General features: G+C 36.5%; 1 protein-coding gene across 3 annotated transcripts; it reads right to left on the bottom strand.

Moving 5' to 3' along the window:
* Window positions 1-25,348: 25,348 nt before the first annotated feature.
* On the bottom strand, window positions 25,349-87,788 carry LOC109686868 (cytochrome P450 2C26-like). Of its 3 annotated transcripts, XM_074078723.1 has the most exons (9): window positions 87,586-87,786; window positions 86,261-86,423; window positions 85,852-86,001; window positions 81,907-82,067; window positions 67,511-67,687; window positions 52,695-52,836; window positions 49,976-50,163; window positions 35,129-35,270; window positions 33,215-33,975 (listed from the first exon to the last, which is right to left on the bottom strand). In XM_074078723.1, the coding sequence occupies exons 1-9, from the start codon at window positions 87,751-87,753 to the stop codon at window positions 33,794-33,796; spliced, it is 1,473 nt and encodes a 490-aa protein (XP_073934824.1). In that variant the 5' UTR covers window positions 87,754-87,786; the 3' UTR covers window positions 33,215-33,793. The 3 variants fall into 3 exon arrangements, with proteins under 3 accessions (XP_073934823.1, XP_073934824.1, XP_073934822.1); XM_074078722.1 differs by lacking the exons at window positions 33,215-33,975; window positions 35,129-35,270 and adding an exon at window positions 25,349-25,438 and having other exon boundaries at window positions 87,586-87,788; XM_074078721.1 differs by lacking the exon at window positions 67,511-67,687 and having other exon boundaries at window positions 87,586-87,788.
* Between the last annotated feature and the right edge of the window lie 32,823 nt (window positions 87,789-120,611).

The following is a 120,611-nucleotide window of genomic DNA, read 5'->3' on the forward strand; positions in this document are numbered from 1 at the left end:
CAGCTGGGGAAATCCCAGCGTGGCACAGCCATTAGGGCACGCCTGCCCTGAGAAAAAGCCCCCTGGACATTTCTCCCTTTTCTTTCCTTCTTTCTTTCTTTTTTTTTCAAAAAAGCAGAAGATAGAGCATCGAACAGAACCTAACCCTGTGACGTACTGAACCCCTCACCCATTGAAAGCCTATCCAAATCCCACTGGGCTGAACCCAGTCTCAGTAAATTCCTTGAGAAAAGTGGCACACCATTTCTCCCCACTAGCCAGATTCAAAGCTGCCTGCAAAAAATCTGCAGACCCAACAGATAAGCACTATGCACCACATGCTATTCCCTGACCCACCAGCTCCCACACCTCTTCCCCTACCCACCCCACTCCCACTTTATGCCTCCCTTTTAGTGCCACCTTCACAATTTATCCAAGTTTCTATCTCTAGCCAAAAAACCATCACCCTTAAACCCCCACTGTTTATAGATATTATCACAAAGGAGTTTTCTATATAATATATAAACAACTGGCTGGCATTGAACCTATGAATTTGTTATTGCTAATTTACACTTCCAGGCCAGAGACTGAAAAACACATCAACCTAGTTAACACCTAAGCCAGTCACAACACAAAAATTAAATCAATGGAAAGAAAACGTGCAATTAAAACTGCAAAATAGCCAATTGAGAATATAGTTGCACAGCACCAATTAGAAGTATGGGGAGAAGAAGAAGGAAAGGAAATTGAACTCCTCAAAAGAGCAGTTCAATATAGGATTTATTGGGAAATGAAGAAAATGAACACTCAGTCCCTGACTTCAACAAAACAATTATAAATATCACTAATGAGCTCAGTGACACCCACAAAAATTCTCTCAAAGAGGAAATCACAGACAAGATCACTGATAAAGTCATGGAGAAGCTACAAAACACAGTTAGCCAGTACACAAGATGTACTCAAGAAATATCAAGACAACACAAAAGAAAAACTTAAGAAAGCACAGAAACAACTAAATGAACTCATAGAGGACTTCAACAAACACCAAAGTGAAAAAAGGGAGACTATAAAAAAGAGATATATGAAATAAAGAAGACAACACAATATGAAAGAATAGTTAAACAAAGTTATGGAAAACCTCAGAAAAAAGAATCAAACAGAAATCCTGAAAAGTCCCTTTAGTCAAATAAAAAACACAGTGGAAGACCAATCCAGCAGACCAGAACAAGTAGAAGGCAGAATCTCATGTCTCAAAGATAAACTAGCTATTAAAGAAAAACAGAAGAACTCTTAGTTAAACAATTCAAGAGCTGTGAAAGGAATATGCAAGAACTCGACAACTCCATCAAAAGACCAAAGGTGAGAATCATGGCCATTGAAGAAGTTAAAAGAGGTGCAAGCCAAAGGGGTTCACAATATATTCAACAAAATTACAGCAGAAACATTCCCAAATCTTAAGAAAGAGTTGCCCATTCAGTTACAGGAATCCTCCAGACACCAAACATACTTGACAAAGATAGAACCTCTCCACAGTACATTATCATTAAAACAACTAGCACGGAAAATAGAGAAATAATATTGAAGGCTATAACAGAAAAAATAAATAATATATAAAGGTAAGTCCATCAAAATAACACCATGTTTCTCAACAGAAACTTTAAAAGTAAGGTCATGGAATGGGGTATTTTGAGCACTGAAAGAAAACAATTTCAGCCCTAAGATACTCTACCCAGAAAAACTATCATTCAAAATTGATGGAGTAATAACAGTCTTCCACAATAAGCAGAAACTAAAACAATATATGGCCACCAAGCCACCACTACAGAAGATTCTGAAAGGAATTCTATACACAAAAGATGAAAGCAAACAAAACCACAAGAGAATGGGAAGTATTAAAACACATAAGAAAAGATAAGTAATCAGAGAGTAGCATTGTTTCAGCTGCACACACTCAAATCCTTAAACAACAACAAAAATAAAATGGACTCAACTCCCCCATCAAAACACCGTTTGGCAAACCAGACTAAAAAGGAAGTCAATCTGTTGTTTACAAGAAACCCACCTTATTGACAAAAATAAACACTGGCTTAGTGTGAAAGGCTGGAAGAAGATTTACCAAACTAATGGCTCCTGAAAACAAGCAGGAGTAGCAATACTTATATCAAACAAAGTAGACTTCAATCTTACATTGGTCAAATGAGATAAAGACAGACACTTCATACTACTACAAACTAAACCCAAAACAAGCTGAAGGATAGAAATAATAAAAATAAAGTCTGAAATCAATGAAATAGAGACCCAAAAAAACATACAAAGAATCAATGAAAAAAAGTTGGTTCTTTGAAAAAATAAACAACATTAATAAGCCCCTGACAAATCTGACTAAAATGAGGAGGGAAAAGACCCAAATTAGTAAAATCAGAAACAAAGAAAGGGAAATAACAACAAACACCAAGGAAATCCAGGGAATCATCAGGAACTACTTTGAGAACCTATATTCAAAAAAATTGGAAAACCTAGAACAAATGGACAAATGTTTAGATACTTATAAACATCCAAAACTGAACCAAGAAGATATTAATCACTTAAAAAGATTTATAACACATAATGAAATTGAATCACCAGTAAAGGTCTCTCAAAAAAAGAAAATTCCACCACCTGACAGATTCTCCACTGAACTCTACCAGACCTTTAAAGAAGAACTAATACCAACACTCCTTTAAAATTTTCCATGAAATTGAAAAGGAAGAAACACTGTCTAACTCATTCTATGAAGCCAGTATTACATTCATCCCAAAACCAGACAAGGACACATCTAAAAAGAGGAACCACAGGCCAATCTTCTTAATGAACATTGATGCAAAATCCTCAATAAAAGAATGGCAAACCAAATGCAACAACATACCAGAAAGATCATTCACCATGACCAAGTTGGTTTCATCTCAGGGATGCAGGGATGGTTCAACATACACAAATCAATAAATGTAAGACAGTACATTAATAGAAGCAAAGACAAAAACCACTTGATCATCTCAATAGACTTAGAAAAAGCCTTCAATATGATTCAACACCTTCCTTTAAGATATTCTCTTCATACATCAGGTTATTTCTGCAAAGTAACATGATGAAAAGAAAGTGTTACTAATAGTAAAAGCTTTGTGGATATTGGAAGCCTTCATAAGGGTCTTTAATGGCCATGAGCAATTGGGCTCCTTTAAAGAAATAAATACTGTATTTTACAGAAAGCCCTCTAGGAAGGAAGAAGTCAAATTGTCTCTATTTGCAGATGATATGATCCTATTCATGAAAGATCCTAAGAACTCAACCAAAAAACTCTTAGCTTTCATAAACACATTCAGTAAAGTATCAGGATATAAAATTAATGCACAAAAATCAGTAGCATTTCTATACACAAACAATGAATAAGTCTGAGAAAGAAAGCACAAACTCAATACCATTCACAATAGCTTCAAAAGAATTAAAGTACCTAAGAATAAATTTAACGGAGGAGATAACTGACTATACAATGAAAATTACAAGTCACTAAAAAAAAAAAGAAATCAATGAATACATCAGAAGATGAAAGTAAATCCCATGCACGTGGATCAGAAGAATTAATATTGTGAAAATGACTATATGTCCCATTCAATGTCTATCAAAATTCTTCACAAAGATAGAAAGTCGATCTTAAAGTTCATATGGAAGCAGAAAAGACCTCAAAGAACAAAAGCAATCCTAAGCCTAAAGAAGAACCTTGGAGGTATCACAATATCTGACTTCAAACTATACTACAGAGCCATAGTAATAAAAACAGTATGGTACTGGGACAAAAACAGATGTGAAGACCAGTGGTATAGAATACAGACCATGACACAAACCCATGCAACTACAGCCATCTTATTTTTGACAAAAGTCCCAAAAATATACACTGGAGAAAAGAAAGCCTCATCAACAAATAGTGCTTGGAAAACTGGATTTCTACCTGCAGAAGACTGAAACTAGAACCCAGTCTCTTACCTTGTACTAGCACAACTCAAAGTGGATTAAAGAGCTTAATGTACTCTTAAGGAAGGATCCAAGATGATGACTAGGGTGCAGAAGCAGACGGGTGAGCTCAGTGACTCCAAAACCTTTCTGAGATGCTGAAGCCACACTTGGCAGAAATAAAGCAGCAAGGAGAATAAAAACTTTGACACCCTGAACCCTTAGCCCGTGGAAAGCTTCTCCATGTCATGTTATACTGAGAAAACAGGAGGGTTCCCACCGCTGCCAGACACCAGCTCCAAACCTGCTTGGGAGATATTCAGCACACCAAACAGGTGAGCACTAAGTATCATGAGGTACTCCCCCATCCATCATTGGAATAAACCAGAATAGCCCACTGAGCATATTTACCCCCCCCCATTGCAAAAAAAAAAAAGCTGAAGAATAAACAAGGAACTGAAAACTAACACACAGCAGAGGGACAGAGTGGTTAAAAGTGCACCAGAGAAGGGAGGAGGGGCAAGGAGCTGATCTCCACACAAATGATCAGTAAATAAAGGCTTGAAAGGCAGAAGGGCAGACAGTGGGCTGGTGATAAGCCACTGCCTGAATTAGGGCAGGTAGCGGTCCACAAACCTTATCTCCTGAGCAACATCCAAAGTCAAACAACACTGAAAAATTGAAAACTAATCAGCAAACAATCACAACATGCTGACAGTAGGGGGCTGGCTGACAGATCACCAACTTTGCCTTAGAGAAAGGGGTGATGCAAAGAAACAAGCCCCCCAGTAATCAAGAACAGTGAAAACCCAACTCCAAAGCAGGACAGATGGTGGGCTACAGAGATCATTCCAGAACCTGAGGACAACATACAAACTTAAACTGCCACAACCCACTGAGAGAGGAGCTGACCAAGCAGTTGCCTCTTTAAGACAGAAGAAAAAAACAAACAAGCAAACATTATCCTACCACATGATGAGACTATGACAGAGCTTCTGCTTAAATACCAACACCAGGATTGGATGCTGGAGGAGTAACACAGAACTTAAAGACTGAAATTCTATTGTTCTTGAACCTGGAATTGTTTGTTTGTTTGTATTTTGTTTGTTCTGTTTCCTTTTTGATTGTGTTTGCTTATTCATCTCTCCATGTTGATTTCTTTGGATTTTTTTTTTGGTTAGTTTTACTATTATGAATTAGCAAATACTAAATTACATCCAGACCAGGGACAGAAATAGCACACATACACTTAGCTACAAACCAAATACATCCACAAAACAAAATTAAGCTAAGGGAAAGAAAACAGGTGACAGAAACCACCAACTAGCATACTAAAACCATAGTTGCACAGTACCAAGTGGAGCAATGGGAAGACAAAAAAGGGATGGAAACCATTTTCCCCCCAAAAAAATAATTTAATACAAGATTCAGAGGGAAATGAAGAAAATGGATACCTAGTTCCAGACTCCAACAAAACAAAGATAAATGACACCAAAGAACCCAGTGATGCCCACAAGAACAACCTCAAAGAAGAAATCCTGCAAGTAATCTCTGAGAATTTCATGGAGATGTTACTAGACATGGTTAGCCAAAACATACAAGAGGGACTCAAGAAATTTCAAGACACCAAAAATAAAGAATACAAAAAGACACAGAAACAAATAAATGAACTCATAGGGGTCCTAAATAAACACCAAAGTGAAACAGAGAACACTATAAATACAGAGATAAGTGAATTAAAGACAAAAATAGACAATATTAAAGAGGAAGTGATCCATGATATGGAAAGCCACCAAAAAAAGAATGAAACAGAAATACAAAGCACAGTGGAAGGCCACTCCAGCAGACTAGAACAAGAGGAAGACAGAATATCAGAACTTGAAGATAAAATGGCAATTTAAGGAAAAAATGAAGAACTACTAGTCAAACAACTCAAGACCTGTGAAAGGAAAATACCAAATATGAGAATCATGGGCATTGATGGAGGAGAAAAGGTGCAACCAAAAGTGATTCATAATATATTCAACAAAATAATAACAGAAAATTTCCCAAACTTAGAGAAAGCTATGCCCATTCAGGTACAGGAAGCCTCCAGGACACCAACCAGACTTGACCAAAATAGAACTACCCCACGACATATTATCATTAAAACAACAAGCACAGAGACTAGAGAAAGAATATTGAAGGCTGTAAGAGAAAAAACAAATAAAATACAAAGGTAAACCCATCAAAATCACAGCAGATTTCTCAACGGAAACATTAAAAGCAGAAGGGCATGGAGTGAAGTATTCCAGGCATGGAACAAAAACAACTTGAACCCTAGGATACACTACCCAGCAAAACTATCATTCAAATGGAGCAATAAAAGTCTTCCACAATAAACAGAAACTGAAACAATATATGACCACCAAGCCACCACTACCAAAGATTCTTCAAGGAATTCTGCACACAGAAAATGAAAGCAAACAAAACCATAAGAGAACAGGCAGCACCAAACCACAGAAGAAAAGACAAGGAATCAGAGAGTAACATTATTTCAGCTGCACACAATCAAACCCTTATACAACAAAAACAACTGAATGACAGGAATCACCACATACCTATCAATACTAACACTGAATGTTAACGGACTTAAGTCCCCCATCAAAAGGCACCGTCTCGCAAACTGGATTAAAAAGGAAGATCCAACAATCTGTTGTTTATAGGAGACACTCTTATTCACAGAAACAAGCACTGGCTTAGGGTGAACAGCTGGAAGAAGATCTACCAGGCCAATGTCCCCCCAACACAGGCAGGGGTAGCAATACTTATCTCAGACAAAGTAGACTTCACACTGACATTGATCAAATGAGATAAAGAAGGACACTCCATAGTAATAAAAGAGGAAATACACCAAAAGGAAATAACAATTATCAACCTACATACACCCAATCTCAGTGCACCCAATTTCATCAAACATACTGTGAAGGACCTAAAAGCATATATAGACCCCAACACAGTGGTAGTGGGAGACTTTAATACCCCTCTAGCACCAATACATAGGTCAGCCAAACAAAAAAACAATAAAGAAATTCTAGAACTAAACCACAGTATAGATCAAATGGACCTAGCTGATGTCTACAGAATATTTCACCCAACTTCTGCAAAATATACATTCTTCTTAGCAGCCCATGGAACTTTCTCCAAAATTGATCATATCTTAGGGCACAAAGCAAACCTCATCATATATAAGAAAATAAAAATAATCCCATGCACTCTATCTGATCACAATACATTAAAACTAGAACTCAACAACAAAAACAACAGTAGAAAACATGCAAACAATTGCTCAATGATCAAACTCCAAAGCCTATTGACAAATGGGACTGCATGAAACTAAAAAGCCTCTGCACAGCAAAGGAAACAATCACCAGACTGTAGAAACAGCTTACAAAATGGGAGAAAATCTTTGCCAGATATTCTTCTGACAAGGGATTAATGACCAGAATATGCAAGACACTCAAAAAACTAACCTGTCAAAAAATCAATAACCCATTGAATAAATAGGGAAATGAACTGACAGAAAATTCTCTAAAGAAGTACAAATGACCAACAAACATATCAAGAAATGCTCAACATCTTTGGCTATAAAAGAAATGCTAATCAACACTACATTGAGATTCTACCACATCCCAGTCAAAATGACTGTCATCAATAACACAAGGAACAACAAATGCTGGCAAGGATGTGGGGGGAAAGGAACACTTATACATGGCTGGTGGGAATGAAACTTAGTGAAACAGCTATGGAAAGCAATATGGAGGTCACTCACAAAACTAAAAATAGAACTACCATGCAATCCAGTGATACCATTCCTAGGCATATATCCAAAATAATGTACTCCAGGATACATGATACAGCCACTTGTATACCATGTTTATTGCAGCATTATTTATAATAGCCAAGCCTTGGTAAAAGCCCAGATACCCCACAACTGATGAATGAATCAAGAAAATATGGCATGTACACACAATAAAGTTTTATTCAGCCTTAAAGAAGAAGAAAATAATGTTTTGAGGTATACTGATGGATCTGGAGAACTTATGTTAAGTGAAGTAAGTCAGGATCAAACAAGTCAAAAATTGCGTGTTTTCCCTCATGTGTGGAAGCTAGATCTATAAATTAAGTGTATATATAATCATATATGTATATATACAAATACACACTCACACTCACCAATTTATATTAGTGAGTCTGAGAGGATTACTGGAGGTGGGAGAGGGACAAAATGTTGGAGAGTGAAAAATATTGAAACAACCCATCTGTAGATGAATATAATACAATGTACTCTACTGTAAACTATTGAATATTAGAGGAGCATGGTGATAGAGAATGAGTAAGTAACTAGGTTGGAGAGGTTAATCTGATCAAAGCACAATATATACAGCCCAGAAGTACCAAGGTGAAACCCTTTTGGACTATAATACACACTTTTTAAAAAATGAAGGAAGGAGGGTAAAATAGGTCTCTTTTCCAGAGATAGGTACCAGTGAGAAGAGGTAAGCATAAGGAAAGGGTAAATGAAGGTGAATATCGTGGAAGTATTTTATATTCATATATGAAAATAAGAGAATGAAACCTGTTGAAATTGTTCAAAGAAGGGGTTGAGGGAAAGAGAGAGAACAATGGAGGGGGTAAATCTAAGATTGTAATCACATATGTAAATATCACAATGTATCCCCTGTACATCTATTATATGCTAATAATTTTTTTAAATAAAAAAGACTGAACCCTCTAGGAATTAATGGGAAAACCAATGAGCAGGATGCAAACAGGCTTGAAAGCCAGCCGGTATTTAAGGCACTCATTTATCTGGGTGTCAAATAAAAGGCTCAGACGTCATTCCCAAATGATTACTCCATAATTCTCTCAGCAAGACTGTAGGATCCAAACATTTACTCACCATTTGTTCTATATAGAATTTGGACATGTGGGGGGAAAGGCCAAAACTGTTTTCTCAATAGGAAAGGACCCTGGCTTCACCTGAACTCTAGAGGTGTTCAGAATACTGACATTTTAATTTAAGTATTCTATCAAGTTAAGAAAATTTTTATTTGCCCATAAAATATTTCCAAGGACCACTTTGGAAAAGAGATAAGTCTGTTAAAATTGTTGATATAAAGGGCCACCAACCATTGGTCTTTCTTAACTCCTGCACAAGGCAGTGGGCTGCTTCTTGAACACAGTCCTCAATGCTCCCTAACCCCATCCTGGAAATATATATACTATCATTTCTTTATCATCTGTTGATGGGCACCTAAGCTGAATCCATAGCTTAATTATTGTGAATAGTGCTGAAATAAACATGGGTGTGCAGGTATCTTCATTATATGTTGGTTTTGATGCCTTTGGGTATATGCCCAGGAGATTAGAGGATCATATAGTGATTCTATTTTTGTTTTGTGGGGAACTATCATACTGATTTCAATAGTGAATGCACTAGCTTACATTCAAACAGTGTATAAGTATTTCAATATGCAACCATGATTGAGAAAAACTAAAGTAAATGATTTGGTTCTAGCACATTATTCAAAAATTCTGGAATCTCTGATTAATGCGCTACTTAGAACACATGATTTCAAGGAAATTTAGTATTCTCCATGATTTTGTATTTTAAAATGTTGTAATGCTATATCAAACATTAGGAGGATATGTTTTCAGTAATGTAGTAATGGAAGCCTTTCAAATATTTAATGTGACCAGGCGCTGGTGGCTCACACTTGTAATCCTAGCTACTCAGGAAGCAGAGATCAGGAAGATGGCGGTTTGAAGCCCACTTAAATAGTTTGCAAGACCCTATCTCAAAAAAGCCCCTTCACAAAAAAGGGCTTGTGGAGTGGATCAAGGTGTAGGCACTGAGTTTAAATCCCAGTACCACACAAAAAAAATACTTAATGTGTGCTGCAAACATACAGCTGCCTAAACAAAATAACTAACTCATGCATCTTGAGTGACAAACATATATCAAGTTATGAGCTAAATTATAAAGTACCTTTTATACCATTGAATAATTTATAAAATGGGAAACAGATTATCATTTTTGTATTTCAGACGGTGTAAGGAAATCCAATAGTACAGGACTTCAGTGTGACACAATGCACAAGTGGCAAAACTGGAATTTAAAACGCAATCATCTTATGATCATTGTGATGCAAGAAGACTTCCTTCCAGCTTCCTGGAGAATAATTTCAGCAAATCAAACCCTCCAGTGGTAATGACTCTAAATTTACATTCCACTGACCATGTTCTGAAAGCCACAAGCTTCTCATTAGTTAGAAAGAAGCCCCTTATTTGATTCCAAGTAAAAGATATGATTCTCTTTTCTCCATTACTGTAGAGGTGTTACTGCTCTGCATTACATAAGGAAGAGACAACCTCAGAAAATGAAGTGGGAAGGGTATAGAAAAATATGACTTTTCTTCTTCTCAGTCACCTCCATATAATTGCTTCTGTGGTCAGTTGTTTCAGTAATGAAAAATAAAATAATGCACAGTGAAGAAATGAAATTATAAGCAGAAAAGCAGCTGTGCGTGTAATAGAAGATGGGGGAGTAGGGACATCATAAAATAGACCCACAGCAGGAAATCGCAATACTCTGAAAGGAGACATTAAGAGATCATGAGGATCTCATTTAATTAACTGTAATAACATATACATATGTATATATTAAACTGCATCACCAATGATAATGCTTATAAGAAAGTGAATTTTATAAAATATCATTATTTAAGTTGATTTACCATTCTAAATTGACTATTGAATTTATTTCTAAGCTCTTTTAAGAAAAAACAAATCTTGTCAATAACCAGTTGCACAATATTTTATACTGTGTACAGGAATTCTGGCAACATTCAGGGAATTTTCACATGCATAATATACTTTGGAGTCTCAGTTACCTTTGCTTAATGTAAACCTATTCCCGTATTTGGTCCTTGGCTAAGGACACCTAAATGCAGGTGGCAGAGCTGAGGCTGGAACTCAATTTCCCTCTTACCTTGTACCCTGCCTATAAACAAAACATTTATTGTTGCTGGATTTAGCAATATTTACAGATTGTGCACCTTGATTCAGTATTTCATGGTTCATCTTACTTAGTTACTATCAAGGTAAACATGAATTTAGTTAAAAATTACAGCACCAGTTGATTACATTGAGGGTCATAAAACCTTGGTTCTAACCTTTAGTACTTGATTGAACCCATATCTTGGTAAAAGTATTATCTAAGGGGAAGAAAAACAATAATGTGCTGCCTGATTCACATAACTGTAATCTCTTAAAGAATCTTACTTTGTGTAAAATATGCTGGTTTTTTTATAACAATCATTTTGGTCCTCAAGAGATTTTTTTTTAAGACCACACCTTACATCTGCTGACCTGAGGCTCCTTCTTAGACCTTTCCAACAATAAGATGAAAGAATTAGAGATAATTTAAAAATATAAAGGATCTCTGAGATTAACTAATCTAAACTTTGTTTTGTTTTTAAGCATGGACAATTGAAAATTTAGTGAAATAAAGTGTCTCTAAAGCATCAAGTACATGACCTTTACCTGGTTTTCCAATTGTAGATTGGTAAACTCACTTCCCATTGCACAGAATTCTCATCTCAGTTCAAATGATCTACAAAGTATCATCATTAAGCCCTCGAGCTTCACAGAATAATGCAGCTTCAGCTTGCCTGCAGTTGTGGAATAAAGTGGGTTTTTTTTAAAAAAACTAATTAATAGAATTACTTTTAGAGACGTTTTAGTTTCACAGCAAAACTAAGTGGAATTGCACAGTTATCACCTTCTCCACATGCAGCATTTTTCCACAAGTATCAACCTTCCTCTCAGTGATTCACTAGAACAGTAAGCTATTCCGCATAGACACATTCAAATTCATAGATCACATGAAGTTTACTCTTTCTATTGTTCACTCTATGGGTTTTAATAATGGAAAATTATATGAATCCACCATTGTATTGTCATGCAAAATAGTTACTTTACCCTAAATCCTCTGTGCTCTTCCTACTTCTCATCCTCCGAAGTCTTTGGCAATAAATGATCTTTTTAGTGTCACCATAACTTTGCACTTTCTAAAATGTTAAATAGTTAGAATCATAAAGTATGTAGCCTTTTCAGTTTGGATATTTCACTTAGTGATATGTATTAAGTCCTCCCACGTATTTTCATGCCTTGATAGCTCATTTTGCTTTAACTAAGAATAAGTTTGCATTGCGTGGATGTACCTCAGATTGTTTAATATATTAAACTACTGAAGGACTTCTTGCTTAATTCCAGTTTTGGCTATTGATTATTAAAATTACTGTCATTGTTCAAGAGCAAGTTTTTATATAGGCAAAAGTTTTCAAGTCATTTGGAAAAAATATCAAAGAGCATTCTACCATAGTATTTTGATATTTTGGACTAATAGTCCAGGTTGTATTCACGTTCTTGCCAATATTCGGTTTTATCAGCATTTTGGATTTTAAGCATTTTATAGTTGTATAATAGAAGGTACCTCATTATTGATTTAGTTTGAGAGTCCCTAATGGTGTATGATGATAAGCATTTTTCATATGCTTATTTGTCATCTTTATGTTTTGTCTGGATAGGTCTCTTTGCCATTGTTTTAATAAAGTTGGCCAATTTCTTTTTTGTTAAGTATTAAGAAATATTTTTGTAAAGTGTTAAGAAAATAGTCGTTAGATATGTCATTTGGAAATGTGTCATTCAACCTATGATTTACCTTCTTATTTCCTTGGGGAGTAAAATTTTTAAATTTAATAAAGGCAAATTAATCAGTTCATCCTTTCATAGCTTTATTACTGTATTTAAAAGGCCATTGCATGTAAAAGGGGGACTGTATAGGAGACTGAACCAGCAGGTGAGGGGAAAAAAGGATGTGATGGGGGAGTGAATAAGACCAAAGTTTAAACCAATTAAACTTTTAAAGGTGGGAGAAGAAAGGTGAGGGAGATAAAAGAGTAATAGAGGATGTGAATTAGGGTCAAAGTATATTATATGCATGTATGGAAATTTTACAATAAAACTTCTGAATAATTTATATAAATAAGAAAAAAGAAAATTTAAAAGTCCATTGTGGAACAAGTTCATCTATATTTTTTCCTATGGTGTCTTCTCTGAATATATAGTTTTGCATTTTACATGTATACCCTCTGCATAATAGAGGCTATTTATAACAAGCAAACAGCTAACATCATAATGCTTGGGGGAAAATGAATGTTTTCTTTCCAAATTCAATAGAAAACAAGGATGCCTTCTTTCATCTCTTTTGTTCAGTATGGTTCTGGAAGTATTAACCAGAGTAATCAGAAAAGAGAAAGAAATAAATGGCATCCATATTAAAAAAGAGAAAGTCAAATTGTCACTGTTTGCAGGTGATATGATTTTTTGTATAGAGAACTCCAAAAGCTCCATTAAGACTATTAGAAATAATAAATGAATTCAGCAAAATTGCAGCACACAAAATTGTCATACAAAATCAGTATTGTTCCTATATAGCATAACAAATTATCTGAAATAAAAATCAACAAAGTAATATCATTTATAATAGCTACAAAAAAATAAATACCTAAGAATAAATTCAACCAAAATGGTGAAATATTTCTATAATCAAGTAGAAATGGAAAAGGACACAAAAAAATGGAAAGACATCCTCTGTTCGGTGATGGTAGAATCGATGTTGTTAAAGTATACAGTCTACCCAAAGTGAACTACTAATTCAATGCGGTTTCTATAAAGTGACATTATTCACAGAACAAGAAACAAACAAATTTAAAACTTCTGAAATTTACATGGAACCACAAAAAAGGAAAAAATACCTCATGGGCAAAAGTCTATCTGTGCAAAATAAAAGAAAAAAGCAAGAGGCTATTCACAACCTGACTTCAAAACATACTACAATAAATACTAAATAAATAACAAATAAACAAATAATCCAAATAGCACCGCATTGACATAAAAATAGAAATACAGACCAATGGAACAATAGAGAGTCTAGTAATAAACCCATACATCTATAGACCTAATACTAAATTAACGTTTGTGAAAGTGGTAACACCTACATCTAGATTCATCTTTTTGCACGTGAATGTTCAGCTGTTTCAGCAACATTTCTTCCAAAGACTATCTGTTCTCCATCTAATCAGCTTCACTCCTTTTTCTTTTTTTTTTTTATTATTCATATGTGCATACAAGGCTTGGTTCATTTCCCCCCCCTGCCTCCACCCCCTCCCTTACCACCCACTCCATCCCCTCCAGCTCCCCCCCCCTCAATATCCAGCAGAAACTATTTTGCCCTTATCTCTAATTTTGTTGTAGAGAGAGTATAAGCAATAATAGGAAGGACCAAGGGTTTTTGCTGGTTGAGATAAGGATAGCTATACAGGGCATTGACTCACATTGATTTCCTGTGCGTGGGTGTTACCTTCTAGGTTAATTCTTTTTGATCTAACCTTTTCTCTAGTTCCTGGTCCCCTTTTCCTATTGGCCTCAGTTGCTTTAAGGTATCTGCTTTAGTTTCTCTGCATTAAGGGCAACAAATGCTAGCTAGTTTTTTAGGTGTCTTACCTATCCTCACCCCTCCCTTGTGTGCTCTCGCTTTTATCATGTGCTCATAGTCCTAATACTAAATAACGTTTGTGAAAGTGGTAACACCTACATCTAGATTCATCTTTTTGCACGTGAATGTTCAGCTGTTTCAGCAACATTTCTTCCAAAGACTATCTGTTCTCCATCTAATCAGCTTCACTCCTTTTTCAAATGTTAGTTTATATTTCTGTGAATCTGTTTTTGCCTCTCTATTCTGTTCCTCTCGTCTTCCTAGTTTGCTATTAATATAATAATATGTTCAGTATGGTAGCCTTTTTCTTATTAATGTATATTAATTATACAAAGGAGTTTTGCTTTAGTACTTCACACATGCATATATTATACTTTGATCAGATTAACACCTCCTGTTTCTATTTCCCCCATTCCCCTTTCCCCTCTGTTTTCAACAGTGTTCAATGGGTTTCCTTATGCCATCTTCATACACACACATGCATACACACACACTTCACACTCAGTCTCACACACACATGCATGGATGTCCTCACACTCACATACACCATCACACTCTCCTCACATATTCACATATGCTCCCACCACCCCCACATACAAATATCCTCTAATACATTATGCAGAACTGTAGTCTTCATGAAACCACATGTATCTCTTGCCATGTCCACATACCCTGGTGTCCAGCCTTTGGTGGTAATGGAGGAATCCTCCAGAGGAATCAGCTGCCAGGCTGGAGGAAGGCATCATGCCCTGAAGCAGTAGACTGTAGTGTGGGATGAAATGTGTCCAGAGGATAGGAACTCCACTTCTGAAAGTCTATATGTTCATCTCTTTTGTAGTACAAAACTTATAACAATGAATTGTACTTTGCTGGAGCTAATGATCAAGTACTACTACTAGGTTCCTTGTGTCACTGTAGAGAAAAACTTTCTTTGCCTGGAAAAATTTTTCCTAAATGCAAGATAATTGTGAACATCTGATTCATCACAGCAACCTCCACTGATAACAGACACAAAAACATCTACTTTCTCGTTGACAGTGGACTCTGTTCATGAGCATCTGCAGCAATTGCTTTATGTACAGGATGAAATTCCTCCATAGTAATGCACCCTGATTTAGAGGGCACTGTGCACACCTTGGCTATTCGAACCACACCACAGGAGGCTACTGAGTTGAGACCACTAGGAACCAACCTGGAATAGAAAAAAAGTCTGACCATGTAACACATATCATAGTGGAAGAAATGAACATAAAAAGTAACCCAACCAAGTATGGCATACATATTTATAATACCCTATGTGGGAGGCAAAGAAAGGAGGGGGGTCCACACAGTGAGGCTAGCCCTGGACAAAAAGCATAAAACCCTATCAGAAAAAAATAATTAAAGAGAAGGCAGAGAGTAGCTCAAGTGGTAGGGCACAAGACCCTGATTTCAAATCCCAGTACTGTCAAAAAAAAAAAATAAGAGTTCATAGCAAAGTGGTTAGCCGCTTCTACTTTACATCCAGATTGCCCTGGCTCAAATCTTGCTTCTGCCACCTAAAATTTATAACCTTGAACAAGATACTAATAAAATATCACTTTAGTTTTTGATGGTAAAATAGGTATCAGAGTGGGGAAAGAATAAATCAAGACACCCACCGAGAATGTCCATACATTAATTTGTGAAGTCTTTACCATTTAAATATGTTACTTTTCCAAGGTAAAAGCAGTAATGAAATTGTGATTTTGCTAAGGATTATAGCATGGACAGATTTTACGGGATTATGCACGTGGTCTCAATGGAGCCACCACTGTCCTTATAAGAGGGAAATAAAAGAATAGGGTCAATAGTAAATTATTTCTGTCACAACAAATAGATTAGAGTGACACAAAGGAATCATGAGTAGAGGATTGTTGGCAGCCTCTAGCAAACAATCAAGAAAACAGGGAATGCTCCGAGACGCTAGATAGCTGTAGGACCCTGAGACTCTGAGCTCCACGTTTTCAAAAAATATTTCAGATTCATGGTAGCAAACATTAGGTAACCCTGCCTATTTTGCCAACTAAGAAACTGCCAATACACAGGGAGCACATAGTGTTCAACAACTGACCCTTAAATTAGTTTTATACCCAGGGAACTCCAGGTACTGGGAGGCCTGCCAGGGTGCTCTGCCTTCTGGGAAGCAGTTTCACTCCTCCCTGCCCTTTCTTTCCTTTGGGACTTCTTTTCTCCTGTCTTGGAACTTAGAAAAGCAAAATCACAGCACAGAGAACTGCAGGTCAAGTCCTGCAAGCATCTGGGTTTTCCTGGACCTGGCAAAATTCGTGAACACAGAACCTGCTTGTGCCACCTTACTCTTCCATCCCAGAGCTGAGTTAAACTACAACCCTTCCTGGTGAAGGTAACATATCAACTATTCTGCAAAGCCACACAGTCCAGCTCATCTGGTGGGCAGATTGCACCACCTCTAAACAAAACTTGTGGCCAAATAAATGGAGGGACTATTTTACCTCCACTTGACCTAACTCAGTAGGGGCAAGACATCACAGCTGCTGTCTGATGAAACAAAACATTCCACCGCCTTGGAGAAACTGTTAGTGGGCAGAAACTGACAAATTTCCAAAAAGCTCAAATTCTAGCTCCCTGCAGGTAGTAGAAGCTAGAGACAGCTCACATACCAGCCCTCATAGAAAACCTCAGATAACCTGCCTGCACCAGACAGCCCATCCCACCAAGAGAAGCCTGTGCTCAAACACCTTCAGCTGATCCCCTCCAAAGCTGCCTGATAGACAGGGGCAACATCCACTGCAACACAACCAAGCACACAACCTGACAAAGGGATAGAGACACAGAGAGAAGCCCTGACAAAAGTGCCAGCACCTGGATTTGAAATCAGAGGAAAGAGTCCAGAACACTCAGTGAACTGATTTTTTTGTTTAGTATTTTTATCTTTTATTTTTATTCTTTTGATTATTTTTGTTAGTTTTTCTTTTTCAACTTATGGTTACCTATCTCCCTCTTCTCATGTGTTCACAATATCAATTTGCTTAGACCTCTCTTGGTCCACTTTTCTTTCTCTTCCCCATTTTGTATTTTTATTTCTCTAGTCTTTTTTCTTTCTTTTCCTCTCTCCTCTCTTCCTCTTTTCTCCTTTCCTTTCTCCCCTACCCCTCCCTTTCCCCTCACTTCTACCTCCTACACAATCATGACATGCTGAATTTTCTATATTATTATACCAACTGCATATATATATAGTACCAACTGTACACATTGCCTCCATCCTTCCTACCCTTCTGCATATCCCTCTGCAATCCCTGACAATAGCACCTCCCCCTAATGACTGAATTACACCTTTACACACATTAGGGCCTTATTACCTAGCCCTCACACCTCACACCATTCTCTCCCTCACCCCATCTCCCTCCCTGACCCATCATCTAGCACCATCTTTTCACTTACCCAAGTATCTATCCCTATTCAAACAACTGTTGTCTCTCCAATGCCTGCTGTTGATAGATAATATCACCAAGGGGTTCCTTATATATTATGTAACTAACTGGTTTGACATTGAAGTTGTGAATTTGTTAATGCTAAGTTATACCTCCAGGTCAGGGAACAGAAATGCTACAACAACCAAGCTAAGAACTAAGCTAGTTAGTTCATAGAAATTAAGTCAGGGGTAATATAACAAGTAATTAAAACTCCCAACTAACTAATCAAAAACACATGAGCAAAGCACAAAATAAAAGTATGAAGAGAAAAAGAAGACAAGGAATTATAACTCCTCAAAAGACAAATAATAACATAATAGAGGACTTGGTAAAAAGTGAAGGGGATGAGTCCACAGTTGCTGACCTAGGAAGAACAATGATAGAAATGTTCAATGGGCTTAAAAAGAAAATGCAAAAACAACTCAATAAATATCAAGAGAACATGGATAAAAAACTTGACAGGACACAGAAACACCAAAATGAACTCAGGGGGATTTCAACAAGCTCCAAATAAAACTAAGGAAATTATTTTTGAAAAAGAAATGTATTAAATATGAAATAAAGAAGACAACACAAGATATGAAAAAGGACTGTAACAAAGATAAGGAAAGTCTCAGAAAAAAAAAATCAATCAGTAATCCAGGAAATAAAAAGCACCGTAAATCAAATAAAAAATAGTTGAAAGCCACTCCAGTAGACTGGAACAAGTGGAGGACAGAATTTCAGGGCTCAAAGACAAGATAGAAATTAAATTTAAAAATAGAGGAATTCATAGTCAAAAGACTCAAGAGCTATGAAAGGAATATGCAAGAACTCTGCAACTCCATCCAAAGACCAAATCTGCAAATCATGGACAGATATATAACATGCAATGAAATTGAAGCAGCAATAAAGAGTCTCCCAAAAATTAAAAGTCCAGGACCTGATGAATTCACTTCTGAGTTCTACCAGAACTTTAAAGAACTAATACCAGTACTCCTCAAAAATTTCCATGAAATAGAAAGGGAAGTAATGCTGCCGAACTCATTCTATGAAGCCAGTATTACACTCATCCCAAAATCAAGCAAGGACACAACAAAAAAGGAGACTTACCAGCCAATCTCTTTAATGAACATAGATGCAAAACTCCTGAATAAAACATTGGCAAACTGAATCTAGCAATATATCAAGTAGATCATACACCATTATCAAGTCAGTTTCATCCCAGGGATGCAGGGGTAGTTCAACATACACAAATCATTAAATGTATTACAGAATATTAACTGAAGCAAAGACAAAAACCATATGATCATTTCAATAGATGAAGAAAAAAATCCCAATAAAATTCAACATGCTTTCATGATAAAAGCTCTGATGAAGCTAAGAATTGATGGAATGTACCTCAACATAATAAAAGCTATATATGACAAGCCTATAGCCAATATCATAATAAATAGAGAAAAACTGAAACCATTTCCTCTAAAGTAAGGAATGAGACAAGGGTATCCAGTCTCTCCACTCCTATTCAATGTAGTCTTAGAATTCCTAGCCAATGCAATAAGACAGGAAGAAGAAATAAAAGGAATGCAAATTTGAAAGGAAGTAGTCAAACTTATCCTTATTGGAAAATGGCAATATTTTATGACTAAAAGACCTGAAAAATACACCAAAGGAAAACCTCCTGGACAAAATAACCAGCTTCAGCAAAGTAGTAGTGAAGCGGGTGCTGTTTCTTGTGCTCCCTCCCTTGCTGGAGCAAGGCTTTCTCTCTCATTCCTTGGTTATTACTGGACCTAACTGGGCTTAACTGGGGGCTACTGGAGATTTTAGAAAAGACACAGGATAGACAGACAAATAGACAGAAAGTTGGGGTCAGGAGTGTTGTATTCTCGGCTGGAGACACACTACCCACATTGCTTCTTTTCTCTATCTTGATTCTTTAAGGCCTTACTCCTTGCAGTTCTTTAAAACTGTGCTTCTAAAGTCTTCTTTAAAACCTTGTTTATAACTTCTTTCCTTAGGCTCTCACTGTCCCATGTTTGCTCTTAGCTTATCTTTAGTTTAATTGCTCTTAAAGTCTTTTGCCCCTAGGCTTGCACTGCCCCTTCTCTCTTTAGCTCTCTTAAAACCTCCGTGCTCAAACTTGCAAACCAGCAGCCACACCTAAAAACTGCATATACATAACTCTTAAGGTCTCAGTCCTTAGACTTGCACTGAGCACTGTCCCATGTTCTCTTTGGCTTTTCTTTAGCTTTAGCTTTCCTAAGGCTATATATGAAGTTCTTTCTCAGCTTTGCTTTCTGAAGCCTATGTTAACGTTCTCGGTGCAGACTTTCTATCAACCCCTCTTTAGCATTTTCCCTTCAACAATTCTTTTCCCTTCAGCAACTTCTCCCTCCAATAATTCTTTTCCCTTCCAAAAGTTTCCCACACCAAAAAATCCCAAAATAAAATCTTCTTCCCAATATTCAAAGGCAAAATGTCCCCAAAACAAAAAGCCCAAAAGCCCAAAGTAAAACCCCAAAAGGCAAAAGCAAAAGCCCCTAGCCCTCCCTTCAGTGGGTCTTTTATAAATAGCAGAAAACAGGGTGAAGCAGAGGCTCTCAGAGAGGGGTGTGACATTGTAACAAGAGAAACCTGTGTTCCTGCTTCGCTAAACGTAAACTTAGAAAACACAGCTGTTTGGTTTCGTACCAGGGATGTGCCTATCTCAGCCTACAGGAAAAAAGCAATTAATCGCATATCACCTTGCATGTATCTGGTTCTCATAGGCTTTAATCCGCCCCCACATAACAGGATACAAAATCAATTAACAAAAATCAGTATAGTTTCTAAACACCAACAATGAACAGTTTGATAAAGAATGTAGTGATGCACAGATGGCATGTGCAGGAATTTCAGGTGCTCAGGGTTCTTGAGCCCACTCTGAGAATAAAAGCACAGGCAGGCTCCAGCAGCAGAGGTTGGAATGAGTTTATCTGTAGAGAAGAGAAGAGAAAGACTGCATGGGGGAGTGCAGGGGGACCAGGAAACCGGTGGTCCTTTGGGTCAGGCTAGGGATTGGGTTTTAGAGCATTTTTTTAGTATTGCCTGAGGGCAGGGAGGTCTCTCAGGTACAGACAGAAGTTTCCTGGAAAGAAGAGGTGTCTCCTTGACCACTTATCACCTTTTGGGACCTCCTGCAGTCCGTCCTTCTATCCCCCCTCTCAATGGTCACCATAACTGCTGTTAGGGATAGAGACAAAAAAGTCTGTTCAGTAACTGCTTCATACTGACAGGGGGCAATAAAGGAGCCCACAGCATCAGGGCTGATTACAGAGGGGTTGTCAAGGGGACTGCAATAGTATGTGGTCTTTATCTCCCTCAGAAGTATTTGTAGTTTGATGGATTCTAGGCAAGAAGAAACAAACTTGACAAGTAAGTTTAAAATTTAAGGCTCAAACACAAGCATGAGAAAATAGCAACTATAGGCCCCAGAAAGAGTAGGAGGGGAGCCAGGATTTTATTTGGTCCCATACCTGTGTAGAAACCTGAGTTTCAAGGGATTGCTCCCAGAGCCATTTAGCCTGTAGGAAAATGTAATCTGCTTGTTCCTCTACAATGCCTGAAGTGTTTATATAAGTGCAACAGGAAGTATTGGCCATGGCACATACCCCTCCTTGTTTAGCCAAAAGAAAATCTAGGGCCAGGTAGTGGTCCATGACCATACAGGCAAGGGACAACAAAGACCTTTGTATGTCTTTAATGGCAAGGCCTACTTGGTCTGAGGTGTCTTCTACTTTGGTTAGGTGTTTTTACATTTACATGATTGGTAATCACCCCATATCTGATTCCAGCTAGAGCTGTAACTAATGCTGTTATCCCTAAAATTATTAAAGTAACCTCTCTTTTATCTTTATGGGAAACTGTGTCTGTTGTAGTTAGCATTCTCTTTTTCTTCCAAATGGCTGCATGAGCATGCAGGATCAGGAAGGCAGACTTAGAATCTGTATAGATGTTGACTCTCTGTTGTTTTGACAGTTTTAGGGCTTCTGTTAGGGCCACTAATTCTACCAACTGAGCACTTTTATTAGGAGGAAGAGGACCTGATTTGAGGGTGCCAAATTTTGCTACAACTGCGAACCCTGCATGTCTGACACCATTTTTGACAAAGGAACTGCCATCAATGTGTAATTCCAGATCTGCAGTTTTTTAAGGGCTGATCAGTTAAGTCAGGTCGGGCAGCATAATTTTCCATAAGTACCTCCTTACATGAGTGTTCAGGGTTTCCCTCTGCCTCTGGAAGAAGGGATGCAGGATTTAGGCTCTGACAGGTCCTTAAAGTTATTTTCATCCCTCCCAGAAGCTGGGCCTGGTATTTAAGAAGACAGCTGTCAGATAGCCAAAGTTTTCCTTTCAAGGTTAAAATTCCCCCTAGGTTGTGTGGGGTCTTAGCCATTAGGGCAGTGGTTTAGGGTAAGTTTTTGAGCTTCAGGCACTAGAAGGCTTACTGCAGCAACTGCTCAAAGACGTCCTGGCCATCCCTTGACTACTTGATCTAATTCTTTACTTAAGTATCCTACTGGCTGGGGAGTGATGCCCCAGAACTGAGTCACCACTCCCAAGGTCAGTCCTCCCTTTTCTAGACATATAATTGAAACTTGTCTTGTTCTGGGATACCCAGGGCTAGAGCTGTCATAAGGGCCATTTTTAACTGGTGGAATGCATTTTCTGACTTGTCATCCCATTCAATAAAGAGCTTGGTATCCTTCTGTGCTTCCTTAAGGATTTGATATAAGGGCCTGTCTAGGTCTGCATATCCCAGGATCCAAATTCTATAGTATCCTGTGACCCCAAAAAAGGCCTTCAATTGCTTTAGAGTTTTAGGTAGGGGAAACATCAGGATTGGATGGATTCTATATCTCCTAAAGCCCTCATTTCTTTCTCCCAGACAAGACCTAAATATGTAACCCTTGATTCACAAAATTGGCCTTTTTCTTTAGAGATTTTTTATCTTCTATCTGCTAAGAAGTTTAGTAAGGATTCAGTGGCTCATGAAATGATAGGCTCAGTCGATCCACAGAGCAGGAGGTCATATACATATTGTAGGAGAGTAGCTTGTGGATATTGCCACTCTGTCAAGTCTTGGGTTAGAGCCAACCCAAAGAGGTGGGGGCTGTCTCTGAATCCCTGGGGAAGGACAGTCTAGGTGACTTGTCTAGACTTCCTTGTGGGGTCCTCAAAGGCAAAGATAGGTTGACTTTTAGGGTGTAAGGGAATGCAAAAGCAGGCATCCTTTAAGTCCAGACAGAGTAGTAAGCACTACCTGGAAGTATTTGGGTTAAAAGTGTATAGGGACTTGGAACTACAGGGTAGAGAGGCACTACTGCTTCATTAGTTAGGTCTCTTTCTGACCCAAGTATTATATGAGCTGGAGCATTCTATTAATAGTCCTTGTCTCTTTAAGTCTTTGATTATGGCAATTAGCCCCTCCTTAACTTCTGGCTTTAAAGGATATTGTTTTTGATGTGGAAACCAGGAGGGGTCTTTGAGATGAATTAGGACTGGGATCACTGTTCATGCCTGTCCTACAGTATGTCCACCCATCCACACCATGGGGTCTACTTCTTTCTCTGTTAGGGGCAAGCAAAAGTACTCTCCTTGGGGTAAAAGGAGCTGTACGTCCAATTTAGATAGAAGGTCTCACCCTATCAGAGGAGTAGGTGTTTCTGGGACAACTAAAAAGGAGTGACAGAAATGGAAATCTCCCCAGGAATGGGCTAAAGGATGAGTGAAAGAATGCTCTAGAGGCTGGCCTGATATGCCTGGAACAGTAATTTTCTTGGAGGACCTAGGTCCGGAAGAGAAAAAAATATCTGACATGCTGGCTCCAATATCAATAAGGAGGCTGACCCTGTGCTTTTTGATAGTAAGTATAACCCTAGTCTCCTCTATTTTTATGGTGGTTACAGAGCCTGGATGGGAGGCTTCAAGACCCATAATTGGGTGTGAGGCTCTGGTCTTGGTTCCCTGGGAACTGGGGACAGTGTGCTTTCCAATGTTTTCCCTTAAAAATAGGGCAGGGTCCTGGAGGTGGCTTTCTCCAGGGGCACTCCCTCCTAAAATGGCCTGCCTGTCCACATTGAAACCATGTCCTCAGGTTTGAACTTTGCCCTGGGGAAGCCTCTCTAAGCACTGCAATCAGAGCCTCCTGCTGTTTATCTTTTCTCATTCCTTCTCCAGGTCCTTCTTTTCTTTTTCTAAGTCCCTATTGTAGTGTACAGATGTGGCTACATGGATCACAATTTGTCCAGATCTCTGCTCCCTTCAGCCACCAGTTTCTGAAGCTTTTTATGGATATCTCATGCTGATTGTGTTAGAATTTTATCTTTTAAGACGATTTCCTCTTCTTGTGACTCCAGTATAATGTTAGTATGCTTTTGTAAAGCATCCTTACATCTCTGTAGGAAAGCTACTGGGGTTTCTAAGGGTCTTTGTTGTACAGCTGTGACTTGGGAGTAATTAAGAGGTTTTACCTTGGCTGCTCTTAGACCCTCAAAAATGCAGTGGATGAAATGGTTACAACTCCATTCAGCCTTGTCATTTTCAGGATCCTACATAGGTACTGCCTGATCTCCTGTTGGAATTGGGAATCTAGGGTCATTTTTAGGTATCCAGTGTCTTTGTCCCCTCCTCCTCCTGTGAGTCCCCAATCTGAGACAGGCCTGTAGGACAACATTTGTCCAAGTGATAATTTTCTCCAGCTTTGAGTACCTGATCTAGTACCCACTATTTCTCCAGAGCAGTAAGGGTGTGAGATAGCAATAGCATTACATCTTTCCAGCTCAGTTTAAAGTTTTGGCTGACTTCTCTAAATACCTGGATGTACTGATCTGGGTTTTCTGTGTAATTTCCTAAATCCTTTTTTATTTCTTTAAGTTTGCTCACTCTAAAAGGATTGTGAGCCCTATCCCCTCCAGGAATTAACTGGAGGGGGTAGAGTCCTGTTGGACAATGTGTGGTGTGTGAGGTAGCTGGGTAAGGGGAGAAAGGAGGAGCTGATGGAGCATCAGATGGGTTCTTTGGTTCAAAAGCATTTGGGGTTTTTTTGCAAAGGGTCACCATGGTTTGGGTATCTAGCTTGCATTTGCTCAGCCATTCTGGGTGGTATCTTAGGAAAAAGAACAGTTGAACATATGGAACTTCAGTCCACTTTCCCTCCTTTTTACAGAACATATCTAATTGAAGAATAGTATTATAATTAATGCTCCCTCCTTCTGGCCACCTTTCCTCATCTCCTAGAGGATACTGTGGCCAAACCTGGGTGCAGTAAAACTTGAGTCACTTTTGTTGAAGACTTTCTGGATCAAGATCTTTCCAATGTTTTAATAAGCAGGCAAGTGGGGAAGACTTCCTGAATCCTTAGAGCTTGATTCCCCACCTAAAAAGGGAAACAAGGGAAAAATTGGTCACCTTAACAGAAGTTTCTCTTTTTACCTTGGTGTTCCCAGATGAGGAGAAACTCTATGTGGGAGAAGGCGTCCCTCTTTCCCTCACTCCTTCTATTGCCACCTGAGGCTAAGGTCATGGGGGATCTTCACCCCACCAGAATGACCTTTGACCAATCTCTTATCTACTTTGACTTGCCTGTTTGCCCTTGACCCAGGTACCTGCTTCTCCTCTACCAGCTGAAGGCTTGTAATTTAAAAATAACTCTATCAAATTAACCAAGAGGGCTTGCATGGTCGAGGGAGGTCCCCTGCAGAGGCATGGATGGGGACTCCTGATTAAGTAGACTTCTGTCCCACTATATATCCTGTGAGGCATGTATGCTTTTTATGAAAAAAGAGAGAGTATCTGAAGGCTTTTGCTGTGGTAAGGGGCAAAAATAGAGAAGACCATGAGGTTTCTGCCTTTTAACTTTATTTTTCTTTCCCTGAGGGCAGGCTGTAGAACCTGTTTGACCAGTTTAACCAAACACTTGACAAAGAAAGTTAAGCATAAATTGGAGATTAGCACTTTCTGGTGTCTGCAGGAATTTTTTCCCAAACTCCCTGAAGAAGGAAGCCCACTGCTGTTTAGAGCAAAGTGGGGGAGGGGACACTCATCCTGATCTACTTGAGAAAGGGGAAGGAGAGGCTGAGTATTGAAGGAAAAGAGAGTTTCCAGGCTCAATGCATGAAGGATTATTGGTCACTACTGCTCTCCAGGTTGATCCTGCCCAAGGGCAGTACTGAAGCATTAGAAGCAAGGGGTGACCTCCACTCTCGGGCCATGGAAACCATGAAGGAAGTGTAAGAGATATGGTTGTCTGTTTGCTACAGACATGGCTGATGGGGTTTGCAGCCTCAGGGTGGGTCAGGAAGTTGCATCTCCAGCCTTTGGGTGACACCAGGGAGTGCCCTGGCCAGAACAACTTGAAGAGAAACTTTCCCTTCCACCAGCTGTTTTCAGACCTCCTCTTAAGTGGGTCAGATCTTGAAAGAGAGAGAGTTTAAGTAGAGGAGAAAAAAAAAGCCTGGTGCACTGAAGTCAGGCTGTGCCCATGTAATATTGGCAGTCCAGTATAAGCCCCCGGCTGGCACCCAAGTTCTCTCGGGTTACCTGCCTTACAGCTGTAATGGGCTCAGAGACTTTCCTCAGTTTCCCAAGGGAGAAACCCTCTTTAATGAGAGAGATGGAGAGAGAGAGAGAGAGAGAGAGAGAGAGAGAGAGAGAGAGAGAGAGAAAGGTCAGCCTGAGAGATCCACAATAGCTAGGCCGTGGTGAATGGGCTCTCCTGAAAAACAGACTCCACTGGAGTGCCAGTCAGGGCCACATTCCTAGGCAGCCTTTCCCAGTTTGGCACAACCTATACCGACCTCAGGTGAAGGCTTGTCCCTTCATGCATCACCAAATATGATGCACAGATGACACGCTCAGGAATTTCAGGTGCTCAGGGTTCTTGAGCCCACTCTGAGAATAAAAGCACCAGTAGATTCCAACAACAGATGTAGGAAAGATTTTATTTGCAGGGAAGAGAAGAGAAAGACAGCATAGTGAGGAATGCAGGGGGACCTGGAAACCAGTGGTCCTGTGGGTCAGGTTGGAGATTGTGTTTTTATGGACTTTTTGCATTGTCTGAGGGCAGAGATGTCTCTCAGGTGTAGACAGAAGTTTCCTAGGAAGGAGAGGTGTCTCCTTAACCACTTCCCACCTTTTGGGACCTCTTGCTGTCTGTCCTTCAATCCCTCTCAAAATAATTTTAAGGACCTGTCAATACCTAAATCCTGCATCCCTTCTTCCAGAGGCAGAGGGAAATCCTGAACACTCATGTAAGGAGGTACTTATGGAAAACTATGCTGCCCGACCTGACTTAACTGATCGGCCCTTAAAAAAATGCAGATCTGGAATTACACATTGATGGCAGTTCCTTTGTCAAAAATGGTGTCAGACATGCAGGGTTTGCAGTTGTAGCAAAATTTGGCACCCTCAAATCAGGTCCTCTTCCTCCTAATAAAAGTGCTCAGTTGGCAGAATTAGTGGCCCTAACAGAAGCCCTAAAACTGTCAAAACAACAGAGTCAACATCTATACAGATTCTAAGTCTGCCTTCCTGATCCTGCATGCTCATGCAGCCATTTGGAAGAAAAAGAGAATGGTAACTACAACAGACACAGCTTCCCTAGATTTTCTTTTGGCTAAACAAGGAGGGGTATGTGCCATGGCCAATACTTCCTGTTGCACTTATATAAACACTTCAGGCATTGTAGAGGAACATGCAGATTACATTTTCCTACAGGCTAAATGGCTCTGGGAGCAATCCCTTGAAACTCAGGTTTCTACACAGGTATGGGACCAAATAAAATCCTGGCTCCCCTCTTACTCTTTCTGGGTCCTATAGTTGCCATTATTCTCATGCTTATATTTGGGCCTTAAATTTTAAACTTACTTGTCAAGTTTGTTTCTTCTTGCCTAGAATCCATCAAACTACAAATGACCCTAATGGAGATGAATGCAACCTGCTATCACAGTCCCCTCTAATTCCTCTCTCATGGTCAGCCCTGATGCTGTGGGCCCCTTCATTGCCCCCTGTCAGCATGAAGCAGTTACTGAACAGACTTTGTTGTTTCTATCCCTAACAGTGGTTAGGGCAACCACTGAGAAGGAGGATAGAAGGACGGATTGCAGGAGGTCCCAAAAGATGATAAGTGGTCAAGGAGACACCTCTCTTTCCCAGGAAACATCTTTCTATATCTGAGAGACAATCTGCCTTCAGGCAATGCAAAAAGGCTATAAAAACTCAATCTCCAACCTGACCCATGGAACCACTGGTTTCTGGGTCCCCCAGCATTCCCTACTATTCAGTCTTTCTCTTCTCTTACCTACAAATAAAACCTTTCCAACCTCTGTTGCTGGAGCCTACCTGTGCTTTCATTCTCAGAGTGGGCTCAAGAACCCTGAGGACCTGATATTCCTGTTTGTGTCACCTGTGCATAAGTAGGAAAACAATTACCTTTACAATTGCCTCAAAAATATAAAATACTGAGGAATAAATTTAATAAATGATGTGAAAGACCTCTGCAAGGAAACAACAAACCACTGCAGAAAGAAATCAAACAAGTCTATAGAATATGGTAATATTTCCCATGCTCATGGATTAGTGGTAACAGTTTATTGAAAAAGGCTCTGTTACCAAAAGTAATCTACATATTCAGTGAAATTCCCATCAAAGTCCAATGACATTCATCAAAGAGATTGAAAAATCAACCATAAATTCATTTGGAAGGGCTGGTGCAGTGACTCAGAATGTAGAAAGCCTGACTAGCAAGTATGAAACCCTGAGTCCAAGCCCCAGTACAAGAAAAAAATAAATATAAAGTTTTTGGAAGCACAAAAGACCACAAATTCCCAAGATGAAGCTGAGCAGAAAGAGCAACGCTAGAGGTATCACAATACCTTACACCAAACTATACTTTAGAGACATTGCAATAAAAACAGCATGGCATCTGCATGAAAACAGACATGAAGACCAGTGGAACAGAATAGAAGGCCCTGATATGAATCCACAAAGCTGTGCCCACCTGATTTTTGACAAAGTTGTCAAAAACATATGATGGAGAAAAGACAGTTTCTTCAACAAATGTTGGTAAGAAAACTGGATATCTGGATACAGAAAACTGAAACTAGATCCATGTCTTTCACACTATAAAAGTATTAACTCAAAGTGTGTTAAGCACCTTAATATAAGACCTGAAATTTTGAAGCTAGTGCAGAAAATAGCAGCAAATACAGTAGAATTAATAGGCATAGCCAATGTCTTCCTCAAAAGAAATAAAATGGCTCAGCACCTAGGAGAAAAGATTGACAAATGGGACTACATGAAATTAAAAGCATCCACACAAAAAAAGAAATGGTCTCTAAATTGAAGAGGCTCCCCACAGAATGGGAAAAAAATTTTGCCAACAATATATCTGACAAGGGATTGATAACCAGAATATACAGAGAGCTCAAAAAACTAAACTCAAAAAAAAAAATCGATGGCCAAATAAAGAAATGAGCAAATGAACTGACCAGAGCTTTTTCAAAGGAAGAAGTTCAAATGACTAAAAAACACATGAAGAAATGCTCACAATGCCTGACCATATTGAAAATGCAAATCAAAACCATGTTAATATCCATGGCAGAGACTTTAATAATCCTCCATCACCTATTGATAGATCATCCAGAAAAAAATCAACAAAGAAATTCTATACCTAAATGAAATCATGGATCAAATGGACTTAATTGATATCTACAAACTATTTCATCCAGCAATAGCACAATATACATTCTTCTCAGCAGCCCATAGAACTTTCTCCAAAATAGATCATATCTTAGGGCACAAAGCAAGCCTCAAAAAATATAAGAAAATAGGAATAACTCCCTGTGTTATATCTATACACAATGCAATAAAACTAGAATGCAACAACAAAAGCAACAGCAGAAAATGTGCAAACAATTGGAGGCTGAATAACACATTGCTCAATGTTCAGTGAGTCATAGAGGAAATGAAAAGATCCCTGGAATTTAATGAAAAAGAAAACACAACCAATCAGAACCTATAGGATACAGCAAAGTTGATAGCCATGAATGCACATATTAAGAGACAGAAAGATCTCAAATGACCTAATGCTGTATCTCAAATTCCTAGAAAAATAAGAACAAGCTAAACCAAAAACAAGCTGAAGGTGAGAAATAACAAAAATAAGGTCTGAAATCAATGAAATAGAGACAATAAAAAAATGCAAATAATCAACAACAACAAAAGAAGGTAGCTCCTTGAAAAAAACTAAACAAGATTGACAAAGTCCTGGCAAATCTGGCTAAAATGAGGAGGGAAAAGACCCAAATTAGTAAAATCAGAAATGAAAAAGGGGAGATAACAACAAACACAAAAGAAATCAGGGAATCATCAGAGACTACTTTGAGAACCTATATTCTAACAAATTGGAAAATCTTTTTTTCCCTTTTTTTTAATTTTTATTTTATTCATATGTGCATACAATGTTTGGGTCATTTCTCCCCTCTTCCCCTCACCCCCTCCCTTACCCACCCCACTCCCTCCCTTACCCCCCCTTACCCCTCACTACCCGGCAAAAACTATTTTGCCCTTTTCTCTAATTTTGTTGAAGGCAGAGTATAAGCAATAATAGGAAGGACCAAGGGTTTTTGCTAGTTGAGATAAGGATAGCTATACAGGGAGTTGACTCGCATTAAATTGGAAAATCTTGAAAAAATGGAAAAATTTGAGATACTTAAGACAATCCAAAGCTGACCCAGAAGATATTAACCACCTACACATATCTATAAAACATAATGAAATTGAAGCAGCAATAAAGAGTCTCCCAAAAAAGAAAATCCAGGGCCCGATGGATTCCCTGCTGAATTCTACTAAACCTTTAAGGAAAAACTAATACCAACACACATTAAACTATTTTGTGAAATAGAAAGGGAAGAAATTCAGCCTAACTCGTTCTATTAGGCCAGTATTACACACATCCCAAAACTGGACAAGGACACATTCAAAAAGGAGAAGTACAGGCCAATCTCCTTAATAAACATTGATGAAAAACAACTAAATAAAATAATAACCAATTGAATCCAACAGTATATCAGCAAGATTATTCACCATGACCAAGCTGGCTTCATCCCAGCGATTCAGGGATGGTTCAACATATGTAAATCAATAAATGTCATACAGCACATTAATAGAAGCAAAGGCAAAAATCACTGGGTTGTCTCAATAGATGCAGAAAAAGCCTTCAATAAGATTCAACACAATTTCATCATAAAAGCTCCAAGAAAACTAGGAGGAGAAGGAATATACCTCAACATTATAAAGGTTATATATGACAAACCTACAGCCAACATCATACTTAATAGGGAAAAACTGAAACCATTTTCCCTAAAATCAGAAATAAGACAAGGGTGCCCAATCTCCCTTCTCTGATTCAACAAAGTCCTGGAATTCCTGGCCAGAGCAATAAGGCAAGAAGAAAAGATAAAAGGAATACAAATAGGTAAAGAAATAGTCAAATTATTCCTATTCACAGATGCCTTGATCATATACCTTAAAGAACCAAAAAAGTCCAACCAAAAACTCATAGACACCACAAACAGCTTCAGCAATGTATCAAGATATAAAATTAATACACAAAAATCAGTAGCCTTTCCATACACCAACAATGAACAAATAGAGAATATAGGAAAATAATTCCATTTACCATAGCCTCAAAAAAATCAAATACCTAGGAATAAACTTAACAGGATGTTAATGATCTCTACAAGGAAAACTACACATGACTAAAGAAAGAGATCAAGGAAGATTACAGAAGGTGGAAAGACCACGAATGCTCATGGATTGGCAGAACCAACATAGTAAAAATGGCTATATTACCAAAGACAATCTACATGTTCAATGTAATTCCCATAAAAATCCCAAATACGTTCATCAGGGAGTTTGAAAAATCTGCCCTAAAGTTCATTTGGAAACACAAGAGACCACAAATAGCCAAAGCAATACTGAGCAAAAAGAGCAATGCTGGAGGAATCACAATACCTGACTTCAAACTATATTACAGAGCCATAGCAATGAAAACAGCATGGTACTTGCACAAAAACAAACATGAAAACAAGTGGAACAGAATAGGGGACCCAGATATGAATCCACACAGCTATGTCTGCCTTATTTTTTTTACAAAGGCACCAAAAACATGCGATGAAGAAAAGACAGCTTCTTCAACAAATGTTGCTGGGCAAAGCAGTTATCTGCCTGCAAAAACTGAAACTAGATCCATCCCTGTCACCCTGGACTAGTATCAAATCAAAGTGTATTAAGGACCTAAATATCAGACCCAAACCCTTGCAGTTAGTACAGGAAAAACCAAAGAATACTCTGGAAGCAATAAGTATAGGCAAGGACTTCCTCAGTGGAACTCCAGCAGCCCAACAACTAATAGAAAGGATGGACAAATTGGACTACATGAAATTAAAAATCTTCTGCACAAAAAAAGGAATGGTATCTAAATTGAAGACACCACCCACTGAGTGACACAAAATATTTGCTAGATATACATCAGCTATTCTCTTATTGAATAACAATTTGCATTTCCTGTTTTCTGTCCACTAAAATCATTTCACATTTTTCTGTTGTCTACAGGGTTTTCCTAATACACTGTCTAGTGTAAAAAGAGTAAGTTGTAGAAAATACAAGTAGTATGAGTCCAATTATATGAAGAACAGTATCTAATTACATATCTGTGCTTGTGTATATGACATATTATGTATGAATGTATAATTCTGCCCTCGTGTGTAGTTACATATCTGAAGCCACCAATACAATAACTTAAAATGTCTGACAGAATATATTCAAAAGGCAATGAGTGACGGCCTTTCTCATTTCGTACACTTCAAAGCAGTAGGAAGGGAAAATGATGACTAGGATTTGACCTGCTTTAGATTTTCAATGGTGTATGTTCTGGAGATAAAATGAGATTGCTGTCTTGGGGACATAGCATTATATTACTTTATATTTATGTTATAAAAATTATTGTGGAAAGTAGAAAAGTATTAAAACTTAGTGAGACTCTCCAAGGATTTTTTTTTTGGCTTGGAGAAGGCAGAAATAACACCCAGAACACATGATTAGTAATATGAAAACATAAATTCAGTCTTCGCTCCAAGATAGAAACACAAAGTTAAAGGACTATTTAAAATCTTTATTTTGTGTTCATAGTAGAAGCAAAGCAGGTACATTTGTACAGTTAATATCATTCTCCCTAAAACTGACTTTTGGAATTCTTTCATTTAGGTTGGAAATTGGTCTTTGAAATCTAAATTTCTAGTACTTCTAGGTGACACTCAGACAAAGAACTTTTCTATACAGTTTCTTTCATTTATCATCTGCATTATGCAAAGAGGAAGGGTAGTTTGAGAACTGAAGCAGAAATTAAAAATGATTTTTACTCAGAATATAAAAGGGGAGAGATTTTTGTTCTAAACATTTTGCTGCTTTACATTGATAATTCAGCATTAAATACTTATTGGCATTTGGGATGGTCGGTACAAGTATTACATAGCTTTGGGAATATCAGACATATTTGTTAAATGGCCCAGGAAACTCTCCAGAATGAAAGTTGGGTGTTCCCTAGAGCTGGAGATAATGGAGAGCTATAAGGAGTAAGTTAAAGAAAGCATCATTCATGAAGTAGCAGGTGATGATACACCTGAAGAGGGAAATTCAGATTGCAGCTCAGCAGCAGACAGTCTTCTCTTCTTCAGACAGGAATGAAATGGAGCTGATACTTGGGTGGCACAGACACCAACCCATTGACAACTGGTGTGGTGTCAAGGTCTTTTGGGTCAACCACTGATTTCAGGTTAAAGTTTTGTAATATGGTTGTCAGGATTAAAAATAGCATCATGCGGGCCAGGTTCTCCCCCAGACAAATTCGCTTTCCTGAAAATAAAAATAAACACTTTAAGTGTTCCTACAATATAACTGCTCTTTTGACATGTGAAGTTTCTACATATGTATTTATACAAACATGTCCATACTGTTTGTTTCATTTCCTGTTCTGATATAACATGATTTTTGTCTCACAGTCCTCAAAGTCTCTATTCTCCCTTCTAGCTTTGCACACTTTTCATGAAACTCCAAATCACCACTATTATTCATTCTTTATATCACGCTAATCTTGACTATGGTGCACTATTTGTAAACTACATTCAATATTGATCAAACTTCCTTTCTTCTTTACACTCTTTGTAATGCCACAAGCAATAAAATCTCTTGCCTTCTCTGGGTTTCCTCAACATAATATTCCTGATATTATTGAAACATGGATCACCTGGTATCATAAATTTCTATTTATCTATTTATTTATATATTTTACTGTCATGTTGCAATGTGAATTCTTAAAGAGAGATCTCTCTCTTTCTCATCATGGTAACTACAGATGGTAGAATTGAGGCACTCAGCATTCTTCTAGTCTTCCACAGTATAGAACCAAACCAACAAGTATGTAAGTGCATGTTGAAGTAAATGGTCACATGAAAGCTCTTGAATTGAATAGCAGTGAAAGGGAGACCCAGCAAAATCAAATTTTTCAATTAAATGACACTGGATGGCACAGCAGATTAAAAAACAAGGTACAAAGATTTTCCTACAAGAAATTCACCTGACCTGCAAAGATACACAGAGTTATAAATGGAATCAGAAAGCAAGTAAGAGTAGTTATACAAATATCCAACAAAAACAAGTTCAAGACAATAAAAACAAGAAGAGATAAAGAAGGTTAGTATACATTGATTAAAGGATTGATTTTACAAGAAAATATAATTATTACAAATCTAGGTGTGTAATGGTGAGGCCCTCAATTTCATAAACCAGACAAAATGGAAAAATGAGAAGATGGTGTATTAAACAAAATTTCCTGTGTCTCCACACATCTTTTCATGAGTAAAGAAAGTGAATGGACATTAGGAGTGAGGCTCCTAATGATGTGCAAACAGCTATTCTACCAGCAAAATGGGGGCATTGCAAGAATTGTAAATGATCTCAAAAAGGTGTCCTGTCACTTGAAGAACATATAGAAATGAATTTCTGTTACCTGTTGAGAAAGGCATAAAGTAGTTACTTTTCTTAAAGTTGCCACTTTCATCTAAAAAGTGGCCAGGGTCAAACACCTCTGGGTTGGGAAATTCTTTGTCATCATATAACACAGATGTCAGTGATACTAATACAGTTGTGCCCTGGGAAAAAGAGACAAAAAAACAAGTTATAAAGTATTCATGAGTATGAAAGATATAATTGAAATCTTTAATTTCAATCTTTGATTTACTACTTAGGAAGCCACATCCAAAGAGGAGCAGTGACATTTCTGGGCAGACAAATCATATAACAAACATGAAGAGTTTGAGACCAGTGGCAATGATTTTATAAAAATGCTTTCCACTAGCATTTCAAGTATGAGTACTTTGGTATTTGGTGCCAAAGTTTTTTGATCTCATATTTCCATCATCAACCTTGCAAACTGGCATCTGTCAATATCTGCTGCTCTATATTATCAGTTTTTACACAATCCTTATTGTGGAATAAGGTTTCAAATAGAAGATTCTATTTCCCACAAAATTTCCACAGCATCTGTTTATGGCAAATTACAAATAAATATTTGATTTTTTTTCAACAATGGCATTTTCTGGAGTGAAAAATCAACATTAAGTATTGAGTTTGCATCATTAACATGTAGTTTATTTGCCTTAATTTTAAAATGCATACAGGTATTATTGATTGTTGCAGTTTATTGGTTGGACCTGTGTGACTGGAGCCATAAAAGATGAGAGGACCACTGAATCTTCCTCAATTGCCACTTTAATGAAGGTCACTTCTGCTTTTTATAAACTCCTCTTTCACAGAGAGCATTTGGTCAGAAAAAGCATGTCAAGTATTACGTGTCAAGGTTACATTAGCACAGGGAAGCACAGTTAAAATTAACTCTTTGTTATGTCTCCTTTAAAATGGGAACAGAGAAACAGGAGAAGCACACTGTCAGCATAACCTTCTTATTTACATATGAAGGACATGAAGCCATCTGGGGAACCTTGAGCACTGTTGTTGTTCTGGACGTCTGGTTCTGAGACTTTTGTCTCAGTTCCTTCAAGCTTTCTCACAAGGCCAGATACTAACTCACACATGCACAGTCTGGTCCTGAAGCCTTTGCCTCAGTTCCTTGGAGCTTTCTCACAAGGGCAGATACCAACTCACACACGCACAACTGATTACAGTTAAACTGACTTAAAAAAACAAATGATGATAAAATTAGACATATCATCATTTTGTAATAATTCAAGTTAGGGTACCAGTTTAGGCCAGTACTGTTGATTAAAGCTGAAACATTTGGGGTGATAATTCAGGAAACAGGATAATCATACAGACTTAGAATCCCCTGTCATAGATTCTTATTAATATGACATAAAGGCAGAACTTCTGAAACAAGGAGATCTGATAGATAGCACTTAATTACAAGAGGAAATCAACATAAAATAATAGGATTGCTGACATTATGTGTCCCTAATTCACCAGCAATATTCAGGGCCATGAACAAAACACTTGTGTGTTTTCCTTCTCAAACTCATAACTGGAATAAAACTCCTGAAAAATTGTTTAAAAAATAGCTTGAGGGATATTTTAAATGATTACTATCTTGGAATCTTCAGTAAGGTCAACATACTGGAAGGAAATAAATAAATAAAAGGGAACTGTATGTATTTAGAGGAAACTAAAGGGAAAAGATGGCTAAGTGTATGCTGTTCCTTCTCTGGACACTGAAAATAAAAATAAATTATGGAGAATATTCTAAAAGTTTGGGGAAATTTAATAATTGGTAGAGTATTAGACATTAGTGTACCAAAATTAACTGAGTGCACTAAAGTAGATATATATACTCTTACATTTTGTTTAGATATAACTTTTTTAAATACATGGGTGGGAAATTTTCAATCCACAAGATTTTAAATTTAAAAAAAAGTAAAAGAAGAAAATCTTTGAAATGCAAAATTCATATAAAATGTAAATTTCAGTTTCCACAAACATTGAGCATGGCAGTGCTCATTGGCTATACATTGTCTGTGTCTGCTTCCATACTACAATGGCAGAGCTCAAAGGTGGCACTACAATCCCAGTGGCCTGCAAAGCTTCACATATTGACAATCAGGGACATTACAGAAAAAGACAGCAACTGCTGTCTTAGATCACTATCTCCATGGGATCAGTGCTCTCCGCCTATTGAAGAATAAATCATTTATCTGACTTGTGAAAGGATTGAATTACCCATGCAGCATTGCAAAATTCTATGCAGACCACTCCCTAAAAAAATGAATGGTAATTCACTTGAAGTTTTGATTCTCCAGACTTAATAAACACTTAAAAAAAACACCAATGCTGATGTAATCAGGTAACTTGGTGATCCTTATCTGATTCATCATTGTATTTCTTGTGTAAGTTTTTACACAGAAACAAAAACTTTCAGTTACCCTGAGGCCCCAATTTTAAGAAATAATTATGATCTTCTGTCTGTGTCCTTTGATGATAAAAGAGTAGATTGAAGTCCTAACACTAATACCAAATATGTTATCACTATAAACAAGCCCAATCACCCCTTATTAAATCCATCAATTCAGATTTTTATGGATAAAATTAGCCATTGAAATCTAACCAATCCTGTTGTGTTTTCCCATGGAAATACAATTTTAGTTATATTATTTTTAATTTAACAGTTATATATCCTGGTCTCAAGTAAAATAGAATAGCTTGTAACTTATCAATTAGAGCATTGTAGATAAAGTTGCTAAGTCAAAAATTGGTCACAAGATTCCAAATATTAGGGTTGGGAATGTGGCTGAGTGATAAGGTAATAATTACAGTTAAACTTGACTATCTTCATATTAGGTTCACAAAGAATTAGATAAGGAAATGTAACATTCTTCTGACTGCTTATGGGAGAAGTATAAACCCTTCCTAGAAGAAGATAAACATCATCTGAAAATGTGCATATTTCCAAGTATAATATCAGGTACTTAACCAAAACTTACTCTACATCTTAAAGACACCACTATTGGTTAAAAGAATGAAGGAAATAAAAACAGACCCATATCAGGAACTTTTCTAACAAAATTATGCAGCAACATTATCTTGATATTAGAAATCTGAGAAGAAAATTATATGGATGAAAATATATTCTTCTAGTGACTATAATTTCTAATAACTAGAAAAGTCATAAATAGCATGAACCAGATCAAATCCAACTGTGCATATTCTTGTAACTTTTATATTCATTCAGTACAGTGTAACTAATTTACATAAAAAATCAATTTGATAAAGCTGTGGACACTTTCATGATGAAAATTCATACAAAATAAGAGGGGAACTTCATTAATGTGATTTAGAAAAACTACTTTTCACAATCTGCTTAAAACATCATTCATAATAGTGAGATATTAAACCCCCTCCCAGACCAGGAATGAAACAAGAATGCCTACTTGACCAATTCTGTTCAATGTCATCCTGAAAGTCCTGGTATGTACAATAAGAGGATAAAGAGAAATTGAGGATAGGAGACTATAAAGTGAGAAATAAAAATATTAACCCAGATAACAGGCAAATACAAATTGAAGTTCAAGGTGAACCTACCATTTGCAATCATTGAATTCTTATTTTCTTAATTTTTATTTAATTGTATTTGTTAATATACATTGATTTTCAAAAACAAATTGTTTTTGACATTTTCATACATACATATATTGTACTTCTATGATATTAACATTCTATTACCATTTCTTTTTTTTTTTCATTTATTCATATGTGCATACATTGTTAGGGGCATTTCTTCCCCCTGCTTCCCACCCTCCTCACTTCCAGGCAGAACATGTTCTGCCCTTATCTCTAATTTTGTTGATGAGAAGACATAAACATAATAAGAAAGACAAAACGTTTTTGCTAATTGAGTTAAGGATAGCTATACAGAGAGATTCCTAGCATTGCTTCCATGTACAAATGTGTTACAACCCAAGTTGATTCACCTCTAACTGATCTTTATACTGGTGCCTGGTCCCCTTCTCGTGTTGACCTCTGTCACTTTAAGGTTTCTGTATTAATTCCTCTGGAGTGGGGACATCAAACACTTTCATGTTTTGGGTTTTCTACCTATCCCCATACCTCCCGTATGTGCTTTCCCCTTGTCATGTGACCCAAATCCAACAAAACTGCTGTATTTGCCCTAGACCTAAAGTCCACATATGAGGAAGAACATATGATTTTTGGTCTTCTGAACCTGGCTAACCTCTCTCAGAATGATGTTCTCCAGTTCCATCCATTTACTTGCAAATGAAAGATTTCATTCTTCTTCATGGCTGAGTAAAATTCCATTGTGTATAAATATCACATTTTCTTCAGCCATTCATCAGTAGTGGGGCATCTTGATTGTTTCCATAACTTGGCTATTGTGAATAGTGCTGCAATAAACGTGGGTGTCTTATATGCACTCTTTCTTATACCCCCTCCAATATCCTCACTTTATACCTTCTATACCATTAATAGTCCCCCTTTAAATTTCATGTCCATATATTCCCTATATGCCACACATGAGAGACTACATTCAGACTATGCCTTTGTGGCACTGGCTTATTATCACTTAACTATAGGTCAGTGTTCTCCATAAAGATAAATATAAATAAAATAAAATACAAACCAGACTCAACAGCATATTAAATGATCAAGTTGAATACATTCAAAGAAAGCAAAGATGATTCAACATAAATGAATATATGATATATACATATATAGATATCATATATATTGATATATATATATGATCTTTTTGATATATCATATATATTGGTATATATATCAATAAATGTAACTCAGCATTTAAACTCAATCAAGAACAAGAATCACATAATCATCTAAACAGATGCACAAAAATCCCTTTACAAAACCCAATATCCCTTCATAATAAAAAGCCCTGAAGAAACCAGGAATTTAAAGATATTTTAACATAATAAAGCTGTATTCAACAGTCCTACAGCACACATTATACTACATAGAGAAAACCTGAAATAGATTCTTGCTGAAATCAGAAGACAATAGTGTCAACTATCACATTTCCATGCAATGCACTACTTAAATTCTTACTCAGAGAAAAAGACAAGAGAGAGAGAAAACAGGAAGGAAGAAGTCACATTATTCCTGTTTGAATATGATATGATACTATACTTAACAGACCCAAAAAATGCCACCACAAGACTCTTGGATCTGATATTAAAATAAAAAAGTTTCAGCAAAGTACCAGGATACAAAATCAACTTTAAAAATCAGTGTCTTTTGTGTACAGCAAAAAAAATATGCTTTTAAAAAGAAATATAAGAGTTTAAAAGGAAAACAGGGGAGGATCCAACATGGTGACTAGGGTGCAGCAGCAGACAGCATGAACTTCATGAATCAAAAACCTTGCTGAGACTCTGGAGCCACACTTGGTAGAAAAAAAGAACCAAGAGAAATCAGGGTTTGGACACCCTAAACCCCCAGCCCATACAAAGCTTTTCCATGCCACATTACACTGAGAAAACAGGAGGGCTGCTTCACCACCAGAAGTGGGTTCCAAACCTGCTTGGGAGACATCCAGCAGACCAACAGGTGAGCATATAAGTGGCATGTGGTATCTACACAGCCACCACTGGAATAAACCAGCATAACCCCTCAGACAGACTGATCCTCCAGCCCACAAAAAAAACCTGAATAATAAACAAGGAACATGCAGCAGAGGGGGTGGGGTGCTCTAAGCACACCAGTGGAGAGGGGGAGGAGCAAGAAGCTGATCACCATGCAAACTTTTAGTAAACAAAGACTGGAATGGCAGATGGGCCAACAGAGGACAAGTGATAAGCTGCTGCCAGAAATAGGGCAGATAGAGGACCACAAAGCTCATCTCTTGAGCCAGTGAGGAAAATCCAAAGTAAAACGAAGTTGCAAAATTGAAAAACAGTAAGGGTGAGATTCCAAGATGATTACTAGAGGGAGGAAGCAGAAAGTGTGCTTCCTAAAGTAAAATATTGGAGAAGCACTGGAGATATACCTTACAGGAAAAACCACTGAGAAGAGGCAAAACTTTGACTCCTCCACACCCGAGCCCATGCATAGCATTCCCACTCCACATTAAACAGAAAAACCAGGAGGACTCCTGCACCACCAGATGCCAGCTCCCAGACCATTTGGGAAGACGCAGATGACAAGGTGAGGTAAGTGGCATGCAGTACTCCCACAGACAATCCTGGGCCAGATCAGCATAGCCCTCTGGACAGAGCAACCCCCACCCAGGGAAAAAAGAGAAACTGAATAATAACAACAAAAAACAAAACAAATGTAGCAAAGACAGCAGGGCACGCTGAGTGCCGAAGGGGGGGGAGGGGCATTCCCCCACATAACTGTAAAAAAGCAAGCTGGCCAGAGAAGGCAGGAGTGGCGGCGGCACCCACCAAGCAACCAGGAGTGGGAAAGCTTGTAAAAGCGGTGGTGGGAGGAAAACTCCACAGGAGAGGGGGGAAGGCCCACTTCCCATGTGAACTGTAAATAAAAACACCGGCCAGAGAAAGCAGGTGTAGCGCCAGCTCCCCCAGTGTGCTTGGAAAGGGAAAGCTTGTAACAGTGGAAGTTGCACTCAGGAGAACTCTAGGTAAACAAAGCCTGAGGGCTAGGTGAGTGTTAAGCTCACTGCTGAGATCTGCATAAATAAAGCCTCCAGCAACAGCAGGCTGACAGCAGTGGGCAGGTGAGCCACAGCCTCAAATAGACATTCACAAACCTGTCTCCAGACTTTTTTTTTCTCTCTCTCTTCCTTTGATGAGACAACAACTGAACTACACCTGCATGCTGAAAAACTTACTGAAACTTTATTGCATTTGAATTTGGGACACTTTGTGGTGTTTTGGGGGTTTGGGGTTTTTTTTTTTTGTTTTTTTCCCCTTTGATGAGACAACAACAGAACTGCTTCTGAGACACCATCTCTACGATTGGAGGCTGAGTGACTAACACCAAAATTATTAAGACTGAAACTTTATTGTATTTGAACTTGGAGATTTTTTTCAAACCTCTCTCTGTCTCTCTAATGCCTGTTTAGCTTACTGTTGATCAGTACACTATTTCTCCCTGTTTATATCTTTGAAACTTTTTTGTTTGTTTGTTTTATTTTTTAACTTGTTTGTTTATTTGCTTTTCCCTTGTTCTTTACCTTCTTTGCTTTCCCTCTCCTCTCACCATTCCATTCTAAATACCACCATAGTTATTATTACAGGCTAGAAAACACTTAAATGCACACAGTACAGGGACAATAACAATACCAAAGGCAATCGTGGGAAGACATAAAAATCAGGGAAATGAGTTTTCCACAGCAAAACATTAGTACAGGAACCAGAGAGAAATGAAGAAAACAGATACTCAGATCCAGACTCCAATAAAACGAAGATAAACTATGTCAAAGAACCCAATGAAGCTCACAAGAATAATCTAAAAGAAGAAATCCTACAAGTAATCAATGAGAATTTTATAGAGATGATACTGGATATGGTCAACCAAAATGTACAGGAGACACTCAACAAATTCCAAGAAAACAAAAATAGAGAACTTGAGAGAGCACAAGAAGAAATAAAAGAAACTATAGAAGCACTGTATAAACACCAAAGTGAAACAAAGAACATGATTAATAAAGAGATAAATGAACTCAGGACGAAAATAGACAACATTAAAGAGGAAGCGACTCAGGATATGGAAAACCTCAGAAAAAAGAATGAAACAGAAATGCAAACCAAAATGGAAGGCCAATCAAGCAGAATAGAACAAACAGAAGACAGATCTCAGAACTCAAAGATGAAATGGTAATTAAAGGACAAACCAAAGAACTATTAGTTAAACAACTCAACCTGTGAAAAGAAAATGCAAGAACTCACTGACTCCATCAAAAGACCAAACCTGAGCATCATGGGCACTGAAGAAGGAGAAAGGGGCAAGCAAAGGGAATGCATAATATATTCAACAAAATAATAACAGAAAATTTCCCAAATCTAGAGAAATCTATTCCCATACACATGCAAAAAGCCTCCAGAACATCAAACAGACCAGAACAAAATAGAACTACCACACAGCACATTATCATTAAAGCAACAAGTACAGAGACCCAGGAAAGAATATTGAAGGCTGTAAGAGAGAAAAAAAACAAATAACATACAAAGCTAACCCCATCAAAATCACAGCAGACTTCTCAACAGAAACATTAAAACTAAGAAGAGCTTGGGGTGAGATCTTCTGGGCACTGAATGAAAATAACTTCAACCCTAGGATACTCTACCCAGCAAAACTATCATTCAAAATAGATGGAGCAATAAAAGTCTTCCATGATAACAAGAAACTCAAACAATATGTGACCACAAAGCCACCACTACAAAAGATTCTTCAAGGGATTCTGCACACAGAGAGTAAAACCCAACATAACCATGAAAGGGAAGGCAGCATCAAATGACAGGGAAAAAAAAGCAAGAAAGTAGAGAGTAACCTCAATTTAGGTACACACAATCAAACCTTCAAACAAATAAGACAACTAAATGACACGAATCACCACATACCTATCAATTCTAACACTTAATGTTAATGGACTTAATTCCCCCATCAACAGGCACCATTTGATGAACTGGATTAAAAAGGAAGATCCAGCAATTTGTTGCTTACAGGAGACCCATCTCACTGACAGTAATAAGCATAGCCTTAGGATGAAAGGCTGGAAGAAGATTTGCCAAGCCAATGGCCCCTGAAAACAGGCAGGAGTAGCAACACTTATCTCTGACAAAGTAGACATCAAACCTACATTGATCAAATGAGATAAAGAAGGACCTTCCATACTAATAAAAGGGGAAATAGAACAAAAGGAAATAACAATTATCAACCTATATGCACCCAATGTCAACTCACCCAATTTCATCAAACAAACCGTGAAGGATCTAAAGGCATATATTAACTCCAACACAGTGGTCATGGGATACTTTAACAGCCCATTATCATCAATAGATACATCATCCAAACAAAAAGTCAATAAATAAATAGTAGATATAAAATATACCATAGATCAAATAGACCTAAGTGATGTCTACAGAACATTTCATCCTACTTCTACACAATATACATTCTTCTCAGCAGCCCACAGAAACTTCTCCAAAATAGATTATATCCTAGGTTACAAAGCAAGCCTTAGCAAATAAAAGAAAACAGAAATTATACCATGTATTCTATGTGATCACAGTGCAATAAAACTAGAACTGAACAACAAAAGTAAGACAAAAAACATGCAAACAGCTAGAAACTGAATAACTCATTGCTTAATGAACACTGGGTCATTGATGAAATAAAAGAGGAAATTAAAAAGTTCTTGGAAGTCAATGAAAATGAAAACACAACCTACAGGAACCTATGGGACACAGTAAAGGCAGTCCTGAGAGAAAAGTTTATAGCCATGAGTGCACATACTAAAAAGACTGAAAGGTCCCCAAATCAATGACCTAATGATACATCTCAAACTCCTAGGAAAACAAGAACAAGCAAAGCCAAAAACAAATAGGAGAGAAAAAATAAAAATAAGAGCTGAAATAGATGAACTAGATACCAAAAAAATATATATACAAAATTAATGAAACAAAAGGTTGGTTCTTTGAAAAAATAAACAAGATTGACAGATCCTGCCAAACATGAATAAAATGAGGAGAGAAAAAGCCCAAATTAGTAGAATCAGGAATGCAAAAGGGGAGATAACAACAAAAACCATGGAAGTCCAGGAAATCAACTGAGACTACCTCAAGAACCTATACTCAAATAAATTTGAAAATCTTAAAGAAATGGACAGATTACTAGATATATATGATCATCCAAAACTGAACCAAGAGGATATTAATCACCTTAATAGATCAATAACACAAAATGAAATTGAAGCAGCAATCAAGAGTCTCCTCAAAAAGAAAAGTCCAGGACCTGTTGGATTCTCTGCTGAATTCTACCAGACCTTTAAAGAAGAAATGACATCAATCCCCTTTAAACTGTTCCACGAAATAGAAAGGGAAGGAAAACTGCCTAACACATTTTATGAAGCCAGTATTACACTTATCCCAAAACCAGGCAAAGACACCTCCAAAAAGGAGAACTATAGGCCAATCTCCTTAATGAACATTGATGCAAAAATCCTCAATAAAATAATGGCAAACTGAATTCAACAACATATCAAAAAGATCATTCACATGACCAAGTAGGCTTCATCCCAGGAATGCAGGGGGGTTCAACATATGAAAATCAATAAATATAATAAACAACATTAACAGAACCGAAGACAAAAACCACTTGATCATCTCAATAGATGCAGAAAAAGCCTTTGATAAGATCCAAAACCACTTCATGATAAAAGCTCTAAGAAAACTAGGACTAGAAGGAAAGTACCTCAACATGATAAAAGCTGTATATGACAAACCTACAGCCAGCATATACTTAACATAGAAAGACTGAAACCACTCCCTCTAAAATCAGGACCTAGACAAGATGCCCACTATCTCCACTCCTATTCAACATAGTACTGGAATTCCTAGCCTAAGTAATTAGGCAAGAAGAAGGAATAAAAGGAAACAAATAGGTAAAGAAACTGTCAAAATGTCCCTATTTGCAGATGATATGATCCTATACAATAAAGATCCAAAAACCTCTACTCAAAAGCTCCTAAACACCATCAATAGCTATAGCAAGGTAGCAAGGTATAAAATCAACATAAAAAAAACATTAACATTTCTATACATTAATAATGAACAAACTTAGAAAGGATATATGAGAACAATTCCATTTACAATAGCCTCAAAAAAAATCAATTACCTAGGTGTAAACTTAACAAAGGATGTGAACAACCTCTACAAAGAAAACTATAAACTTCTGAAGAAAGAGATTGAGAAAGACTAGAGAAAGTGGAGAGATCTCTCATGCTCATGGATTGGTAGAATCAACATAGTAAAAATGTCTACACGCCCAAAGTAATCTACATGTTTAATGCAATTCCCATCAAAATTCCAATGACATTCATTAAAGAGATCGAAAAATCTACCGTTAAATTTATATGGAAACACAAAAGGCCACAAATAACCAAGACAATACTCAGTCAAAAGAACAACGCAGGAGGTATCATGATACCCGACTTCAAACTATATTACAAAGCAATAACAATAAAAACAGCATGGTTCTGGCACAAAAACAGACATGAAGACCAGTGGAACAGAATAGAGGACCCAGATATGAAGCCACACAACTGTAACCAACTTATCTTTGACAAAGGTGCTAAAAATATAAGATGGAGAAAAGACAGCCTCTTCAACAAAAACTGCTGTGAAAACGGGTTAGCAGTCTGCAAAAAACTGAAACTAGATCCATGTATATCACCCTATACCAATATTAACTCAAAATGGATCAATGATCTTAATATCAGACTCTAAACTCTAAAGTTGGTACAGGAAAGAGTAGGAAATACTGTGGAATTAATAGGTATAGGCAAGAACTTTCTCAGTGGAACCCCAGCAGCACAGCAACTAAAAGAGAGCATAGATAAACGGGACTTCATAAAACTAAAAAGCTTCTGCTCAACAAAAGGAATGGTCTCTAAACTGAAGAGACCATGCACAGAGTGGGAGAAAATATTTGCCAGCTACACATCAGAGAAAGAACTGATAACCAGAATATATAGGGAACTTAAAAAACTAAATCCTCCCAAAATTAATGAACCAATAAAGAAATGGGCAAGTGAACTAAACAGAACTTTCTCAAAAGAAGAAATTCAAATGGCCAAAAAACACATGAAAAAATGCTCACCATCTCTAGCAATAAAGGAAATGCAAATCAAAACCACACTAAGATTCTACCTCAACCCTGTAAGAATAGCCATCATTAGCAACACCACTAACAGCAGGTGTTGGTGAGGATGTGGGGAAAAGGAACCCTCTTACACTGCTGGTAGGAATGTAAACTAGTACAACCACTCTGAAAAAAAATTTGGAAGCTACTTAAAAATCTAAACATTGATCTACCATATGATCCAGCAATACCACTCTTGGGGATATACCCAAAAGAATGTGACACAGGTTACTCTAGAGGCACCTGCACACCCATGTTTATTGCAGCACTATTCACAACAGCCAAGTTATGGAAACAGGCAAGGTGCCCCACCACTGATGAATGGATTAAGAAAATGTGGTATTTATACACAATGGACTTTTATGCAGCCATGAAGATGAACGAAATGTTATCATTCACAGGTAAATGGATGGAATTGGAGAACATCATTCTGAGTGAGGTTAGCCTGGCCTAAAAGACCAAAAATCATATGTTTTCCCTCATATGCAGACATTAGATCAAGGGCAAACACAACAAGGGGATTGGACTTTGATCACATGATAAAGTGAGAGCACACAAGGGAGATATGAGGATAGGTAAGACACCCAAAAAACTAGATAGCATTTGTTGCCCTCAATGCAGAGAAACTAAAGCAGATACTTTAAAGCAACTGAGGCCAACAGGAGAAGGGGACCAGGAACTAGAGAAAAGGTTAGTTCAAGAAGAATTAACTGAGAAGATAACACACATGCACAGGAAATCAATGCGAGTCAACTCCCTGTATAGCTATCCTTATCTAAACTAGTAAAAACCCTTGGTCCTTTCTATTATTGCTTATACTCTCTCTTCAACACAATTAGCAAGAAGGGCAAAATAGTTTCTGCCAGGTAGTGAGGGGTAAGGAGGAGGTAAGGGAGGGAGCAGGGGGGTAAGGGAGGGGGCAGGGGTAAGGTGGGACAAATGACCCAAACATTCTATGCACATATGAATAAAATTAAAATTTTTTTTAAAAAAGAAAGAAAGAGGAGGGGGATGAGGGAGAACAATGGAGGGTGTGAATCTAAGATATATTGTAAGCATATATGTAAATATCACAATGTATCTCCTGTACAACTATTATATTCTAATAAAAACACAGTTTAACCTCAATAAAAAAAAACCAATCAGCAAACCAGCATAACACACTGACAGCAGGGAACTAACTGATGGATCTCTGACCTTGCCCCAAAGAAGGGGTCATGGCAAAGAAACAAGCCCCCAGTAAACCAACACAGAGAAAACCCAACTCCAAAGCAGGATGACTGGTTAACCACAGAGAAGATCTCCAGAACCTGAGGACAAGCCACACCTCACTGAGGGAGGAGCTGACTAAGCAACTTCTGCTGAAAGACAGGAAAAAAAACTGGCGAGTCTCCCCAACCACCTGGCAAGACTAAGACAGAGCTTCTGCTTAAATACCAACACCAGGGCTGGATGCTGAAGGAGTAACAACAGAACTACTAAGACTGAAATTCAATTGGTCCTGAACCTGGAATTTTTTATGTGTTTGTTTGGTTGGTTGCTTCCCTGTTTGTTTGTCCACAACCCCTCCCTGTTGATTTCTTTGGTTTTCTTTTTTTTTTCATGCTTTTTTTGTTTTCTTAGTTCTAATACTAAATTACACACAGACAAGGGACAGAAACAGTACCAAGTGGAACGATGGGAAGATGAAAAAGGGATGGAAACCATTCTCCCCCCAAAACTAATTTAATACGAGATTCAGAGGGAAATGAAGAAAACAGATACCCAGTTTCAGAATCCAACAAAACCAGGATAATTTATCCTAAGGAACCCAACGAAGTCCACAAAAACAATCTGAAAGAAGAAATCCTGCAAGTAATCACTGAGAATTTCATGGAGATGTTACTAGACCTAGTCAACCAAAATGTACAAGAGGCACTCAAGAAATTCCAAGACAACAAAAATAAAGAATATGAGAAGACACAAAAACAAATAAATGAACTTATAGGAACCCTAAATAAACACCAAAGTGAAACAGAGAACACCATAAATAGAGAGATTAATGAATGAAGGATGAAAATTGACAATATTAAAGAGTAAGTGACCCATGATATGGAAAACCTCAGAAAAAAGAATGAAACAGAAATACAAAACACAATGGAAGGCCACTCCAGCAGAAGACAAAATCTCAGAACTTAAAGATGAAATGGAAATTAAAGGAAAAACTGAAGAACTATTACTCAAACAACTCAAGACCTGTGAAAGGAATATGCAAGAACTCACCGACTCCTTCAAAAGACCAAACCTGAGAATCATGAGCATTGAAGAAGGAGAAGAGGTGCAAGCAAAAGGAATTTGTAATACATTCAACAAAATAATAACAGAAAATTTCCCAAATCTAGAGAATACTATGCCCATTCAGGTACAGGAAGCCTCCAGGACACCAAAAGGACTTGACCAAAATTGAACTACCCCATGACATATTATCATTAAAATAACAAGCACAGAGAATAGAGAAATAATATTGAAGGCTGTAAGAGATAAAAACAAATAACATACAAAAGTAAACCCATCAAAATCACAGCAGATTTCTCAACATAAACCTTAAAAGCAAGAAGAGCATGGAGTGAGGTATTCCAGGCACTGAATGAAAATAACTTCAACCTTAGGATACTCTACCCAGCAAAACTATCATTCAAAATAGATGGAGCAATAAAAGTCTTCCATGATAAGCAGAACAACAACAAATGTTTGTGAGGATGCAGGGAAAAATGTACCCTCATACACTACTAGTGGGATTGTAAGCTGGTACAACCACTATGGAAAACAATATGGAGGCTTCTTGAAAACCTAAACATAGATCTTCCATATGATCCAGCAATACCACTCCTTGGGATATGCCCAAAGGAAAGAGACCCAAGTAATGTATACACATGTAAGTAAATGTAAAAATGATAGAATAAAATTTTTTAAAAAGCCCAGAGGTGTAACTTAGTAGTAATTATCTTACCTTGGGAATGAGATAGTTTCTGAATTTAATGTCAGAGGTTACTGCACGGGGCAAGCCAGTGGGACACAGATCAATGTGTCTCTGGATCTCATGCAACACAGCATCTGTGTAGGGCATGTTTCTTCTGTCTTGCATGCAAGGGATCCGATGTCTGCCAACCACACAATCAATCTCCTCTTTGACTTTAACTGGTAAAACACAAGCACAAAATGATAGAATAGGAGAAAAGTGGCAAGTTTGTCACAGCAATCCAGTGCTACATGGAGCATGATGAAGGTGTCTCTAAGGAATTATAAATATAAATTTTATGCCCAAAGGAACACTTAGACATGTACAGTCATTTGGCATGACATAGGTGCACACCACTTGCCTAAAATATAGGCATGCTGTTATGTGGGCACATACTTATAAATTAGCATACATGTTAACTAATATCAGTAGATTGAATTGAATGATTCAGTTTCTGGGTTCTGTCAATATTTATTGTTTACATAATTCTTACTACATAAATATTGTTCCCTGTTATGAAAACTATGGTTATGTTTCACTCTAGGTCCTATCTTGGATTTAAGCTTGTTTCTCTGTATCAGTTCATAATTTTCCATTTCTTGAGGTGCCATTACTTCCAGCTATTGAAAAAAATGTTTCAAATTCCACAGAGTAATTTAACCCTGAGACTCTATATCAATTCATAATTTTTCATGTCTTAAGTCAAAATCACTTTCAAAATCTCACACATTTGTTTCAAACTCAGAGGAATGAATGCCCAGCTATTGGAAAACCTCAGACTACTGATCATTTCTCTTTTGTTCCTTGCTCTCCCTCAAACATGCATCATCTACCTGTTTCATTTTGAAGTGAGTGTTTTCTGGCCTGGTGCCCAGAAGTCTCCCTGACACTAATCTTTCCTTATAACTCATTCCAAGTTCTGGAGTCTCTGACTTGGTTTCAGACATTTGTACAAGCAAATTTTACAGTATTTTCTGAGAAAGAGGGGGGTTGCCTAAAATTTTAGGCAGGTGTGTGGCACTACAAAGCCCTTTTGCATAAAAAACTAGACTCTGGAGCTGTTATTACTCATAACTCTTATATGACAATATATTTCTCTGAAAATTTTATTGTTTTCTCTTCAATCCTGGTGGCATAAAATTCCATTGTCTTGGGTCTTTATTTCATTCACCCTATAGGACATTTGGATAGAAATTTCTGTTAAAGTGACAAAGTATAAAGTTTCTACTCCATAGTCCTTCACTCTCTGAAGGATGGATCTGGCTGTTAATTCCAGAAATCTAGATGAAGAAAATATTTCATAATTCCTGAATGTAGGGGCAAGAATATTACCAAACATTTCACTCTTTCTCTGGCACTGCCCAAGGCTCTTGAATACAAGACTTCTCAGGCTCAGTTTCTCTCCAGAGTGAGCTTCTTTTCCTCAGAGGGAAAATTAAGCATCTAGTGAATATAGATGAAGCAGGAACACTGAAAAAGATAACCTCTTTTGTCAACCTCATTTTCTACATTCTTTGATACCTGTTATTTCCAAACAGGTATGCTTATGGGGATTATAGGGATACAGTTACTTTCCTTCCCTCATAAATCTATATTCTCTGTCAATTGTGCTGCATATCATACTCCCTACTTATTTAATTATTATCCTTCAATCTGCTGAAGTATAATCAGAAATTTGTTGAAGACTTGGATGCTTACTTTTCTCTCCTCCTAACTTAAAAGAATTAATTCTTGTTCATAATTATGTTATTTTTTCAGTGGATACTGGACACAGAAAAGAAAATATCTTTCATGTAAGCTGCATAATAGGAACTCTTTGAAAGTAAATTTCTAAAGTAACTTTGTTCATAAAAATTAAAATCTTTTGTTTTTTATATCCATATAAGAAAATACAAGATTGAAATTGTTCTAAGAGTGGGAGGGAAGTGAGAGAATGATGAAAGGGTTAAATCTAACTAAGATATATTGTAAGCACATATGTAAACATCACAGTGTATCCCTTGTACAACTATTATATGCTAATAAAATCATTAAAAAGAAATGTAAAAAAAATTAGAATTTATGGGCTGATGGAGTGGCTCAAGTGGTAAAAGCACCTGCCTAGCAAGTGTGGTTCCTTGAGTTCAAACCCCAGTGCCACCAAAAAGAAAAATCATTGACTTGTACCCTGTAAAAACACTTTTATATTGTCAAACAGAAGTTTTATGAAAATAGACTTATAGCATAATCAAATTCCTTTAGGTGCACCTTCTGCTTAAGTGGAAATACCTTTATGATGAGCTCAAGTTTTTAGAACACTTCTCAGAATGGATATTCTATCATATAGCCTTGCCAAATTCTAAGACTTTCAGTTATGCCTCATTAAAGATAGTTTTCTTTTACCTATCCCAGATTTAGAATTATTAGACTGAGGAAAGGTAGACCAGATTTATATTCTGTGAAAAGTATCAACTAAAATGCAATCCCACGTTAATTTATGCTGACTGTGCCTGCCACAAATTACCTCCCATGAAACCCAGATACCAATCCTGAGTTTTATTGCTTTTCCTACTGCCATGTTCTCTTTGTTTCTCTCATTTATCATTGTGTTTCAGACAGTGGCTCAGATGGTTAAATAATGAAGCTCCTCCAAGGTAAACAATATGAAAGATATTAATGATGTCTCCCAACATCTTCCTAAAATTTATATTATCATCTTGTGCACTCTTACCTGTGACATGTGGATACTTCATCAGGAGCAGTAGAGCATATCTCAGTGTTGTGCTTGTTGTGTGAGTCCCAGCAGTAAACAAATCATATATAGTGGCAACCAAACTTTCATAGTTATACTTGGACTGTGGGTTGTGCTTTTCCTAGGAATCATTTTATTTGATTTTATTATGTGTAAATGATTTGCAACATTTATATTATAGTAAATTCAAAATTACAATGTTATAAAGTTCGCCAACAGAAAACCAGCAGACCACAGTATTAGTACTTTATAGTATAGAAAACATTGTAAATCTGTTGACCCAAACTTCATTTCCAAGACCCTAACTTCTTGCCTACCTAAACTTTCCATTCGTGAGGCTCTTTGCTAGTAGGCATATCATGCAGCATGTTTCTTTCCTTAAAATATAAAATCAAAAGCTTACTGTTGTCCCTTGCTGTATTTTCTCCTTCTTACCTAATGTAGAGCTATGAGGGAGCAGTTAGGGTAGGTAACATCTTGGGACATTAGGGAATAATCATAAAAAATGAAAGTCTCAATTTCAAATATGAAGAGCAATCTGCACTGGATACTCATGGTGTCAAGGTTACTTCATCATCCCTATACTGGATAACCATGACACTCTGTTTTTTCAGGAAAATAAACCTAATATTTGTTTAAGCAAATAGTAACTATATTTTCTCTCATTTGTAAATAAACACAATATTTATGAAAAACAGAAAAATGGGGGCCATACCATGGTAGATGTTGTAAGTCTGAGACATGATTGCAACTCTCTTCTTCTATCAAAAATTTATTATAATCAACATTCCCTACAGACTAATTATTAAAGCTAATATCTCCAAAATACTAGAAGGAATTATAGGTAAATAGATGGATTCTCCAAGTCATGGTAGTACTGCTACTCTAATCCAAATGGGAAGCCACAGGAATAATGGTAATAGGCAATATGGTATCACAGAGGATATAAATGTGCAAACTGAAGAGAAACTAATTTAAAACATAGAGCTGATGCATCGGTTTCCCATATGGGATAATGAAGACAGCAAGAGCAATACATATGTCAAGGCTAAGGTTTAAGACTGAGAAGATGATGTAAAACAGAACTGACAAGATTGCAGCTATCTATTGAGCACAGGGACTCCATAACACAGAAAAATATTGTTTTCTTACTAGTCCCTGAACCATTTATTTAACAGATTTTTCTGCTTTTTTTTTTTCTTTTTCTTCTTCTTTTTTGTGCAGCAATGAGGAATGAACTCAAAGTCTCATGCTTGCTAGGTAAGGAATGTATCACTTGAGCCACATCCATAGTCCTGTTGTTTTTAGTTTGTTTTTATGATAATATCCGGTACTAACTTTGTCCAGACTGGCATCAGAGTGTGATCCTCTTACCTCTGGCTCCCAAGTAGTTTTGATTACAGGCATGGGCCAACCGACAAGCCCCACTTATTTTTGAGATTCATTCTTGCTAACTTTTTGACTAGGCTGGCCTCAAACCATGATCCTCCTCTCTCCACCTCTCTAGTAGCTGGAAATAAACACATGCACCACCACACCAGGGTCCAGTTAAAGTGATTTTATGATATCCAGGTGACCTGTGGTATGTCTACTATTATATGATCTATTCCATTAAAATAAAACCCTGCAACATGTATACTTACTAGACAAAGATAGTCCTCTCCTTTGGAAATATCAACTACATGTACTTTTCTAAATTCATCAAGTTAAAGTTACTCTTAAGTTTTTAGTCACATTTATTACTCCCAAGGAGTGTACTCATAAACCATTATTAATTTTTCCATATACTCAAATGAAGTTGCATATTTAGTGATTACAGACAGGCTATCATAATTAAGCTTATTTATGTAAAACAAAGTTAAAAAATAAAAAATATCCTAGATAAATGGGCACACATTCCATGTCATAAAAAATGAAATACCAATATTGTCATAATAGCATTATAAAAACAATGTCACAAAGATACTAGATAAGGGCATTCAGAAATTATTCTTTCTACAAAAAAATAGTCATTAATCTTGCATAATCAGTCTGCACAAACTATTTTGGAACTCTTAGGTGTACACTTGCAGCATCCTATGAAGTGTTGGATGAAGAAAGTTTCAGTAAATTTATTTCTTCATACTCTAATTCTGGGAAATGCAGTTTTGTGAATAGTGTACTGTGTTGGTGGATAGCTCATAGGTATCAGACTGGGCAATAAGGACCTTTTCCTTCAAAAACTGGAGTTGTGTCTTTTGATTACTGATGGGTTAGTACAGATGATGGCCATTGTTTTAACCCCCATGGGCTCAACGAACTTCCATCTTGACATCAAATGAGGGATTTAAAGAAGAAAAATTTCAATTAATATGCTGGGCGTTGTGGTGCATGCCTATAATCCCAGCTACGCTGGAGGCAATAGGTAGGAAGATCATCATATGAGTCCAGACCTGGGCAAAAAGTGTGAAATCCTATCTGAAAATAATTAAAGAAAAAAAAGTGTTGCTAGATAGAGTTTCTACTTACCAAGTCCAAGGCTCCTAGTTCAAACCCCAGTACAAAAAATAATAATGAAAGTCAACATGTAATGTAAAGGTCAGATAATCAATGAAGAGAAAGAAGTTAGGAAAAGTAAACAAATAGAACTTCTGGAGCTAAAAATTCAAAAGGAAAAAATAAAATAAAATAAAAAATACAGCAGATGAAATAATTCATCAGAGAGGTCTAATAACAGTCCTGAGCAAACATGAACACAGGATAGCAGAAAGTATGCAGTCTGGGTAGCAGAAAGAAAATGGAAAAAATAAAATAAAATAAAAATAAATAAATAATTTTTTTTAAAAAGAAAATGGAAAAGAGAAATGAATTGCTACCTAAGAGACCTATAGAATTCCACCAACTGCAGAAAGTTAAACATTGTAAGAGTCACAGAAAGAGAAGAGGGAGAGAAGAGGGAGAAACTGTAAATGTTTGAGGAAATAATACCAGAAAACTTTCAAATTTGGAGAAAGTCATGAATCTACCTATGCAGGAAGCTCAAAATAGATAAAAACAAAAATACTCATACCAATAAATATTTTAATCAACCTTAAATAGCAAAGACATGAAGGATTATTGGAAATAACAACATTGAGGAGAGTCATCACACAAAAGCTCCTCAATAACAGCAATAGCTGGTTGCTCTTCTGAAACTGTGGAGTGCAGAATCAGTGTTGTGATATATTTAAAATTCTGACAAGTAAAACTTTCCACTAAGAATTCTATACCTACCAAAATAATTTTTCCTAAAGGAGGATGAATTTAGTAATTCCAAGATTTATGAAAAAATAACCCAAGGGCATTCTGCACTAATAAATGCTAAAATCACATAGTTATAAGCTTGAAATAAAGAAGACTAAACTATAAATCAAAGCTATATTAAGAAATAAAGATCATTATTGACAATAAGATATGCACAATGTAGAAGCTAATGATTCTATGTTACCTGTTTTTGTCAATATGTGATATTAAAGAGAATTCATCAAGCAAAAGCAACAGCAAGTATATGTTACTAAGCACACAATGTATAAAAAAGTAAATTGTGACAGCAATAGCACAAAGACCTGTAGAGTTGGAGAGGAGCAAAGTCATGCATTCAATCTGAAATTGAAATAATGTCAATACAAAGTAGATTGTTATAAATTTACAATGCTGTCAGAAACTACCACTATAAGTATAAGATAATAATTTTTAAACACACAGAAAAAAAAATTCAGAAGGAACTAAAAATCTTTACTAGAAAAGATAATGATATAAGTATTGTATAACAAAAAAAGAATAAGGCATATAGAAAGAAATAGCAATAAAATTGAACTAAGTCATCCAATACCCTAATCAATTGAACTACAAATAATTAAGATAGTAGTTTAAAATACATTTGTGGGAAGATTTTTTGTTAAAACCTTTTGCACTGTCTATAAAAGAATCACTTTACATCTGAAAACACAATTGTGTTGAATGTGAACGATTATTTTCCACAGAAATAGTAGCCTAATGGAGTAACAATATTTTCCAGGATCAATTTTAAGCAAAAAATACCAATTGAGCATATGACTGTTCAAAATAAAGTCAGTGGTGGTCCATTTTCAAGGCATTTAACCCTAGCTGCTTACTTGCCTATCAGCTTGAAAATGTTGGGGGAAGGACAACTGATTCAAAAACTTAAATTGGGTGGGGCAAATCATGACAGAGTGGGGGAACAGGTTACCTGACAGCATGTATCACAGAGAAGCCTGTCTGCCATGAATAGACAAAGGGAGGTAGTAACTTAAGCCTACTTCTAAAATTTGAACAATCCCAAAAGGCATAACCCACTAGGAATTAGGCAACATCCAAAAGAATGCACACCCCACAGTACTCAGTCAATGAGGAACTTGTGCACTAAGTAATATAATGCTTATTGGAACATCTTCCAAAGTCTCTGTTTGTCAGCATCCAACCTTGCAAGATCGCCATTAAAGTCTCATTTCCACTGTACTCCATGTGTTTGATCCTACTCTTTGAGTTTGGACAGGTGAGCACATTTCTCACTTCTTGGCAGATCATCCAGATCTCTGTGCCCATGTGGAGCAGGCCCTAGGTGAGGGGGGAGACAAGTCCCACCTGATTTTAGTGGCCTGCTTGTCCTGGGTGTCCCATCTCTCTGCAGAAGCCATAGATAAACCTAAGACTGTTTACCGGAAGGCAGTGAGAGTGACACAGGAAAAAAGTCACCACATACCCAGGAACTCTCATGCATGAGCCAAGGTAGGAATATTGGACTATAAGTACTACCTTGGTGGTTGGGTATTTTCAGAAATCAAGTGTGTGTGACTGAGTTGTGTTTTAGATACGAAGCAAGCATGAAGTCCCAATTGTGTGGTTTCCTTCTTTCATGTGGAAAATGGCCAGAGACAGAGAAAGCAAATCTCAGGTTGTGCAAGAAACCTCTAGTATGGGGGGTGTTGAGCACACAGGATAGTCATGGGGACCTGCAGAAAATAGGAAACAGGAATCTAGGCCTAGGGAAATGAAGAAAAGTAAAGCCAAGGAGGGTCCTTTGGACATTACCCCAGATAGTCCACTGGGGAGAATGTTGAGGTTCTGGGGAGACAGCACCAAACAAAGGGGGAAAAAGATGATCAAATACTGTTGCTTTATATGGCCTAAAGATCCAACTCAAAAACTTTTTATCTTTTGGACCAAGTTTGGTTCAGACAAAGGCTGGGTATGCCAAGCTCTAGTTATTTATGTAAATGAAAAGACCTTGTCAACATAGGAGCAAAAAGATTATGCCCTTTGCTAGTCAAAGGCGCAGACCCATATGTTTCCTCTTAAAGAAAAAGAGGAGGGCATCCAGAAAAAAAACCTGGGAACTCTCAACAAGATTGCCCCCTCCCTGTGTTTTGCAGACTAAGGATTAGAAGGAGCCAGAATAAAAAACTAAAAAAACAGGGACTAATGATTGTAGAGAAACTGAGTCAACAGCCTCTTACCAACTTTAAGAAGGGAATTAGAACAGTACAAAAAAGATTACTGAAACTTCCCCCATTTCTTCTAAACAATGCTTCCTCTCTGGAAAGTTCCCATAGGGCCAAGAGAAATTGGACTTATAAATGTCCCTCTCATAAGTAGAGAGATTGGGAATTAAAAAGAGAGAGAAAAAAAAAACCATTTTCAGACATACTAAAACTGGAGATTTAAGGAGTTCTGTTGTGATTTGCATAAAAATAAAAGGTTCTGAGTTTATCTTGTGGATGCCCTGAGGAAAATTCTAACATACATCTGTAGTTTAAAGGTTTTTCTGAGAATGCAGTCTAATTGTTTATTTTTATGTGCCATTTTGTTTATGTCTCTAAAACAGCATTGAGCAAACTTTAATTTGCTCCTGGAATTCCAGCTCATCTTATGTATGCTTAAATTGACATTTTTTTGGCATGCCTAACTTAAAACTTTTGTGCATGTATGTGTATATGTGTAAGTGTATGTAAACATCTTCAAAATGGTTCTTAAACTGCTGTTATAAGATTAATGTGAAATTCAAGGTTATCAAAAACAGGCATTCAAGAGGGTGTTGCTGAAACCACAGGTTTGGATCCAAGGCCCAAACTCCTGAGATTCCATATGCCAGATCCAGTCACCTGCCATAAAATGTCAAATGAAGAGGCATGGTGAAGACAGGGAAGATTTATTACAAGGCTCAGGATATGCTGTGGAAAGAGGGAGAGTAAGCACTCAACTCATTTTCAGCCATCTTCCTGGGTACAGACATGATCTATAGGTTTAGGGACGTGGAAGAAATGGAGGCAGGAATGCCATGCTTTTCTCCTGCTGTTGGTTAGTTCATGGGCCCGAAGGAGTCAATGCTTTTCTGCAAAAGCAATTTGAGCACCTTTTACAGTAACTCTTAAGTCTTTAAGATTAAAGTAAAAATTATCTTTAAATAAAGGTATATGAAACTGCTTAAATATATGTGGAAGAGATATCTTAATATGTTTCATTCTTTTTAAATTATAATTCAGATCCTACTCTAAAAATATTTCAGTCAACTAGCAAACATGTTTTTATAAATTGTCATTTATAGAAGTAGGATTAAAAGTACATTGTTCTATTGGAAAGAAACAATTTTATATAAGATCTTGACAAGTAAGAAAAAAATACAAAAAGATATCAGATATATTTTTGAAAAAAAAAGGTTAAAAATAAAAGGATATTACTTTTAAAAGAATTTTAGAGGCTAAGGTTTGTCCTGAAGGCTTGTTCCAAAATAAAAAGAAACAAAACTTCAGTGTTCAAAAGGTAGCAAAAATATATGATGTAATTAATACAGCTATAGTTAAATTATCTAAATTATTTCCTAAAACCAAAATTTAGTAAACTAATGTAAAGTTAGCATCTAACTTTACCTTTAAAATATTCTGCTCTTAGTAATATTTGCTAAAGAACTTGCTTATAGGAGAGATTTTATGTTTTATCAAAATAATTAATTGCTTGTAGAACTCAACAGGCTTTTGACTCTTTAGGAAACTGAGTTCTAACTAAATCAGATTATTTAAGTATCTGTCTTCAGTAATTTCAATACATTTACTATATTTCAATACATAAATGTGTGAGGTATATTCTAAACTTCATTTAAATGCTATACAAAAGTCTACAGGGTTAAAGTTAAGTTTAATAGAGTGACCAGCACTTTTTCAAAACAAAAATTCTATTTGGAGGCACTGACACTGTCTCCCTAAGCTTGTATGAGGCCTAAAAGCTTTGATTTTTGTTAGTGTTGAACACCTATTATCCTACTTGGCCAAAGATTCTAAATTCTACTCAAAAGGTAAAATCTAAATATATATATATTTATATATATTATATATATATATGACATCTGTGTAGCTATGATGCTAATTGTTTCTCTCTTTAAATGTTAAATGTTACTTATATTCTCCAAGTATATATTTTCTAAAATTCAAAGCAGTACCATTTAATTAAGGATTGGACACTGGTCACTCATACAGTACCTCTCTAATAAAAAGTACTGTAATTTATTTAAAATTCATTTACTCTAAAGGCAAAATTAAGAAGGGGATTTATCCTATAATAAGATGTATATTATGTTATTTTTATACTAAAACTGCGAGTTTTAAATTTATACTTAATATTAAAAACAATGGTACTAATTCATGTTATCCATCATAATTTCATGTATACAATAAAAGTTGTTTTGTCAATCGTTAAACATTTTCAAACATTCTAACAATAACTGTTCTAAGTGTTTCATCATCTAAAGTTTGGATCCTTCTCTAAGGCATTTACAATGAAGCACCTAGAAAACATCTCTAGCAAGTATCTATTTCTCAAACATTTGTCTATTTAAATATTTGCTATCATTGGTTTTGTTTTGTATTTTCCTTGTAAAACTTTTAACTGCTCTCTGTTGATATTTTATAGAAATACAACATAAAAAGTATGTTTTTAAAAAAATGCCCCATTACTTACAGAGCAAGAAATTAAGCTTACTTAAAATGGGCACTCTATAAACCATGCCTAAGAGCCACTTCTTCTAAACCTTTTAGTTTTCTTAAATTGGCCAGGAAAAGGGCTTTCATTGGCACTCTCAACCTATCTGACACTTGTCTCTAAATATGGGATAACATATCACATCAGACTATCTGGGGGACCCCAGCAATAAGGGACAATTAAAGCCAGACCAGAGTGATTGGTTAATGGAAACTGTTGAGTAACAAGGGGAAAATTATAAGAATAAAAATAAAGACATGCTGGTAATGGTGGTGCATGCTTCTAATCCCACTGATAGGGATACTAAAACAGGAGGACCATGAATTAAGGCCAGCTTGGGCTACATAGTGAGTTCCTGGCCAACCTAAACTGTATGAGACACTGTACCTAACACAACAACACAAAAGTCACTCCTGCCAGCCCTTCCAAAGTAAAGCCAAGGGGTTAAAAAGAATGGGTTCTTATGTGTAGGTATTTTGAATATTTTTCTTATACAACTAACATTTGTTGGCAATTTAACAAGAGGTTTTAAATCAATCTTGGTTTTTTTTCCCCAAGGGGTAACATTAATGCTGGAGACTAATAAAACTTTGTTCTCTATAGCTCAAAGAAGAATGTCAGATTCTAAATTTGTTTAAGATCCTTTTCATGGTTATCTGCCTGCAGAAAACTGAAACTAGATCCATGTCTATCACCCTGCACTAGTATCAACTCAAAGTGGATTAAGGACCTTAATATCAAACCCAAAACTCTGAAGTTAGTACAAGATAGAGCAGGGAATACTCTGAAGCAATAGGTATAGGCAAGAACTTCCTCAAGAACACCGGCAGCACAGCAAGTAAGAGAAAGGATGGACAATGGAACTATATGAAATTAAAAAGCTCTGCACAACAAAAGAAATGGTCTAAAACTGAAGATACCACCCACAGAGTGGGAGAAAATATTTGCCAGCTATACATCAGACAAAGGACTGATAACCAGAATATACAGGGAGCTCAAAATACAAAACTCCCCCAAAATCAATGAACCAATAAAGAAGTCAGCAACTGAACTAAACAGAACTTTTCAAAGGAAGAAATCCAAATATCCAAAAAACACATGAAAAAATTCTCACCATCCTTGGCCATAAGGGAAATGCAAATCAAAACCACACCAACATTCCACATCACCCCTGTTAGAATAGCTATCATCAAAAACACCACCAACAACAAATGTTGGCAAGGATGCAGGGAAAAAGGAACCCTCATACAATGCTGGTGGGAATGTAAGCTACTACAGCCACTTTGGAAAACAATATGGAGGCTTCTTTAAAAAAGTACACATGGATCTGCCATATGATCCAGCAATACCACTCCTGGGGATATACCCAAAGGAATGCAACTCAGGTTATTCCAAAAGCACCTGCACACCCATGTTTATTGCAGCCCTATTCACAATATCCAAGTTATGGAAACAGCCAAGACACCCCATCACTGACAAATGGATTAAGAAAACATGCTATTTATACACAATGGAATTTTACTCAGCCACAAAGAAGAATGAAATTTTGTCATTAGCAAGTAAATGATGGAACTGAAGAACATCATCTTAAGCAAAGTTAGCCAGTTCTTCCTCATATGTGGATTTTAGACCTAAAACAAATGCAGTATTATTATTATTGGATATGAGTCACACGCTAAAGGAAGAATATGCACAGGAGGAATAAGGAAAGGTAGGAAACCCAAAACTTGAAAGTGTTTGATATGCCCACTGTAGAAGAGCAAATAAGGTAATCTAAAACTGAAAGAGGCCACTATGGGAAGGTGATCAGGAAGTAGTGAAGACATTTGGTAAAGATAAATCAATTTGGGTTGCAATACACACGTGCATGGAAGCAATGCTAGGAATCTCTCTGTATAGCTATCTTTATCTCAAACTAGCAAAAGTGCTGTGTCTTTCTCATTATCTCTTATGTCTTCTCTTCAACAAAATTGGAGAAGAGGGCAGAACAGGTTCTGCCTGGAAGCAAAGAGGGTGAGGGGAGAGGGAGGAGGTGGGGGGCAGGGGGGTAAGAGGGAGAGATGGCCCAAACAATGTATGCACATATGAATAAATGAATAAACAATTTTTTAAAAGATCCTTTTCAAACTATGGAGCCTTACCTCAATCAGTGTGCAGATAATCATAAATTTTGGGGGTCTGCAAAATACCAGGCCTCTCCACAAGATCTCCTAAGTAAAGGTAAATTATCTAGCACATTGTAAACATTTTGCTCTCCTATATCCTACAGTGTATCAGATATTTAAACTAATTACCTTAGAGAAGAAGCTAACTGGAGATCCTATTAAATATTGGAGCCACGACTATCATGGCCCCACACACACCAAAATTATTTTCCTGTGACCATGGGAAATCAAATGTAACTTGATATAAGATAAAAGACACTTGAGGCTGTGGAGGCATTCCTCTTAGCTCTCTCTGAAGGCCTACAAGTGTATCCCAGCTGTAAAAGAGAAAAAGTATTTAGAAGAGTCATAATTCAAGGAGCATCATTAGTGTTCAGAAATGATGAAAGTTTCTTTATATTTGATGGTGAGGCTAGTACTGTAACTTTATAATATAACTTTTGCTTCTGGACAGATTATAACTGTTGGTGAGCACCATGAACAACTTTACCCTTACAGGGAACAGTGAATGTCCCCACAGGTAATTAAGTATGCCCTACAGTCAAATGTAAATAACTCAACCCAGGACTCCCCTAACAAAAATCATGTTAAGATTTCTCATAACAACCTACCTCTTCACTTAACCAAAAATGGACAACAGGTGGATACTGTTTGCCATCTTTATAAAGAACATTGATACAGTTTCTATGGATGACAGGTGTTTTCATTATGTTATATCTATAGACTTTATATACTTCCTTAATGATATTATGATTCTTTAAAATCTTATTAGCTTTATCCACATAAAAATCATTTTTAAAGGATGGTTTTCACTAAAAAACCATCTTTGATTTCTCTTTTAGTAAAAGAATAACTTACTGTCTCCTGGCCCTTCTCCTGACAGACCTTTAAGTAAGTTTTCTGCCATCTGAATTTCCCTTGTCACCTCCTAAATTATAAGATAGGAAAATGACATTTTTTTCCCTTTCTAGGTAAGGCCAGTGCACAAATTCAGCCTGAAGAAGCTATTGAAGATTTGGACTGTCTCTCCTCTGTACCCCTTTTAAGATTAAAAGGAACCAAAGTCATTTATGGGAGAAATGAGACAGGAGACAGGGAAATTATGTTACTTTAGTCAATATTTAAAGGGCCAGACTCTGACATTGGAACAAGGAAGTAAAAGGTGGAAAAGCTAGAGCAGCTAGCCCCCTCCCATCTCCTTTTAGACAGGGAGAGAAAGAGGAGCTACCTGCTTTCCTCTTTGAGATGTTAACAAGCTGCAAGAATCTTTGGATGGGTAAAAAATAATCATGTCTAACAAAGGAAAGTTCTTAAACACATCTATTATCTCTATGATTTGGGTAGGCCAGGATGATCCCTCCCTGTTTTAACAACAATCTCTGGCACCCAGATCCATTATCTTTGACCAGGTGTATTCCCCCAACTCTCCAGTACAATATTAGAAAATGGGGGCCACCATTTTGAGTCTTTACTCCCATTTCCTGCATGGGGAGCAAGTTTCTCTCTCTCTCTCTCTCTCTCTCTCTCTCTCTCTCTCTCTCTCTCTCTCTCTCTCTCTCATATTGCTCTGACTTGGATGTGTTATTATACAAATTGTAAGTTCTGCCCATATTTTGACCACAGACAACACAGCAACCCTAGACCAAAAACCTAAAGTAGCACCACAGGTACCTGGATTAGTAGCAAATGTTTCAGAAGGGGACCCTCTATGGTGACTAACATTCTATTTGATCATAAATATAACCTCACATCCATTTGGTGCCAGAACAAATATACACCTGCCTAAGATGAAAAGAAGTCAAAAATTCTAGAGCAATTCAAAAAACAACAAGCAAAAGTGAAAATAAACCAGTTTAAAAAAAAAAGAGGGAATTTGCTAAAAATAAAGTCGGTGGCTGTCCATTTTCAAGGCATTTAATCCTAGGTGCTATCAGCTTGTGGGTGTGTGGGGAGGGTCAACTAATTCAAAAACTTCAACTGGGTGGGGCAAATCACGATAGAGTGAGGAAATAGGTTACATGCCAGAAAACATGTATCACAGGGAAGACTTCCTGCCATGGATAGACAAAGGGAGGTAAAAACTTAAGCCTACTTCTAAAATTTGACCAATCCCAAGAGACATAACCCAATAGGATTTAGGCAACATCCAAAAAAATGTACACCCCACAGTACTCATCAATGAGGAACCAGGGGACAGACTTGCACACTAAGCAATACAATGTTTATTGTAACAGTTTCTGGGGTCTCTGCTCATCAGGCACCCAACCTTGCAAGGTCATCATTAAAGTCTCACTTCCATTGTATTCCATGTGTCTGAGAACATTCTTTGAGTTTGAACAGGTAAGTGTATTTTTCACACAACTTTCTCCAGGATAGATAATATGTTAACACACATTTCCCAATAAATGTTAGTACATCCAAATCACACAGCATATCTTCATCACAATATAATGAAACTTAAAAATCAATAACATAAGGGAAAATGGCTGTTATACAACATGTTCTTGAATAAATGGGTAAAGAATGTTATTATGAAAACCTGAACACATTAAGATACAGTAAAAATCAAAAACTTATATATAGAAAAGGTGAAATGAAGCAAAAAGCAGATCTTGGATGGAAAAAGAACTATAAACATCCACATACAAACAGTGAAAATACTCAAAATAACAGACTAATCTCAAGGACAGAAGAAAAAAACATGTAAACTTAAAAAATGGAAAATAACACATTAATCACTGAAACCAAATGTTACTTCCTGGAATCAGTTAATAAAACAACAAATCATTGTCTGGGCTAACTAAATGAAAAGAAAGAAAAAACCCAATGATTAAATTCAGACTGAAAGAAATGAGATACTTACTTATTTTATGGACTAATGCAGGGTGATTACATAATATAAGCAATAGTCCACCAACAAATTAGATAACAAAATATATGAAAACTTCCTAGAAACACACAAGTTACCAAAGCTAACTCAAGGTCAAATAAAAACTGTGAACACTTGCAACCAGTAAAGCCATTGAATTTGCAATCATAGGCTCTCAAGAAAGAAAGATACATAACAACATAGCTGAATTATATCAGAATTATAAACTGTTGTCCATGTAAAATGGAAATTTATTAGGCCACATAAAGAACAAAGTACTAATGCATGCTGCAACTTGTATGTGCCTTTTTTCCTGGTTTCTTAGCAGAAACCAGGAAAAAAGACCACATACACTATAAATCCTTCCATATGATAGATCCATGACTAGAGACAGAAGAATAAAGGTTACTACATGATGGGCCTGTGAAGTGGGGTCTGATCATTTAATTGATATGGTAGGTGTTTTTAGAAAGATGAAGAAAAAATCAAAATGAATGAGCATTGTTGGCTCCAGAGTACTATGGAGGCAGTAAATATCATTAAAGTGCACTCCTTCACAGAGCTAATTTTATAGTATGTGAATTTTACCTCAATTATCTGAATGACAATACTTGCTGAACTGACCTGCATATTTAATGTAATCCCTATCAAAATCTGTAATAGCTTCTTTGCATAAACTGAACTGACAAGCTCCTCCTAAAATTCATATGGAAAATCAAGGGACCTACAATCACCAAAAATCTTGAAAAGCAATAACAAAATTTTCTCAATTTGAAAATCCAATACAAACTTACAGTAGTGGAGACTTCACTACAGCATAATACTGACATAGGGCAGAACAATAAATCAATGGACCAGAATTCAGAGTTCACAAAACAAGAGTGCCAAGAAAAGTCAATGGCAATAAAGAGCCTTTCCAACAAATGGGAGAGTGACAAGGCAAATCATGTTTACCAGCTACCTCATATACACCAATCTCTGTGTGTCTGTGCAAATTCACTTGAAGTTGTACTTAATTAAGGTTTCTCTCATCTATCCTTTTACTTTTCCCCCCACAGACCACTATCTACATCATTTAAACCTCCTGAAATTCTCTCTCCTATCCTCCAATGCAAATGTTTTAAGATATCAATCCACCATACATGCAGTGAGTCTGCCTAAATTAATCCATTCTTTTCAGTTCTCCCATACTGTATGTCCAATAATGAATACCACCCTCCTCCCATGACATGATATTTTGTATTTTCTAACTTGGTTGGAAATTTTATTTCAGAACTTACATCCTTTCTTTCATTCCTGATATTAATCATTAATGTATTCTCTTTATTTAGTCCATATTGATAAAATTTGTTAATTTATCAACTGTTTCAAAGAATTAGAGCTATTTATTTGGAGTTGGATCATTTTTATTTAAAGAAAAGTGTATTCTAATTATTTAACATTTGATTTATTTTTCCTATGATGCTTGGTGTAGATTCATGTAACATCATAGGTCCTCAAAATATCTGTCAAGAACTATTAGCCTAGAGAATTAAACATCATTAGAAAATATAAGACAATTTCAATGAACAACAAAATGCCTATGCAGTTAAATAGCTAAGCTGCTGTTAATATATTTTTTTAATTTTGATATGGGGTTTCCCTATGTACCCTAGACTGGCCCCAAGTTTGTGGTTCTCCTGCCTCAGCTTCTGAAGTGCTGAAAACATAAGCTTTAGCCACCATACTTTGCCCTCATATTGACATTTTACCTCGTCTATTTTGATCAGGAAATAGTCAATGAAGTCCCGAGGATTATCAACATCCAGTGACTCTTGATGTTCTTTGACTTTCTCAAAAATGTAACTTTTTATATAAATGGCATTTTTGACAACAGTGTTATGACTCCCTGGAAGATAATCAAGGAGAGCTGGAAAATTATTGCAGATCTACAAGAGAACACAATTATATTTTAAAGAAAATTAATGAACATGTTCACTATATAGCAAATTCTGATAAGAAGTTATAATAATAAATGCAAACAAAAAAATTCCTTTTTCTGGAGGGACAATTCTTATTGTAAATATATATCAATTATCTATGCTTGTAGAAATATTTGTGGGAGAAAATTCTGAACAAGTGTCAAAGAGGATAACAATTTCCTAACTCATATACCATCTATATGACATAAAAGCTTTTTTATATTCATTCATTCTTTTTCTATAGCAATTCCTCCCTGCGATGTTGAAATGCAAGATGACAAAATTAATGTAACACACCTTGTGTAAACGACAACAGAATGCAGGGCATGCCAGTTCAGCACAGGGTAAAATTGTGAGTCTTGTTCTTATTGTTGTCCTCATCATTTGGTGATACCAAGATTTGAAGTCAGGGCTTCTCATTTGCAAAGCAGGCACTCTATCACTTGAACCATGCTTATAGCTCTTTTTGCTCTCCTTATTTTGGAGATATGGTCACACTTTTGCTCAGGACTGGAATCCAACTTATCTTAGCTTCCCCATAGCTTGAGAGAACAGATGTGCACCATCATGCCCCACTTTTTGTTTTTGTTAGATGCATCTCACAAACATTTTTGCCCAGGCTGACCTGCAACCACAATCTTCCTGATCTATGCTACCCAAATAGCAAGTATCACAGGCATAAGTCACCAGTACCAAGATTTATTTTTGTTTTGTTTTGTTTCATTTTAATTTAAAGTGGATACACACTATAACCAATCATTTGTCATTCATATCCCAGTGACCTTGTCACCAGGAAACCAACTAAATATCATTCACCCCTATCCTACTCAGTGATTCCTGGAAGCCTCTGTATCCAAATATTATCCCTCCTTGATGAAAATATTGCCTTCCTGAAAATATCTTAGAATATTCCTGCCAAGTAATACAACAAGGGTCCATAAGGGTAAATGGAAGAAAAGACTCATAGGTAACGGAAGTTTGAAAATCCATCTGGATATCCATCCAGTGACATGGTCATCCTTTGGGCAGTTATCAAAGGACTTACTATAAAAAGCTTTTTTGGAGAAGAGGACCCAAGATGCAGATTGCTGATAGGCCCCACAAACCTGAAGGAAAACCTTAGGTTTGTGGTAGCAAATATAAGTGGTCTGGCTAGTCTGCAAATAAAAGATTATCAATATATAGGCAGACCATATCTACAATAACTAGGCCTTAAATAAGCCTTTTAAAGTTTAAAACAGCCCCAGACATGTGGGCACGACTGTGTCACTGCATTACTGGGGAGCAGTTTGGGGTTTTTTTCCTTTCTCTTTTTGTTCCATTTTTTATTTTTTGGACTGGAGTAGCCTTCAGTCCATGAAAGGCCATCCAAAGTGCTAAAATTCAACTCAAAGGACTGTGATTTGAGTCCCTGAAAGTGCCCAGAAAGTCTCAGACTACAGAGATAAGGAACAAGAATCACCAATGCAGAACTGCTCACTGCCACCCAAGAGGCACCTACAATCTACTTAGATGAGCTTGCTGCTTTCAGTCCTGTATACTACATAGTTCACCTTAGCTTGCAGGCATTAATTACACCCCTCCAGGAAAAAGCTTTTGGTCTAATAAACATAGTGAAATCTTCTGCCCTGCCTGGTGGGGAAGGGGTGGCTCAGCTCACACTTCCCTATTCAGAGAAAGATAGCATGGGTACCAACTAGCCAGTCTGAGCATAGCCTGTGGGAAATAACTCATTCGACCACCTCCAATAAGCTAATAGTGAGCTGAAAATGCCCACCAGACAGCCTGAGCTAGAGCTTCCAGGCCTGCCTGGTGGGCAGGAGGGGTTAGCCACTTCTCTCAGAACAGCTCTAGCAGGCAATCATCTCCAAGAAGCTGCCTACTTAAGTAAGCTGAACATGACTGTCCCCCTTAAGAGGAGACTGTGGCTAAATAATCTGATTGGAGCACCCCCAAATAAATCCAGTACAGAGGAGCACCACTGGTTGCCACCCAGCCCAACATATCTATCCTAAGGAGGGCCAGGGACTCATAAAAAGCCCGTTTAAAGGGACAGCACCTGGAAAGAACGCTGCAGTCTAAAACCTGGGGATCTGAAACTTGAGGGGAACATGCAGTGTATTCATTGAACACCAAGGAAATCCACTCCTCTCCACAACAGGGAAGAAATTTGAACTTCTAAAAAATTTATTTTTACTTGTCCTTTTGTCCTATTTTGTTGAAAATTTGATTTGCTTATTCCTGTTTTGTTCCACTATATTTTCTTTCTCCTTGTTTTCTTCTTTCTTCTTTTTCCTTATCTTCTTCTCCTTCCCCTTCTACCTTTTCTCCCACTTTCCCTAACTCTTCTTCACAGATCACTCAACAACTTTATACTTACCACCTTTATACATTACTCCCATCCTTTCTATCCTTCTGCAATTCCTGATAATAAGCACCCTCTTCCACAATGATTAACCTACATCTCTATACACATTAGGGTCTTATTGCCTTAGATTCCCCACATCTCACTTCTCTCCCTCCATTCCCCATTTTCATTTTTCTTCATTCCCTCTTCAACTTCCATTATTTTAACACTGATGCAAACAATTTTGATTTTCCAAACACCCTTCCATTTATAGAAAATATGGCCAAAGGTTTTATATATCATGGAAATAACTGCTTTGGCATTGAATCTGTGAATATGCTAAGTTATTCTCCCTGGTCAGTGAATAGAAATGATGCACCAACCTAGCCAGAACATAGAAATTCAGTCAAGGTAAAAATAACAGATGACTAAAACCCCTCAATGAACTAATTAACAGCACATGAACAAATCTCAATATTGAGGTATGTGGAATAGAAGAAGGCGGAGGAATATGACTCCTCAAAAGTTCAACAATCACACAATAGAGGACTTGGTGGAGCATGAATGGGATGAAAACTCAGTTTCTGAGTTCAAAAGTATGATGATAAGAATGTTTAAGGAACTTAAAGAGGACATACAAAAATAAACTGAATGCATTCCCAGAGAATATGAAGAAAAATACTTAAAAAGACACAGAAACAACTAAATGAACTCAAAGGAGGATACAAAAACACATCAGAATGAAATCAAGGAAAATATAATAAAAGAGATAAATGAAGAAGGCAGCACAAGGTATGAAAAGGGAACATAACAATATATGTAAAGTCTCACAAAAAATTGGAAATCCTGGAAATAAAAGACTCCTTAAAATAAATGCAAATATACTTGAAAGCCACTACAGAAGACTGGAACAAGAGGAAGACAGAATTTCAGGACTTGAAGACAAAATACATATAAAGGAAAAAATAGATGAATACACAGAGAAAAGATTGAAAAGTTATGAATGTGCAAGAATTCTGCAATGCCAGCAAAAGACCAAACGTATGAATCCTAGACATTAAAGAAGAAGTGCAAGTCAATGTTATAGGAAACATCACCAACAAAATAATACCAGAAAACTTCCCAAATGTTGAGAAATAGATGCCCATCCCAGTACAGGAAATCTCCAGGACACCAAACAGACATGACCAAAATAGAACCTATCCATAGCAAATTATAATTATACTTAAAACAATTAGCACACTGAACAAGTAAAGAATATTGAAACTGTAAAAGAGGAAAAATAAAGTAATATATAAAGGTAAACCCATTAAAATTATAGCAGGTTTCTCATTAGAAACCTTAAAAACCACAGGGCATAGAGTAAGGTATTTCATGCACTGAAAGAAAATACTTCAGACCTGGAAAATTCTACCCAACAAAGCTATCACTGATAATTGAAAGATAACTAAAAACCTATCATGACAAACAGAAGCTAAGGATTAAACATGGTCTGGAAGATGATGGATATGTTAAGGACCTGAGACTCTGAGCGCTATGATTTGAGAAAAATACTTCAAATTTGTGGTAGAAAAGATCAGGAACCCCTGCTTTTGTTCCCAACTAAGAAACCTCCAATACACAGGATGCAGATAATGTTCAACAACGAACCCTTAAATTAGCTTTTTTATGCACATAATATCCAAGAAAACCCCAGCACTGGGACAAGCAATGGCTGATGGTCCACCCAATGGAAAGTTATTTCTCCCTTTTTTTTTCCTTCCCTTTTTTTCCTTTTTGCCTTCTTTTCTCCTGTCTTAGAATGTGGAAAGCAAAATCACAACACAAAGAACTGCAGAACAAGTCCTGCAAATATCTGGTACTTCCTGGATCCACCATAATTTGTGGACATGAAACTTGCTTATGCTGCCTGCCTCTGTTGTCCCAAAGCTGAGTTGAACTGCAACCTCATCAGGTGAGCACAACACATCAACTACACTAGAGGGAACCACAGAGTCCAGCACAGCTGATGGGCAGATTTCATCCCCCAATGGACAAAACAGGATGCCAAATAAGCAGAGAGAATATTTTACCCCTGCCTGATAGCAGTGGAGTGGAACACCAACCTGACACAGCCACTGTCTGGTTAAAAGAAAAAAATTCCACCATTTTGGAGAGACTGGTAGTAGGCTGACACTGACAAACTTCCAAGAGACAAGCAGTGGTCTAAAAAGCTCAATTCTAGCTGCTAGGCCTACCCTGTGGGCAGTACAGTCTGGTAACTGCTCACAAATGAACTTTTCAAGGGACCACTTTGGAGAAAATGCTTATACCAGATAGCCCATCCCACCAAGAAAAGCCTGGACTAAAACAGCCTGAGCCAATCCCATCCAAAGCTGCCCAATTGGAGGGGCAACATCAACTGCATACAGGCCAGTATGTCAATGTTAATAAAAAGCTTCTGCACAAAAAAAGAAATGGTCTCTAAATTAAAGAAGCCACCCACAGAATGGGAGAAAAATCTTTGCTAGCTATACATCAGACAAGGGACTGATAAACAGAATATACTGGGAGCTCAAAAACTAAATTCCCAAAGTATCAATGACACAATAAAGAAAAGGGCAACTGAATGGAACAGAACTTTTTCAAAAGAAGAAATCCAAATGGCCAAAAAAACACATGAACAAAATGCTCACAATCCCTAGCCATAAAGTAAATTCAAATCAAAACCACTAAGGGAGATCCAAGATGGCGACTACAGTAGGGAAGCAGATAGCCTGAGCTCTGACTCCAAAACCTCACTGAGATGCTGGAGCCACACTTGGCAGAAGTAAAGCAAAACCAGAATCAAACATTTGACACCCTGAACCCCTAGACCATGGAAAGCTTCCCCACAACACATTACTCTAAGAAAACTTGAGGGCTGCCACTGCCACCAGAGCTACTGCCACTAGCTCCAAACCTGCCTACAAAACATTCTACAGACAAAACAGGTCTGTAGAATTCTCCCAGTCGCCCCTGGGAAAAACTAGCACAGCCCCTGGGCAGACTGACACCCCCCAAAATAAAACTGAACAATAAACAGTGAATTGTAATCTAGTACAACAGCAGAGGGGGGCATGAAAGCTGAAAGTGCACAAGAGAAGGGGGGAGGGGCAAGGAGCTAATCTCAGCATGAACTATCAGTAAATAAATGCCAGAAAGAGAGGAAGGCCAAGAGCAGGCAGGTGATACACCAGTCCCCAAAGCAAGGCAGATAGTAGATCACAGAAATCATCTCCTGAACCAGTGAGCAGCACCCAAATTCAAGCAGCCCCACAAAACTGAATAACAGTGAACTGTCATAATACACTGACAAAGGTCAAGGGGGGGAGCTGATAGAACATGACCCTTCCCAAGAGAAAGGGGGCAGGGCAGAGAAATAAGCTCCCAACCCAGAAATCTCAGTAAACAAGCACAATGAAAAGCCACCTCCAAAGCTGGACAACTAGTGGACGACAGAGCTGATCTCCTGAACCTGAGGGAAGATTTCAAACCTAAATGGCCACACCTTGCTGGGGCATGAGCTGACCAAGCAGCTGCAGCTGAAAGTTAACACAGCTATCAGCTGAGGTAATCAATATCCCAGACCACCTGCATGATCTGGCTAAGATATCTCAACTCACAATTTCAATTCAGCTGGTAGACAGAAGAACAAAACACTACACACAAGCCAATCATAATCACCAAGCAAGACCACATCAGAGATTCAGTTTATATGCCAATACCAGGACTGGATACAGGAGAAGTAACTCCAGAATTTAAATTAAGACTGAAATTCCATTGCTCCTGAACTGGCATTTTTCCTTTTTTTGTTGTTTTTTGTTTCTTTGTTTTTATGTTTGTTTGTTCGTTCATTTTTTCCTGTTGATTTCTTTGGTTTTTGTTTGTTTGTTTTGTTATGGGGGTTTTCTATTTTCATTTTTATTCCTATTATCTTTTCTTTTCTTTCTCTTTCTATACTATCAACTTTGCAATCACCTTCTCATCAATACTCTCATCCCCTTCACTCTCCATCTCCTGTGCTAAAAGCCACTGCTCCCCTCCCCAACAACTCATTCTGCCCCTTCTCATCCACTCTCTTCCCCCAGCACTCACCTTCCCCTCCCATTCTCCCTCAACCTGTCACCAGACTACTCCTCCCTCCTACACAGTCATCACCCACTGACCAACTTTACACACCCCAAACTTCTGCAATCCCTAACACAAGCACCCTCTACTACAACAACAGAAATATACCCAAACGCAAAGACCACAAAAACCAGCAGCCCCCACACTGCTTTCTGCAGTCACATACCTCACTTCCCACCTCCCCCTTTAGTGCCACTCTAACAAACACCCCAAATTTCTACAGCAGGCCTTACAAATGTTAGCCAATCAACTCCAATTGCTTATATACATTACCACAAAGGGGTCTCCTATACAATATTTAAACTACTGGTCAGGCATTAAAACGTGAATTAGTTATTAAGAAATTACACCTACACCAGGGACAGAAATAGCATACAACTTAGCTGAAAATCCAGGACAGCAAAAAAAACAAAAATTAAATCATGGGAAAGAAAACAGGTGACCAAAAACACCAACAAGCCTATCAAGAACATAGTTGCTCAGTACCAAGTGGAGTGATGGGAAGAAGAAAAAGTGATGGAAACCATTCTCCCCCAAAAAATAACTTAATACAGGATTCAGAGGGAAATGGAGAAAATGGATACCCAGTTCCAGACTTCAACAAAACAAACATAAATGAGATATCAAGGAAACAGTGATGTCCACAAAAACACCATAAAAGAAAGAATCCTGCAACTGATCACTGAGAATTTCATGGAAATGTTACTAGACATGGTCAACCAAAACATATAAGATGCACTCAAAAAATTTCAACACACCAAAAATGAAGACTACAAGAACACACAGAAACAAATAAATGAACTCATAGGAAACCTAAATAAACACCAAAGTGAAATGCAGAACACCATAAATAGAGAGATAAATAAATTAATGATGAAAATAGACAATAATAAAGAGTAAGTAACTCATGACATGGAAAACCTCAGAAAAAAGAATGAAACAGAAACACAAAACACAGTGGAAGGCCACTCCAGCAGACTAGAACAAGAGGAAGGCAGAATCTCAGAACATGAAGATAAAATAGAAATTACAGAAAAACTGAAGAATTATTAGTCAAACAACTCAACACCTACAAAAGGAATATGCAAGAACTCACCAACTCCATCAAAAGACCAAACCTGAGATTCATGGGCATTGAAGGAGAAGAGGTGCAAGCAAAAGGGATTGATAATATATTCAATAAAATAATAACAGAAAATTTCCTAAATCTAGAGAAACTTATGCCAATTAAGGTACAAGAAGCCTCCAGGACACCAAACAGACTTGACCAGATTAGAACTACACTGTGACATACTATCATTAAAACAACAAGCACAGAGAACAGAAAAAATATACTGAAGGTTGTAAGAGAGAAAAAGCAAATAATATATGAAGGTAAACCCATCAAAATCACAGCAGATTTCTCAATGGAAACCTTAAAAGCAAGAAGGGAATGGAGTGAGGTATTCCAAGCACTGAAAGAAAATAACTTCTACCCTAGGATACTCTACCCAGAAAACTATCATTCAAAATAGGTAGAGCAATAGTCTTCCATGATAAGCAGAAACTAAAACAATATGTGACCATGAAGACACCACTAAAAAAGATTCTCCAAAGAATTCTGCACACAGAAAATGAAAGCAAACAAAACCATAAGAGGACAAGCAGTACCAAACCACAGGAGAAGAAAAGACAAGGAATCAGAGAGTAACATTGATTCAGCTGCACAAAATGAAAACCTTAAACAACAAAAACATCTAAATGACAGGAATCACCATGTACCTATCAATATTAACACTATCAACAGACTCAACTCCCACATCAAAAGATACCACTTGGCAAACTAGATTAAAAAGGAAGATCCACCAATCTGTTGTTTAAGGGAGACCCACCTCATTTTTTTCTCTTTTTTTTCTTTTTGTTTATTCATATGTGCATACAAAGTTTGAGTCATTTCTACCCCTTTTGAATATGGCAGAAATGTTTTGCATTCTTGTATGAGTATCAAACAATGAAACCTATTGAAATTGTTCTAAGGGGAAAGAGGTAAAGGAGAAAGATGGAGGTGGTGAATTTAATTAACATATAGTATAACAAGTTACCAGAACCACTGGGATGCAGCAAAGTCAGCCTTAAGAGGGAAGTTTACATCCATGAGCACCCATATCAGAAAACTAGTGAGATCACAGATAAATAATATGAGTATACATATCAAACTCCTAGAAAGACAACAGCACGGCAAAACTAAAAGTAATATGAGACATGATATAGAAGACAGGGAAATTCTATTATTTTAATAAATATTTAAATGGCTAGGCTCTAATCCTGGAACAAGGAAGTAAAGGCTGAAGAGTCAGACCAGCTATCCTCCTCCCATCTGCTTTTAGATGCTAAGTTACAAAAACATAGAGACCTCCTTCTGCTTTCCGCTTTGAGATCTTAATAAGCTACAAGGATTATTGGATGGGTAGAAAGTAATGAAAGGCAAGTTCTAAAGCATCTTATTGTCTCTGTGATTCGGGTGGGATATGGGTTTGATTTAGGAAGGTAACTCCTTCCTGTTTTAACAGCCATCTCAGCCATCCAGGGCCATTATCTTTGACCACATGTATTCTCCCAGCTTGCCTGTATAAGATTAGGAGATAAGGACTGCTTTTTGAGTCTTTGCTCTCATTTCTTGCCTAGGAGCAAGAAATGCTTCGCTCTCTTACTCTCCACTCTCCCTTTGTCTATACTTTATCCTGTTATACTAATATAAATCCTTGCTAAAACTTTCACCTTGTGAGACTCCTCATTGTGAGACACCTTGAAATGCTTTTCAATGTTTGTGGGTCTCAAGGACCTATGATTTTGCATAGAAACTGGGAACCTGTGGAAGCCCCTTCATCTGTCCTCTGGTGACATAATAGATGGAAAGAGATTATAAAAATCACAGCAGAAATCAATGAATTGGAGTAAAAAATAATAAAACAAATCAATGAAACAAAACTGTTCTTTGAAAAAATGATCAAAAAACCTTTGCCAAATTAACTAAAAGAAAAAAGGTGAAGTGAATTAATAAAATCAGAAATAGGAAAGGAATATTAAAACAGACATAAAATTCAGATTATCATATGGAAATACTTTAAAAACCTGTATTCCTGCAAATTGAAGAATGAAGAAGATATACAGAAATTTCCTAATATATATGACATACCAAAATTGAATCAAGAGGTTATTAAAAACTCAAACAGATCTATAACAAGTAATGAAATTGAGACACTTATAAAGAAACTCCTAACAAAGAAAAGCCCAGGCCTTCATGGATTATTCTATCAAACATGTAAAGAAAAACTAACACCAATCTTCCTCAAACTATTTTGTAAATTACAAAAGAAAGGAATACTATCAAACATTCTACAAAGCCAGTATTACCCTAATACCAAAGCCAGGTAAAGGCACATCAAAAAAAAAGAAAAAGAAATTTACAGGCCAATATCCTTCATGAACATAGATTCAAATATCCTCAATAAAATACTTGCTACCAGAATCCAACAGCATAGGAGGTTGGCAGCATGGCTCAAGTCATAGAGCAACTGCCTAACAGGCTTGAGGCAATGAGTTCAAACCCCAAGATCACCCAGAAAAAAAATGAAAGAAAAAAACTTTTTTAAAACTCTAACAGCACATTCAAAAGATCATATACCATAATCAAGTAGGTTTAATTTCAGCGATGCAAGAAAAGTACAACATTTGCAAATCAATAAATGTAATACAACACATAAAGAGAAAGAAGGACAAAAGCCACATCATCATATCAACAGATACAGAAAAAGCCTTTGACAAAATTCAACATACTTTCATGATAAAAGCTCTGTAGAAATTAGGAATAGAAGGCACATTCCTCAATATTATAAAGGTTATATATGACAAACCTATAGCCAACATCATACTTAATGGAAAAAAATTGAAACTATTTCCTCTAAAGTCAGGAACAAGACAAGAGTGTCCATTCTTCCCACTCTTATTCAACATAGTGCTGGTATTCCTAGCCAGAGCAATAAGACAGGAGAAAGAAATACAGGGAATTCAACTAGGGAAGGAAGAAGTCAAATTGTCCCTATTTGCAGATGATATGATCCTATACCTAATAAACCCTAAAAACTCTTAGATCTCACAAACACTTTTAGCAAAGTAGCAGGATGCAAAATCAACACACAAAAATCAGTAGCATTTCTATATGAAAAAAATTGAACAGTCTGAGAAAGAAATCAGGAAAACAAAACCGTTCGCAATACCTTCAAAAAATTAAAATACCTATGAATAAAAAGGAGGTGACCAACTATACAATAAAAACTACAAATCATGGAAGAAAGAAATCAATGAAGACATCAGAAGATGGAAGGAGATCCCATACTCATGGACTGACAGAAATGATATTGTGAAAATGTCTATAACTACCAAATGCTTTTTTTTCTATATGCTCAATGCAATCCCTATCAAAATTCTTCAGCAAGATAGAAAAGTCAATCTTAAAGTTCATTTGGAAGGACAAAATAAAATACCTCAAACAGCCAAAGCAATCCTAAGCCAAAAGAGCAATGCTGGAGGTATTGCAATACTTGACTTCAAACAATACTATACAGCCATAGTAATAAACACAGCATAGGACTAGCACAAAAACAGACATGAAACCAGTGGAATAGAACAGAAGACCCTGACACAAACCCATGCAATTACAGCCATGAGATTTTCAACAAAAGTGCCAAAAATATGCACTTGAAAAAAAGACAACTTCTTCAACAAAATGGTGCTGGGAAAACAGGATTTCCACCTGCAGAAGACTGAAACCAGATCCCAGTCTCTCACCTTGTACTAGCATCAATTCAAAATGGATTAAAGATCTTAATCCAGGAAAAAATAGGGAATACATTGGGCCACATAGGCATAGATAATAACTAAATGGAACTACAATTGTTCAGCAATTAAAAGCAAGTATTGAAAAATGGGACTGCATGAAACTAAAAAGCTTCTGTCCAGCAAAGGAAGCAGTTACTAGACTGAAGAGACAGCCTACAGCATAGGAGAAAATCTTTGCCAGCTATCTATCTGACAAAGGACTAATTACCAGAATATACAAGACACTCAAAAAACTAGCCTCTCAAAGAATCAACAATCCATTGAATAAAAGGGCAAATGAACTGAACAGCCAGTTCACAAAAGAAGAAGTACAAATGGCCAATAAACACATGAAGAAATGCTCAACATCCTTGACCATAAAGGAAATGGAAATCAAAACTACATTGAGATTCCATCTCATCCCAGTCAGAATGGCTATCATCAATAAAACAAAGAACAACAACTGCTGGTTAGGATGTGGGGGAAAAGGAACACTTCTACACTGATGGTGGGAATAAAACTTAGTGAAACAGCTATGGAAAACAATGTGGAGGTCCCTCAAAATAATAAAAATAGAACTACCATAAGATCCAGCAATACCTCTCCTAGGTATATATCCAGAAGAATGTATTGCAGGATGTGATAGAGCCATTTGCACACCTGTATTTATTGTAGCACTATTTATAAAAACCAAGCTTTGGAAGACACCCAGTTGCTCCACAACTAATGAACAGATTAAGAAAATGTGGCATATATATGCAATGGAGTTTTATTCATTCATAAAAAAGAATGAAATTATGTTGTTTGCAGGTAAATGATGGAAGTGGAGAACTTACGTGTTAAGCAAAGTAAGCAAAAAAAAAACAAAGATTGCATGTTTTCTCTCATATGTGGAACCTGTACCTATAAGTTAAATGAATTTATAGAAACATATACAACTCTGTGTGTGTGTGTGTGTGTGTGTGTGTGTGTGTGTGTGTGTGAGTGTGTGTGTGTGGTCCTATATGTATACACACACATATATATGTGTATTAGTGAGTCCATCTGAGGGGGCTATAGTAGGTGGAAGAGAGAAAGAAAATATTAGAGAATGAAAAATATTGAAACAACCCATCTATCTTTGAATAAAATGTACACTAAATTTTTTTAAATGAAGGTCAGGAGGGAAAAATAAATCTTTTCCAGCAGTGGGTACTAATAGGAGCAGAGTGGATACAGGAAAGGGGGAATGAGGGTGTATATGGTGAATGTGTTTTATATCCATATATGAAAATAGAAGAATGAAACCTGTTGAAAACTGTGATAAGAAAGGGGGGGAAGGGAGAATAACAGAAGGAGTAAATCCAACTAAAATATATTTTAATCATATATATAAAAATCACAATGGGTCCCCCTCTACAACTATTATATGCTAATAAAATCATAAATAAAAATGATATTGTATAAGCATTTATGTAAATGTCACAATATACTCCTTGTACAACTATAATTTTCTAATAATAAAAAATATCAAAAAGAACTTTTCAGTTTTTTTGTGATTTTTTTTAATTTTTATTTTATTCATATGTGCATACAATGTTTGGGTCATTTCTCCCCCCTTCCCCCAACCCCCTCCCTTAATCCCCCTTACCCCTCACTACCTGGCAGAAACTATTCTGCCCTTGTCCCTAATTTTGTTGAAGAGAGAGTATAAGCAATAATAGGAAGGACCAAGGGTTTTTGCTAGTTGAGATAAGGATAGCTATACAGGGAATTGAGATGCATTGATTTCCTGTACATGTGTGTTACTTTCCAAGTTCATTCTTCTTTTTTTTTTTTTTTTTCATTTTTCTTTTATTATTCATATGTGCATACAAGGCTTGGTTTATTTCTCCCCCCTGCCCCCACCCCCTCCCTTACCACACACTCCACCCCCTCCCGCTCCCCCCCTCAATACCCAGCAGAAACTATTTTGCCCTTATCTCTAATTTTGTTGTAGAGAGAGTATAAGCAATAATAGGAAGGAACAAGGGGTTTTGCTGGTTGAGATAAGGATAGCTATACAGGGCATTGACTCACATTGATTTCCTGTGCGTGGGTGTTACCTTCTAGGTTAATTCTTTTTGATCTAACCTTTTCTCTAGTACCTGTTCCCCTTTTCCTATTGGCCTCAGTTGCTTTAAGGTATCTGCTTTAGTTTCTCTGCGTTAAGGGCAACAAATGCTAGCTAGTTTTTTAGGTGTCTTACCTATCCTCACCCCTCCCTTGTGTGCTCTTGCTTTTATCTTGTGATCAAAGTCCAATCCCCTTGTTGTGTTTGCCCTTGATCTAATGTCCACATATGAGGGAGAACATACGATTTTTAGTCTTTTGGATCAGGCTAACCTCACTCAGAATGATGTTCTCCAATTCCATCCATTTACCAACGAATGATAACATTTCGTTCTTCTTCATGGCTGCATAAAATTCCATTGTGTATAGATACCACATTTTCTTGATCCATTCGTCAGTAGTGGGGCATCTTGGCTGTTTCCATAACTTGGCTATTGTGAATAGTGCTACAGTAAACATGGGTGTGCAGGTGCCTCTGGAGAACTTTTTAGGTTTTAACGGGGAAATCTAGTAAACAAGGAGCTAGCAGGTTTGAAGACAATTCTATAGATGTATCTTAATTTTCCTTATGGCAAAACAAAAGACTTAGGCATATTTCCCATATGCTCAAATCATGATGCTCTAGGCAGGACTGTGGTGTTTAAGCATTCACTTCACCATTTTGCACATACAGAATTTTGGACACTTCAGAAAAAAAGACAATGAGTGTTTTTTTTTTAATAAGAAAGGATCTTGGTCTTACCTGCATCCATGGAGAGCTCAAAATCATGATAAATTCATTGAGTTTTTCCATTAGGGTAAGAAAACTCTGGTCTTTATAATCAAATTGATTTTGGAAAATAATAGAGCTCATAACATTGCAGGAAGCACACTCCAGGATAAAGGTGGGATCACAGGATGAGCCTGAAAAATTGGAAGCAATTTTAAAATACCATTAAAATATACACTTCCTCATTGAGAAAGAATATAGGAAAACAATTCCATTTACAATAGCCTCAAAAAAATCAACATCTAGGAATAAACTTAAGAAAGTATGTAAATATCCTCTATAAGGAGAACTACAAACCACTGAAGAAAGAGATGGAGAAATACTACAGAAGATGGAAAGAACTCCCATGCTCATGGATTGGTAGAATCGATATAGTAAAGCTGGATGTACTACTAAAAGCAATCTACACGTTCAACACAATTCTCATCAAAATCCAAACGACATTCATCACAGAGATTGAAAAATCTACCCTAAAGTTCATTTGTAAACATAAAACACCACGAATAGCCAAGGCAATACTGAGCAAAAAGACCAACGCTGGAGGTGTCATAATACCCGACTTCAAACTATGCTATAGAGCCATAGCAATAAAAACAGCATGGTACTGGCACAAAACAGATATAAGAACCAGTGGAACATAATAGAGGACCCAAATATGAATCCACACAGCTATGTCCACCTTATTTTTGACAAAGGCACCAAAAACATACAATGGAGAAAATACAACCTCTTCAACAATTGTCACTGGAAAAATGGTTATCTGCCTGCAGAAAACTAAAACTAGATCCATGCCTGTCAACCTGGACTACTATCCACTCAAAGTGGATTAAGGACCTTAATATCAGACCCAAAACCTTGCAGTTAGTACACAAAATAGCAGGGAATACCCTGGAAACAAAAGGTATAGGCAAGGACTTACTCAGTAGAACTCTATACCAGCCCAGCAACTAAAAGAAAGGATGGACAAATGGGACTACATGAAATTAAAAAGCTTCTGCACAACAAAAGAAATGGTCTCTAAATGAGAGTAGAAGAAAATATTTGCTAGCTACACATTAGAAAAAGGGCTGATAACCAGAATATACAGGGAGCTCAAAAAAACTAAACTTCCCAAAAATTAATGAACCAATAAAGAAGTGGGCAACTGAACTAAACAGAACTTTTTCAAATGAAGTCCAAATGGCCAAAAACACATGAAAAATGCTCACCATCCTGACCATAAAGGAAATGCAAATCAAAACCACACTAATATTCCACCTCACCTCTGTTAGAATAGCTATCATCAAAAACACCAACAACAACAAATGTTGGCAAGGTTGTGGGGGATAAAGAATCCTTATACACTGCTGGTAGGAATGTAAGCTAGTACAACCACTTTGGAAAACAATATGGAGGCTTCTTTAAAAACTATCTATAGATCTGCCATATGATCCAGCAATACCACTCCTAGGGATAAACCCAAAGGAATGCAACTCAGGTTATTTTATTACAAAGGCACCTGCATACCCATGTTTAGTGCAGTGCTATTTATAATAGTCAAGCTATGAAAATAGCAAAGATGCCCCACTACCAATGAATGGATTAAGAAAATGTGGTATTTATACACAATGGAATTTTACTTAAACACAAAGAAGAATGAAATTTTGTCATTTGTAAGTAAGTGGATGGAACTGGAAAACATCATCTTAAACGAGGTTAGCCAGGCTCAGAACACCAAAAATCCCATGTTCTCCTTCATATGTGGATTATAGACCCAAAACAAATGCAGTAATATTATTGGACATGGGTCACACACTAAGGGGAGAAAGCACATGGGAAGAGTAGGGAAAGGGAAAGAAACCTAAAACATGAAGAAAACCAAAACGTGGTTGTTGTGCTCACTGTAGAGGAGCAAATAAGTAATCTTAAACTGACAGAAGCCACTGTGAGAAGGGGACCAGGAAGTAGCAAAAAGGTGTGGCAGAGATGAACCAATATGAGTTGCAATACACAAGTGCATGGAAGCAATGCTAGGAATCTCTCTGTATAGCTGTCTTTATCTCAAACTAGCAATGTCTAGCTATGTCTTTCTTATTATGTTCTATGTTTTCTCTTCAACAAAATCAGAGAACAAGAGCAGGAGTGGGGGAGGGTTGTTTAAGGGGGAGGAGGTGGGACAAACAATGTATACACATGTAAGTAAATGTAAAAACAACAAAATAAAAGAAAGAAAGAAAAACACTTTTTTTTTTTTACAGGCAAAGTCACTTTAGAAATTTTAAGCTACATCTTATTATAAATTCCCCTAGTAACAATCATCAAACATTAATAAAATCAACAGATCACTTTTACCTTAAATCTGAGTTAGACCCATGTGTAGCAACACACAACTGTAATTCTAGCTACTCTGGAAACAAAGACAGGAGGATGGTGAGTTGGAGGCCAGCCCAAAGAAAGCTAATGAGACTCTACCTCCAAAACAAAAAAAAAGGGTGGGGATACAGGTTAAGTAGTATAGTGCTTGCCCAGCAATCAAGAGGCCCTTGGTTCAGGGGCTAGAAAACCTGAGGTAGCTATTATAACCTAGCCAGACATAGTTAAAGTAATTTAACATATTCAGTTATCCACTGGCTTTACTTAGACTCTTTTATCCCCAGTGGCTGATATTTTGGAAGGAAAAAGAATTTTTAACTTAATTCAAGTATTCAGAGGAAAATTACATCCGTCTTCAAAGCCTATAGATAATACAGCACTGAATACAAAGGGAGAGAATAGTGATAATCTGGAGAATTTTATGTATAATGAGTAGTTGAAAGAATCATGTACTTAACGACTAGAGAGACTATTAAGGGAGAATATTTTAGTGAGTTTGTTAGAAGGAATAACTGTGAAAGCAAAGTGAATCCTTGTTAATTAAAAAAATAAAAACTAATACAAACAACAGTGTGACAGATTTGTTTAAAAATATAATGTGAACTTTTTATTTCTAATATAAATTCAGCTAAGGCAATAAAGACATAAAATTGATGAATGAATTCTATTATGTCTCATTTAAAAGTCTAAAAAATGATGATTTTTCTTTCTTAGGAAGTAAATATCCATCATCACCAAACAAACTCCAAATTAAATTTATTGGGTCAAATTGGCTTCTGTGGACTGGATATGTTTGATGAACAGTAATCAACACAATAATAATGCTTTTAAATACATTTAAATTTTTTTTCTCACATAGGCCAAATGTATTATTTTAGGGTAAAGAAATTACATTATTAAAATTTTTTCTTTTTTGTGGGGGTTCTCTACAAGGAAATTTTTATAATCATATGATTAATACATTTTACATGTAAAGAGCTCCTAAATTCACTTCTGCATACTCTAAAATTACAGTGAATTGAATCAAAACTATACTGAATATTTAATAGGACAATTTGCACAATAGGAAAGCCATATTGCAAGAGCAGTCATGTCTGTACACACAGCAAAATGCACAAACACTCCCTGGCTCTCCATTTCAAACTATACTTCCTCCACAGAAGGGCTGACAGAAAAGACCCAGAATGAAAGATCTGAACACCACTGAATAGTTTACAAAAACTTAGAGAAGATAACTGAAAGAGGGACTGCAGGAGGTCAAGTAGACACTCCTCCCCAGGAAACGCCCATCTGCATCTGAAAGGCATTTCTGCCTTCAGGCAATATGAAAGAAGAAGGCTATAAAACCCAATCCCACCTGACCCATGGGACCACCGGTTTCTGGGTCCCCATTATGCAGTCTTTCTCTTCTCTTCTCTACAAATAAAATCCAACCTCTGCTGTTGGAGTCTGTCTATGCTTTCATTCTCAGAGCAGGCTCAAGAACCCTGAGCACCTGAAATTCCTGCATGTGTCATCTATGCATCAGAGCAGTCTGCTAAGGTAGTGGTACAAAGAAGCACCCACCATTGATTTTTCTCAACTCTTCCACAAGGCAGCATGCTTCCTCTTGAACACACTCCTCAATGCTTCTCTTCCCTATCCCCATATTCCTCAAAGTCATGAGGGAGAAGCTCCGCATCTCTTTCCATGATTCTCCATTGCAGAAAACAATTCCTGAAAAAAGGAGATCAGAAATTAGAAGGGAGATAGCTGGCAAAGAAGAAGGAACTGGACTGGTAGAGTGGCTCAAGAGTTAGAGTACCTACATATAAAGTGTGAGGACCAGGGTTCAAACCCCAGTACTGACAAGTCATAGCCACATGAATTGCCAAAGGTGGCATGAAGAGCTCGTCAAATCTCTGTGTTCAATCCTCCTTATCTCCATGACCACAAACCAACACCCATGCTCACACACATGTACATGCAGATTTACCAAATCCTTTATTGATTTTTTCCAAAGTTGCAGAGTTGCTTCTTCCAGAAAACTTCTCTCCAAAATTAATCAGAGCTTCCTTCACGGCTTCATATCCATACAATACCACTGTGGGATTCATGCCCAAATATATAGTGAACACAGGGCCATAGATGTTTGAAAACTGAAAATAGGAAAATAAATGGTATTATTAACAAAAGATGTCATGTTTGATCCAAACATTGTCCCTGAATTTTACTGTTATTATCATTTTATTTTGTACATTTTCATTTTATCACACACAGCTTCAAGTATCTTTGAATTCATACATAAAATGAATGGACTATGATGTGCCATGCAATAACCACAGCAAATAGCACACAGATCACAACAAATCCTTACCTCAACACATTCAGCAGGAGTATTTTTCCTGTTCTCAAGAAATAAAACTGAGGTCAACAATTCCAAATTCATTTCCTGTTTCTCACAGCTAATATCCAGAATGCCCAGCTTAAATCTTTGCTTATTCAATATTCATTGCTCAAGCAATTTATCACCTTCTATGCTCACCTCTACAACAATACACAGATCATTTCTTCAGGATCATTTATTAAGCTCTTCCAAAGGAGGTCCTAACTCAGTAACCCAGTGATGAAGACCAGAAAGCTGTGTAAATGCAGGCAATTGTGCTGCTCAGCCCAATGGGGTTTCTTGCTATTACCAACACAGATGGTGGGCAACACAAAAGTAGCACCAGTAAATACATCAGCTCCTAGAAGAATGATATTTTCCACTCTGCAGCATTCTTGGCCTTAGACAAATTATTTGTGCAAATCCTAAAGGATTCTTACCCCAATAATTGGGTTCTAACCATTGCTTAATTCTTTCATTCTTTATACTGTCCAAGGTCATAGTTATATATTGAAACCATATATAAGTTTACTTTTTTAGAGTTTTATTTTCATGGCAGTTCTGAAGAGAAAATGTTTATATGGTACATGACTCACATAAATGTTTGTCTAATCACAAACACTTCCTTTATCATTGAGCTTCAAGCAAACACCATAGCAAAAGAACTTAAAGAACGGAAGGTGCATCATAATTTTGCCACTTGTGATATTGACTCTACTAAGCAAGAATCCAAATGTTTATCTACTTACAAAATGTGTTATTGCATTTGATGATTTCTAACTATGAAAAACTTGAAAGTAGCTACATCAAGATTTGCAGAAAATATTTTGCTTACAATCATGAATTATAATATTGTGCTTCCAGCACAGTATTTCCTTTGAAAATAAGGTTCAACTTATTTCCCTTTGAAAGAGTGGAAAGTAAAACATACATACCTTTGTTAAGGATTTACTGAAATTTTTAAAATCAATCTGCAAGGAATTTCCAATAATTGGAAGAGCAGTGGGGCCAGGAGGGAGTTTCCCTCTCCCAGAGTTCTGTCTCCAGACTGAAAGAAGAAGCAAACAGGAGAGACCAATTACCAGGACCACGAGTAGCTCCATTGAAGTCTTGTTACTGAGACAACTTTGAGTTTGTGATCCAGACCTTTTATAATGCTCCCTCTAATTCAATAGGTGCTCTTGAACACATAAGTGACAAATCAGCTCCATGTACTTTAGTCCTTCCTCTGCATGAACTTTCTACCAATAGCATATATATACATGTATATATATATATTTACATGTATATTTATATGTATATATGTATGTATGTATATATATATATATATATATATATATATATATATATATATATAAATGAAGTAGTCATTGGTCTCATTTTTTTTCCAAGGCCTGCCCTAGAGATCATGGATAAATTGTACTGGGTATTTTGCCAGGTACTGGCAAAAAAAAACACCAATTGTTTCCAATACACAGCCATGGTTGAGACATACACAAGTTAATAAATAAACATTTGTTAATAATTATACAAAATGGAGGTCAGAAAATTTGTGTTTATAACCTTCAGAATATGTGTAATCACAAGTTTTGGTGAGCCCTTTCTTCAAAGCAAAACAAATGACAATTCACTGCCCTACTCACAAGCTCTGAACAATAAGAAAAATACATCAAATTATTTTTCACAAAATAAGCTTAGTTGCTCTCTCTAGAGCAATCATTTTACTCCTTTAGAGATGCTTGTCCCTGTTGTGTTCATCCACCATTCTGCTGAAGTAGGGCTCCTGCCTGAACCTTTCCTCTAATAGAAAGAAAGAATCATAGAGAATTTAAATGTAGACTGGATCTTTAAGATCAAGTAGTCAAAACATGGTTCTCATTTTAAAGAATGGTCAATTGAGGCAGTGAAAAAGGGTCACCAATGCATCAATAAAAAAAACTTTGTCTCAAAATCCTGGATTTCCAACTACAGTTAGGTATTATCTCAAATCCCATTAAATAGAATTCTAATCCCAGACCAAATACTCAGAAGGTTTTCAGAATTAAGGCCCCCAAGATTCACAGAGTACTGTAAACTTCAGATTGGTTAGAATAATAAAGTGTTTTTCATTTTCAATAGAAATTATTTTAGGGAAGATTTAGATTCACAGCAAAACTCAGGGGAATTACATTCCGCTCTCCATACAACTTCTCCTACAATCGACCTCTGTCACCAGCATGATTCATTAGAACAAATCAGTGAATCAATATTGGCACATCATCATTCAATATAAATGATCTTATGGAATATACAGTGTGAAATCTTTCTGAAGTGTATTTTTGGATTTGCTTTGTGTTTGGGTTGTGCTAGAGTTTGAACTCAAGGCATCACACTTGCTAAGCAGGTGATCTACCATGTGAGCCATTCTGCCAGCGCACATTTTGGGTTTTGACTAAGGTATAATGACTTTTATCCAGAATTGCACTAACGTATCAATAAGTCTCCACTGCCTTAGAAATCATCTGTGATTTCCCTCTCTTCTTTCAAAGCCATTAGTAACAAATGATGTTTTTAGTGACACCATAGTTGTGCATTTTCCAGATATTTATAGTTGGAATCATAAAGTACGTAGCCTTTTAAGATTGTTTTTTCCCACTGGTGATATGTATAAGGATGTTCCATGTTTTTTCATGTGATTTGATTTTAACAACAAATAATGCTGCATTGGATGGTTTACCTCAGTTTGCTCATACATTGGCCTATTGATGGGCTTCTTATTTGTTTCCAATGATTGGAAATGATACAGTTACTGTAAATAGCCATATGAAGGGTTGTGTAGACATCATTATAAGTCATTTGTATAAATACAAAGGAGCACAACTGTTGGATCATATGATTAAGTGTTACACTTTCATTTAAACTCCCTACCCTGAAGTAATGTATTCTCTCCAAATAGCTGATGAACTTTCTGTAAGGGGAGTTGCAGTTGAGCAGGAACCATGAAAGAAGGAAAAATTCGTAATAGTGATGAAAAACTGAGGTTTTCCAGGAATAGGAGTTGAAATGAACATAACCAAACACACACAAAAAAAAAACATACATACACATACTCACACAAACACGCTTCACACTTCACATTCATGGATACATTTATGAATATTCTCATGCACACCAGCACATGGACACCTCTCAAACACTCAGGTGTACTTGCAAACACTCACACAAATTTACCCTGTCACATGGTGCAGAAGTGTAGTGTTCACGAATTCACATGTGTCGTTCTACATGGCCTCACATCCTAGTGTCTAGCTCTGAGTAATAAAATTATCTTCCTAAGGAACCTGATTTTGTGCTGAGAGAAGAAACCCATTCTCTGAAGCAGTAAAGCATGTGCCCATGGTTGAGTTTGCCCAGAGAACAGGAATGTTAACTCTCAAAGTCTTAGGTATAGGAGAGTCAGAAGCCTGAGTCTTCTCGTAAGTGGTGAGTTCTGTGTTGTTACTGAGCAACCAGGGATCCATGTGTCCTTCATGGGAATCTGTTGTGCCGTAGTATTTCTGTTTTACATTTGCAACACTTAAAACAATTTTAACAGTTTTTATATTAGTCTTTTCATTGCTGTGAAAAAATTCCTGACATAAATACTTTAAAGGAAAGAAAGATTTATTTTGACTCATAGTTTCAAATTCATCATGGCAAAAAAGCATGGTTGAGCAACATCACTCATCTCATAGCTGCCAGGAAGCAGAGAGAAAGGGGTCTGATAAAAGATGCACAGTCCAAAAACACACCTCTAGTTACCTACTCTCTCCACTTAGGCCCTACCTTCACAAGTTTTCAGAACCTGCAAAATAGCACCATCAGCTAGAGACCAGTGTCCAACATAGGAGCATTTTGGGGAATAATTTATATACAAAACATAACATTCTTCCTCTACCTCCCCAAAGCTCATGTCCAAGAGTCCCTATAATCTTATAGGGACTTATGATTTTGAATCATAATTCAAAATGTATTCATCCCATGTCCAAGAGTCCCTATAATCTTAACAGTTCTAGCATTGCTCAAAATTCCAAGTTCAAAAACCCTGTGGTACTGTAGGCAATCCCCTAGCTATGACCCCTTGTACAGCCAAAAAGAATTATATACTTCCAATATACAATGTCACAGAGTAAAGAAACATTTCCCATTGGAATGGGATCCAAAAAGACCAAAAAGCATTGGGCTAAATATAAAATCCTTTAGAGCCTGTCCTGCATCTGTGGCATGTGGTGGTATGACACGAGTGCCCAAGGGCTTGAGCAACCCCATCCCTATTACCTTGATGTTTGCAGCCCATATGGTTCTCTCTTGGCCTGTCTTCATTTATTTCCTCCAGCCTTCCTTGGCAGACATTCCATATTCCTGTCATCTCTGACTTCCTGTGCTCTATGATCCTTCCTTGGCTTCATGCACACAGCTTTGCATACTGCCCTCTAAAGAGATCCCTACAAGGAACCTAACCCTCTCACACATTGCCTTGCATCTCAGGCTTTTCTTTGAAATCTGGGTAGAGCCTCCAGGAATGCATAATTCCTGTATCCTTCATGCCTTTAAAACCAGCCACATTTGGATGACGCCAGGGGCTTTTATTTGCTAGAACAGTAGCTGGACAGCATCTGGATTCTAGGTCCCCAGTGAAATCTTCCCTTGGTAAATATGGCTCTGCAGTAGCCAAGCACCCCAGAGTACTCTTCTCAAAGCAGTCATCCAAGTGGGCTTAAACCCTTTTATTTCTTAGTTTTCTATTCTATTCTACTGGTCTTTGTATCTGTTTTTGTGTCCATGTTGTGCTGTGTTTGCTATTGTGCTGTATAATGTAATTTGAAGTCTGGTATTGTGATACCTCTAGTGGTTTTCTTTTTTGCTCAGAATTTCTTTTACTACTTGGGGTCTTTTATGCATCCATATAAATTTCAGGATTGATTTTTCTATTTTTGCAAGGAATGACATTCATATTTTGGTGGGTTTAATTTCATTGAGATGAAACTGTAGATTGCTTTTGGTAGTATGGCCATTTTCAAGAGATTAATTTTACCAATACATAAACATGGAAGATCTTTCCATCTTCTGATGTCTTCAATATCTCTCTTCAAGGTTTTATAGTTTTCATTGTAGATATTTTTTACCTCTTTCCTTAAATTTATACCTAGGTATTTTTTAGGTTAATGTGAATGGGATTGTTTCATGATTTCTTTCTCACCCTTTTCACTGTTGACATATAGAAGAAGTACTGATTATTGTATGCTGATTTAATATCATGTACATTTCCAAAAAGTGCTTATTAGTGTTTATGGAATATTATGTTGAGGTAATTCTTTCTATTCCTAGTTCTTCAGAGTTTTAAGTATAGAATCATGTTTTCTGAAAATAGGAATAATTTGCCTTATTATTATCCAATTTGAATCCCTTTTATTTCTTTCCCTTCCTTTATTGGTCTGACTAAGAATTCCAGCACTGTACTGAATAAGAGTGGGGAGAGTGCAGACCATTGTCAGATAGAGAGGAACTCTTATACACCGTCAGTTGGAAATGTAAGTTGGTTCAGCTGTTAGCCATGAATGATGGGTAAGGCAGGAGAGTTAGGTGAGGAATATCATCTAAATAATACTCATTATTTTTATAAATATTAAAAGGGCCAAACTCAGACATTGGAAGGGGAAGTAAAAACTAAAACACCAGAGAAACTAAACCCCTCCCATATCCTTTCAGATGTTAACTTGCAAGACTAGAGAAATATAAAGGAATTATCTTCATCTCCCTTCCTCTTTGAGATGTTAACAAACTTCAAGACTCTTTGAATGGGTAAAGTGACAGAAAGAATGAAAAGCATGTTTAGAAAAGGGAAATCCTAAAATATACCTATTGTTCCCATGATTTGTGTAGGCCACGATGACATCTCCCTGTTTTAGTGCCCATCTTATCCATGCATATGCATTATCTTAATGATTAGAGGTTGTTAGACATAACTATGTGTTTTCTCCCAGGTCAAAAGCATAAGACTAGGTATTAAAGATCACCATTTTGAGTCTTTATCACAGTTTCTGCATGGGGGACAGGCAGTGTTTCCCTTTTATCCCATGTCTCTCCATTTTTACCCTGTTATATTCACATTGTTATCATTTTCACTATTTAAAAAAATCTCCATTGAAAGTTTCTCTAGTAAGCTAGAACATTATTTCTTGAAGAAACAATATTGATGTCTGAGATAAGGTAGATGCATTACAAAAATGACAAAGAGAAAATTGAAATAAGAATAGAACATGCAAGGATCCAAAATGACAACTGGAACACAGACGCAGACTGCATGAGCTCTGGGAATCAGGAATCTGCTGAGACGCTAGAGACATGCTTGGCTAAGGTAAACAAAGAGGGAGAGCTGAAACCTTCACACCCTGAACCCCTAGCCAGTGGAAGTCTTCTCCACATCACCATACACTGAAAGATCAGGTAGGCCACCACCCCAACACAGCCACCATCCACCCTTGGGCCTCAGGCCTGCTGGCACACTGGGCCTCTGATCTGTGGGCCCACCGGGCTGCCACCCACCAACCCGCCAGGCCACTGTCCCACTAGGCCACTGCCAGTGGCCACTGTCCACCACAGGAGGGCTCCAGCACCACAAGATGCCAGCTCCAAACCTGCCTAGGAGAAGCAGACAAACAGGACTCAATGCTAAAGGAGTAACATCAGAACTACTAAGACTGAAATTCTACTGTTCCTGAACTGGGAATTTTTTTTTCTTTTCTTTAACTATTTGTTTGTCTTGTTTGCTGTTTGATTGTCCACCATCTCTCCCTATTGATGTCTTTGGTTCTCCTTTTTTTTTCCTTTTTCTTTTTCTTTCACTTTTTTCCCCTTCTTTCTTGGTTTTGTTAGTTTTACTATTGTAAGTTAGATAATACAAAAGTACACATAGACCAGAGACAGAAACAGTAACAAGTGGAATGATGGGAAGATGAAAAAGGGATGGAAACCATTCCCCGAAAAATCAGTTAGTACAGGATTCAGAGGGAAATGAAGAAAACAAATACCCAGATACAGACTCCAACAACACAAAGATAAATTATATGAAGGAACCCAATGAAGCCCACAAAAACAAACTGGAAGAAGAAATCCTGCAAGTAATCAATAAGAATTTCATACAGATGATACTAGACATGGTCAACCAAAACATCCAGGAGGCACTCAAGAAATTCCAAGACAACAAAAATAAACAATATGAGAAAACACAAAAACAAATAAATGAAATCATAGGAGCCCTAAATAAAAACCAAAGTGAAACAGAGAACACCATAAATAGAGAGATTAATGGATTAAGGGAAAAATTGATAATATTAAAGAGGAAGTGTACCAGGATATGGAAAACCTCAGAAAAAAGAATGAAACACAAATAAAAAACAAAATAGAAGGCCACTCCAGCAGAATAGAACAAGCAGAAGACAGAATTTGAAGATGAAATGGTAATTAAAGGAAAAACTGAAGAACTATTATTCAGACAACTCAAGACCTGTGAAAGGAATATGTAAGAACTCACTGATGCCATCAAAAGACCAAACCTGAGAATAATGGGCATTGAAGAAGGAGAAGAGGTCCAAGCAAAAGGAATTCATAATATATTTAACAAAATAATAACAGAAAATTTCCCAAATCTAGAGAAAACTATGCCCATTCAGGTTCAGGAAGCCTCCAGGACACCAAACAGACATGACCAAAATAGGACTACCCCATACATATTACCATTAAAAGAATAAGCACAGAGAATAAAGAAAGAAAATTGAAGGCTATAAGAGAGAAAAAACAAATAACATACAAAAGTAACCCATCAAAATGATAGCAGATTTCTCAACAGAAACCTTAAAAGCAAGAAGGGCATGGAGTGAGGTCTTCTGGGCACTGAAAGAAAATAACTTCAACCCTAGAATACTCTACCAGCAAAGCTATCATTCAAAATAGATGGTGCAATAAAAGTCTTCCATGATAAGAAGAAACTAAAACAATATATGGCCACCAACCAAGCCACCACTACAAAAGATTCTTCAGGGAATTCTACACACAGAAAGTGAAAGCAAACAAAACCATAAAAGCACAGGCAGTACCAAACCACAGGAGGATAAAAGGCAAGAAAGTAGACAGTAACATTGGTTCAGCTACACACAATCAAACCCTTAAAAAACAAAAACAACTGAATGACAGGAATCACTACATACCTATCAATACTAACACTAAAGGTTAAAGGACTTAAGTCCCCCATCAAAAGACTCCATTTGGCAAACTGGATTAAAGAGGAAGATAAAATAATCTGCTGCCTACACGAGACCCATCTCATTGACAGAAACATGCACTGGCTGAGAGTGAAAGACTGGAAGAAGATCTACCAAGCCAATGGCCCTCCAACACAGGCAGGGGTAACAATACTTATCTTGGACAAAGTAGACTTCACACTTACATTAATCAAACAAGATAAAGAAGGACACACCATACTAATAAAAGGGGAAATACACCAAAAGAAAATAACAATTATCAACTTATATGCACCCAACATCAATACACCCAGTTTCATCAAACATAATCTGAAGGACCTAAAAACATACATAGAATCCAACACAATGGTAGTGGAAGACTTTAATACCCCCTCCATCACCCACAGATAGGTTATCCAAACAAAAAAAATCAATCAAGGTATTTTAGAACTAAATCACACCATTGATCAAATGGACCTAGCTGGTGTCTACAGAATATTTCATCCAACTTCTACACAATATACATTCTTCTCAGAAGCTCATGGATCCTCTCCAAAACTGATCATATCTTAGGATGCAAAGCAAGCCTCAGAAAATATAAGAAAACAGAAATAATCCCATGCATTGTATCTGATCACAATGTACTAAAACAAGAACTCAACAACAAAAACAACAGTAAAATACATGCAAACAATTGGAAGCTGAAAAACTCAATGATCAATGGATCATTGATGAAATAAAAGAGGAAATTAAAAGGTTCCTGGAAATTAATGAAAATGAAAACACAACCTACTGTAACCTATGGGACACAGCAAAGGCAGTCCTAAGAGGAAAGTTTATATCCATGAGTGCATATATTAAAAGGACAGAAAGATCTCAAACCAATGACCTAATGCTAAATCACAAACTGCTAAAAAGAAAAAAAAAAAAAGAACAGACAAACCCAAAACAAGCAGGAGAGAAATAATAAAAATAAGAGCTGAAATCAATGAAATAGAAACAAAAAAAAATACAAAGAATTAATGAAACAAAAAGTTGGTTCTTTGAAAAAGTAAATAAGATTCACAGACCCCTGGCAAATCTGACTAAAATGAGGAGAGAAAAAACCCAAACCAGTAACATCAGAAATGCAAAAGGGGAGATAACAAACAACACCACAGAAATCCAGGATATCATCAGAGACTACTTTGAGAACCTATATTCAAATAAATTTGAAAATCTTGAAGAAATGTACAGATTTCTAGATACTTACGACGATTCAAAACTAAACCAAGAGGATATTAATTACCTGAATAGATCTGTAACACAAAATGAAATTGAAGCAGAAATAAAGAGTCTCCCAAAAAAGAAAAGTTCAGGACATGATGGATTCTCTGCTGAACTCTATCAGACCTTTAGAGAAGAATTAATATGAATCCTCCTTAAACTGTTCCATGAAATAGACAGGGAAGGAACACTACCTAACTCATTTTATTAAGCCAATATTACTCTCTTCCCAAAACGAGAAAAAGACACCTCCAAAAAGAAAATCTATAGGCCAATTTCCTTAATGAACATCAATACAAAAATCCTCAATAAAATAATGGAAAACAGAATCCAAGAACATATCAGAAAGATCATTCACCACAACCAAAATGGCTTCATCCCAGGGATGCAAAGTTGGTTCAACATTTGCAAATCTATAAATGAAATACAGCACATTAATAGAAGCAAAGGCAATAACCACTTGATCATCTCAATAGATGCAGAAAAAGTCTTCAACAAGATCCAACACCACTTTACAAAAAAATCTCTAAGAAAGCTAAGAATAGAAGGAATGTACCTCAACATTCTAAAGGCTATATATGACAAACCTACAGCCAACATCATACTCAATGGTGAAAAACCTAAACCATTTCCTCTAAAATCAGGAATGAGACAAGGGTGCCCACTATCCCCACTCCTATTTGACATAGTACTGGAATTCCTAGCCAGAGCAATTAGACAAAAAGAATAAATAAAAGGAATACAAATAGGTAAAGAAACCATCAATATATCCCTATTTGCAGATGATATGATCCTATACCTTAAAGACCTGTAAAACTCTACCCCAAAACTCCATAAACAGCTATAGTAAAGTGGCAGGATACAAAATCAAGTTATAAAAATCATTAGCTTTTTATACACCAACAATGAACAATCTGAGAAGGAATATATGAAAACAGGTTCACTCACAATAGCCTCAGAAAAATCAAATACCTAGGAGTAAACTTATTAAAAGAGATGAATGACCTCTACAAGGAGAACCACAAACCCCTGAAGAAAGAGATCAAGGAAGACTACAGAAGATGGAAAGATCTCCCATGCTCATGGATTGGTAAAATCAACATAGTAAAATGGCTATACTACCAAAAGCAATCTACATGTTTATTGCAATTCTTATCAAAATCCCAATGACTTTCATCACAGAGATTGAAAAATCTACCCTAAAGTTCATTTGGAAACACAAGAGACCATGAATAGCTAAGGCAATACTCAGAAAAAGAACAATGCTGGAGGTATCACAACATCAGACTTCAAACTATATTACAAAGACATAGCAATAAAAACAGCATGGTAGTGGCACAAAAACAGATATGAAGACCAATGGAACAGAATAGAGGACCTGGATATGAATCCACACAACTATGCTCACCTTATTTTTGACAAGGTGCCAAAAATATACAGTGAAGAAAAGACAACCTCTTCAACAAATGTTACTGAGAAAAGTGGTTTATACTGAAACTAGATCCATGTTTATCACCCTGTGTAGTATCAACTCAAGATAGAGACCTTCATATCAGACCCAATAATCTGAAGTTAGTACAGGAAGGAGCAGGAAACACTCTGGAACTAATAGGTATACGCAAGGACTTCCTCAGTAGAACTCCAGCAGCCCAGCAACTAAGAGAAAGAATGGACAAATGGGACTTCATAAAATTAAAAAGCTCCTGCAAAACAAAAGAAGTGGTCTCTAAACTGAAGAGACCACCCACACAGTGGGAGAAAATATTTGCCAGCTATACATCAGACAAAGTACTGTTAACCAGAATATACAGGGAACATGAGAAACTAAACTCCCCCAAAATCAATGAACCAATAAAGAAATGGGCAACTGAACTAAATAGAAATTTCTCAAAAGGTGAAATTCAAATGGCCAAAAAACACATGAAAAAATGTTCACCATAAAGGAAATGCAAGTCAAAACCATACAAAGATTCCACCTCATCCCAGTTAGAATAGCCATCATCAAAAACACCAACAACAACAGGTGTTGGTGAGGATGTGGGGAGGGGAAAAAGGAACCCTCATACACTGCTGGTGGGAATGCAAGCTAGTGCAACCACTCTGGAAAACAATATGGAGACTTCTTAAAAATCTAAACATAGATCTGCCATATGATCCAGCAATCCCACTCCTGGGGATATACCCAAAGGAATGCAACACAGTTTACTCCAGAGGCACCTGCACACCCATGTTTATTGCAGTGCTATTCATAATAGCCAAGTTATGGAAACAACCAAGATGCCCCACTACTGACAAATGGATTAAGAAAATGTGGTATTTATACACAATGGAATTTTACTTAGCCATGAAGAAGAATGACATCTTATCATTCACTTGCAAATGGATGGAACTGGATAACATCATCTTGAGTGAGGTTAGCCAGGCTCAGAAGACCAAAAATCATATGTTCTCCCTTATATGCAGATTTAGATCTAGGGCAAAAACAGCAATGTTGTTGGACTTGGGTCACATGACAAGGAGAGAGCATATATGGCAATATAGGGATAGGAAATAAACCCAAAACATGAAAGCATTTGATGTCCCCACTCTAGAGGAACTAATACAGAAACCTTAAAGTGATAGAGGTCAACACAAGAAGGGGATCAGGGATCAGTGTAAAGATCAGTTAAAGATGAATCAACTTGGGTTGTAACACATTTGTACATGGAAGCAATGCTTGGAATCTCTCTGTATAGAGATTCTAACCAGCAAAAATGTTTTGTCTTTCTTATTATGCTTATGTTTTCTCTTCAACAAAATTAGAGATAAAGGCAGAACAGTTTCTTCCTGGAAGCGAGGGGGGATGGGGAGAGAGGATGAGGGTGAGGTTTAGGAGGGAGAAATGATCCAAACAATGTATGCACATGTGAATAAATGAATTTTAAAAAAGAATAGAACATGCAAGACCACTTGAACACCATTAAAAGACTCATGAATCATGAGTATACAAGAAGGAAAAGAGGTACAAGCTAAAGGCACAAAAACTTATTGAATAAAATATTAGCAGAAAAACCTGAATTTTTGAGAAAGAGATGCTAATCTAGATACAGAAGGCTTTTAGAATTTCAACAAACAGGACCAGAATATAACATTACTATGTCATATTATTGTTAAAACTTAAGTATACAGAAAAAGTAATGAATATTGAGCGCTTCAACAAAGAAGTGTCAAATCAAAAATACAAAGGCAAATCCACTCTAATAACAACAGATTCTCAACAGAAACCTTGAAAGTAAGGAGGGCATTGAATGACATATTTCAAGCCAAGAAAGAAAATAACTGCCAAACTACAATAATGCAAAGCCCCCTCATAATTCAAGGAGAAATAAAAACCTCCCAGAATAAACAAAAACTTAGGCAATTCATAACCACTAAACCAGAGCTGCAGAAGATACTTAAAAGAATTCTATACATAGAAGAGGTAGACAAATGAAACCATGAAAATATGGGAAAGAAAAAAGAACTCCACCAGATGAGTAGATAAGAAGATGAGTAGATAAGAAAATGAGTAGAGAGGAATCAAACACTAGAAAAAAAACCCAAAATGTCAGGAATTACTACATACTTTTAATAAAATTCTGAGTGTTAATGGTCTCTCAAGTCTCCAATCAAAGGACACAGGCTAGAAGACAGGATTAGAAAACAAAACAAAACCCAAATATTTGTCACTTATAGGAAATGCATCTCACTGAAAAGACAAACATAAGCTTAAAGTGACAGGGGAAAAAATATTTTCAAAGCAAATGCAACCTGAAAGCAAGCAGGAGTAGTTAAACTCATATCTGGAGAAGCAGATTCCAAACTAAAATTAATCTGAAGGGCAAAGAATATCACTTCATATTGATAAAGGAAGAAGTAATCAGGAGGACATAACAGTTGTAAACATATACACACCAAATATTGGTGACCCAATTTTATAAGGGAAACACTACTGCAAATAAAACTTCATATTAATAAAAGGGAACAATCAATCAATCAAGAGGAAATAACAATTGGTAACACGCATGCACCAAACACCAGAACACACACTTCATTAAACAATACTACTGAACTTATAAGCACAGAGAAGCACCAACAAAAAAATAATGGGAATCATCAATAATCCACTCTCAGCAATAGATAGATCATAAGGATAAAAAAATGAAAAAGGAACCTCAGAATTAAACAACACTGTGTATCAAATGGACTTAACAGACATCTACAGAGTATTTCATCCAACAGTACAATACACATAATTCTAAGCAGCCCATGAAACATTATCCAAAATAGATGATAGCTTGGGACACAAATGAAGTCTTAGCAAATATAAGAATATTGAAACAACTCCCTGTATCCCATCAGATTATAATGGAATAAAACTAGAATACAATAGCAAAAAAAAGAAAGAAAAGAAAACTGCAGAAAATATTCAAACACCTGGATACTGAACAACACATTGTTGAATGACCAGTGGATCATTGAAGAAAGAAGGGAGGAAATCAAAAAGTTCCTAGAATCTAACTGAAAGGAAAATATAACCTATCAGAATCAGTGCTAAGAAGAATGTTTATATCTATGAGCACTTACACCAACAAAAAAGACAGATCTCAAATAGCCTAATGATACATCTCAAAATCCTAGCAAAACAAGAACAAGCCAAATACAAACTTAACAGATGGAGAGAAATAATAGAGATTAGGGAATAAATTACTGAAAGATCCCAAAATCTACACAAAGAACTAATAAAATGAAAAGGTGGTATTTGAAAAGATAAATAGTATTGATTAACCCTTAGCCAATCTGCCCAAAAGAAGAGGAATAAGACCCAAATTAAGAAAATTAGGGATGAAAATGGGGATATTACAACAAATGTCAATGAAATCCTAAAGATCATGAGGAATACTTTGAAAAGCTGTATTTAAATAAACTGGAAAATCTAGAAAAAATGGATAAATTTCCACATCCATTTGAGGTACAAAAACTGAAGCAAGAGGACATAAACCACTAAAATAACACGCAATGGAATTAAAGCAGTAATAGTCTCCTCACAAGAAAAAGCCCAGGACTCAAGGGATTCACTACTGAATTCTACCAGACCTTTAAAGAAGAACTAACACCAATATTCCTCAAACAATTTCAGGAAATAAAAAAGGGAAAGAACACCCCTAAACTCATTTCAAAGCCTAACCAAGACACAACAAAAGAGAATTATAGACCAATTTCTTAAGGAACATAAATGCAAAATTTCTCAATAAAATACTTGCATACCAAATTCAACAACTCATTAAAAATATCATACATGAAGATCAAGTTAGTTTCATTCCAGAGCTTCAAAGGTGGTTCAACATATGTAAATCAATAAATGTAATACAATACATAAATAGAATCAAAAATGATTATCTCAATGGATGAAGAAAATAAAAGCTTTGACAAAATTGAACACATTTTCATGATAAATGTTCTGAAGAAACTAGAAATAGAAGGAATATACCTCAACATAATAAAGAGTGTATACAACAACATCATACTAAATGGGAAAAACTGAATCCATTTCCTCAAAAGTCAGGAATGAGGCAAGGGTGTCCACTGTACCCACTCTTATTTAATATAGTACTGGAACTCCTAAAAAGAGCCATAATGCAAGGGAAAGAAATAAAAGGGACTCAAATAGGAAAAGTAAAAGTCAAATTATCCTACTTGCATATGATACAATTCTAAACTTAAAAGACCCAAATACTCCATTTTACAACTCCTAAATCTGATAAACACTTTCTGAAATGTAGCAGGATAGATAATCATCATTTAAAAATCAGTTTTTCTGTATGCCAACAATAGTCTGAGAAAGAAATAGGAAAACAATCCCATTCACAATAGCCTCAAAAAATTAAATGCCTAGGTATAAATTAACCAAGGAGGTGAAAGACCTCTACAATAAAACCTTGAAAAAAGAAGTGAAAGAAGACACCAGAAAATGCAAGACCTCCCATGTTCATAGATTGGCAAAATTAATATTATGAAAATAGTTATAGTACCAAAAGCAATGTAAAAGTCAATGAAATGCCCATTAAAATTCCAATGTCATTCTTTGTAGGAATAAAAAAATTAATTCCTCATATGGAAGCATAAAAAACCCAAATATTAAAAACAATCCTAAGGAAAAAGAGCAATGCTGGAGGTATGACAATACTAGACTTCAAATTATGATACAGAGACATAGTAACAAAAACAGCATGATCTGGCACATAAACAGACATAGTGACCAGAGGGACAGAATAGAAGACCCAGACATAAAGCTACACAACTACAACCATGTAACCTTTGAGAAAGGAGCCAAAGACATACAGAAGAGAAAAGGCAGCCTCTTCAACAAATGGTACCAGGAAAACTGGCTATATAGATGAAAAGGTTGAAACTAGACCTCTATCTCTCTCATCCTATACAAAAATCAATTCTAAATGGATCAAAGATCTTAACATAAGACCTGAAACTACTACAGGAAAATAGATTGGGGAAACTCTAGAAGACATAGCCACAGATAATTATTTTCTGAATAAGATTCCAATTGCCTAGGAAATAAGTGCAAAAATCTACAAATGGGACTGCATCAAATTAAAAAGCTTCTGCACATCAAAAGAAACAGTTTCCTGAATAAAGAGACTATCCACAGAATGGGAGAAAATCTTCACCAGCTCTTCATCAGATAAGGTATTAATATTTAGGAGAATATAAAACAAAGAGGAGAAAGAGTAGAAAACCCAAAACATGAAAACGTTTGATGTCCCCACTCCAGAGACATTAATACAGAAACCTAAAAGTGACAGAGGTCAACACAAGAAGGGGATCAGGAATCAGTATAAAGATCAGTTAGAGATGAATCAACTTGGGTTGTAACACATTTGTATATGAAAGCAATGCTAGGAATCTTTCTGTATAGCTATCCTTAACTCAACTGGCATAAACACTTTGTCTTCCTAATTATGCTTATGTCTTCTCTTCAACAAAATTAGAGATAAGGGCAGAACAAGTTCTGCATGGAAGCGAGGGGGGAGGGGGAAGGGAGAAGAAGGGAAGCGGGGGAGAGGCAGGGAGGAGAAATGGCCCCAAAAATGTACGCATATGTGAAAAAATGAATAAATAAATAAATTGTAGTTGAAAAAATAAATAAATGAATGACTACATGTTCATATGTGGTATGAACCAGCTGGAAAAAAAAAACCTTATAATACTTTGTGATTTTGATTCTACTGACCAAAGACTTTAATGTTTTTCTACTCAAAAAATACATTACTTCATCCACTGATTTGTATCTATAACAAATCTCAAAGCCAACAGGTACATCAAAATTTACAGGGAGTATTTTCCTTACAATCATCTGTTGGAATGTTATTCATCCAGCAATATATTTTGTTTAAAAACAGGACTCAATTTACTTCCCTTTGGAAGTTACTCTAGCATAAAACCAGCATTCATTTTTTTAAATGCATACTGATAGTCCAAGGGGAAAGGGTATTCCTTGGTATTTCAGACATGTATGTATCCTGCTTTAATCAGATTAACCCTCCTATTACAATTACTCTTTCTCTATCACCCTGATCCCCTATTATTCAATAGCTTACAGTGCACTGCATTGTATTATTTTCATATACAGAAGCAATGCTTCAGTATTTTTCACTCCCTAACATTCTCTTTCCTTCTCCCACCTCGCTGTAGTCCCCTCAGACAAATCCACTAATATAATCATGTTCTCTTTTGTTTGAGGGGACTACTGGAGGCAGAAGAGGAAAAGAAAATGTTAGAGAATGAAAAATATTGAAACATACCATCTGTGTATGAAGATAATATAACACAATGATGCACTGTAAGCTGTTGAACAACACGGTAAAGAAAGAGTAAGTAATGGGGGAGTTTAATCTGATTAAAGCACTATATATACATGTCTGAAATACCAAGGTGAAACCCCCTTGGACTATCAATATACACTTTGAAAAATGGACAGGAGGGTAAAGCAGATCTTTCCTATAAAGTTGGGTGCCGTTGGTGGGGGGCAGGCTTAAGGAAAGGATGAATGAAGGTGAATATAGTTGATGTATTTTGTATTCATACGTGAAAATAGAAGAATGAACTCTGTTGAATTGTTTAAGAGGGAAGAAGGGAGAATGATGGAAGGAGTAAATCTAAGCTATATTGTAAGCACATATGTAAATATCACAATGTATCCCTATGTACAACTATTAAATGCTAATAAAAAATTTTTTAAATCATGTTCTGTCTCTCTAGATATGTGTGTTTATGTTTATATACATACACATATGTACATAAAATCATATATGTATGTGTACATATATATTATAGGTTTATCTTCCACATATGAGGAGAAATATGTGACCTTTGACCTTTTGAGCCTGACTTACTTCACGTCACATGATAGTCTCCAGTTCCATCCATTTACCTGTAAGCAAAATAATTTCATTCCTTTATTTGAAGCAAAATGGATGAAAATGGAAGAACCTGTATTGTGAAAAACCAAGACACAGAACAATATGTACTGCATGTCCTCTTGTATATGGAAGCCAAATGTGTTGATATGAATGTAAAATGATTGGGAAGGTGAGGTTTATGGATAAAGAAAGCTGTGCACTTTTTTGAAAATGAAGGATAAAAAAGTAAAATAGCTCTTTTCCAGGTGTTACCAGTGGGAAGTGGGAGAGCATAAGGAGAGAGTGAAGGAGGGTGAATATGGTGGATGTGTTTTATATTCATGTATGAAAATAGAATAATGAACCCCACTGAAATTGTTCAAAGAAGAGGGTAAGAAGGAAGAGGGAGAATAATGGAGGGGATGAGTCTAATTAAGATATGTTATAAGCACATATGTAAATGTTACAATGTATCCCCCTGTTCAACTATTATATGCTAATAAAAAACAAAAGAAAAAAAGAGTTTATATTTGATCAGTGCATGTTGTATGCAGGTATGGAAATACCACACTGAATTCCATTAATATGTACTATTATTGTGTATTAATTAAAAATGAATAACAAAAAAATAAAAGTAAAAAGTCATACACTTTGACTTTGGTTTTCATCAACATTTCCTGGTTGTGTACTATGGTTAAAAATTTCAAAACTCAACCAAATCAACATCTCTCAAGATAAACGTGTTTTTATTAATGATTACAAAAAACTATTGATCAAAATAGAGGTCAGAAAATTTGGTTTATAACCTTTAGCACATGTGTCATTCCACACTTTGGTGAGCCATTTATCCAAAGCAAATAATCAACAATTTATTGCCTGAATCAAAGAGCTCTGAACTCTACAAGTATCACATCAACTTATTTTGCACAAAATAAGCTCAATGTTATCATTTATCAGTACAATACTTTGTCTCAGAATCCTGGATTACTAACTCCCAGTTCAGTAACTTCACAAATCCTATTACATAAAATTCTCTTCCCATACCAAATACTTAGGAGGTTCTCAAAATTAAGTCTCCAAAATTTGAGTAGTGATGCAAACTTCACTTTAGTATTTTGAGGAAGAGTGGGGCTTGTCTAATAATTAGTAAAAATTACTTTTATAGAAATTTTAGTTTTACAGCAAAGCTCAGAGGAATTACATAGTTACCACATTCACTTTCCCCTCACCCAAACAGTGTCTTGCACAATCAACAGCTGTCACCAGAGTAGTTCTCTGGAACAATCAATGAATAAACATTGACACTTCATCATCATTCAAAGTAAATAGGTTGTATAAGATAGAAAAGAGTAAGTTGTAGGAAATAAAAGAAGCATGAACTGAATTGTAGAAAGAATATACCTCACAGGCAAAGGCACAGGGGACTGAAAGTAAAAGATAGAAAACAATACACCAAGCAAGAAAAAGTAAAAAATTAAACAGGAGTAGCTATTTCATATAAGACAAAGTAGACATCAAGGCAAAAGTAGTCAGATAAGGAAGGACACTGTATATTATTAAATGGAACCATCCATCTACAAGATATTATTTTAATCTATATGCATTGAACATTGGTGCACTCAATTTCATTTGAAAAAAAAATACTGCTGGACATATGGAGATAGATAGGTATAGACCTCATAAGTTGTCATAAAGTCGGGTGTGACTTCAACACCCGACTTTAATCAACAAGTAGAAAATCTGGACAAAAAAAATCAGCATAGAACCTCAGAGTTAAATTGCATCACATATAAATGTCCTTTACAGAAATTTACAGAGAATTCCATCCATTAGCTATGTAAAACACATTCTTCTCAGAAACCGACAGAACTTTCTCAAAAACAGTTCACATTTTAAGACTTAAAGTGGGTCTTAACAAATACAAGATAACCAAAATAAGTTTCTGTATCTTATTAGATCATATTGGGATCAAATTAGAAATCAATACCAACCAGGAGAAACTACACTATAAAACACAGAGATTGAGCAAAATGCATATACATGATAAGTACATTATTGAAGAAATCAGGGAGAAAATTCAAAAACTCCTAAAATGAAAATCAAAACAAAGCATACTAGAACTTTTGGGACATGGCAAAGGCAGTATTAAAAAGAAGTTCTGTAGTTATGAGTACCTACATTAAAAATCAGAGAAAACTCCCAGTATCGCCAGGAGAAAAATTGGAAATATCCCAAATAAATAAGTTAATGATACACTTAAGGATCTTAGAATAACAAGAAAAAAACAAACTCTAAATCACCATGGAAAGAAATAATAAAAATCAGAGTGGAAATTAATGAATGGAAACTCAAAAGCAATGAAAAGATTCAATGAAACAAAGAATTGCTTCTTTGAAAATATAATAAGATTGGCACACCCTTGGCCAACTAACCAAAATAAAGACAGAGGAGATTCAAATTTGAAATAAAAAAAAAGAGAGACTTTACAACAAATACCACTGGAATCCAAAGGATCACTAGAGGTTATTTTGAAAACTTATATTCTAATAAATTGGTAAATCTAGGAGAAATGGATAAAATTCTAGACACATATGACCTACCAAAATTGAATAATGAGGATACAAAAAACTTAAACAGATCTATAATGAGCAAGAAGATTTAAGTAGTAATAGAAATTCCCAGAAAAGAAAATCCCAGGACCAGGTGGATTCACAGGTTGATTCCACCAGACCTATAAAGAACTAACCCCAGAGACAAGAGGATAGATTAAAGTCACCCAGCACAACCCAACATCTCACAAATCCCCAGGGTAGCAACTTGGGTATTGTGGGTGCAAGAAGTGAGTATATTAGAAATCCAGGGAAAGGCACCTGTAATAGCAAACAGAGTCCAGGGAAAATCCAGTAATATTGGCCTCTGTATCTATAAAAGAAACAAAGGGCTTTAGCATAGAACCCTAAGCAAAATGGTAGGGGAGAGGAAGAATACCTTCAATAGGACTGCAAGCAAAAGAGAAAAGGAAAGCCCCATACAAAGGAGACCATGCAGGCACACGAATGGGCATGCTGCACAAATAAACTTTAAGACAGGAAATCCGCATCCTACACAGCAAACAGATGTCACAGAAAGGGCTCCCTGCACCTCCTAGTTCACTCACCAATGCTGTAGAGGGGGGGGTCTACTTAGCAGAGATCTTAAAGATAAGCCTCCCAGCTGGAAAGAACAGAAAACCTTGCTTTTTTATTTATTTTATATCCCCAATCATCAAAGACCTCCCTAACTCCACTAGGTAAGCAAAGAACCAACCTGAAACTCAGTGTGGACCTCAAATTGGTACAGATATAAACTCAGATTCATAGAAAATGAACTGCTTGAGTGGACAGCTGAGTACTGACTGACCTGATGCATTTGAGTGAAGAGGGCAGACTTCCTGGGGTACACCCTGAGCCACTAATGTAAGTGGGTGAAGTGAGTAAGCAATTCACATACCCCACAGCTGTTGCCATGTGTCCAAGGCAGCTACCCACCCAGATCTGCTGCAGCACACACACTGGAAGGAGCCCTTCTCACCCAGTTCCACTCCAGCATGCTCCCAAAAAAGTCCCACTCTCCAAAACCATAGGCCTGTTCCTGCAGGAGCCTGATTTCCTAGAAACTGCAAGAACCCTGCCCATTGTGCACATGATCCCCTTTGCCCAAAAATACCAGTACCATGTGCTCTGCACAGGGACCCCACCAAGGCCCCCCATGGTGCTCCCAAATGTACATCTGGTGCATGAACTACAAAGTGGCAGAGAAACCAGTAAGAAACAACAGACAGCAGAACTGTCCCCACTGTGATGAAGAAAAAAGTATAGTCTTTAGAACTAATGGGCATGCTGCCAGCCCCAAGACCCATCTGAGAAAGTACAGCAGCCGCATGCATGCATCTTTGTTGGGAGCTTGCTGACTGTGCTTTCCATTCCACTGCAAAGGTATGCCACTAGAGCAGACACCAACAAAAGACAGCACCCAGACTGCAATAACAGAGGACTGGCAGAGTGGATCAAGTGGTAGAGCACCTGCACAGATTGCAATAATAGTCTGTAAATAGTCCAGAGGCTTGGAAGAGGGGAAAGCTTTAAGTGAAGGGGGGATGGTATGAGACTGGAAAATTGAGAACCCAAACTCCAGGATCCTTCACAGAGATACTATTCAGGTATCCAAATTCCACCCACCTCCCCTTCTTCCTTGAAAAAGAGCACAAAGCAGTAAACTGACACCATTCCAGAGTCTGGTATGAAGCTAGACTGCCACCTAATGGACTAAAGAACTAGAAACACTGAGAGGGGCAGGGAAAAGGACCTGCTCAGAAGAGCATAGAAAATTCTGAAATTTTCTTATATGCTAAATTGGTTTTGTTACTGTTAAATTTTGGATGTTTAGATTTTTATGTGTTTATTTGTATTGGTTTTTTTCCTACACATTTGAATTTAGTAATTTTGGACTCTTCCATTTTCTCTCTAGTTTTGCTTTTCTCCCCCTCCTTTTCTATGCAGATATCATAAGAGAGCCATGAAACCTACCTTTCAGTATTCAATCTTAATCCATTTTCTTCCCCTTTCTTTTTCTATTACCCTTCTCCATTTATACTTTCTGCCATCTACAACCAGAACTGCTCTGTAGCTCATATTTTTTCTATCTGTTACCTACCCATAATCCTCCTTTGTTACTTATAGTTTCAGCTAGTAAATAGATTGCCAGATCATCTTTTTCTTTTTTTATTTTGCTTACATTGTTTATCTGTCTGCTCAATTTTCTCCATTTCTTTTCCTCCTCTCTTCCTCAATACAATATTAACTAGCTCTCTACTATCTAACTCACTTACTTTCTCATTAATCCCTTCTATTAAGCTTAGGCCTTAGCCACCCCTTTCTGCCTTATAAATCATATACCTTGTATTATCCACTAGAGTTATCCCCTCGATCTCCTTCCCATTACCACTTTTATTACTTGGGCCTTTCTAGAGAATGGAGACTCATCTTTGCTCCAATATACTTCTAAAAATATCAGCAGCAGTGATTGATCATCTTTAGAGATTGCTATAGTCTCAAGGTTGTGGTTTATCAACTGTGATAGCTTTAGCAGCTAAGCTTTCTCTCCACCACTAGGAATAGGGAGTGGCACTCAGCATCTCGAGAATTGAAGCTGAATGTTTGAGTACTAAGCCACATACCCACAGTCCAGACACAAGGAAATACATCATGATTCAGCTACTACCCAGTCCTAAATAATCTTTGAGAAAGCCCCAACTAAAGGGACACAGAAAATTGCAACCTCCAACCAAAAATTACTCAGATATGTAAATCCCAAAGCAAAAACATGAAGCAATAATGCAAAAGCTCTCCCTCACAAGCCAATGACTCCATAATAAAAGCATTAAACAATAGTGAAGAGGAAGAAATATCAACCAAAGAATTTTAAAAATCAGTGACAAAAATGATCAGTGAATTCAAAGAAGAGATGTATATGCAACTGAATGAATTCAAAGAGGATACAAATAAACAACTAACTGAACTAAAAAGAATTCAAACAAACAGATGAATGAAACAAAATAGCATTGCAGAATATGAAACAGGGATAAGGAGAGTGGTGGAGGGGGTAAATTCAAGTATGATATATTTATATGCTTGGTACATTGTAAGAACTTTTATAAATGCTACAGTGTACCCCCACACAGCACAACAATAAAACATAGAAATAAAAAAATCAAATCAAAATTTTGGAAATGAAAAACTGAATATGCCAAATAAAAACCTCAGTCAAAAATCTGGTAACAGAGTACAGCAGGTTGAAAATAGTTTATCATGAATTGAAGATAAAGTAGAAGAATTAGATCAGTCAGTCAAAGACAATGAAAAAAGCTAAAAAAAAATATGAATGAACTATGCAAGACTCTGGAACACCATTGAAGACCAAATCTATGAATCATGAGTGTGAAAGAAGGAGAAAAGATGCAAACTAAAGACATAGATAACTTATTTGAAAACATAATAACAGAAAACATCCCCAATCTTGAGAAGGAGAGAGACTTCCAGGTACAGGAGGTTTTCAGAAAAACAAACAGGCAGAATCAGAAAAGACACACAACCAGATATATTAAACTTAAAATACTCAATGTACAGAACAAAAAATAATTTTGAAAGCTGCAAAAGAAAAGCAACAGGTCACATAAAGGCAAACCTATCAGAGTAACAGATTTCTCAACATAAACACAAATACAAGGAGGGCATTGAATGATACATTTCAAACCCTGAAAGAAAACAACTGTCAACCTAGACTATTCTACCTAGCAAAACTATACTTCATAATTGATGGGGAAGTTAAAACTCTCCAGAGTAATTAAAAGCTATAGGAATTCATGATCACCAAACCAGTACTACATAACATACTTAAAGGGAAGAGGAAGATACACACAACCAGGAAAATATAAGAAGGAATAAAACCCACTAGCCAAGTAGATTAGCAAACAAGAAATGGGGGAAAGTCAACAGGAACTAGAGAAAAGGTTAGTTTGAGAATTAATTTAGAATGTGACACATATGTACAGGAAAGCAATGAGAATAAACTCCCTGTATAGCTATCCTTATCTCAACTAGCAAAAAACCTTGGTCCTTCCTATTATTGCTTATACTCTCTCCTCAACAAAATTAGAGATAAGGGCAAAATAGTTTCTTCCTGGTAGCAAGGGGGTAGGGGGAGAGAGGGAGGGGGCAGGGGGAAGGGGGGAGAAATGACCAAACATTGTATGCACATATGAATAAAAGAAATTTTTTAAAAAGTAATGTAAATCTTTTTCATTCTAAATCATATGAAAAATATAGACTATAAGTTATCTTCTTTCATTTCTAATCTGAATAAAACATATGATTAAATCAATTAGAAAAAAAATTCTCAGTAAAATGTTTGCATACCAAATCCAACAACACATTAAAAAGATAAAATGCCATGACCCCAGGATGCAAGGATGGTTCAACATATGTATATCAATAAATATAATATAGAACATAAAAAAAAAAAGACAAAAATCACATGATCATTTCAACTGATGTAGAAAAAGTCTTTGGCAAAACTCAACATTTTTTAAAGTAAAAGCTCTGAAGAAACTAAGAAAAGAAGTAATATACCACACATAATAAAGGCTATACAGGACAAACCTATAGCCAACATCATACTTAATGGGGAAAAATGGAAGTCATTTTCTCTGAAGTCAGGAGGAGACTAGAGTGTCTGCTCTCTCCACCACTTTGTGGTGTTTTTGGGTTTTTTTTTTTTTTTTGGTTTTTTTTCCTCTTTGATGAGACAACAGAACTACATCTGAGACACCACCTCCAGAATTGGAGGCTGAGAGACTAACACCAAAATTATTAAGATTTAAACTTTATTGCATTTGAACTCCAAGATCACTTTATTTTATTTTATTTTATTTTATTTTATTTTATTTTATTTTATTTTATTTTATTTTTCAGTCCTCTCCCTGTCTCTCTAATGCCTGTTTAGCTTACGGTCACTTAGTACACTATCTCCCCTGTTTATATCTTTGAAACGTTTTTTGTTTGTTTCTTTGTTTTGTTTTTTTTACTTGTTTGTTTATTTGTTTTTCCCTTTTTCTTTATCTTCTTTGCTTTCCCTCTCCTCTCACCCTTCCATTCTAAATATCACCACTGTTATTATTACAAGCTAGAAAATACTTAATTGCACACAGTACAGCAACAATAACAATACCAAAGGCAAGGATGGGAAGACAGAAAAAACAGGGAAACCAGTTTCCCTACAGCAAAAAATTAGTACAGGAACCAGAGGGAAATGAAGAAAACAGATACTCAGATCCAGACTCCAACAAAATGAAGATAAACTATGCCAAAGAACCCAATGAAACCCACAAGAATAATCTAAAAGAAGAAAAATTACAGGTAATCAATGAGAATTTTATAGAGATGATACTGGATATGGTCAACCAAAATGTACAGGAGACACTCAAGAAATTCCAACACAACAAAAATAGAGAATTTGAAAAAAGCACAAGAAGAAATAAAAAAACCATAGAAGCACTGTATAAACACCAAAGTGAAACAAAGAACATGATTAATGAAGAGATAAATGAACTGAAGGCGAAAATAGACAACATTAAACAGGAAGAGACTCAGGATATGGAAAAGCTCAGAAAAAAGAATGAAACAGAAATGCAAAACAAAATAGAAGGTTAATCCAGCAGATAGAACAAACACAAGACAGATTCTCAGAACTCGAAGATGAAATGGTAATTAAAGGAAAAACTGAAGAACTATTAGTTAAACAACTTAAGAACATTGATGCAAAAATCCTCAATAAAATACTGGCAGACCGAATTCAACAACACATCAAATAGATCACTCACCACAACCAAGTAGGCTTCATCCCAGGAATGCAGGATGGTTCAACATACAAAAATCAATAAACATAATAAACCACATTAGCAGAAGCAAAGACAAACACCACTTGATATTCTCAACAGATGCAGAAAAAGCCTTTGATAAGATCCAACGCCATTTCATGATAAAAGCACTAAGAAAACTAGGAATAGAAGGAAAATACCTCAACATTATAAAAGCTATATATGACAAACCTACAGCCAGCATTATACTTAATGTGGAAAAGCTGAAACAATCCCTCTAAAATCAGGAACTAGACAAGGATGCCCACTACCTCCACTCCTATTCAACATAGTACTGGAATTCCTCGCCAGAGCAATTAGGCAAGAATAAGGAATAAAAGGAATACAAATAGGTGAAGAAACTGCCAAAATATCTCTATTTGCAGATGACATGATCTTATACCTTAAAGACCCAAAAAACTCTTCTCAACAGCTCCTAGACACCATCTATAGCTATAGCAAGGTAGTAGGATATAAAATCAACATAGAAAAATCATTAGCATTTCTACACACTAATAATGAACAAGCCATGAAAGAATATATGAAAACAATTCCATAGCCTCAAAGAAAATCAAATACGTAGGTGTAAACCTAATAAAGGATGTGAACGACTTCTACAAGGAAAACTATAAACTTCTGAAGAAAGAGTGAGGAATACCATAGAAAGTGGAGAGATCTCCCATGCTCATGGATTGGTAGAATCAACATAGTAAAAATGTCTATACTCCCAAAAATAATCTACATGTTTAATGCAATTCCCAACAAAATTCCAATGACATTCATTAAAGAGATTGAAAAATCTACCGTTAAATTTATATGGAAACACAAGAGGCCACTAATAGCCAAGGCAATACTCAGTCAAAAGAACAATGCTGGAGGTACCACGATACCCAATTTCAAACTATATTACAAAGCAATAACAATAAAAACAGCATGGTACTGGCACAAAAACAGACATGAAGACCAGTGGAACAGAATAGAGGACCCAGATATGAAGCCACACAACTATAACCAACTTGTCTTTGATAAAGGTGCTAAAAATATACCATGGAGAAAAGACAGCCTCTTCAACAAAAACTGCTGGGAAAACTGGTTAGCAGTCTGCAAAAAACTGAAACTAGATCCATGTATATCACCCTATACCAAGATTAACTCAAAATGGATCCAGGATCTTAATATCAGACCACAAAATCTAAAGTTGGTACAAGAAAGAGTAGGAAATACTCTGGAACTAATAGGTATACGTGAGAACATTCTCAATGAAACCCCAGCAGTACAGCAACTAAGAGATACCATAGATAAATGGGACTTCATAAAACTAAAAAGCTTCTGCTCAACAAAAGAAATGGTCTCTGAACTGAAGAGAACACCCACAGAGTGGGAGAAAATATTTGCCAGCTACACATCAGACAAAGGACTGATAATCAGAATATAAAGGGAACTTAAAAAACTAAATTCTCCCAAAATTACTAAACCAATAAAGAAATGGGCAAGTGAACTAAACAGAACTTTCTCAAAAGAAGAAATTCAAATGGCCAAAAAACACATGAAAAAATGCTCACCATCTCTAGCAATAAGGAAAATGCAAATTAAAACCACACTAAGATTCCACCTCACCCTGTTAGAATAGCCATCATTAGCAACACCACTAACAACAGGTGTTGGCATGAATGCAGGGAAAAACGAACCCTCTTACACTGCTGGTGGGAATGTAAACTAGTACAACCACTCTGGAAAAAAAATTTGGAGGCTACTTAAAAATCTAAACATTGATCTACCATTTGATCTAGCAATACCACTCTTGTGAATATACCCAAAAGAATGTGACACAGGTTATTCCAGAGGCACCTGCACACCCATGTTTATTGCAGCACTATTCATAGTAGCCAAGTTATGGGAACAGCTAAGGTGCCCTACCACTGATTAATGAATTAAGAAAATGTAGTATTTATACACAATGGAATTTTATGCAGCCATGAAGAAGAACGGAATGTTATTATTCACAGGAAAATGGATGGAATTGGAGAACATCATTCTGAGTGAGTTTAGCTTGGTCCAAAAGACCAAAAATCGTATGTTCTCCCTCATATGTGGGCATTAGATCAAGGGCAAACACAACAAGGGGATTGGACTTGATTACATGATAAAGTGAGAGCACACGAGGGAGGTATGAGGATAGGTAAGACACCTAAAAAACTAGATAGCATTTGTTGCCCTCAACACAGAGAAACTAAAGCAAAATACTTTAAAGCAACTGAGGCCAATAGGAGAAGGGGACCAGGAACTAGACAATAGATTAGTTCAAGAAGAATTAACTTAGAAGGTAACACACATGCACAGGAAAGTAATGCGAGTCAACTCCCTGTATAGCTATCCTTATCTCAACTAGCAAAAACCCTTGGTCCTTCCTATTATTGCTTATACTCTCTCTTCAACAAAATTAGAGACAAGGGCAAAATAGTTTTTGCCGGCTAGCGAAGGGTAGGTTGGTAAGGGAGGGAGTGGGGGGGAGGGTAAGAAAGGGGTGCAGGGAAGGGGGGAGAAATGACCCAAACATTTTATACACATATGAATAAAATAAAAATTTTTTTAAATTAAAAAAATTAAAAATTTTAGAAAACCCAAAGATTCCACCAAAAAACTCCTAGATCCAATAAAAACTTTTGGCATATATACCAACAATGAACAACCTGAGAAATAAATCAGGAATATAATCCTATTCACAATAACCACAAAAATTAAAATATCAAGTTATAGATTTAATCAAAGAGGCGAAAGGCCTCTACTATAATAAAAAGTATAAAACCTTAAAGAAAAAAAATGAAGAAGACACCAGAAGATGGAAAAGCCTCCCACATTCATGGACGGGCAGAATTAATGTCATCAAAATGCCTATATTACTGAAAGCAATCTACGGATTCAATGCAATGTCCATCAAAAACCCAATGTCATTATTTGCAAATATCAAAAAATCAATCCTAAAATTCATATGGAAGCATAAAAGACCACAAATAGCAAAGGTAATCCTGAGGAAAATGAGTAATACTGTATGTATCACAATGCCAGCTTCAAATTATACTGCAGAGCCATAGTAGCAAAAACAGTATGATATTGGCACAAACACAAACATGAAAACCAAGGAACAGAATAGAAGACACAGAAATAAAGCCATACAAATACCAACTAGCGCCAACTGATTTTGATAAAGGAGCCAAAGACATACACTGGAGAAAAGACAGCCTCTTCAACAAATGGTGCTAAGAAAACTGGCTATCTACATGCAGAAGACTGCACCTGTCTCTCACCCTGTATGAAAACCAACTCCAGATGAATCAAAGATCTTAATGTTAAATCTGAAACATGGAAATTACTACTGGGAAAACTCTGGAAGATATAGGCATAGGTAATTATTTTTGAAAAGGGCTCCAAATGCCCAGAAAGTCAGAGCAAGTATTGACAAGTGGGACTACATCAAATAAAAAACTTTCCACCTACAGCCATGCCACCCTGAACACACCCAATCTTGTCTAAAAAGTTTCTGCACATCAAAAGAAACAGCTACCAGAATCAAGAGACAATCTACAGAACAGGATAAAATCATTGCCAGCTCTTGAGCAGATAAAGGAATAATGTTCAGAATATGTAACAACTCAAAAAGCTAAAGAACAAATAATTCAATTGCTAAATGAGCAACTAAATTGAGCACAATTCTCAAAAGAAGAAATACAAACGTCTTATAAATACATGAAGAAATGCTCAACATCCTTAACCATAAAGGAAATGCAAATCAAAACTACACTGAGATTCCATCTCACCCCAGTCACATTGGCAATCACCAAGAAAAAAAACAACAACAACAACAAATGCTGGCAAAGATGAAGAGAAAAAAGAACCCTCCTACACTGTTGGTGGGAATGTAAACTAATACAACCACTCTAGAACTCAGTATGGAGGTTCGTCAAAAAGCTAAGAATAGACTTACCTTATGTATATTCCATACCACTCTTGGGCATATATCTCAAGGAGTGTGAATCAGTATACAAGAGAGATACCTACATACCTATGTTTATTGCAGCTCTTTTCACAATAGCCAAACTGTGGAAACATAGGTGCCCAACAACCAGTGGATGAATGGACAAATATATACACATACATATGTATATAATGGGATAGTCTCATCCATAATGAAAATGAAATTGTGTCATTTGCAGGAAAGTGGGTGGACTGGAGGTCATCACAGTGAGCAAGATAAGCTAAGCTCAAAAGGTCAAATATTGCACAATTCATTCATTTGAAAAACTTAAACCTAAAATGATGATGATGATGATGATGATGATGATGATGATGGTGGTGGTGGTGGTATTGGTGGTAATGATTATGATGATAATGGGACATGAATGTATATGGGGGACTGCCCATATGTGGTGAAGGATGGAGAAAGTGAACTATACTGAGTGGTGAGGAGTATTGAATACACTGCATATATATTCATATAAGTATGAATATATATGAATATAAATATGAATATATATATGAAGAGAGCATAATGAAACCACCAAACACAGTTTTAAAAGGATGAAGGAGAGAAGAGGAGAACAGAAATATAATACAGAGGGTGAACATGTTCAAAGTACACTACATGCATTCATAGAATTATCACAATGAAACCTGCTCATATTATTACTATATGCTAAATCAAAACTAAAGTAAAAATTTTAAAATACTGAGATATAGCCATGTACTAATATTTTATATTGACTTTATATCCTGCAAATTTGCTGAATTTATTTATTAATTTCAATTAGTTTTGGTGCAGTCTTTGGGGTCTTTTCCTATGTGGAATATGTAATCTTCAGTGACAAATTTGCTTTCTCCTTTCCAATTTGGATGCCCTTCATTTCTTGCAGGATTGTTTTGGCAAGAATTTCCAGTACAATGATAGATAAAATTGGCGTAAGTGCCTATCCTTCTTCCAGATCTTAAAGAGGACATTTAGCTTTTTGCCATTCAATATAATGTTAGTTGTTGACTTACATATGTATTTTATGATGTTGAGGTATATTCCTTCTATTCCTAATTTGTTCATTATTTTTTATCATGAAGGTATATTGAATTATCAAGTGCCTTTTCTTCATCTGTTGAGATGATCATGTGGTGTTCATCCTTCATTCTGCTGATATGGTTACCATGTTTGTTTACTTTCTTGTATCAAACTATTCCTGTATCTCTGGAACAAATTCCATTTGACTATGATGAATAATTTTTAATGTGCTATTGGATTCAGTTTGCTAGCATTTTGTTGAAGTTTTGCATCTGTGTTCAAATTTGTTACCCTTTAGTTTTCATTTTATGTTCACTCCTTTTCTGATTTTAGTATTAGTGATGCTGGTCTTATAGAATGTGGGTGGAAGAATTCATCCCTTTTCTAATTTTTGTAATCACTTAGGGAGAATTAGTATCAGCTTATTTTATTGTTATGCTGGGAGTACATTGTGGCATTTACAAAAACTCATACAATAGTACCAGTTCTCTTTTAAATGTTTAGTAGAGCTCAATAGTGAAGACTTTGGTAGGTTTTCTTCAATCTTAGTAAGATGTATGTATGCAGGAATTTCATCATATCTTCTAGATTATCAAACTTTTGTCATATAATTTTTCATAACATTTTCCTGTGATCGTCTGTATTTTTTAGTGCCAATGGAAAGTCTCTTTTTTGAGCTCTGATATTATTTGACTCTCCTCTTTTTCTTATTCTAGCTAAATATTTATCTATGTTATTTATCTTTACATAGACCTAGTATTTCATTTCATTGATATTTTGACTTTTTAGTCTCTACTTATTTATTTCTTTTCTGATATTTATTTTTTCCTTCTAGTAATTGTGGGTTTTGTTTGTTGCTGCTTTTCTAGTTTATTGAAATGAGGTGACTTTTTCATCTTTCTTGATTGCTATAAACTTCTCTCTTAGTACTGTTGTTGCTGTATCCCGTAAATTTTGGTATGTTGTGTCTTCATTTTCATTTATTTCAAGAAATTTTTAGTTTCCTTCATTATTTCTTCCTTGTTTAATGGGTTGTTCAAAAGCAAGTTGTTTAATTTCCATGTATTTGCATAGTTTCAAAAGTACTTATTATTGATTCATACTTTTATTTTGCTCAGAAAAGATAAAGTAATTTCAATTTTTTAATTTGTTGAAATGTTTTGTGACCTATCATATGATATGTCATGGAGAATATGCATTCTGTTGCTGTTTGATGTAATGTTCGTTAGATATCTCTTAGGTCCATTGGCCTAGAGTGGAATTTAGCTCTACTTTTTTTTGTTGATTCTGGATGATCTGTGCATTGCTAAAAGTGGGATATTAAGGTCCCCTACTCTTATTATATTGGAGTCTATACCTATCTTTAGGTCTATTCATATTTATTTAATATATGTGAGTGCTCCATATTGGGTGCGTATATATTTACAATTGTTATTTCCTCTTGCTGAATTGACCCCTTTATAAGGTAACTTCCTTGTCCCTTTTTACTATTTTTTTATTGAAAATCTGTTTTTTCTGATATAAGTAGGGCTGCTCTTGCTGATTTTTAGATTCCATTTTCCTGGAATAACTTATTCCATCCTTTCACTTTTAATTTAAGTGTGTCCTTAGAGCTGACACTAGTTTTTTGTAAGCAACATATAGGTGGATCTTGTTTTATTATTCATTAAGTCGCTCTATCTTTGGGGAGACAAAGTTGAATTGAATGTGTCTGATGACCTTTGACCTTTCTGTACCTGGATATTTGTATCCTTTTCTAGGATTGGGAAGTTTTTTGTTACCATTTTTAATAGCCTTCTATTCCTTTGGCATTCTCTAGTCCTTTTTGAACATCAATAACGCAAACATTTGCTCTTTTAATATTGTCCTAAAACTCCCATGAGCTTTCTTCATTACTCTTCATTCTTTTCTTTAATTTCCTCTGACTGCATAAATATCCTGTCTTCATCAAGCTCACTAATTCTTCCTTCTGTTTGATCTATCCTACTATTGATGCTTTTTATCATTTTTTAAATTTCACTTAACAGTTTCTATGACATTTTATTGTTTCATCAACGTAACAGTTTCTATGACATTTTATTGTTTCCACCTCTTCTTCTGTTGGAATATTTAATCATATCTCTGTGTGTTCTTCAAGTTTGTAGAGTTTCTTTCACACAACTTTTTAAATTCTCTGGCAGTTATTCTATATGGGTTACTCTCTGGTCAGTTTCAGGTACCTTAGTTTTACTATTAGGAAAGACTATTGTTTCCTGAAAGCTCTTGATACTAAGATGCACAAAAGCATCTGGAAATTGAAGATTAGGTGTGTGTTTCAGACTTCATAATCTGGCTTTGTTTATGCCTGTCTTTCCAGAAATTCTTAGCAGGCTGCTTATTTTGTCTGAGCCTATTGTCACTTTCACTATTTCAGCACTAGGTGGCACGCAAGTCCAGGTTTGTCAGCTATTGTTTCATCTGTTCCAGCACTACAGGGCAATCCAAGCCCAGGTTTGTCCCAAAAATGGTG

This window comes from Castor canadensis, chromosome 7, assembly GCF_047511655.1.
Source record: "Castor canadensis chromosome 7, mCasCan1.hap1v2, whole genome shotgun sequence".
NCBI classification, from domain to species: Eukaryota; Metazoa; Chordata; class Mammalia; order Rodentia; family Castoridae; genus Castor; species Castor canadensis.

Bases quoted from the DNA above. Each gene is read 5' to 3' on its own strand.
- LOC109686868 (XM_074078723.1), bottom strand. From the start codon at position 87,753: ATGGAGCTACTCGTGGTCCTGGTAATTGGTCTCTCCTGTTTGCTTCTT. The intron at 82,068-85,851 runs GTGGGTGCTTCT...CCAATTTTTCAG, and splicing joins AGAGTTGAGAAAAATCAATG to GCTCATCCTGTGATCCCACC. The intron at 35,271-49,975 runs GTAAGATAATTA...TCTTTTTCCCAG, and splicing joins GAAACTATCTCATTCCCAAG to GGCACAACTGTATTAGTATC.